The sequence below is a fragment of the Lineus longissimus genome, chromosome 19, assembly GCF_910592395.1.
Source record: "Lineus longissimus chromosome 19, tnLinLong1.2, whole genome shotgun sequence".
NCBI lineage: Eukaryota > Metazoa > Nemertea > Pilidiophora > Heteronemertea > Lineidae > Lineus > Lineus longissimus.
Window position 1 is genome coordinate 9720591 of NC_088326.1, and position 144179 is coordinate 9864769.

General features: G+C 40.4%; 5 protein-coding genes across 10 annotated transcripts; 4 read left to right on the forward strand and 1 right to left on the reverse strand.

The window, feature by feature from the left end:
- Window positions 1-18532: 18532 nt before the first annotated feature.
- LOC135503282 (uncharacterized) lies at window positions 18533-23633 on the forward strand. The gene is made up of 6 exons (XM_064796789.1): window positions 18533-18556; window positions 20062-20131; window positions 20574-20690; window positions 21876-22001; window positions 22660-22683; window positions 23397-23633. Exons 2-6 carry the CDS (start codon window positions 20062-20064, stop codon window positions 23501-23503), a joined length of 444 nt encoding a protein of 147 aa, XP_064652859.1. The 5' UTR covers window positions 18533-18556; the 3' UTR covers window positions 23504-23633.
- A 4841-nt stretch (window positions 23634-28474) lies between these two features.
- On the reverse strand, window positions 28475-34854 carry LOC135502702 (thyrotropin-releasing hormone receptor-like). 5 transcript variants are annotated; one of them, XM_064795663.1, is made up of 4 exons: window positions 34624-34854; window positions 32377-32908; window positions 31666-31828; window positions 28475-31030 (listed from the first exon to the last, which is right to left on the reverse strand). In XM_064795663.1, the coding sequence occupies exons 2-4, from the start codon at window positions 32676-32678 to the stop codon at window positions 30476-30478; spliced, it is 1020 nt and encodes a 339-aa protein (XP_064651733.1). In that variant the 5' UTR covers window positions 32679-32908; window positions 34624-34854; the 3' UTR covers window positions 28475-30475. The 5 variants fall into 5 exon arrangements, with proteins under 5 accessions (XP_064651733.1, XP_064651731.1, XP_064651730.1 ...); XM_064795661.1 differs by having other exon boundaries at window positions 32377-32951; XM_064795660.1 differs by lacking the exon at window positions 34624-34854 and adding an exon at window positions 33053-33314 and having other exon boundaries at window positions 32377-32951.
- Window positions 33607-59972, forward strand: LOC135502700 (adenylate cyclase type 3-like). 2 transcript variants are annotated; one of them, XM_064795655.1, is made up of 21 exons: window positions 33607-33647; window positions 43170-44477; window positions 46700-46849; window positions 49776-49894; window positions 50216-50327; window positions 50948-51075; window positions 51173-51331; window positions 51762-51900; window positions 52631-52714; window positions 53108-53208; window positions 53776-53937; window positions 54460-54547; window positions 54887-55003; window positions 55343-55599; window positions 55895-55979; window positions 56360-56518; window positions 56739-56885; window positions 57593-57694; window positions 58166-58280; window positions 59006-59130; window positions 59773-59972. In XM_064795655.1, the coding sequence occupies exons 2-21, from the start codon at window positions 43776-43778 to the stop codon at window positions 59929-59931; spliced, it is 3210 nt and encodes a 1069-aa protein (XP_064651725.1). In that variant the 5' UTR covers window positions 33607-33647; window positions 43170-43775; the 3' UTR covers window positions 59932-59972. The 2 variants fall into 2 exon arrangements, with proteins under 2 accessions (XP_064651725.1, XP_064651724.1); XM_064795654.1 differs by lacking the exon at window positions 33607-33647 and adding an exon at window positions 36953-37115.
- Window positions 59973-70084: 10112 nt separating this feature from the next.
- On the forward strand, window positions 70085-71897 carry LOC135502808 (adenylate cyclase type 3-like). The gene is made up of 3 exons (XM_064795912.1): window positions 70085-70220; window positions 70931-71055; window positions 71698-71897. The coding sequence occupies exons 1-3, from the start codon at window positions 70085-70087 to the stop codon at window positions 71854-71856; spliced, it is 420 nt and encodes a 139-aa protein (XP_064651982.1). The 3' UTR covers window positions 71857-71897.
- Window positions 71898-114094: 42197 nt separating this feature from the next.
- On the forward strand, window positions 114095-115965 carry LOC135502809 (adenylate cyclase type 3-like). The gene is made up of 3 exons (XM_064795913.1): window positions 114095-114230; window positions 114942-115066; window positions 115710-115965. Exons 1-3 carry the CDS (start codon window positions 114095-114097, stop codon window positions 115866-115868), a joined length of 420 nt encoding a protein of 139 aa, XP_064651983.1. The 3' UTR covers window positions 115869-115965.
- The last annotated feature ends 28214 nt before the right edge of the window (window positions 115966-144179 follow it).

The window sequence follows — 144179 nt, forward strand, 5'->3', positions numbered from 1 at the left end:
ATACAAATTTGTTTAAACTTGGTATTCATAGTCAGTCTACACAACGGCAATGTTGAAATTTATATTAAAGGCATATTTCTGCAATTGGAAAACTTTAGATTCAATTACAAATTCAAAAATTTTAACGAATGGCGTAGGCCCTTAAAGCATATTCCATTGTTCAACATCGTTCACGTTGGGGTTTCGGTGGTTTTGCAAAATCTTCCTAATATGTGCAGCCGACGTGACTTGGAATTTTGATGGCAAATCTCGAGATTTAAGGTTAGTACATGGTGGGATTCAGCAAGCCGCCGAGTGATATATGTTGGCGTTGATTACCGTCGAAGAGAACATTTTCGCGGCATAATTTTTTTCGCGAATGCCGAGCGATGAACATATTCGCGGCAGAATATTTTCGCGAGTCAAGAATTTTTGCCCACTAAAATCAAAGTTGTCTAATTTGACCTAGACCTCTCAATGTGTCGAGTAATTAAGCCTATAGCGCACAAGGATGGGCAATACATGTGATTGGGCAGAAGTTATACAAGATGTGTGGAATTTGTGTTTGTTACCTGTAATTACGGTACGTGTTTTATGCGAAGTGTATGCAGTCTCTTTAACCACCTCGATCGACACAGGGCCTATAGCAGGCTGCGGCTGCAATGACATGGAATTCTTCCTGAAAAGCAGGAGATTTTCGCGGCAGAATGTTTTCTAGAACATGACCTACTCGCGAAATTCGCGAAAATATCCTGCACGCGAAATTTTTCTGTTCTACAGATTTTTAAAGGTACACATAGTTTGGCCAATTTCTTTACATACCAAGTTTTAAATGGAAGCCTGACCGATACAATTCGCGATCGGATACCAGTGATTGAATCGAATTCGAACTTTTTCGTCCGAATATTTTATATACGGATCCCTGTACGCCCTTATACGAAATGCGCTATGCAATGTCTGCAGAAAATACCTCCCTTTCGAGTTGTGCACTTGGTGTAATGAGTACATATCCGGTCAAAGATCCAACTGCACATCACGAACCTTCCCGGGTCCTCAACTTCGGCATTACTTGGAAATGTATATTTGACCCGTCCGTTTTAAATTTTTTTTGAGCATTCATTTTATTGAACCTTCCAGCTTGCTTCAAATGAAGGAAGCATCTTATGTTAATTCGTCCATTTTTGGGCGCGTGATGTCATTAAATGATGGGACTGATGATCAGTGTGTCAATGCTCCCGATGTCAATCTCAGAGCCGGCTGGCTGACTATAGTAATCTATTTGAGAGCAAAGGATATTATCAAACATTCTGTAGTAATCACACTCATGAACGGCAATATGTATATTCAAGTGAACTACGCTGGACAGCGGTTATGTGCGACCGTTGGGAGGAGTAGCTCAAATGGTCAGCCATCATTCAACTATGAGTTCGGTTTGATATGCGATAAGTGGCATCAGCTCACCATCGTGGTTAATGTACAAAATGAAGTATGCAGTCTTTATGTCGATGGGCGTCAACTTAAAATACTTGCTATTGGACGACAACACTTCAAAATGAATTCGAAGAGTACGCTGATTGGATGTCATTGGCGCACGCTGCGGACCTTTAATATAGACAGACAGTATCATTTTCGAGGAGATATCGCACGAATTCTGATATACCACGCAAAGCTGAGCGATGAACAATTAAAGAGCATTTACGACGAATGTAAGTATTTTCTTATTACAATATATTTTTGGAACAATACGTAAACCACTGGTCTTCTGTTCCGAGAATCAATCCTCATAAGATATTTTTAAAAACGTGGAAAACTCGAAATCGTTTTTACATGTTCCACGAACAAAAAAATTCCACATTATTTGGATGACGATCGATGTCATGCGAGAATGAATTAAACTGTGGACCCCGTATATGTCTAAAAACATCTCGACAAATGTCGTGTATTTACATGCCAAGAGATCATCGTGGTTAAGCAATATCAACTTGTCGCAGAATCAAATGTGAAATGTCGAAGTCAAATGCGATAAATCGCTTTGAACCCAATGATTCAATGGGGCCAAACATTCACATGTAGCAGTTTCTCAAATGATATTATTCGTTTATTATTTTTGCTGAATTTCCTAGTTTGTTTGCTTCGTGGAGGTACGTATACTTATGAGGTGAAGGCGGGTGTGGATGTGCAATCCACGCTGTTGGTGCTCGATTACCACCCTCCTGCTGCGACTCAAATGGAAATGGTGTTGCGTCGTAGTAACAGCAGAGTGGCCTATTGAAGTCCAAACTCGGCCTGCACTCACGTTGCGAATTTTTTCGAGCTGGGAGTAGTGCGTGCACAAAATGATGAATAAGACTTTTTTTCTGCAACCTATAGCTCAAACAACATTGGCAAAACGTGTAACACTTTCAGAAGACTGTTAGCGCATGAAACAGAAAAAGGACAAAAACACTCTGGCCAGAACTCCTTACTCTTTTATAGGGACAGGTACGCCATAATATGTGGTGCATTTTTTCATATACTATAGATTCATACTTTAAATTGGGAACAACATTTACGGAAAGTTGGCCAATCTTTTCCTATTTTTATTTTTTTCTGTGGCTGCATTATGCCATTTGAAGGAAAACGTTTTCTTTAGATTATGATGGCCGAGATGTCTTTGGGATGAGCCACGGCACTCTCGGCCATAGCAGCCTCTGAAAGAACCAAATGTTGCACCAACGTATACCAAAAACACGTGGGATTCTGGAACCATGTTTTAACCAGTTTCTGTACAACGGTATTAAGCCAATTTTTACAAAATATCATTAAAACTGTTCCAATTCTAACATTTGCCGGACACTAATGGTATTATCACTTTTTCATCGTAGAGTTCGTGCGATTCATTAGAGGTTCCTACTATGACAAACTTGGAGGGTTGATTTGCATTTTAATAGCCAAATCGAAACTTGGGTGCGCAAAAGAACATAATAGCGCGTGTCAAAATCTTCATTGGCAGACACAATGTACCCATTTTAGGTTTGATGCAGATTTAGGGCAATGCTTGTTTTACCACAATTCACGCGGGCGGATGTTGTAAACCCACGTATATACAGTAGCCAGGTCGAAAAACAAGAAATTATTTTGAAGATTCTAATTAAGATAAGATCTTAAAGGACCATTGGCATTATTAGGGCAATATTACCCAACTGTCGGCTTCCCAGTCACCTCCTATTCTAAATAGTTTCCATCAACAAATTGCACAAAAAAAATCAAAATCTGTGACGTCCTTGTGTTGATATCGATTTTTCCGCCATCACGGTGATGGCGCTTGATTACCCCACTACTGCGACGATAATGGAAATTACGTTGCGTCGTAATAGCGGGGTGGCGTGAACTCGGATCTCGGCGCGCATTCATCACGTGGCGGGAAAGGTATTTAGCACTACTCGCGCGTACTGAAAAAAACGAACAAACCGCCCATTCCTTTAACATTGAATCTTACAAGAATCTTTGAACGAACGTACAGGTACGTGTGCCCGATCACAATGCTAGATATTATATCAACTCGGAATATAATGATACGTCTATCTGGATTTTCTATCTGGGATGGCATGTAAGAAGAACAGTTGACATTGTTGAATGTTGCATGGTATACGACCTGCAAGAGGTAATATGCATTTGTCTGAAGATTATTTTTAAACCAGTAATAAAAAGGCATCTTAAAGCGATAATAAGCCGTCGACTTAGGAGGTTAAATGATTGTTAAAAGACCAAGATGGACTCTAATTTAAGCAGACGTTTCTGGGTCGTATGAGCAGACATGTCTGGGTCGTATAATATACGACCCAGAAACGTATGCTTAAATTAAAGTCTCAGTGAGTATTTATATCATAAACGCTCACTGAGACTTAAAGGACTTAACAACAAGAGGACTAGAATTCTCAAATAATCACTCGCCTCCACCCCCCATTACCGCATACATACTAAATTAAGGTTCCTAGTTGAAATCCTATGATAATTGTTTCGGGATTTTCGACCCAGGAAATGCTTTTTGTTGAAATCACACGTAGTTCAAACCTAAAGCACGGTCCCTTAAATGTAAGTTATCACGAAATATCAAAAAGGACCACGCTTTCTGTAGCTTTGAACTACATTATGTACGTGTGATTGCAACAAAAAATGGTGGTTGTTCATTTAACGCTGCAATCCTCCCAAACAATGAAAGGTGCGTTGTAAAATTTATCTGAAATGCATTCTGCGAATGCCTACCCACAAAAGTTTTAGAATCTGACACAAAATAACTTCATTCAGCAGAAGTAAATGAAACTGCAGTAGACGATAATTCTTTTAATCAAAGACAGGTTACCACGATCGTTTGTATCTTTTGTTTTTCAGCCATGCAATATAGATACAATATTTTCCGATGAAAGCGCAGAAGGCAAAGCTTTTTTTTACGCGCAAACAAGCGTGACTGGACACCTCTCCTTTTTGAATGATGATAACGCCATGAATGGCGCTTGGTAATAAACCTTATGTGCAGTATACTAGTTTCTGCCTCTTCCAAGATCGAGACTCAGTCTTTAACTATACCATCCCGATCCAGCGAAATGAGGCGGAATGCGCACGGCCGAATTATGAGTTACGCAGGCCCATATAAATATTTCTAAATATCACCTGTCATCGAAATAAAAATGTTCACAAAGTCTGGTTAATGAATTAAGACAACATCAATCTAGTTGATTAAAATTGGAATATATAATCTTCATCACCTTTATGTTGATGTTTGCAAGAGCGTAGGTCATCCCGAAATTAGTCTTTGGTCTCAAGAAACATGGAAAACTTCGCGTTTTTCTCTCTTTGCTATGTTACATTTTGGAATTCCCCAGACTCATGTAATGGGTATCCGGATCCGGTATCACCGAAAAGCATGCACGCTCTAGTTTTTGAATATAACCAAGCATAAATGTAATCCATACTTGAAAAACTGTTAAATAGATTCCCCTCTGATGATAGTCACAGCCAATTCAATGCCATATAATAGAATGTGATCAAGGCTTATGGAATATCAAATTGACAGCAGGACACTCTATTTGGACAAATATTGCTTTTTCTTACCGCTATACTTCGTCATATATTGACCTAATCATGGTTCTGCATCCTTTGAATTAAAACGATTTTACGAGCTTTGATCAATAATTCAATAAACCTTACCACTGAATCCAGTTTTCAGTAAAAAGAATCTATCGATACCAATACTGGTCATGCCTCAATCCCGTTTTGTTTTCCCTGTGCATAAGGTGAAGGATTGGAAATATCGGGTCTAAAACATTAGTTGCCGACTGGAGAAAGGAACTGCCAGTGTTAACCTATTTCAAGCAACCTGACGTGACAGACTTGAGGTTTGCCTAATTGTACTTCCCCTTGACTGATGGAGATGTTTTGAAACTGGATTTAGAGGTATACACTATATCGAAAGTTCTGACTAGTAGCTGGACAACTTCAATGCACCCGCTCGGATATGGGCCGACAAGGACGAAATACCTTCCAAATCAACCATCCCAATATATGTTGTAATGTGTCACTGGTTTGATAAATACTCGAGTTTCACACTCACTCCTAACGTTCAGCCAGATCTTTACAGAGTGCACATTTCTAGGCCCGTAATGGGGTAATGTTAAGGCCTTTTATAATCATCTGGTAATTGAATGTGAATAGCAACAGTTGTAGGCAAAAAGTGAATGGAGTTTAGATATTGATTACGGCATACCGTGGCATTGCCTTTAGCCCCATTTACACGGTGGGGGTTCGATCCAGATCGAGACCTGTTCGGTTCAACACGCACCGTGTAAATCGGATTTTAAATAGCCCGAACCGACCTTGAACAGCCTTAAGCGAACCGACCCGAGACTCGCCAAATAGCGCAGTCTCGGGTTGGTTCAGGAGCATTAGGCGGGTTAAGGCGGGTTCGCGCTGTCGTGTAAATGCGAACCGACCAAGTAGGTTTGAATCTGTGTGTTTTATGTGTACATTGTATAGCGATGAGTCGTGTTCTACATCTAAGATAAGTGTGCGTATGTAACCATGTGTATCCTATAATATCCATCAGTTGATAGGGCCTGTACAATTAACATATTGCAAGGGAAGTTCATGGACACTAGCTACATGTAGTTCATAGACACTTTATACATTTTGAGATCCGAAGATTCGCCAAACTGGTCTTTAAATTGTACGCGCAGTCGAAGCTGTGACAGGGAGGATGCAATGGCCGATAAAATATCGATTTTTCTGAGTAGAACGTGATCACGTACCCGCCAACGCCACCATCGGCCACGGCACGAACGAACCGTGCAATCTGTTAATGGAAACGTTTGTGGAATAGGAAGTGACTAGGCAGCCGACATCTAGGTAATATCGCCCTTAATAATGCCAATGGTCTTTTCACATTGCACTGTATATTTTAAAGGAAATCGGTGAACATGTCTGAAACATTTCAAAGTTATTCATGAGACGAACTTGAATTAGATAACACCATCGTCCTGCGCGTTCTCGAGCTTCCAAGCCGGAGAAAATCATCTCGACGTGCGATCTGGTGATTCGGTTCAGTCAGTCAGCCTGTTTTCTTTTTGGCTCGTTGGGGGTAGGATTTGGCGATAGTGTTTCCTAATCCAAGGTCGTCTATGCGTCGGAATTTTCCTTCGATATAGATAACAGTACTCGCCTTTCGGCTAGCGGTCAAGAAGTTCCTGGCTCGATCCATACTACAGTCGGCATGACACTCTAGGAAGGTATCAATGTTTAACTTGCCTAATTTCAGTAATTTTTATGCTTTTGTTTAATGTTTGTAGCACTTACTGAACAGCTTCAATTGGCTCTACTCAAAATTTCTTGAACACGACCGACCGAGGTTAAATGATAAACTTTGACATAATCAAATTATAGTAATAAATCCAAAGCTTTCATTTCAATTCTTTGAAGAGTGCATGCTTCTTCGCCCATTGCAAATGCATTCGTCACATGAACTCAATCAACATGCATCAGGTTCAATGTGGCGCTGTCATCTACCTTACTATTGAGTAGTTCGCTACATTTTCCGACCAGGTTAAACATATCAAGGGATGTTATATCATCAATACCGATTCCCGGGTTCTCTCCGGTTTGAAACGCACGCATAGCTGCGGTCAACTATTCCATTCGAGCATAGATTATGTCTGGCGCGGCTGGTGGTAGTCGATCACAATTCAAAAAGGTTGTCTTTGATTGGGGTGTAATCCAACCGGATTTAGGAGCCCAAGATGTTATTTCACTATTGGCCTGCGCTTTCCTTTGTATTCACCCAGGCTGCTCAACACTAACTGTTCTGCTCGACGATGCGCGCTTTATCTGCCAAATGAGTAGAAAGAAGGGAACGTGTATGGAGAAGGAGGAGGCTTTTATGAATCCAGGTTCACGGATGTATCAGAAAAAGGTGATACATTTGTATCAGATTTTAGTCATATAAAACCAGAAAACTCCACCCCGAACCAGTCAATTAATATTCACCATCAATAATAAGTATGACCTGCTTATTTCTGGTTGGTTGATGCATGAAATAAGACGTAAGAAGGCTGTCGTAATCAACACTGACCAGCCTTTGTTAATGAAAACATTTGTAGAAATTCTATCAATGGCATTTTTTTAAGACATTTCTAGTTTCATTGATTTTCATAAGATTTCTTACAGAAATGTTTGCCTGTGTGGACAAGTTTATAATTGAACCACGGCAAAGAGCGTAGATGATATTAAGTACAACAGTTTTTATTCGATATGCAGGCTGCGAATGACCATCGAATGCATTCGGGTGCATCCGATTTGGAAGGGGGTAGATGTCATTCTAACGCCATTCGAATAACCTGACTGTGAATATTATGAGTGAACCTGAATATAAAATGTTACGACACGCACGTTCTGTTCGGCGAAATATTGACAAGGGTTGTTTACTCGAACTATCACACAACAGACAACCAATAACCAATTGTCAACAGTTACATTCATAACATTATGCTTAAATTACTAATAGGAAATATACACGATAGTATATAAAGGTTATGCTAGGGTGTCGTTTATACCCAAATTTACAGTATATAAAGGTGATAGTTGGCATTTTGATCAGCATTATGGCAGAATACTTATGCTGAAGACGCCGAAGATTACACCATACTTCTATGTTTTGGTTTACAAAATGACTGATGATCATTATAGACTAGTGTACAGAACTAAGTTCTATAAGGACGTGTCTGCTTGGAATCCTTTGCTTGACTACAAGCAGTTTACTGCATTCTTTTACGTACCTAAAGGGCAGAGGGGACGGTTCATTTTCTATGATATTACGAAAGGCATTTTTCTGGGAACACTTGTCGCTCCAAAAACAGAAAGTTGTTACACTGTTGGACCGAGCATACAAGCTCAAATAGGATTTCAGGAGAAGGTGGTAGTCTCGTGTAATTTCAAAGGTCGTACAAAAGCAACGTTTTACAACACAAAAAGAGTTAATAATAAAAATGGGAGTTTTCAACTTATCCTTTGTAAAGGCGTTTCTCTGCCTATCAATGGACCACCTGGTCCTATTATAATTAGTAGAGATGTCTACACCATTCAGGTAATTAATAGACGGGTACATATGGTTGTATATCAGAAAGAAGACATAAGCAATCCTGTCGTTTATTTGATTAAACAAACACGTTTTACACGATACTGCCGAGTTTCGTCAAGTTTTTCACTAGAACCAACCTCCCGACTAGTTTTTCAACTGTGTTTTCCAGGACCACATGGCAATGCGATGGAGAGGACCTTTGTTCCACGAAACGGGCTATTAAGGAAAGGGTTCGGTAAAATAACCTTTTCTGAAATGACTCCGTCTTTTCATCCTCTAACCAATGACGGTGACGGCAAACATTTTAGATTCAGCCCACTGGATGGTTCCTTAATTCATCTAATACGATATCAAAGAAAATCAGCTGAGTCGAAAGAATATCTCGCGTCAGCTGTTATATATAAAAGACAGCAGTAGGGTGGCCCAGCAAATGTATCCTTTACATGGATACACATTATAATTATATTGTGTAAGGGAAATGTTTCCTGGGCCATAAACCATGAAATGTCCCCGTAGTTGAAAGTTGGCGAATTCACTCATGTTCAGTTGGCACTAAACTAAATACCGGAATGTAATACCTTTTGTCGCCCAGTGGTTGATGTATCACAGTTCAAAAATTTGCCTCTTTTCAGTTTTGGTAGTGAATTAGAAAATCGTTTTCGTTAATAATCGACTTACGATGTGTGATCGATGACTCAGTGGCTTTCGACCTATTGTTATATATACAAGTTAATCAATTACAAACTCATAGACGACTTCATTCCTTCTGGTTAGTCCACAATATGCTCAATTTTATCTAATCAAATGGTGCAACACGCATGTACAACGTTCTTTGGGTATAGTTTTTCAGACAAAAACATCCCCGCAACAAATCATTTTCGAATAAATTTCATTTTTCTTCATAGACGATTAGCATTCTTAAATATCGTTTAGTTCAATTCCTGCCTTTCTTACCACCAATAAAAACGGAAAGGAAAAGTTTTATAGTCCAAATGCATGCCACATTTCCTTTGCTTTTAGTAAGCTATCGTGAACAGCCGGTGCCTTGGAAACGATTAATTTTCTATAGAACCGATGTTACTTTTCGCCACCATGGTCAAAGCTCGCGGGTAAGATACAATATGTCTTACTATCATGGATCAGGCAGGCAATATGTCACAATAGTCTCCAATTACATAATTTCGCTGCCTCTCAAGGTGTCACATGGTCAACATAATGTTTGCCGTGGTGATGGAAAGATATACGATTTTACGACAGGCAAACATGTTGGGCGTCTCATAATTCCAGCTGAAGAGAAGGAAATGTGTCATTTTGCATTCAGCGTTGATCTGGCTACAATCGCTTATTTTGGGAAGGCTTATTCGACAAAATTGTGGCGGCTGACTTTATATAATGTACAGTGGGAATTCGAGAATAACGAATGGATATGTACAATGTTACATAATTACACTGTCTACCACTACCGTCCTTTGTTTAGAGGAGCAAAGCTAGTCTTCAGCGAACTGCAACCTTTATTTGATTATGGCGCTGCTTTTCTCTTTGGACATCCAGATTGTCTAAAGTTTATGTTTTTTCCTGATATACGCATTAAAACAGCATTGCAGAAGTATCACACACTGTTAATAAAAGGCCACCCGATACATCTATGGACGAATTACAAAAGTCGAATATTCCTTTATCGTTTTGATTTAACTCAGTCATATATAAGCATTGTGGAATTCTTTTCATGTTTGTCAAGAACCAAAACGATTCTGAATGAAAAGGGTGAGTGTGTGATAAGTCGCCGTAATGTTGAAATTCAAAGGTCGATGGCAGTGGATAGGAAACGATTTGTTCGACCTGTGGTATGGGTTGACCAACAGTGGAACATATGTCAAGTTATATACTATCACACGTCTGGGGAAAACGTGTATAAGGGAATTAAAGTCTACAGTAGAACCGATAAATTTGAGGGTAATGTATAGATGACCTCAGCGCAACTCTTTCACTAGAGCACCGCAATCGCTATTAGTGTCGTTGTAGTTTTAATTCACCAATGGCCGTTAAATGTCATACTGAACTTCAAGTGGTATGACGCGCTTAGCAATGTCAATACATTGAGGGTCAAGATGCAAAATGCATGTGCTAGATGTCATATCCTCTCGGATCGGGAGATAGACTGCCTGGAGACGAGAGTTTAATTGAAATCGACCCGTGCAGAGCATTTTTCGTTGATGAGAGGAACCACGTCCGGTGTAAAAGGAATGAACGTCCTAGGAATGCAGGACCCCATACAATAGCTGTGTATTGTCAACGAACGTGGTTCATGGTTTGGTTAGGGTTAGCCAAATTTTCTGACATCACATAAATAACATTTGAAGTGCAACAGATCGGGTATCAGTCTGACTTAATTTGCTTAAGTTGAGCAAGGCAAAGGCGAAACCCGGTCATCTTAATTACGCCACATAATACTCCACTTTCTTTCTAAGCTGGACGTTGATTGTTCGTCTTTTATCAATAGATCTAAAGTTTTGGTAATTTGGACGGAATAGCAACCATCTAGCTTCCTTACTTCTGTCACCAACATCGAATCAAGTAGCATCTGACAGAATAAAAAGCTCATTTTCCACTGCAAGATATAAGTAGACAGCACCAGGCATAGTGTGAAAGCTTCCAAGTTCATATTTATAGAAAATACATATATTATGCATAGTTACGTTTCATAGCGAGGCTAGAGTTCGACTATATTTATGATTTTTATGAACATACCCCTTTTAGACAGCCTCCACTGAAAAGCGATACATGTTGGTAGGGGGAGGGCTCTATACTGATGATTATCGTTTGGACGTCACTTTTACTAAACGTTGATTTATTTTGTTTTATTGGTTAACAGAAACACATAGACAGTTACGAGCGAAACCTGTTACCATTATGTCGTTATGAAGCCAGGCTTCACTTTCGAACGACGCCTGCGCATGCGCTGCAGTAGTACGCATATTTCGCAACCCTAAATAAGAGTTACATACAAAGAAGCAATACATTTTATAAACGATGTTTAAAATACTCCTATCCCCTTACTGCTAGCTAGGCAACGCTGATTTGAACTAAACTGCCGAACAAAAGGAATCGCCCAGACTTGATTCAGACTTCTAACAGGCCTTAGTAATGGATATCAATGTCTGTAATTGCAATCCGTTGTTTATGTACTATATTTAGTTTTTGGTATGTTCCAGACTACTATTTATATAACCTAGGTTTCGCCCTGTATTCATTCCTTATATAACTTGTTGGTATATGTAAGGCTGGCGCCCAGTTATCAGTAGATCCATTCCTACCGGTCGAGTGTCATAGGGAAAACTTGTTCCCAAGCTCTTGTACAAATATCTAATCGTAAGTCTCCTAAGTTACCCGATTTTCCATAATCTCACGATGAACACGGAGTTATCACCTGATAGGGGAAACAAAATCAATGTTAAGCCTTAGTTTGACCTGAACCAAGGCATATTTTGCTTCATGTAGCTTACGTATTTTCACTTGCAGTCCCTGCATGCAAGAGCTCCTTGGATTTAACCCTTTACCCACGTGCTCCTGCACAGGCTTCCCGTATTTCCATTTCACCACCACATTCAGTTGGTACTGTAATATGCAAAGTCATGAGTACTGAAAATGCCCTAAATTATAGAAGCTCGATCTGTGCAGTTTATTAGCTCGCTAAAATAGATTATCACAAAGTAGGCCTTTGCGATAAAGGGTTGACCATAGGTACCGTCATTTTGGCTAGACCTCGACACCCTAAGCAATTAGAACTTTTTCAAAAAGTAGTGAATGCTCATATCAACGGCTGGAGTCTGTTCTTTGTTTTACAGAGAACAGCATCCAGGGTTTTAAATGAGCATTCAATTCATTTGGAAAGAGTTTTAATTGCTTTCGGATTTTGAGGTCTAGCCAAAATGGCGGAACCTTTGGTCAACCCTTAAAGGTAATACCTTCCAAAGTGTGTCTCTTTTTCATACACATTGTAGTGTATCGACAGTATTCTTTGCCTTCGACAACTTCCCTACGCTTCATATTCTGCATGCCGACTTGCCGGTGTGACAGCGGATATAGTCCCCTGGAGTCATAGTCCGGTAGCATTGTATTTGACCAATTAAGCAGCATGATCTATTGTACCGCTAACCCTAACCAAAACATTTAGCAATGCGGACTATTGTTACACGGACTATCGGCCCTAGGACTACTATCCCCGTCACACCGGCATCGATGTCAATCCTAAAGTGTCATCGAATCCGCGGAGTGAAGTCCGTGAAGTGTTTTTTGTGTCAACCAGAACTTCCATCATATTTCAGGCCACGGTTTGACAAAGAAATGCCTTCAAACATAAATGCTAAGAAGATCATCGTTGGTGTCCTGGTAATCTGCCTGTCACTCTTCTACGTTAGTTACTACCATGACTACAAGGCTTATCAATGGGAAAAAAAGTCCGTGTCTCAGTCATCAGGTGAGTTTCAACCCGGTGTAACGTTTTGAGTACTCCCGATTTTGACTTTTCCCCTTTGTTGTTTTTCTATTAATGATGATAGATGAGATCGACACGTTCCTTTTGTGGTACTGGCGATGGAGTCCGAGATAAGGATACTCTCATAGGTGAATGATATCAAAAAAATATTTCGTTGACTTTTCCTCTATTTACTAGCTTTTTTGTTGTTTTCCATTTGTTTTGGTGAAATTCTTGGATGACATCTCCAATCGTTTCATCAATATCGCCCGCTTTACGGTAGAGAGGTAGTGGTGCATTTATAAAAGTCTGAAACATAAATCACAGAAATGAAATGAAAAATGCTGTTTGTTAACTTTGTCGAAGATATGAAACAGTCTCTCAGTTTCACAAATCTTCCTGATTATGAGAAACAAAGTAAATCTTTGGGTGCCAATGGAATAAGCTCTTCTACACGAGGACAGTGCGTGAATAAGGGTCATAAGACAGCTACATCAATATAAACCTATTAACATATGTCTTTGTCCACCAGCAAATCCACGTCGAGTGCCATATGCCGGGGTTTTCAAGTTTGTTATTGTGGTCTGCTAGCGCTTTTATAATCACTGTTCGTATCCCCACACTGGTATTTGCAGTTCGAATAAAATGACTGTTACCCCCTTTATTATACAATGTCTTTATCCACACCAGAACTTCTAATTACTTCTCCAGCTATGTTAAATACATGATGCGATTTGACTTCGATTTCTGTCATTCCAGAAACCACAGAAGCGATTTTTGTCGACCAGGATCATTATGAATTTGCTACTAGCAAGGCCACTCTACAAGAAAAGGTTCGTATATCTCATAGCTTACAGTGTTTATTTACACTACTTTCATACCAAAACGTCCAAAGTATTTTTTTAATTAGTTTGTATGATAAGCACTTATGATTGATACTGAATCTTATGTCCATTACTAATTGCGCCCTTTAGCGAAATAGCTGGCGAGGTGCATTTTTATATGTTTTTTTTGGTTTTTTTGTGAAAGATGGTGGTCGCTTTTGGATAACTTTTTTCTGATCATATCTGCGCCGAACTCAACATTTTCTAAAATGCACCAAAGCCCGCTATAGATGAAATCATATAGTATAGCGTCGTGATTGCAGTGCAGGGCTCAATTAAAAACAGGGAAAAAAGACACTTTAGTGCCATGACCTTTCTTGTGAATCTGTAGTTATAATTACTACTTGCTGAGTAGTAGTTTATGGCATGCAGCACATGCGAAATGAAGCGGCAGGAGAAGCCATATGAGTAAAGTTCGTTAAACCAGTTCATTCGAATATTTCTAATCTGATTTTTGACGGATGGACTCCGCTACGAAGGACATCGTGATGACGCTATAGTCATTGTTTTGCTGTAGTGCAATCGTGGTAACTTCATGGCTTAGATTACTAGTTTGTAGAGCTAAGAATGCACATTTCTATAGTTTGTTAGTAACATAGCATTGCCCCCCCCCCCCCCCCCTCCCCAATTTTCTGACTTGCCATACGTCATGGAAAATCAAAACATTCATCCCGCCTTGGGGAAGAATTGCTCCCTGGAGAAATAAACGTCCCGGATGTTGTCAACCTCGCTAGCAACACCAAGGCATGAGCACTGTTTGGCCGATTTCCTCGTGTAGCTCGAGCAGCATAATATATCCATAATTACTATAAGCATAATTGAGATGTCTCAGTTAGTATGCAGTTTTGATTTTGAGAAAGTTTTATATTGTTTGTTATACCCATCGCGATCACTGGCATATCCCGATTCCAATTGCGCCTTCTTCTCTTTTTTCGGTACGAAGTAGCGCAGTGCGTTTGGAAAGCGAATTTAATCCTTAGTGACATATATTGCATACGATTGTTTTCATTCGAAAGCCCTCCTTTTCCCTTATGAAACTGATAGGAAGAGGCAGGCCGGAAGGTGGAGGAGCTTTTCCACTTCTTGTTGTAGTAGCAGCTAGCATGAATAGAAACATTGCAATCATCTCCTGTATTTGATGTGGCTGCTGGTTCTCCAGGCTGATGTCGATTGATTTTTGAGTTTTTCAGGAGGAACCCCAGGATCAGGGGAGTATTAATGCAGAACTGGCGAAGACGATGAATTTTCAGGAAGAACTCGATGATCAGGAGAGTATTATAGCAGAACGGGTGAAGACTATGAATAACTATTGTAATACCTTAAACCAAAAAACCCGAGATAAGTATAAGAAAAAAATCCCACCTTATTTTCATGTGTTAGTTGATGATAAACGTAAGTTCATGTTCTGCACAATTGCTAAGGTGGCCTGTTCGAACTGGAAAAGGCTTATGCTTGGATTATACGGTGCCGAGGACCCATTTGATCGCCGCAGTGTGCGTATTAGAGGAAACACCGACCTCAAAGAAATGTCATTATCTACTTACAGTCCAAAGGAAATAGCATACAGACTGAAATATTACACAAAGGCAATCCTTGTCCGAGATCCCTTAGAGAGAGTGTTATCAGCATATCAAGATAAATTCAATACGTCAAATAGTCCAACAACAATATTTACCCATATATATAGACAAATGATTATCAGGAAATATCGCCCTGAGGTACCTATGCAAACAATTGCACGAGATAAAGTTCAAGTTTCCCTTCAAGAGTTTATACGTTACCTTACACACCCGCTTGACTTCCCGCAACTGGAACCATCAGATCATATGAACGTGCACTGGGAGCCGTACATTACATCATGCGATCCGTGTGATGTGAGATACGATATTATTGCCAAATATGAGACACTTGAAGAGGACGTACGTTTTATCCTGAACAAAATTAATGCTTCGAATTTGATAAAATGGCCAGCGAGGAGCGAGCATTACAAACAACCGCCGACAGCACAACTTGTCTCAGAGAGTTTTAAAAGTGTTTCATCTGAGGATTTAAAGGCCCTTAGTTCTATATACTACCATGATTATAAAATATTTGGCTATAAAATTAGAAAATAAGAAACTTGATCAGTTCTCACCAAATTTGAAAACTCTGTTGTGATTCACAAAAAGATTCTGAGCTAGTTTCGTGTACAATCATATATGCAAGTGCAGTATATATACATATGTATTAACGCTTCTTACTAGTTAGATACTTACTCAGAATCTTTTAATAACGTACGCGCACAGGTATATAAAACTGAAGTATATACGATTTTGACAGAGAATCTTATGAGAAGCTTATCGAAAATTTCGCCAAGGATTTTAGAACGAGCTTGTTCGGGGAAGAAACTCGAAGAAAACAGTCATGAACTTGAGCAAGGAACTACACTTGGTAAAATTATATGGATTATAGTCCACGTGAAAGCATCTCTGGTCGAAGCCAACAATGTTCTCATATTGATACTCTAATAGTTAAGATATTGTTCGTCACTATCGTAAGGTACAGTCCTTCCAGAAAGTAAATGTCCACTGTTTTTTTTAAATATCACAAAGATAAAACAAGATATTTGAATGCGGTTTTCAGCAGAGTATGGTATATTTAGTTCGTCATATATCTGTTGTATTTGGATGCACCTAATTACATCCCTTCATTATGTAACAAATATTACAAAAATGGTCCAAAAATCACTTTTTTTATTTCATTTGCCTTTTCAAAAATACACATGAGCCCATGAACAGTGCTTTATGACCATCATTTTTTGGCACTTGCAATTCCATAGTGTGTTCAATAGTCACGACAAATGCACATTTTGCTTAGGATTTTTAATGATTTAAAAAAAAATCTCTTCCATAACCTTTGATGAATACCCCCAATCCTTCATGTATGAGCCGAGTTGGCCATAAAGACCCTGACTGACTGCATTGCTGACTATGAGGGGTGTTCTCATAGGTCACCAGCTGTCTAAAAAAAACAATCGCCTGTAGCGAGCTAAAACAAATCTTCAAAATGAAAGAATTTACTAGGAATTTTATAGTAATGAAAGCAAAAAACCTTTGTCGCATCATAGTTCACCCATACGTTGTGAAAAAAAACGAAAATAATAAAATAAAAATGACTTTTTGGACATTTTTAAAATTGCCTGTTACATAATGAAGAGACAGGATTAGCTGGGTCCAATACGTCATATACATGACTAACTAGATATACCATTCTCTGCGTTTAAAACGCATTTAATTATCTTATTCTATCTCTGTGATATTAAAAAAACCTGTCGACATTTACTTTCTGGAAGGACTGTACATGTACATGCTGTATAAGATCTGACCGTCCGATGAACTCAGATTATCAGTCGATTAGAAGGGGGGTGGGGGGTATTGAGATCTTATTTCCACGTACCTTTAGTTTCATTCGTGTACTCCATTTTGCTAATTAAGCTCTAGGTCACGTATGTGGTGCTTACCTTGACCATTGACCCATTCTTAAGTGGACTCTGTACATGATTTGACGCTTAGAATGAGCAATCCTTAGTCAGGGTACCCTGATAGATATTTTGGCAAATGTTTCATGAATGTACTCAATTATGCTAATTAAATAGTAACTTCATAGATAGAGTTGTCAGTCATTACTAACTATGATCTGGTTCACAGTTGTACACTGTTCTTACTTGGGGAGTATGTTTTTACAAATATAGGAGCAACGTGTTTCTTAGTTGCAGCACAGAACTATCCAGTGAAATAAAAAAGGATAGTTCCCTAATTGTGATGGATAGTTTTCACCAACTCTTGAATGTCCACGCCATCATGCACCCAATGTCAACTCATGTCATACTCTTTGGATGTCTGCCTTTCGAGGTCTACCTTACTATTACAGGCTCCCTTCCCTTTCACCAGGTAACCTCCAATGCAGAAATGTAATGAGAGGAAGGCCGGATTCTCCGAAACTTAGGATATGGCTTAACCATTTACATCTTCAACGCTTCACTTCTCTGTGCCAGTGTTGAAGACTGTGGTCCCCCTGGCAACCCGGTGTTGTCACTGTCCAGTTCGCGCACACCCAGGTTGCGTCTCCGGCACTGCCATTCAAATCCCTCGGGCGGCTCAATACAATGTTATCCATCCTTCATTATGCAGCAGCATAAATTACTGACCGGAGATTACACATGTGAATCCTAATCTCGATGTCGAAACCCGAAGTCGTGAAGTTCGAAATCGCTCTGGAAAGCCCCCGCAGCCTTCCCCATCCGGATTTTGATTTCTTTTCAGATAGTTCTTCGACTGCTAAAATATTCGAGTAGTGGCGTCTGTTTAGCGATCAAGCAAAAGGCAATGGTGATTATCAGTTGGATAGGTTGACAGACAAATCGTGCAATGCCACGAAAGTGATATTCGTCAAAATCTAATTTTGAATGGATCATTGTCTCGCGTGATATTAATTTATTGATAAGCAATTAACAGATGTGGTAATTGGTAATTAGAAAGATAACCATGAAATAGGCATTAAGATAATGTGATGTATGACTTATAAGTACCAAGGGAAGTTATATATGACACCTTATTCCCACATCGTCACACCACGGTAAGGATCGTTTTCTCATTTGGTAGTGGTTTGTGTTATTAGAGGTTGATTAAATAAACTCGAAATTTGAAACCTTTCGAAATACCAAGAAATTGTCTATTTTTTTCAAAAGGGTGGCCACAATTGTCCAGAAAATCGAGATGAGATTATAAAATTCTTGGTTAGATCTTATTTTAGTTTCCTGTACATATGCATGTACGTCCAAGTATTTTATTCCCAGTGATACATATCAAGCATCAACATCTGATTTTTGTGCGGGTAATTCTATAAAGTAACATCTGGGCCCCTTAGAATTCAGGTTCTCCCAGGATTGGGCCTATTGTTCTGTGAGCCCAATCCCTGAACTGATCGTCGAGCATTTATGGGGTATCATCAGGTCTCGGACAATGGGCGGGCGGGTCCGACCAAAAGATGGACAACTCGCGATATGGCCAACACTGGTAAAACTATATAGTTATAAACTCGTTATCTATTCAGTAAATTTTAAATGTTTAGCTATTTATTGTTTCCAAAAGCATCGCAGCAAAATGTTGTTCCCTTTTCTTCTCGTTCGTGACTGGACGTTCACACAATTGATTTGCTTATCTGAGGATTATAAGACAAAATCCATGATAATTCGTACCGCTCCAAAAAAAGCGTTTTAGAGCTGTACGAATGGTTCTATCCCCAAGGGCCTGTAAACGTAATGTGCGCGATATTTGTCACTTGTATGTTGTTGTCGAACCTTGTTTTAGAACCTCATCAAAATATCATTTCCTTACTGGCTCAAAAAAGCATATAGCATATCATTTTGGCATGTATTTTGTGATAGAAAAAACAAGCATTTTACTTTTTCCCTAACGGTACATATCGAGTTATTCAGAAAAAATCTCCTCGTCTTTTAAAGTTTGTATATCTGATAAATTTCCATACAGGAAGTATATTAAAGGTGTGCACATCTGGGATCGACTAGTATGAATATATTGTCTGTGCAAACCACAGCATGGTTGCTTTTGTATTGATGGATGAATGTATGGACATCATATAGATTGTGTGTTCTATTGTCACATCTATCACAAATGCAATAATAATCGATACAGAAATTATGGGCCATTTCCACATGACTCATCACCTGTATAAAACCTAAAAACGATCAAATAAAATTGGCTGATACTCTGAGGGCTAAATTTTTATGTTGTTTTGTTTTGTTTTGTGGTCAAGAGGCTTTTGATAAAATATATAATCGTGGCACATGCTCATCATATGAAATGACAAATCACAAAATACTTCGATTGTTGATATGAGACATCCTTCAATAATTGTCGTTACTGTCAGTGATAGTTCCAGTAAACACTATAGTGGGCTGAAATTTACACGACAAGTGTAGAACATGTCATATCACCAGAGATTTGTACAACGTCTTGCCACGCCTCCATCAGTCCATCTTCTACATAGAGAGAACTTTAGTGTTTTTCTTAATGGCCCTACATATGTACGTTTTCCTGACTACTGATTCGAAATTTCAGATGAAAACTCTCATCTACAATGCAGCCTCAGTCCTCGTCTTGGTGTGCGCGGCCGCGCTGGCTGAAAATCGTAAGAAACTTTTTAAAAGTTTTATAATGACATATCAAGCGTCATTATCTCTCCGATTTTGTGGTGTTTATCAGTAGATGGGGGGGGGGGGGGGGGGGGATTATTGAGCTCTTATTGCCACGTGCCCGTGATAATGATCATGTTTTGGATGTTTTTGTCCTTACAGAAAAAGTGTCCTGCGTCAATGGTGACCCCCGTTGGACAATGTATGCGCGCATGTGGAGGGGGGGGGAGGGGGGATTATTGAGCTCTTCTTTCCACGTGCCTTTGATAATAATTGTGTTTTGAATGTTTTTGTTCTAACAGAAAAAGTGTCCTGCGTCAATGGTGACCCCCGTTGGACAATGTGTGCGCGCGTGTGGAGGGGGGGGGGGGATTATTGCGCTCTTCTTTCCACGTGCCTTTGATAATAATTGTGTTTTGTATGTTTTTGTCCTAACAGAAAAAGTGTCCTGCGTCAAAGGTGACCCCGTTGGACAATGTGTACCGAAAAACGAATGTGGAGGCCAAAACCGACTCGAAGACAGAAGAGGGTGCAAAAAGAACGAGCGGTGCTGCTGTAAGTACCTTCACCCTCATCCTCGCCCTCCTTCTAATCGTCTTCATCTCGTTATCGTCATCATCACTATATATATGATTGTCAATTGCTTTTTACCGTATTTGCTGGCCTGCATCATGTCATTTTCACGAGAATTACAAGCATAGCAGTGCTAATTGCTAAGACTAGCTACCGACTATTGCAGTCGGGGTAAGCAAGAGATAAATGAGAAACGGCATATAGCCCGCGCACCTTTAATTTACTGCACGGGACGAAACTAAATCTATGGTAAGACTTGCCATTGATCATTTTGATTTTTTTTTTGTAACAACATTATTTATCACAGACAATGACTTCTAAACACCTATGAGAAAGTAAGAGAAGACGACGTTCAGGCTTGATTATTTGGGTTTCGGGGTGAAATTTACCCTCCACCGGTAAAATATGAGTGACCAACCTCCACTCACATCCATGTTTCAAATACCTCAAATCCGTTGTTAATGTATCATCACACGACAGCAAGGTATAACAAAAACGTGCATGGTTTGATCAAATGCTAGTGTACGTTCTTCTCGATTCAAGAGGAAACTGGAAGACTGTACCGTCCGCGTGCTACTTATATGCTTATTCATGTTATCAGATTGTTTGGACTACTGTCCAAATCACAATTGTCAATCCTAAATTCGCGTCATTGGCGCGTCTAGGGAGTCTTTGCAAATCCCCTGAAACGCCAATGCGAACGCCGATCATATTGTTTGACCTTGTAAACAAGTCGAACAATGGAATAGGCGCTACCCAGCACGAATGTCGTATACACCTTTCCAGAAATGGGGCGCTGAGTGTCCGAAATAGTGATGTCATAAGGGGAAACTAGGCCTATGGTGGAGGGACAAAGGAGATAGTCATGGTTGACCAACACACTTGAATGCCTTTAATGACGGAAAGGGGGAAAAGTTAGTCCCAATGCAAGCCACCAATTTCGGGAAGCATGTATAGGCCGAGCGTGGATCGCTCTTAATTTACGCAAAACTTAGAAGCGCGTCATTTTGCGTCATTAGCCCGCAACTTGGCCTTTACGTTGCGCGTCATTGAAGCAGGACGGAGGTCAATTGTGATTTGGACTGTAGCAACCACAAAGTGGGCGATCTTCACCGTTCTTACTGATTTTCTCTGAACTTCTTCTCGTTCCTTCTCTTATCTTTCCAGTACTTTGTCATAGTGGTAAGCCGATTGGACAGTGTGTGAGCGCTGCTCCCCCGGCAAAATGTAAAGGCAAAGAAAAACTAAACGGAAGAGCTGGATGTGCTAACAATCAAATCTGCTGCGAGCCACGTAAGATCCATAGCCAGTGCGGTGTCACGCGACATACTGCTCATCGCATTGTATTCCATTGGTGGAGCTTAGAGGACCACAGTGGAATAGGGCAGTGTTTACTCAGTAAAAGGGAGCCAGTTAGACCGTGTCAGCACTCCTACTACAGTACAAATAACAAATCCACAGACGCGCAACGAACTTGCGAGTTTATTACGCACCGAGTTGCGCGTCAATGACGCATCAGTGACACCCGTGTATCTCTCTATGTTTCACGTAAATTACGCGCAACCTATGCGCTGGGAGCGCCAATGACGTGAATATAGGGACGACAATATAGTGATTTGGACTGTAACATGAACTAATACTATCGCCATAGGATTACATTACTTCAAAAATGACCGATAGGTGACATGTGGCTTATTTTGGCTCGGATCACATAAAATCATTGATTTGCGTCAGAAACACAACACAGACAAAAACAAACACTGTAACATATTGTGTCGATGCAATTTAGTTTGTCAGCATCGCCTGTACAAATGGCTTGTTTTATATGTATCAACGTGTCTATGTGAAACAAATGCGCGCCTCAAACGGCTTAACTGCGTCGACGCAGTATTTTGTTCTGACTTACGTAGATGTGGCTTTAAAGTTCAAGATTTGTTTGCTTTGCTTCCAGATTTCAATGAAGACTGCACATGTTGTAAGTAAAGAGTTACTTCAAATGGTAAAACAAACCCAAACCGCTTATCCACTCTATATCTCAGCAGGACGCCTACTCTATCAAGGACACCGTGATTGGTCCCACAGTTCTATTTCAACTGAACTTGACCGCTGAATGAGGTCACCTCGCTATTAAGGACAGCGATTCTCATGCCCAATTATAGTGTATTTAAAGTGGTTCTGTTTTATGATGCATTTGATTGTTGGAAAGAAAATGACCCGGCGGTTTCTCTGAATTATGACCTGTTCACCACACGGCATATCCAGTGCACGTATAACATGTATTTTCATCCATCTGACTGGTTGCATAACTATATCCATTGCTAGCGCCGTATGAAAACTCACTGTGCTTTATAATGATCTCGACCTTTAGGTGCAGTTGACAAAAAAAAATTCGATTCCAAATCCATGTCAATTTCATCGACGAAAGTATCAACATGTATTGAATTGGAGCGGTAGACTGCCTGCTGTTGGCAATTTCTCTCAATCCCCAACATATTTTGATGAATTCTGATTGGCTGCCTCATTATAGCGGCAGCAACATTTATAGACACGGGAGCTGTGTGTTCGGCGGTGGTAGGTGGAGAAACTAGGCAACCGATAACCAGTGCAGGGAATTCGGCATGCTTTGTACATTGCATGTGCCAAATAGCAATATTGTGTGCGCATGTACATCACTATCTCCCTTTTCAGCCTATTCTCCAGCTTCGGACGATCACGGAGAGAATGGAATTGCCATTCGAGATTGGTGTCGACCATGGCCTGAATGCCGCTTGCAATTGACCCAATATGTCTTATGATAATTTCACTGTTTCTGACGGAATTGGATAAGACATTACCTTCGTGACTGATATGGATTTGCAATTTTATCTTTATATGTACAAATGTAGTTTTTGATTTTTGACATAAATTGTCGATTAAAGTTTGTCATTCCCCTAAAACCCCTGATGCATTATTTTGTAGATTACTCTTACAGGTCCCAATCTCATTTAAATTATAATCATGGCGGTTCTAGATATGGGATGTGAAGACAGAGTGTTCACTGTCGTCACGTGATTCGGTAGAATTTCAAGACTTGTGTTGTGTTCTACTTAAACCATTTGTCTCTTTCCCAAAAAGTAGGGGAGTTGGAGCGACCTTTCTCAGCGACTACATTCCTTTTAAATTAGCAACAGAGATTTTGGTTCCAAAATGGTCCCTTCTATAAACTTGACATCGGCAAACAAAACACCACCCTATTATAAACAGTATTTGTCTAGCCCAAAGAGGTTCCAATGGGGTTCCCGAGTGACAGTGTGCATCTCCCATTTCACGTTGACGATAGAGTATTGGGGGGGGGGGGGGGGGGGGGGGGGGGTCAATGTCTTTCGTCAACGAGAAACTAGAGATGATCAAATGCACAGAAGCAGTAAATGAAAGGGGGCCGGGGGGGGGGGGGGCGTTAAAAAAGCCTAACGGCAAAAACGTTCCTAGTGCTCAGAATATTATATACCCCGTCCACGACACATGTGAACAACGATGCAGCTGCATGTTTAGGTTTCACATTCGGGGCCCGTCTCGATAAGTTGGTAAAAGATTGGGAACATCAGTGGCGTATAGTGGCTAGAGCACCGGGCTCATAATCAGGAGGTCGTGGGTTAGACCGCTGTTGTCTCAGACATTCCTGGGACAAGGTTAGTATCTTTTTACAAAATATTTCTCAAAATAACCGTTTGAGACCTATTCTACCTCCGCCGTGGCGGTGACCTCCGATGCCAGTGGCAATAGCAATAACCGATTTTCGTTGCAGGCACTTGTAATGACCCCCGCAAACGCGAGATGTCCGTCTCCTGCGATCATCACAGGTCGCAGCGAAAGAAGCCTCTTGTTTGCGGGACACTTTGTTTCTAATATCATGACTTATGCGCCATGATCAAACAGCTATTGCTTGTCTGTATGGCAGCGCGGCACTTGTAGCGGATAACAGTTTAACCTGGTAAACCAAAGAACAAGGGTCAGTTTAAGACCATAGAACGAAGTTGTTGGTAATTAACTTGGCAATATATTGTCGCGGAGAAAAAATCTACCTTCGTTCCGTCCAATCGTGATCTTTAACATAAACGTTACACATATTTTTGTCTGTTTATGCTTGTGGTCAATTCTGGTCACCTTGGTCAAGCCTACTATCGAATACATAAACATTACTGTTGTTTTTGTTTGCTTGTAGGGCGATATTTTCTATAACGATGTAAATGAAACCCCAAGTTTGCATTTCTCTCTTTATGTCGAGCGCCTCCTATATTGTGCCATGATTTGTATTTTGTACAAGCCGTGTAGATCGTTCAGAATCATAACAGACGCCACTAAAGCTCGTATCATTTGCCAAATAATAGCGTTCCGCGAAGTTACTATTTATTGCTCACAAGGTCATTAGCCTGAATCCATTACGAAACCGCATGTTTGTCCGACATTGCCTGTAATTCAGCGATTGGGAAATAGAGGGCAGCAGCTGCAGTGACCTCATCTTCGCGGAATGCTTTTAACAGAAATCACACTGGTTTAGGTAGAAAGTACATTTCGAGCAGTAACAAACACGCTGTGTATTTCAACCATCCAGTGATTCCGGATGTAACCCTGGACGCAAGGGCCCAACGCGCCGCGTAGCGGCAAAAAAGCGAAGCTGGCGAAACATTTATAACGGGTCACCGTCACTTATTATTGGACTTATAGCGCATTTACGGGGTTGCAACTATTTTGCTTTATAGTGTCACCAGGAAAGAAAAGCATGCGACCTAACGCCGATCTATTTGTATAAAGTGATAATTGGAAGTCATATAGTAGGAAAAATCAATAAAATAATCATTCCATTTCGTCTTTTGAGGGCATTTTTGATTGTAAAAAATATATGTGTACGTCACCGTAGTCTCTGCAATGATAATTTTATCAGAGCAGTCTCGCGCAAGTAGAAGTTCTTTACCTATTAGTTCTTCACTTATTAGTCTCAACGTCTGGCGCAAAGCCAGACGTTTTCCAATACGATTTCACTACGATGTTTGACAAGAAGGAGCAGTGCGCGAGATATGCTAATGAGCAGACTTCCCTCGCTTGAGTTTCTGAAGAATGTTCCATATCGCGCTAAGCTCATCACTACTGATTATGACAGGCGTGCAACGGTAGGTATCTCCTCCCCAACTTCCACCCTAATACGGTACAATAAGTTACCATTTGATGGGAATGGGACAATGCCCTCACTGTGTATGGAGTCATAGGGATAAGAAGACATTATTCATTAGTGTTGGTACAAGTGATTTTGCCCAAAAAGCATGCGCATTCAAAAAACAAAATATGCAAGGTATCACGTACATGACCATGACGACGTGCAGAAAGTGCACTGGCCAGTGCATACCCTATGGCTATGTACTAGTAAACATGGTAAACATGAACAACATCATTATTCATCGGCAGTTCATTTTACTCCGAGCTTTTCCTGAAACATATAGCCATGATGATTAGGCCTACCATGTACCATGACATGACCAATAACAGCACTAGATCATGTAGATGTCAACAAGTTCACATGAACCGTATAATCCCGCATGGCGCATGTGGGGCATGCGTCTAAACCAAAGCCCCAAAATCACTTGTTTTGGTCCATTTCAGTTTCACTTGTGTTTCCCCCGTCTCCCAGTCCATAATACATTTACAGTTTACAATCCCCAATCATGGCCCAACAAAAGGTCATCGGTTGACTAAAGGAACACAACTGTTCAATGTATTTATAGTTGAATGCGATCAAACTACGTCTTTTCAATCGTGGATTGTAAATTTAACCCCATGGGCCTAGGGAAGGCCCTATAACAATACTTTCGACACAGTTATTATCTCCGCTGCCTCCACCATGTTACACACAGTGCTCACTGCTGATTCTAAAATGCACCACCTAGTCAAAACAGGACATATGTTCTTCTAGGAATAGATCTCTTTCCAATATTTCGTCATTCCACTATCGTCATCACCTCATCATACTTTCATTGACATTACAGGCACACATCCACAGAGCACTCTTCAAATCATCTACACAGTGGTTATCCAACTAGGATTATAAAGGTAATTTCTTAGCCCCGCACAGTGGGTTTCAGTCTTGATAAAGGGGCACAATTGCTAGCAGCTAGGTAGGCAAGATAAAGTTAGACGAAGTAGCCGATAGGGGTCTCTCACCCCTCAAAGTCCGTCACAACTATTCAAGCTTGTACAAGGAATACATGCAGCGCTGACTCTAACAAGACCCAATGGGAATGTCGCACAGTCATCTGTCAAAAACAAGACCTATGTTGCAGTATGATATCTTGCCAATATTTAATAATTGCACTATCGTCATCACCTCATCATACTTCATTGACATTACAGGCACACATTGACATTGACCACTGTTGCAGTCAACGACACAGTCGCTATCCAAGTAGCATTATAGAGGTAATTATCATTATCATACCTCATTAGCATGTGAACCAATCACGTCGCGTCCTTTGCGATCACGGCAAAGCCTCATGGAATAATGTCTTTCACCGTTGAATAATTTTTCATATTCCATGCCTACAACTTCAATTTCTTCATATTCCATGGCTAGAAGTTCAATACTAATATAATATCCAAGATAAAGTTACAAGAAGTAGTCAATAGGGGTCTCTCACCTCTCACTGTATGTCCACACTATTCACGCTTGTACGAGGAATACATTCAATGCTGAATCTAACAACACCCAGTGCCCTTACTCTGTATATTAGTCACTGGAAGATGGCCCATTTCACTCCTTCCTTCTACTTCACCTATAATATCATTGCAAACGCCTCAGTTCTATGATATCACATTCACTTTCAGCTGTCATGCAACGCAACAACTGTGCTATCTGCCATCGCACATCAACGAAGAAGTGCAGCCGCCCACATTCCACCTCACGTCTGTCCGACCAGCTGCAATCCTCGAGGACGCCCCACTGTACCACGATTTCACTACGATGTTTGACAAGAAGGAGCAGTGCGCGAGATAGGCTAATGAGCAGACTTCCCTCGCTTGAGTTTCGGAAGAATGTTCCATATCGCGCTAAGCTGACCACTGCTGACCATGACAGGCGTGCATTGGACTGGTACAGGTTGGAACTGAACATTGAATATGCTGGTGGTGACGCTTTCTGATGAGAAGTTGGTCGTGACTGATGCAGTATCCTTGGACTTGTCCACAGCATCGTTCAATCATTGCTCTCTGAGCTGCCTTGATTCTGTACTTACCCAAATACTAAGACCAAATGCCTGTTGACTGTGCTTTAAGAGAGACTGGCGCCATGCCTAGAGATATGACTGACCCCTATTGGCAAATTTGTATGACTTTATCTTGCCTACCTAGCTGCTGCCTATAGTCTCCCTTTAACTGCGGAACACTTCAAAGTCGATAAAATGCCATGTTCCACCTTTTAATGTGTTCAGACCGCCATTTTCAAAATAATCAAGTCAGGACACTGCCTTCTAGTCTCATAATAAATTTTGCTTTCCTCAATAATAACATTTCTTCTTCTTCAATGCTTTCATCATTCCAAACTTCTCCTCCTCTGACTTTTACAGGGGTACAGTCATGGCAATCAAAACCCAAATACTGAGACCAAATGCCTGTTGACTGTGCTTTAAGAGAGACTGGCGCCATGCCTAGTCTCTCTTAAAGCACAGTCAACAGACACCAACCCCCTCAGACTCAGAAACCACAAACGCCCAACCCTTCCTGCTACCTTAATACTTCTGGATGTTTTACTTCTCCTAATAGGTCATGAAATCAATGTGTGTATCACACAGTAACCAATCATAGTGAAGTACGTACGCAACATGAGATATGACTTCAAATTGCGTACATACGCTTATTTCCAATCATCGACGACAGATGGCAGCACGGTCTAATTTTGAGCCAAGGGTAACACGTCACAATTGACATGCTTCCTGCTTCGCGCATCCTTCCAAGCTGTGCGCCAATGACACACCAGTGACGCGCATATCTCTATGTCCCGCGTGTATTACGTGCGACTTATACGTGTGACTTGCGCGCGATCTATGCGCCCCACTGTTACGCCAATGATGCGGCTTAGGGGATGTTATAAATTGCGACTTGGACTGTAGTTCCTTGTTTTAAAAACAGTATGCACGTCCGAGATAGAGCCTCTACACTCCACTGTTGGATATCAAATTATGAAACTAGGGATCCAATCCTCTCGGGGGTCGCCCACATATGAAAATCCATCACCTATGTTTGATTTCATCAAGATAATTTTGATATTAATAGGGAGAAATCTACGGCATAATTTTTTCCAACTGAACTTTTTCAAGTAAGAAGATCATGCATGATAAGCCTGCATTAACCCTTTCGCTGCGTTTGACGCGCATAGCACGTCATGTTCATGGTCCAATGCCGTGCGGATGACGTGCATGTAACACGTCATGCCCTTCTAAAATCATCATCCACCAGAACTTGGTCGCAGCCTCTCTAAAAAAGCCAAAAGCACTCGGGAATAATCATATAGTTTCATCCTAATAGTAGGCCTGTTGTCGACACATTCGAATAGTTTCGACCGCAGGACAACCTTGAAAACGAATAATGCTGGTCCTCCTGCTTCAGGTCTGTCCTAAAATCAGTCACGTGATTGGCGAATTTGTAGCTCACTGAATTTGTTATTAACAAAAAATACGGATTGCTTGAGTTTTTGACCAGCATTATCAGATTCTCCTTTGGCTTTATCTATTTGTCTACGTTACAGATAAGGCTTCTACAAGAATAATGATAACGACAGATAAGGTTCTTAGCGTAATAAAATGAGTGCGTCAGTATTACTACAAGGTTACCAGTGCAACAGTAGTCATGATCATGATGCCTTTGACGACGAGTCCATTGACTCTGTTATCTGTTAAGTGGTTAAATGAGCAGGGGTTGGAAGAGCACATATACTAATGTGACTGAGGTAACTTACCCAGAGTGGACATTTCATGACCGATCAAGTTGAATTTTCGGCCATAAACAAGAAAGAAACAGGTTCAAATACCATACATGTATCTTCTGTAATTTAAATAAGCGCACGATTCTTCATATGGTGACAACTGGTCAATGGTCAAGTCAGTGTTGATAGTTTGATCGGTTCTTGAGCTGAAAGGGGGACTATGGTAGGGGGGTAAGGTAGGAGCAGAGGGGCTAATTTAGCCATCTGCAGGTGACTAAAATACACAGTAAGGGCCCGGGTCATGTAAGATTCATCGCTAAATATATTCCTCGTACAAGCGTGAATAAATTCGACTTACTGTGACGTGAGAGAGCCTGCTACTCCGACTACAGTGGAAATGACGCTGCGTCGTAATATTACGGGCTACCATAAAGTCCAAACTACATTATGTCAGCATCTGCGTAGTGCGAAAGTTTTGTTGATGTTGGCCAAATTGGAAAATCATAAGCAAGCAATTACCTGATGAAACTAAAAAAGAGCAGACACAGTGAAGGAAAAGCCGCCAGCCTGTCCTTCGAGTGGGTTTTATAATGACATAAAATGGAGGGTTTTTTTCAGCAGTATACAGCCTCACCTGATCGGACGCGTCTGATTTCACTACCAAAAAACCAGCCTGGACAACACGAATCACATAGCGTAGTCCTCGGTCATGGAGAATAAAAAAAAACACTTCAGTGACGGAGCTGATCCGTTCACCTGGTGAGGGTAAAATGAAATCACAACGCACGGATCGAAAGGTGAATGCTTTTATATAATTTTCATATTACGTTCGTTGATTTGTAGCCCGGCGACGCTTAAAACAAACTAGAAGCAACTGCTTTGAATCCTGCCGAAATTTCTCACCGCCGCCTAGAAAATACAAATAAAAATTTACAGCAAAACTCGCCATGAATAACTCAGTAAAAACTATTTTCTGCAACAAACTTCTTGTTTTCCAGTAGTGGCTATTCATATCGTACATAGTCATTACCCCAGGAATTTCAAACAATATTCCAGAAACTCGATACGGGAACTGACATATCAAAAACGCAAATGAGACAAACAATAACATTCTCGTGATGCTCCTCTCCTGCAGACGACTTTTCTGTGACGTCATATCCGTTTTTGACATTTCTGCGCGCCGATTGGCTGCGCGGCGGACTGATATGATAATGGCAGCGTTACCTATAGCGATGAGGGAAAAGGGTAAGATTGCGCCCATTACCAGTTCGTATATATCGAAGAGTGCCCCGACCCAGGGGGCTGTTGGTACACTTCTTACCAGGTGCCCTGGGGCCAGAATATCGTAGGTGAAGAATACGTTGAGGAAGATAAGTGCCTGTGGAAAGAGAAGGAAATGTATAGAATAATATGACTATACGTGAATAGGCAATGGCAAACAATAATGCAGTTTGTCTTTGGTTTGCTTTGTAAAGACGCATAAAGAATGCAGAAGCAATAACACATAAATTGTAATCAGCATTGAACTCATTAGTACTGTATTCATTCATATAGAAGGCTATACATTGTTGCATTGTGACCTTCTTCTTTTCAGGAAATTAAGGCATTTTCCCTCACTGGATCTGTTCATCCCCAGTTTCAATAGTAACCATTTTTCTGTATTTATTCGACGATTTTCAATTTCGGTTCAAACCATGGGTCACATGGTCGAGCCGGGATTGAAATCGGAATAGCGTGATAATTCAATCAAATTTTTGACCTTTATAAAAGTCCTTACCAGATATGAAAGTAGTTATTGGCTTATAGTCATGATAAAGAAGAGATACTCAAGAGTTCACACGGTTTGTGTATACATGTATATTCTCATATCTTCATCAAAAACTTTACAGAAAAATCACCAAAACATATAAATACAAACGTGAGCAAGGACTTCCCTGTTAATCTTATACGGCAAATCATGGCAGAATTTTTGACATGGTAAGACATGGACACAAAGCTATTTTAAAGTTTTACCTGTGATAATATGATGACCATAGCGATCTTTCGGGCCTTCGATGCTGTGCATAGATCCACGGCCCTCATTGGGAACGCAACGCAAATGGCCCGGTCAACGGTCATTGCGGCCAGAAGTAGGCCAGATGCTATGGCTCCGAATCGTCCCGAGTACCAACAGTATCTTAAATTAGAGAAATTTTGGGGATGACAGGTTAATTGGTTACACTATTTTTGTTTCCCAATAATATATATCACTGCATAGACCAGTTTAGACAACACAGTGGGTCAGTTGCTCAAACAACCCAAGGTTTGCTCCAACTGTGCATATCTAATGCATTTTGCCAAACCTATTTGTGGACCTGGGCGAAAAACAACTAAAATTACACGCCATACATTGAGACTTGCTTTGAATAACAATCATGCCTTATTAAAACCAAGGCGTTTGACAAATTGTACAGTAGTAAAAAGTGTTTATTCACCCGGGACTAGTGTGTTATCAGGAAATATATAATGATGGTATATCCTCAATATTATAAGTATCCGGCGTCAACGGATCTTTCAACGGATCATTCGTTACTTCAGGGAGATGCTCAGTCATCAACTTATCAGTTGAGTTATCCCTAATGATTTGTTATGCGCATATTGAAATACATTTGCATCTAAATTACTATAATGACTAACTTGCTTTGTAAAAATAATGGTTTAAGAACGACAATGATTCAAACTCACCCTAGAAATGTTTTATTGAGTAGAAATTCCTCATTCAGTGCAATGAGGATACCATACAGCATCCGCTGATGTAGGACGATGTTATCAACAATCGCCAGCGATGCCATGAATACGCATGCGCTGAGATGGCGGTTGTCCTTCCGAATGGTAACCAAGAACGCAACTACATTACCAGGAATCCCCATAGCGATGCAGACAATACGGGCCCACTTGCTAATGAAGGCTATAGCCGATTCCATCCCAGGGTAACTTTCGGTGCCATCGATGACTGGCGTAAGAATCGAAGCGTTGAAAGGATCCATAGTAAATTATTCAATAATTATTATCCGCGCAATCAGAGGGACAGCTACATTTGCTCCGCTGCCCATCGTTCACATCCGTTACCACTGGCGGGGCTTGGAGGTTGCGGCAATGTATCTCACTGCATCCCCCGTAAATGCAACCACTGCCGCAGATCAGATACGCTGCTAAGTGATTTTTCGATGATGTCGGAGCTCTGCATGTTGACGGATATGGGCGTTAATGTGTTCGTCTGTCGGATCAAATTTTGTGGTCATTCGCCGGATCTGCTGGAGCTGATACAGCATCTCATGACAATTGGTGGCACCATCGCGAGTTCAAAAGGTAGATGCGCAGAATGGACACAACATAATGACGTACCACCAACAGCCATTACCTGTGGAGTTATGTATCAATTACCGCTGTTACCATCACGTTTACTGGCCCCTTAGAAGCAAATTCGAACAATTCATGTCCTCCCAAGATTGGGCCTATTGTTCCGTGAGCCTAATCCCTGAGCAGATAGTCGAGCAATACAATGGGGTATCGGATCTTCGACAATGGGTAGGTTAGATAAAATCCTGAAACCTTGGAACAACTCCAATGGGCGTTTTGGAGCTGTACGAATGGTTTTATCTTAGGGGCTGTATTACGCAATGACAGGGAGTTATCCATTCTGAACCAACTGACAGTGTTCTATTCTGCGACCATTGGCAAATTTAGGTGTTGATAGCCATAAAGGAGTCTACATATTCGGTTAACAGTGGAGTGGCCGGGATTATCAATACTAGAGGATTATATCTACTTCTACGTCGGGTATGAGGTGACAAGTGCAGTGAGTGGTCAACTTAAAATCGTTGGCATTTCTTCGCAGGTCAATCTGTATCAAGAATCGTAAAGTCAAACGGATTAAGTTGAAAACTACCGCAGACTTTTCCAACCATGAATCTACAAATGTACAGGAAAATTCCTAAGAAAGAGAGCACACATGGGTAAATTTCATCGATATCATTTTGCAGAGGTTATTAGAATCCACTATTGATAAAACATGCGTCATGGTGATGAGGCGACACGTCATCAACACAACTTCCCTTAGCTTCTAATACTGAGTAGACGCTATTTAGCCGGTTGAAGGGCGCCTGTACAAAAAGGCCTATATTACGTCTTAAATACGGCTATGTGAAACAGACGCACCAAACCCGGCTAAATAGCGTCTACACAGTAGTACGTTGTTGGACACCATTCTCATTTCATGTTTTCGCAACTAGGCATACCCAGCAGGCCGCGATTATACACGCGAGTGAACGTTTTCACATGCAAGCGCGTCGCTGTTTACTTTTCATGTGTGACACGAAGAACGAACAAATCATTTCCAATGCGCTGGCTACATACGATTCACGATGTCACATTTCACACTAACCTCGTGACAAATGAAATGTGAACTGTGATAACGGCCATTAACGTGAACGCTATCAACCAGGCCTAACGTTATTTTGCCCCTCACATTGGTAATTTGCGGGTTAAACTAACCCGGATCAAATTTTCAAAGGTGTAAACGCAAATAAGCTAGGCCAGACCCGGTGTAAAAGTAAAAAGTGTCCCCCTGGAAAAAGTGTCAGGCCCTATTGTATTCTGCAATATGGTTCTATAGAGACCCTGACCGTCAATAGCTCAGAGATTGAAGCGCATAATAGAATCCTTTGTTCCCGGACATTTTATCCAAGGACATTTTAAACTTCTACACCGGCATTTTCAAATGGTGTGAACGCCACTATTAATTGAGGCTTTGCCAAATAATGCACTAGGCCTAGACGCCCATTGTTCTACATTCATATTGAAAGATCAGGAGGACAAATCTTGTTCACATGACCCCCTCCCCTATGAAATGTATTTAATGGTGTTCGATATAGCCATGAGCCAACAACAGCAGAATGTCATAATACCTATAACTATTGTCGAGCCACGTACATCGAAATTAAACAACCGCCTGTAAAAACCACGATTTCCCAGGTTTCTATTCCAAGATGATTGATCCGTGAAATGAGTGACCACTAGGCCTACACGAAATGGACAAATAGATCGCACTATGCACGAGGAATCCAAATTTCACATCACTAAGTTAACTAGAAGATTGTGTAATTTTGTGTTGTCGCGATGAATCCGTATTGTTTCCGATTGGTTGTGTCATTCTAAATTGGATTTTGATATGTTGATTTTCTGTAGCGGCCATGATGTAAAATGTCCTTGACTATAAACCGAGCAACAATGTTATGCTTCCATTGAGAGGAACAATAACATTTCATATAGGTCTTCAAATTTCCGTAGAGATTTGACACCACTGCCACACCCTCTTACTGACGCAATGGATTTTTTTCTTCGTTGAAAGAAATTAAATGTTGGATATGAAATAAAGGTATGAAACCAAATATAGCTCCAGCAGTCGGAGGTTTCAGTTGCCTAAATAAACTTGAACGAAATTTGACTCTTTCACGTATTGCGCGCATTTAAAATTGTTATTAGCGGATACCTTTTTCGGCGATTTCACTTCAATCAAAGCATTGTTTCCATGTGCGACCAAGGAGGATACCGCGGTGACGTCACGGCTTTTCCAAGATGGCGCTTCATATTGTAAACAAACTCGATCCACGGCCAAGGGAAAATCAAGTCATCAAAAAAGTTAGATTTTTCGCATCAAATCAGAGTTATTAGTACTTTTCTGCTATGAAATAAGTCTTCAGACAATAAGCTATCATTTGAATAATGAAAAGTGCTGTTTTGATGGGGAAAAATAGGGTTTTTAAAACCAAATAGCCGGCACCGATCTTCCAAAATTAGCGATGGTTTCAAAACAGTCTCCCAGATATGGGGCAATCTCTTCATTATCATAATGGGATTTGGAGGTATGTTTACAGATTTTACAAGTTCGAGACCTGTAATACCTAAAACTCGCATAGATCCCCATAGATCCCCTCTATTTGTCGAGTGAGCGCCCCTGTAAGATCATGCATTTTCGGACACTAGAACGAAATCTTCCTGCGGATATCGCGGTTTCGGTGATGATTTAAGGAGAAATTGACTGTTCTTAGAGTTGTATGGGACAGAAATGAGTTCATACTTCATGAATACATGAATATATTATGATATGGGCGGGCTTCTAAGTCAAAACAATAACGAACTCAACTGCATCTCTACCGTGTATCGCGTAGTGCATTGCCTAGTGTATTTCGTAGTGTATTTTAGCGGAGACATTATTTCCCATTATTTCCGCACTTTGGCCACGCCAAACGTCTTTTTTATTCGTGGAAGTTAATCTGCTCTGTACATTTTATTCTACACAGGAAGAATCCATACTAGGTATTGCAATATTTCATGTCTATTGGTGTTTTTGTGTACAGGAGCGCACCAGACAGTGAGCCGTGGAGATGTGTTCAGTGCTGGTGCTGTCAGTAGACTGAATCTGATTGGCCATAGCGATCACTAATATGGGTCGGGATCACGTGATGTGACGTCACCGCGGTATCCTCCTTGATGTGCGACCTTGGAATTTCAGAAATGGTGGATATAATTTGCATACATTTCGTTTATATGCCCCTTAGGCTGACGTTACATAGGCCTCATTCGATCACTTCCCACATGTCACGCTCCAGCTTTACTTAACGTTCCTCGGTGAATGCACGGCCTTGTGGCATGCATTCAGTGAGGAACGAACGCATTAAGGGGAACGTGACATGTGGGAAGTGAACGAATGAGGCCTATGTAACGTCAGCCTTAGAAACAAATTCGAACAATGCATGTCCTCCCAAGATTGGACCTATTGTTTCGTGTGCCTAACTCCTGAACGGATAGTCGAGCATTACAATATGGTATCAGCTCTCAAACGGGCTTGCCAAACTGGGTTAATTTTCGGTGCTGTTCGGCGAGCGGCTCACCAAATATACCCGGCCAATATTTATTGCACCTTATTATTATCTGGTGTCAATCTTCGGTGACTTTGTATGACATATCACCATGGGTACCATCACAATGTGGGGCCTATAGGCCCATTGCTGAAAGCCACAAAGCTGTAAACAATTTTGATGGAGCAGGGTTGAACACCAGACGATTGTTGACGAAACTCTTCACAATGGGTTAAACATGTCAGAAGAGGCCTCACAAGAGCATTACCTTTACCTGTCACATGGATGTCACCATAATTTTATTGCGGTCGCTGGCGCATCAAATAATCAATAGCTACCACTTTCCTTATCATTTGTGGCTTACGACCACAGATGTCATTTTACAGGTAGTGTACCTCGTGGTTCGGTCGATTTCCAGTATTTCAACGAAAAGGCAAAGGCGAAGTTATGGTATGTACGTATGCAATAGGTGCCTAATTTTCGCTCGGTGGAATATCTCAAGAATATACCAGATTTCTGGACTTCAGCACCACATGTCATTGTCTTCAGTTGGCACGGCTTGAGGTGAGTAAGATGTGCGCTGTGAAGTAGGTTACACGTGTCACATGTAGCCAAAAACTTGACTACTCAAGATAGAGGATGTTTAAGGGTTGACCATACGTGATTGGCCAAAAAACAGGGCAATTTTAAATGAGGTACAATCTAGATAATTAAAGTTCGATGACATTTTTCTTTTTTATGAATCCTGCTTGAATGGGCCGCCAGCACATACTAAGTCATTTCATAAGACTTTTAGGGCATCTAGTAACACGAAAGCTTGTAATAAGGTTGAAATAATACACCAAAACATTTTTATTGAACAATTGTATTCCATAAGACATACGTTATTGTAATTTTAGCCCCAACGTGAGTACGAATCTGGGGCGGCTGCCATTTTCAGTACTTCACTGCACGCTAATACCGGCAGAGAGAATATGCTTGAGTACTGCACGTGTCGGTTGGAGAATGTGTAGATCCACAGAAAAATGGCAGATTTCATACTAAAATTTTACACTTTCAATCAACTGCTATCATGGTGATCAAAGTTATCCAACAGAGAAAGCACTCTTTTCTAGGTGGGATGCTGGAGGTGCGACACCGAAGCATTCAGTGATGGTGAAATTGTATTGAAACATGCACCCCATGGGGATTTATAATTGCTCTTCTAAATTGCATTGGTGTCTAAGACAATGCACCAATTATTGAAAGCTGTATGCATGTACTGTGTCTGTGCAATGTGTAGATCAAGATCACTATGGTATACATCATTCACCATTCTCTTATTTCGTTATAGTTCTGATAGCATTTGCTTCTTGGTTGCCATATGGGCACATGTTCTGGTTACGTATGGTCAACCCTTAAATGCTTTATCGTTGTCTCAACCGCGATGTCAGATTATTTCAAGTTTTTGTATTTTCTACGAAGTGCTATCGAGGGTAAATTTATTACAATGCTTGTGATGAAAACATGCAATTGGAAGCCGGTGTAACATCTGTGGTTGTTCCCCATGTTTCAGTGTTTCCAAACAATAGGCAGCTAGAGAGACCATGACTTTTCAATAGGGGGGATACACAGAAAAACTCGTCAATCTATTTTTGAGCGTTCCCAAACAATGAGGGGAAACACTCAAAAACAGAAACACTCAAAAACATTACACCGGTACTAACCATGCCATCATACCTGCCACAACTACTTCCTGAAAAAACACCAAAATGCAGTTTGTTGGCACACATTTTACCAAAGAATCAGTGAATTTTGAAAAAGTTTTGGACGAATGATTTGGCCTCGCTCGCAATAATTGATAAACTAATTAAATTATGAATTTGCAGTGGCAATACTTGTCATGATTACGGCTGCTAAAATTAGTTGTTTCATTTTTCAACAACAGTTCCCCATTGATATTTGCATTTTATTGTGATAATACACTGAAAATTGAAATAGGCACGTACCCCTGTGAGAGAATTGCAGGAAGCATTCGCAGTTGATGAATGTAGTGCACTGTATACATGTATACAGTGTACTACATTCATTGTTACAATTTCACCAATAAATTAATATCTTATAATTATGTCCGGACATACTATGATATTGACAAAAAGACAATACATACACCAAGTCAATAACTGTGTACAGAGTTTCATCGGCCAGTGTATCGATATCATAGCAGTGTTTGTCTTTAGGTTTGGAGCTGTATGTGATGTTTGGAACAATTAGAACATTTGCACAGCAGTGAAAAATATCGGATGCCACGACATGATTTTAAAATCTGGAATAAGGGTTCTCATATAAGGGTTTGGGCCCTGGATAAAGTTACTTTTTTGTTGTCTCACATATCTTGGGGGGGGGGGGGCGTGACTTGACCATGTATGAGGCCTTTTAGAGATTAAGCAAACAGAAATAAAAGCAGAATTAATAAAAGAAAGCGTTGCATGCGACCCTGGGTTCTTTCGTTTGCTGCGACATGGTGTGGCCCTCCGCATCAACTGCGAATGCTTCCTGCAATTTTCTCACAGGGGTACGTGCCTATTTCAATTTTCAGTATATTATCACAATAAAATGCAAATATCAATGGGGAACTGTTGCTGACGAATGAAACAACTAACTTTAGCAGCCGTAATCATGACACGTATTACCACTGCAAATTCAAAATTCCTGAGCTAATTAGTGCATCTGTCGCACAGATTTTTCTGCTTGTTGTCCCTATTGGCCCATCACATTATTATCACAATAGCGATTGTCTACTTTACATTAACCGCTTGATTACAGATATGTTTATCGTATAACCATAGCAACGTGGATAATTTACTCATAAAACGTGCATGTGGTTGTTAATACATCTCGTCTTAATCAGGCATTGTGCGTTGCATAATTGCTGTGGGAATTGTTGAAACTCTACCAGGTAACATCAGGTCAGACTTTTCTCGCCATTGTGGCGTTTGCACCAAACAGGGAGATATATTTGATTTTTATAATCAGGCCACTTGCAGTGGGAGTTTATGTTACATACTTAAATGGCCATCTGTAATTGAGTCGTTCTGTTCAATCAGTACCCATACATTATTAGATGATCTGTGGTAAATGCAAAAACAACGAACCAATCGAGACGTCACTTGTGTAGAGTGGTGCAAAAATGTGACCCGCTCTACCAAAACTGGGCGCTTGTCGCATCTGAACTTGCCAGGTTGATACGGACTTGTTGTTCATTTCCCTATTGTAGACCTTTTGTGAAATGTGACCAAATCAGTTTGTAATAGATTTCACAAAAGGTCTACAATAGGGAAATGAACAACAAGTCCGTATCAACCTGTCAAGTTCAGATGCGACAAGCGCCTAGTTTTGGTAGAGCGAGTCACAAATGCTCAAAAATCGTTTGTTTCGGCTCTTAAAATGCATTCCCTTTCATATATTCTGTTTCCTCACGTATGCCGTCTTTGTGCGCCATATTTAAGAGGCCCGAAGGGATGAATACCTCCCATACCTAATACAAAGGTTAGGCCTAGTGGATTGGACTGATTGGCTCAGATCGTGGCGCAGACCTATGACCAGAGACACCCAATGCTCGCAGTCAACTACCATTGGGAGATGGGATTTTAAATGAATCGAACGGGTTGTATTACAAAACAATCGTGTTTGGGCTTTATTCATGGCGTGACCGAGGCGGACAAAAATGGACAATGCCCATTCATCACGTGGGCACGCGCATGAGGTGAACCGTATTGCGTATCCCACCCAATGTATGGACACTGATATTTTGTATCAGCGGTATAGGAAGGCGGTGAACATGAGGAAACAGAGTCATAATGATTAGATAAAATAGATCTAGCGGCCGGCGAAATCGTCGTTCCGGCAGAAACGTACCGTAAACAACCATTTGATTGGCTATAGCTTATAACTTGCACGCACGATATTCTTCCCCTATTTTATAAAAATCATAATACGGCAAATTAGTATCAACTTGTGAAATGTTTTTGAGTTCACCCCAAATAAAATACTGACACTACAAGAAAAACAGTCAGGATCGCCATGATAAGTGGAGTCGGGGGGGGGGGGGGAGGGGGACGATATGGCCCGTAATGCACTATCGATCATAAAGAATGCAAGTCGTTCGTTAATCGAGAAGTAATCCCTCTTCCCATCGATCTGTTATGACAACGCAAACTTGTGAGGAATTACAACAAAACGGTTTCAGTGAAATTCGATTTCCGAACTCATTGTTTGCTTTAAAGCAAAAGTTCGTGATGTTTTCACGGTTTGTTTGCGGCTGCTTGGAGTTGTTATTGATTAATATTGACCGAGTCTGGTCCATTGAGATAACGTTAAACATGTGGGGTGCAGTTGGGGGGAGTAGATGATGGGACACATTCTCCAAAGCAGAGATATTATTCAAGCATATTATCTCTGCCTGTATTGACTTCCATTGCACGTGTATTGCATGTATCATGTACACAAATGTATTCGGCAGAATGCTCGACCAAAGTGCCGTAAATGTGGTGATTCACTAAAGATCTTCAAGTCTGCTGTAATGTTAAACCTGTTTAATATTACTGAAGTGAATATTCATTCCCACTTGAGCCAATTAAAACTGTTCAAGGGCCAAAACTCACCTCGCTTCAAATCATCGTCTGCACGAACTAACCTGATTACACAACAATTTTTTATTTGCAACCAAAATAGTGCGCATGAAACACCTCAAAATCACTCTGTTTTAGGCGGATTTTTTTCCAACAAAGGCTTGAAATGCAATATGACAATATTTTTTGAAATTTGGAATAAAAAATCCACAAAAGGTTGTAGTTTCGTGGATGAGGTATTTTTCACCACATTCAAAATGCAATGGCGGTCATTTCAAGCAGGGACGGAACGACGTCGATATAAATAGTTCCGGTCATGCGCAGGGAGGTCGGATTGGACACTGTGGGAATATATCATAACTGTGATCTGACATTTTCTATTTTCAACATCTGTGACTTTTCTTTTACGGACCAGTTTCTATCGTCACCCGAGGAAATTCACGTTATACCTAGTTTGCCGAAGCGGAGTGATTATTATTTCCCCGGTTGAGACTTTCGGCAAGATCAAAACATACGCCCGTGTGACGTATCCGTATTGTTACGTATGGTGTTTCTCATCTTAAATGTACAGTCCTCATGCACGATATTATGCAATAGGGACACTAATGAATATGTAAATGATACTTGATTAAGAAGTAACATGGAACAATCATTTTTGTTTTTTCCTCTCAACATTGTGTAGGATGTGAATGAGTCATACGTGAAATCGATACGGATACGTAATACGGGCGTAATTTTTTTCTTGCCGAAAGTCTCCAATAAATACTGATTGCTCTACGCATTCGTTCAGGAAAGAGCCTTCTGTTACGCACAGAACTGAGGACAAATACGGCAACAATCATGCGCCTAAAATCATCTTGGTGACTTGTGCTCGTAAAGAATTGTGTTTTTATGTCTTGATTACCCGGCGCGACATTCGCCTGGTTCCTAAGCATGACGTATTTCTGGGTAACGACGTCCCGCCGAGTTCAACTACAAGAACTCTGCGATTTCCGCAGTGACATTTTTTTTAAATCTTCCTGTTTAGTATCATATGAAATAACAAAACGTTGAAAATCTTCGTAAATCTTTAGGATATTTCATGCATCACTACCATGTCATGCATGATTTTACATTCTAAAATACCTTGGTACCGTAAAGTCAACTTTTAAATGGAAAATGCATAAGCCTCGTTCTGAGAGTGGAGTGTTTTGGACACGCAACCAAGATGCTCTACCAAAGTTCCCTCGGGTTGCACTAAAATGTGGAACCATGCACACAGCTCACTTCAGAAGTTTGAGGCTCTCAAAACACTGCTTCAAACACAAATCAGCCAAGGAAGCATCAACCACCCTAAGTTTTTTAATGAGCACTACACATATTTGCTGAGAAAAACGCTCCAAATAGCCCATTTGCGCGGATTTTAGCGTCACTTGAGCGAGCCGATCCGGACTTCCTATACGCGCTGCCGTAACATAATGTAAACAACGGCGCTACCGGCGCTCCGGGCAGGCGATGGATGGAATTTGCCAAATTCGCACATATTCAAGTTATTTCGTGGCCTATCTTTTTAAGTTTGAGGTATTTTAGAATAGAAATTGAACCCTCGGCTTCGGACCTTGGTTGAGTTACCAAGACACTCTCGGGTGGAGCTAAAATTTCGTCCAAACCCGAGCCGACAGGCGAGGGTTTGGACTGTATTTTAGCTCCACCCTCGAGTGTCTTGGTAACTCAACCAAGGTCCTCCGCCTCGGGTTCAATTCCTTAACTCATAGCCTGTGATTTGCTTGTTTGAGTTTGAATTTGATGTAACTGCAGGACATTTAAATTGATCAGATCATCGATCAGTCTTGGTAGAAAAACAAAGACGTGGCTATCAACGGAATTTTGTCTTGTTCGAGACTTCATGGATCAATTACAAATGTACACCAGTAAACTTATTTAATCGTTTTGATAACCCTAAATTTTACAACAATATCGTATAACTTTCCGAGAATTTATCTGCATTTTTGTTCATTTCTTATGACAGGGTATTAACGGTATTAAACCACGTTTGCAACCAGCTATGAATGTGGAGAAGAGAAAACGTTGATCGACGCAACGCGTCTTCAAGTCGGCCAATCGCTGACGGAGCAATCCCTGATATCGAATCGATGTTTTATTCATCAAGTACGGGTGCGAGCAGTGTGAAACGTGATTTCTGGTTTTATGGACAACATTTGCTCTCAAATCGAATGCGCAGAACCGTTTCTATGGTACTGAAGATGTGTGGTCGTCTTGAAAGTCGCTGGATTATCGTCCTTCATTCTTAGCACTGATATATATGACCACATGTTTGAAACAACTTCCGGCGTGCGGAAGGAAAATCAGAGCCGTGAAATAAATCCTTGTGTATAAGAAGAGCAACTCATACTTATCAAGTGGACGTTCTGTGATCTTAAGACGGATTATACATCTCTGAACGTGTCACCAATCTGATTATGTCTGAACATTGGATTTTGCCCATAAAACCATTTTGTCACATCGGCTTTATTCACTATAATTGTGATACGCACACCCGTTTCTAATACGTGGCCACCTTTTTCGATCACGTGTACGAGTATTTGGTAGACCAAGTCACCTATAACAAGTGGTAATGACGCGTTCATACGACTTAATGCATAAATACGAAACTGAGATGAAAAACGGAAACAAAGTTAGCCCAGCCCCCGGGGTCATGGGTTCCGATGAGGATACGGACCAGCATCCTGGTGACAAAAACACCACCGAGCCGGAACTCTGTAGGAAAGGAATAAACGCACTACTCCCGAACTTTCTTCGAGGAAAATTCGCGGACCAACAACTTGAGTTGTTATACCAAGCGTACGTTCGGCGAGAAAAAAGGGACGCTTTAAGGATGCTTTTCGGGTACGCCCTAGTGTTTAACTTAACAGCATTCATACTGGTGATACGCTCAATTGCAATTTCGCAGGAAGTCAAAGTGAAGGAAATCATACTTGCCGCTATAATGGCAATTTCGTTGGTGCGGCTTTTGGCAAAATGTCTTGTCACCAGTTCTCGTTCCTTTACGGCAAAACTGAGTGCTTTTTTGACTATGACGACCTGGTTTCTATTATGCGTGGATATTTGCTTGTACATAGGATTGAGGAATATTTCAATTTCCCCGGAAGATGGTGGGGAATGGTGTTTGGTACAGATTTACTTAACCTTTGTTGTAACGCCATTACAATTACGTTGGAGCATTGTTGGGAGTACATTGTTTTACCTTGTGATTCTCATAGAAGGAGGCGTGATAGCCGTGTTGCAAAACTATGGGGTATACTATATTGCAAATCAGGTAAGGAGACATTCTCTTGTCATTGCCAGAAGAATTGGAAATGCGAGTTCCACTGTTGGCCTACTATGGACGCAGACGATCTATGATACTTCAAAACATGGCCATACCCTTGCTAAGAACGATTGTAACCATGCATCCGATATGGTTATCCTTTTTAATTTTCGAATGGTTGACATGAAAATTGAGCCCAGTGCCTGGTTGCAGTTGTTCACATCAGGTTATGACCCTTCCTCAGTGTTGACTTTAACTTGAAATATCTCAGTGACAGTCCACCTAACTGACCTAACGCCAAGTTAAAGTTTTTCAGCCAAGTTATAGTGACCATTTATCTGCTCAAAGATGATTTTATCCAATTTCTCTTGGATTTCCATTAAACCTACCTCGTAGGTACGTCCCGTCTCTTTAATGCATTCAAAACTTCACTCCATCCACGACTGCACCAGAAAATGATGACTTCGCGAAAGATATATGTACCTTATATGCAAAATGTAGTACATGACATGGCGCCTCATGGTGCTATCTTGAGCTTGTGCTACGTCGATAATCATGACATTTTGGCAACCCTCGTACATGTAAGTGAGTGTGGTAAAATGTCTTATGGTGTAATACGGGACCTTTTTTCTTGAGCGTGTGGTCGGCACGGATGGGGCAGGGTGCACAAATTGGATATTGGTAGGTTTGATCAAAATCCAGGAGCATTTGTGAAACTAAGTGCGATAATGCAACATTTCTCAACATCTTGGAGCAAACTATAACTTATTTGGAATAACCCGTACCGTCATGTAAGTTCAGTTGATATGTTAGTGATCGAGATGAGAACTACCCATTTTCATTCCATACTGCGAGTTCACAAGTGTATGCTACAATGTCTGAATAATCGTTAACTTAATCCTTAACGGTGACTTAAAGCTGACATGCATGCTTAAACACCAACACCCAAAGCGGCCATGTCAGAAAAAAATGAATACTCCATTATCAAACGACTACCTGTACATCATAGACTGCCGCTATATTGCTTGGTCTCACCAGTTGTTCGTTACGCGTTTTGGAGGTTGGGCGAAGCGTTTTTTAATCGGAAGTTTTCCTATAGCCCCCGTAACGTCAACTCGAACGCCTATTGCATTGTTCGAACCCCTGATCAGGATGTCAAACGAAGGGACAGAGGCTCGCGTTTGTGTTTCGGGGAATTTGCAAAAACTCACTTAATACTTGGTCGCCGGAATAATTATGCATGCACGTCAGCTTAGGTTGACTTGCAGAACAAATTGATTGATTTTAAAGGCAGAAAATCCTTCTGAAGCCAGGTTTTCGGAAACTGACGTTATGGAAATAAAATGCTATATACCAGCCATCCCAGTGTGTTACTAATGCAGTGTTGTATACAGATTTATGAATAGAACCATTATCTGCGGCAGTCCAGGAGGAGACTAGGCTGATCCGTAGTATTGGTTTTATGACAAACCGTTGATGATCGGATGAAAGTCATTAGACAGTATGATTATCATGATTATAATGGGATCACTGAAACAGCATTTCACTGCCGTTAACACCTTCTCCATCACACAATAAAGTTATCCCTTTCACTCCATCCTCTCTAAAACGAGACTGACATGACAAATTTGGAAGATATATAGGAATATGAAATGGTATATTGTAGATTATAGTCTACTGTACTATTATATATATTTACCGATTCAATTTTTGACGGAACCTTTAAAATCGAGATTTAGATCGAAGATGCAACATCTCGCTTTCAGTTGACACATCAAACAGTATAATTGTGTATACAGGCCTGCATGGTTGACAGGTTCTTGAAAATATTGTCTTGTCCTTAATAGTTTCCAAGTTTGTGATGAGTTCTTGTTTGCAGGGATTTATGCATCGAAACTAGAAGCGATATGATATTGTCATCTACTTTTATGCTCATTGGATGGGGTTTCTCCTGAAACTGGTTCTTGAAAAAGTTCGGAAGTTCTAACCGAGTGGATTGATGTCATAATTTCAGTTGAGAATAGAGAGTATTTTGGCAATAACGTTTCCTCGTCCTTCATTTGAAAATACATTTTCACTTCAAATTTCATCGAAAAAAATATTCTTAAAATACCAAGACTATTTTGTAACACCCTGTACTTATTTATGAAATGTTTGGCCAGTTAACTCAAAGAACAAGTGATGAAACCCCCATGCAATCATCCGCTTGAAATAACGTCATTTCGTTTCAGATTGGTGCCGATATTCTTCTTTTTATATGTGCCCAGATCCTGGGAACCATATCATTCCTATTGATGGACAAGAAACAAAGGAAGGCGTTCCTTGAGACGAAAGGGTCACTCTCAGTGAAGGTGTTGATAGAGCAGGAGTCTAAGGTCCAGGTCAGTATCAAATTATTGAACACAATAAAAAATCCATCACAAGATGAACCATTGTAACCAAGGTGTTTAAGAATTAGAAATCAGTTCATCGATTTCTCTTGTTGTATGCAACTCAATCTGAAGAAAAAAACACACTATAATTGTCGGAGTGATTAGTGGTATTTTAAGTGTAGGGGGAGAGGAGCTTTAAATCGAGCCGTCAGGGCTGGGTGGACATTCTTTGACATTCTGATAATGTTATATACTCTGTTTCCTCACGTATACCGTCTTTGGGCGCCATATTTAAGAGGCCTGAAGGGATGAATACCTCGCATACCTAATACAAAGGTTAGGCCTAGTGGATTGGACTGATTGGCTCAAATCGTGGCGCAGACTTACTGATCACTAGAGGAGACACACAATATTTGCAGTCTACTACAATTGGTCGATAGGATTTTAAATGAATTGAATGGGTTGCATTACCAGACAATCATGTTTGGGCTTTATTCATGGCGTGACCGAGGCGGAGCAAATGGACAATGCCCATAAATCACGTGTGCAAAGAAAAATCCTATGTGTACACACTGTTATTTTGTATCAGCGGTATAGGAAGACGGTAAATGAGCATAACATCAGCGAAGTCCCAGCATTGACAAAGGTTTCTCCTTTGTGTTCGTCTACTTATAATCTTTTCACTCCTTACATGGCACCAGTATAAAAGCATTGACCTCAACAGTGGCAAGGCGTCAAGCGCGTCTCAATTGTCATGACTACGGGTATTTTTCATCGTTGTCTAGGAAACAAGACATTGCCTCATAAATGTCGTGATGAAAATATACCTAAAGATATACACATATCACGCTGTCGTCAAGTAGATAAACAACAGAGTAACGTTTTTATTTGATATGGACACCACCCAGACTAATGACTTGACATTTTGTTATTGACAATCGGGCGTACATGTACCTGATCTCTTCGATTGCACGAACCTTATACACTGGCGTGTACAATACATCGGAGAGAAGCAGCCACACGCATATTCATTCAGAAATACTCGTTGATTCATCCTTAAAAAATCAGTTGATCGTTAGTAATAAAAACGCCTCGTTCTTTCGAATGTGCATGTGGAGAATGTGTACTCTGGTTTCACCGATATAAGACCGGTTAGTTGATAACTACAAAAGCGAAACAATGCCAAGCCAGAATATGATGGCATTGCCGTCGAATATTTTGCTGTCACCAAAAGATTGTCTAATGATGTTGGATATGTTCAATGGTATCAAAGACAATGTGCGAAATACCTCTGGCGCTAACTTACTTGGCGTTATGTCATTCAGTAAAGTCCATTAGACTTAACACCGCGGCTGTGTCCACCCTTGACGCCAGGACCAGTCGACATAAAGTGACAAACGTCCTTTAAACAATCGGGCCTTGAGACAAACAACTTGTTTTTATCACCTTTGATTTATTTATTTTACAAAAACACACCGATTGTTGCAAACCGATTTCCTTATCAATCATCCTCATGCGGAATGGCGTTAATCAGCAAACAAAGCCGACCGTTCAGCGTCTTTTTTACGTTCGCCAATTAAGTCCTTAAAACAAGACGTATCTCAGTAATCAGTCGGACAAGGGTTGTTTCCCGTTATACATGTACTCGTAGTCAAGACCAGTTCTCGGCAACACTACGACGTTACCATGGAAATAAAATGAAATATTACAATGGAAAGACTGGAGGAAAGAATATGATATGTTCGAGTCGACGGCGGAGAGCACTTACTTGGCATCAACTTTGATAGCGCAGCATTAAATCTAATATGTTCATCTGAAGGAAATTACGAAAAGTTAAGTGACTTTTCGTGTTTTAGACAACCGAGCCCAGTGTCTCCTTCTGCATACACCTGTCAACCGTTCTCGTACACCAATAAGAATGACATCAATAATAATATTGATTTCTGGCAATGTGCGGTTGACACGAATTGGTTATACTGAAGCGGTCGCCTTGACATCAATGTGGCATCTGCACACCGATCAAGACCCGTTGCGATGGTAATTAAGATTCAGGTGTCCAAGTTCCCAGCCTGAAGTTTGTTTGATATCGCTCTATCGACTAATTTGTCGGGCGCAGTTACAATGCCTGTGTGGGCGAGTTATATTTTAAGGACTATCGCGGCAGAAGTTATTTAATTGAACCAGCTGCTTTAAGTTCATATTTTTAGTGACGAATGTACATTGAAACATCGGACCTCGGCTTCGCATATGCATTCGAACGTGTCATAAGATTGAGGCGCGACGGACACTTCAATTCCCCTGTCCAACTTCAGAGAGAGGCATCGGCCTCAGGGTTTAGTTTGTATCAACAGATGGCGCGCCAACAAACCAAGCGCATCATTTTAAACCCAGAGATGCAAGATTTTGGTAAATGGGTAGACTGTCATTGTCCATAGGTTTGGGCAGTGCATATGGTACCGTCGGCTAGGTCACGCCCGTTTCTGTCGTAACGAGACTCCGTCATGGCGCCAATTCCTTTGTGGATTTTAACATATAGAATTTATACTCTGTTTCCTCACGTATACCGTCTTCCTATACCGCTAATACAAAGTAACAGTGTCCATACATTGGATGGGGTACGCAATAGGGTTCACCACATGCGGGGCGGTTTTTCTTTGCCCACGTGATGAATGGGCATTGTCCATTTGCTCCGCCTCGGTCATACCATGAATAAAGCCCAAACACGATTGTCTGGTAATACAACCCATTCAATTCATTTAAAAATTATATAAATGAGTTGCCGCGTTATACATTGCGTACATTCGAGCATTGTGGTGTCCAGGTAGCGAACTTGGGGACGAAAAACAAGCCAATGTACACGAAGCTTTGTTTAAACCACCACATGGGAGCAGTTGTATTTGAAGTAATTAACAGTTTCTGATTAACTTTATTCCAGGAACGGCTCCTCCTCTCTGTGCTACCCAAACATGTTGCCGATGAGGTGCTGAAGGACATGGGCAGAACGATAGACACCCAGTTTAGAAAGATATACATGAGTAGGCATGAAAACGTTAGGTAAGGAATACGTGACCCCCTCATTATCATAAAACAGGTTGTGTTTTTACGAGACAGAAAAACGTCGCCATGTATAAGATAGTGTAAACCACTAAGTTTTCGCAAGTTGTAGTGCATAGCAACAGTGGGTTTTTTTTGGATGAAAATCGCAGAGAGAGATTTTTCCGCCTTTATCATGATTACCATTCGAAATACACGTGCATTAGTTCATAGTTGCGTTGTTGACCAAGTGGCGTTGATTTCATGATCAGGGATGTTTATTTAAAACACAACTTACAGAAAACAACAGAGAAACATACGAGTTTACATTTTTCCTTTAAGCATTCTTTTTGCGGACATTGTTGGATTCACGGAAATCTCATCAAAACTGTCCGCAGCACAACTAGTCCAAATCTTGAATGAGCTCTTTGCAAGTTTCGACGGTTTAGCAGATGTAAGTATATGTACTAACGCTTACCCTCCTCCTTCTTCATTATGTACTTCTAAGGCCGAAGTTACATAGACCTCATTCGTACATTTACCACGAGTCACTTTCCGGGTTTTTCTTTCATTCCTCGGTGAATGTACGCCACAAGGCCGTGCATTCACAGGGGAAAGAAAGCAAAAGGGGAAAATGAGTCCTGGGAAATGAACGAATGAGGTCTATGTAACTTCGGCCATATCCTCCCCTCATACTCATTTCTTCTTCTTCTTCACCCTACCTTCTTCCTCTTCCACTACCACCACCACCACCACCACCACCACCACCAACACCATCACCAACACCGACACCACCACCACCACCACACCCACCACTGCCAACAACTTGCTCTTCTCCACTCTGCTTCAACTACTCGTCTCTGTTTGCGCTATTTCGTTCAACGATATAAAGGTTGCGTTGGCAAATTGAATTATAGCCGAGTGTCTCGCAACTTGCAAGAACGGTAGCCTTCCCCATTGGATTTGGCTTACCCTGACATGTGTGCACCAGTGAAGGCACCTTTTACGTTTTCTCCCACACCCTATATTGCTAACGTGACCCAATATCATACCCGTTCGACTATATTATTGCAGAAGTATCACCAGCTCCGCATCAAGATCCTTGGTGACTGTTACTACTGCATCAGTGGTGCGCCAGTGCCCAGGGAGGACCACGCAGTACTCTCTATACACATGGGCCTCTGTATGGTGGAAGCAATATCGTAAGTATATGTTTGGAAAACCGGTGTTACCTCTGATTTGTAGACACCGCTAGTCATACTGACTCTATATATCTCAGAGCTCCGATTTTTGTTTCAGTGGGATACGGGAGCGGACGAAGTCTGGGGTGAATATGCGTGTTGGGATACACACCGGAGCGGTGTTAGGGGGCGTCATGGGTCAGAAACAATGGCAGTTTGATGTCCTTGGGAAGGAGGTTACGCTGGCGAATAAAATGGAAAGTGGTGGGATACCGGGGTAAGTACATGCGCCCGCCAATCCCTCCATCCTACACAATACCTCAGAGTACAAAGTACATGTCATAAAATGCACAATATACGAATCATTCGTTTGGCGCGGCTTTTCAAACAGAGCCAATCAGCCCCCAGTAACGGTTAACCCGTCATTGAGCCTAGCAGCCCGATTGGTTTTGCAGCAGCAGCAGTGCAAAATATCAGAGGCACCCATGGATCAATCCTACGAATATCACGTTTTCACTGCAATTGATTCTGAACATAAATGCTATTTGGAAGGAAATTATGATAAAGAGGACATGACCTATGAAAGTATCACTGCAATTGGTTCTGAACGTAACTGCTATTTGGAAGGAAATTATGATGAAGAGTACATTACCTATGAAAAAGCAAAATAAATGATTTAAAATAATGATATTTTACTTTCATTCCAGACGAGTTCATATTTCAGAAGTAACATCGAGTTTTCTAAAAGGCGAATTTGAACTCGAAAATGGTGATGGAGAATCGAGAGAAGAGGCCATCAAAAAAGCTGGCATCAAAACGTACCTAATCAAGTCAGTTATAAAATATGTAAGTGTTATGATATGATTTGACGTTGAGGCAATTAGTAATAATCTCGAATAATGATAACTGCCAGTCTTATGATCATGAGGTCGAAACACACAAATCAATGAATCTATAAGCTCTCTGGCCTGTCTGGTAATGATGATTCGACATTTTAAACAGATCTTCCGGTACAATCCTGTCGTATACCAGGCCAGTATCCACCAATCATATGGCTGTGGTTTGTTTTATTCGTTCAAATTTGTGTTATGCTTGTAGTCGATGTAGCAGTCATCATATTTGACGTCAGAAACGCTGGCGCCAACGTTTCACCCCAACACCTCCATTTCAGATCCCCAGATAAAATAATACATAAATATATATCAGATATATTTTTGTGATCGCTTCCAAAAGATCAGAGCTTGCTGAACCAAAAGATAAAAGATTACTACGCCTCCTAGCTGTATTCCATTTTTCTGATTGAAAAGAGTGAAAACAAATTTATACATATTTACTCACTTTTCAGCAATCCCCAGCCCCCCAAAAAACTCCCGAAGTAAGAATTACTTTACAACTGATTTTTACTCATTGAATGCGTCAGTTCCTTCACCACCATGATGAAGGCGCGTGTTTTTTCTCGACGTTGAATATAAGCGGCAGGATGGGATATTCCTGGCCGGAAAAGTGTTGTAGGTCTACGTCGGATGGCGCAGGAACTGTACATGTTATAATACTAAAAAACTCCATTGTTTTCCAGTATCCCGAGGGGACATTGGATACAAAAGGCAGTAGGCCTAACTCGACAGCTGGAAGCCTTGCGGACATATTACAAAACGGAAAGGTTAGATCATACGTTTTCGTTTTTTTCGAGAGCATGTAACACTTATAAACGTGCCATTCATTTGACATTTGACATCCGCTGCTGTTTCGGCTGTCGAAGAAATGTAAATGTCACAACAAATGGAATATAATTATAAGCGTCTGCTACGTACAGTATACGTTGAAACACTTTGTGCTCGAATTGCTCAGGCTCTGACGAAACATTGTATATGAGTTATGATTTGAATTTCCATGATGACTACATATACGCAAATGTAAAGGTTATTCGTATGCTGCAGCGGTGTAGATGTTGAACTAGGCAACCAAGAATTCTGCACTTTAAAAAATACATTATTTGCATATTGTCGGGAATGAGTGTTTGAATTGTCATAAAACATGTTGTTACTTTCTACAGCTCTCAGTGTCGAAGGTGGAGAAGGTGAGCCGCGATTCTGACGCCTCTATGGACATCAACCAGAGATTACTTCAAGCCCTCTCTGATAAAGAAGACACGTCGTAAGTAAACATTTTACATCCTGAGGTTTATTGTCTTTTCTTCACTCCTGTATTATTTATAAAGTTTGAAATATCGAGGACGGAGTATATTGAAACCACATTGTACAATGAAGGGACTACATTTTGGGTAGTTTGATATCTGTGACAGCTACATCCTAGTCCTGACGTGTCTCTTCATTTGAACGGAATACATCGATCCACAGTTTTCCCCAAAGGCAATATGGAATCCGAATTTCGTTAGAATTTTATGACGAACCCACCAGAATATACATACAGGGAAGTTCGCATGACCCGCGCTTTAACATACTTTTTGCATCTTCGACGCCCAAGAAAACATACCTTCACTATGACCTGTCTAATTCGTAATAGTCGGGCCGGATGGGATAAGTTAGCTAAACCCACCGCAGTGAACAAGTGTATGACACGACCATCATTCAAGCTCAATTCGGACTCTCACGCATGACTCGATGGTGCTTTTATACCCACTGATCGTGGTGCGTGAAGGGCATTGCATTGCTCCAACAAAACTAAAATGCTGATTAAATTCAGGTTTAATTTCTTCTTCAGGCAAATCTTCAATCTGGTGAATCCGTTCACCCTGATGTTCAGAGACAAAGAGTTAGAATGGCAATACAACAGCAATACGGACTGGCAACTGAGTGCGGCCATGTTTGGATGCTCCACGGTTCTTCTCTTCAGCCTTTTTGCTCAGATATGTATCTTACCCATGTAAGTACGTCCTTCAAACGAAAGTTTAGCTGGCGTTTTATAATCACGAATGATTTAATCTAATTGGTGAGAAAAACATTCGAAAAAGAAACTTAACACTGTTTTATTCTCTCGTAATTTGCCAAAATATAAATCGCAAAATCTAAAACTTTTCCCAAAATTTTCGAGAATTAAAAAAAAGGGAGAAGACGATCGATACACCTTAACCTGGTAACTAAAAGTACAATTCAAACTGCGGGCCTCTAAAAATGTGTTTCTGCCAAGAATAAAGATTGCTGCCCTTAAGTAACTGGATGATGAAAACATTCACTTCAAAACTGTAGTATTCTGGAGAAGATGACGATAGCAGTCATTTCCAGCAGGTTCATCCTTCTCCATTTAGGTTCCCTTCAACTTGCTTAGTTGTCTGTTACGAAATCAGTTTAACTTTCAAATCGACTTCTCCGCCCAAATCTAATGACCACCTTCATCTTTTCTGAAAACAACGCGAAAGATAGCTGAAAATAATCACTTTCATTGCAGAACCGTCCAATGTATAAGCGCCTACATTGTTGGCTTTGTAATTCTCTGTATCATGACGTTGATATCTGCTGGTGCTGCATTCCCATCGGTAAGTTAGGCGTTTGTCTCCTTGGTGTCCTACAACGGATACTCCACTAGTGTACGTGGTGCGTAAACAGGCCAACGACGTTGAGAAGATTCTATCAATGATTTCTGCTATAATTATGTTAACTGTGTGAAAATTAATTCATGGGTGAGGGTATCATCTGCTGTCGAATGTATTTAAAACCATGTACCAATCATACGTCTTTTGGTTAGAACAAATACTGCGCGCCTGGCAGTAAGACTTTGTACTATCAAAACTCATTAATATGAATACGCTTAAATACGTGGTGTATCATTCACAATCGTGATGAACTAATGAATGAGAGTGTGTGTCTGTTTTCAGGTCTACCCCCGGCCATTAGTCCAGTTTTCCGAATGGCTTGAACGGACGAGCTGGTTTCGCTCGATTTGGATTATATGCACGACTTTAATCGCCACGACCTCTCAACTGATAGATATGGTAGGCCCGATGTAGATTCTTAGTGACCTTGTCATCAACTCATATCTATCAATCGGTGACTGATATTTTGATCATGTATGGCTTTTTAATTAAGCTGGCAAATGCCATCATAATGTTCTTAAATAAATATCAGATCTAATGGAATAAGTTATGCAGAGGCTTTTGAAGATTCGTAATCTTGGAAGAGATGGTACCAGTGCCGTGTGCCAAATTAGGACAGCATCAAATCGATTAATTCGTACCAGCGAGAGTTTCAGCACCAGGAAATTATGAATATCATATCTTACTAGAATATATGTACGGTGCACTCCTAACGTGGAGTGGAATTATTTTTTTCAGTCTGGTTGTTCTCTGTCCACCGAATTCCCACCAAATAAAACCGACCTTGACCCCAAATCGCCATACTGTGATTACCCACACTACTTCACGCACTTTCTCGTCCTGACGATGGTCGCCGTGGCAGTCTTCCTCCAGATCAGCTATCTCATCCGGGCTCTACTGATGGTCGCTATGACAACGGCGTTTTGCCTCATAGCAACGGTTGTTATGTCCGGGATGTATGACCGGCTCGACAGCTGGTTATTTTCAGTAACAAAGTAAGTTGTCAGTGTGCAAAGCCTGACAGATGCCCCTGTTTAAGTTAATTTACTTGGCCCTTCTGATCGTGAATACGAACTACTTGACCGCAGTGCATTGATATGATTAAGCTCACGGAAACGATTTACATTTTCGGTCGACATTTGATACAGCATGTACACAAGGGCAATCGAGTATACTATATATACCTGCCTTCCTCTAAGCATCAAAGAGTCATAAAGATCAAATCAAAGTCATTATCATTTTCAATGCCCTTGGCATCGATCGTAATTGGAATCAATCATTCCTTTACAGAATTGGAGAAACTGTTATTTCAAAATACAACACTGTTGCATCTGTGGTGGCTATAGGTGTCGCTTTCATCAATATCAATAGGAGAGTAAGTCGTTCTTTGATCGATAATGCAAGGCCGAGGTGGCCCGCGGGAATACAGAAAGGTTTGGGTGATTTTAAGATAGCATTATTTCAACCTGTTGCTGGTGCTTTATCCAACGGATGTGCTGATCGAGATAAAACGGCACACATTGGCACGTGTAATGTCGTCTTCTATCCCATGTTTGTTTATGCGCCGCAATGTCCAAAAACGTTAACCATGCTAATTGTGTAGATTAACTGACGTAGAGGAACGCTCTCTGTCTAGCACATCAAAACGTTGCTACGTGCTGAAAGCATACGAGCAACTAGCATTTATCGTCCATAGATGGCGCCATGTATTCTTTGTAATCAAGTGATGTGTACTCTTTCTCTAACTCTTTATAGGAGGAGTGTACAGTACGGAAATTGTTTTTATGGAAACGCGAAGTTGAAGAACAGAGCGAAAAAGTAACGACTTTCAGGCAGAAAAATGAGAACCTCGTCCACAATATCCTACCGACGCATGTTGCACAGAACTTCCTTGGGGCAAATAAGAAAGACGAGGTTGGTAAAACATTGCCTGTTGAACCTGGGGTGACTGTATTTTGTTGGTTTGCTTTATATTTGTTTGGGAAATTATTAATGACATGTTTTCGATTTGAGGAATCATGTCAACCATGTATTCGAATGACATAACAATGATAATAGCTACAAAATAAAAAGTCGGGGCCAAAAAAGACCCTGTAGTTTTCAACTCAATATCAAAAACGATTTTCAATTGCAGGAAATGTACAGCCAAAGCTATGATGAAGTTGGAGTGATGTTTGCCGCCTGTCCCAATTACAACGATTTCTACACCGAGGACAGTTTTAATAACAATGGCTTAGAGTGCCTTCGATTCCTAAACGAAATTATCTCCGATTATGACGAGGTATATTGTCCAATCAGAAGCACTCAATCTTGCTTCATCGACGCTGTTATTGGAAAGCAACCAATCACGATTAGGCCTAGTAGTTATGCAGCTCCTTGCTGCATTTGCTGTAGCAACCAAACGTCATGTACTGAAATATGTAGGCTGTGTAAGTTGTTACTTAGGGGTAGTGTGATGTACAATGCTCGGGCATTTTTGACATGTTTTACATTAGCCTTTTGCCATACGTGTAAATTGAAAATAATTTGCGTCACGCCTGTTTGGTAGGTGTTCAGTAGTCTTAGCGGTAAGCCCAGGCAGGACCATAGACATGTATCACTTTCATTCTCTCCATCACTGTCGTCTTGTTAATTAGGCCCAATAATAGGCTTCCAAATTGTGTTATGTACGTTATTTTGTCGCTATAATTATACCTCGCAGTTAAAATAGTTAAGGCAAGGCCCATTATACACGGTATTTGTCTTAAAGCATAGCCCGCTCACACTAAGGCCTAAATTCAAAATATTCTACTGCCTTATGCTATCATGACAAATCACCACCAGAAACAGCTTCCGTGGTGGACGATAGGCCTAACCGGCCAAGGCAAATTAACGTGATGTTGCTTTGATAGCTTCGTTTTTATTGCCATGATGCAATAACGGCTGATTTCATCTAAACTGTTTGTAGGGCGCAAATTTTTACTATTGTCTTCAATATCACTGTTTTAGTTGCTGAATGAACCACGCTTCAAGTCAATCATCAAAATCAAAACTATTGGTCCCACCTACATGGCGGCGAGTGGGATGACCCAGTGCAGTTCGAAATCAAAGGTAGGTCGAACTTAATTCCTGAGGAGCCATGTGCACTGTGTGAACCACAGATTATTCTCAATCCAAACATAATTGATACATGTTGCTCGTTCAATATAATACTCGCTTGGTGTGAAAAGCGATCACAAGGAACAAATTACTGATAAGCGCCTGAAAGAAAATTCCTTGATGATGTGACTTGTTTAATTTTCTTTTTTGCAATCAAAGGTGCTATAGTCTATACATCTGGTCAAGAGCCATTTTGACCTAGTACGTAACTACTTGACCTAGTAGGTAACTACTTGAGAACTAAGAAGTCTTCTCCAGGGCTCGTAGTAGTGTATAAAAGCTGATCGATGACATGTGAGGCAAGGCTGACCTAATGCATTCTCCATTGGTCTAATGAATGTGGTTTTTATCAATTAATCTCTCGAAATGGAAGGAAACTATAATTTGAACAATTTCTTGAACTGGCATCTTCTTTCATTTCAGGACAGTAAACACCGATGGCATCACCTCGTGGAGCTGGTGGAGTTTGCACTTGCTCTCCGAGAAACCTTAGAGAAGATCAACTCACAGTCATTTAATAACTTTATCCTCAGAATAGGTATAAAAAATACAAATATACCAACTTGATAAAGCAAATCATTTTATGATATCCTGTTGATCGAGGGAAATTACTTTTTTTAATTGGAAGATTCCTACTAGCTAATGAAGGAAATTAGTTTTTTTTCAAATTTGGTCTATTAGGGTCCATTTCGTATAAAGCAGCACTCATGCGGATAATGAATGATTCGCCGTTGCAGCAGCAAGAATAGCAATCGACTGGTGGTATCAGAAGTAACACCAATTACAGACCCCATCGCTAGCCCTTGGTACACAAAAGACAATGATTAATTATGCTCATTAATCTTGCGCAAATATTCAACTTCCCTCGAAATCGGCAGCTGTATTCTCATCTGTAATGAATATCAAAAGCAATCAACAAGGTAGATACAGCTCGATAAAATCGCCACGTCGTGCAATAGTCTGATGAGGACCATGGATATGAAAGAAGATGTGGATGACTTTTTCTCTCTTAGTAGGATATGAAAAGTTAAATTCATAATGACAATATCAGGCCATTTCACTCCATACATACTTACTCCTCAAACAACTTTTGTCCTAGAACGTGTATCAGATTTTTTTCCCATTATAATTAATCATCTTAATAGTGAAAGTGTTATTGATAATTTCTTGACTTGTATCATGAATCGGGGGAATTCTGGTTAAAATGGTTTGGCTTTTTCATCTTCTTTCTTGTATTGCATTTCATATGTCTTAACTCTCCAGGAATAAACCAGGGGCCAATCGTAGCAGGCGTGATAGGGGCGAGAAAGCCTCATTACGATATCTGGGGAAATGCTGTGAATGTCGCCAGCCGGATGGAGTCTACTGGAAAATCAGGGCACATTCAGGTATACCTCTAGTACCCGTCTTATTCATGCCACACGACTAGCTATTGCTATATTAGTTTGTAATCAATTTATTAGTTTGTAATCAGTTGTAATCAATATTAGTTTGTAATCAAATCCGAAACCGGTGTTGATCCTTTTCGGATGGACAACAGGGTTTAGTATATATTGTTCAGAGAACGGACCCCTTACCTTGAAAATAACTTCATCGAGGTACCTTTTGAGATTGATTTTTGTAATCAATTTTGGAACAAGTATGGAGTTCGATAAGAAAAAAATGTATAACACATCAGTAGGTTTAGTTCAAAGCGTACCAATCAATGGCAAAGTCATTGCTCACGGCGTTAGCCCTTGAACTCCAAATTTGCTGCTGTATGACAAGTCAAGTCCCAGTCGAACATATCCATCGAAAGTTCCGAAACTGTCTGCCTCACAGATGAATGACAGGGCAATTACTTCCATAGTCTAAAGCCGTACATAGCAAAGATTCGATCCCCGAAACCGGTTTAGATCCTTTTTATTTTGGATGGACAACAGGGTTTAGTATATTGTTCAGAGAACGGACCTCTTACCTTGAAAATAACTTCACCGAGGTAACTTTGAGACACTCCCTGTACGCAACATCTGTAACCTATTTTATTTCAGGTTGTCGAAGAAACGATGATTATCCTTCAAGAGTTTGGCTATAAGTTCGAGAAGAGGGGCTTGGTCAAGGTCAAAGGAAAGGGAGAGCTGGTGACGTATTTCCTGGTCGGCAAGGAGGAGTTGATACACGACATGCCAAACCAGGTCACGCATCTTTGAAAGTAATAAGATGTTCTTATTAAACAGTACAAGCATGTGGTTTTCGAATGTTGGTTTTTCAACCAAAGAATTTTTATCAGAGTCATCTCTTCTTGAAAATGTGACCCGTAATTATCAGAACAACAAATTAATACTGTGCCAGTTATTGATGAAGAAGGCACAAACCATTCTCCAACCATCTTCGAAAGCACTCTGAGAACACACAAAGTGGCAGTTATACCTTGCACTTCAAGTTGCGATCGCGGTTTGAGTATTTGGAATATCATCCCGGCCAGTTTGGTGATTTTTTTACGTCCAATATAATTCATAGGTATAAATATCGGGGAATTGCTATCTATAGCGAGATAATAATCATATTGGCGGACTGATGCTTGCATAAATGGGCCGCGGTGTTCTTCATATGCAAGCACGGGAATAAAGGATTCATTCATTCAACGCTAAGGAGAAGGGATCCCATCCACCGTTCTTTATAAATGGAATGGTGATTTTTTAATGCCATACTCGCCACACCCCACACCTTTTAGGCTCAGTGTGTTCTTATTAAAAGTGTCTGGCCGGGAGTTATTAGCTGTCGTGACAATGCGTACGAATTTATCATTAATGTTCGAGCCATGTAACGAGAATCAACACATTCTCCTGTCTCAGATGAAATCAAAATTAACAAAATGAGTTAATTGTTTAATTGGTGTAATTAAGAAGAAATTATTGTATCAAATGATTCGACAGTATTCGTATTTATGGCATGGTGTTACATGAATTTATACTTACAAAGTAAAATATAAGTTATGTTACTAAAAAAAGCTATTCTTGTTTAATTACCTATATTTTTATATTGAGTTTGACGTGATACACAGCTGACCGCCATTGGCAATTTGACTAAAAGTATATGCGTTTAAACATCAAAAGAAATAAAGGAGGTTCGGCATCATCAACTGATTGTTCTTCAGTGATGTCCTGTAAAAAATGTGTATACTTCTTACTCACTTGTGTACTCATTTACTTATCAATAATGCCTTGACGATGCTGAGTACATGACCCACAAAGTTACGCCGTCTTGTTTCATATTTGCTAGAGGACAATGGATGCGGGCAAGAGTGTCGCAAGCATACCCTGCTGCAAACAACAGAAAGAACACTCTTGTATACATTACTTCATATTTAGGGAATCTGAGTTTTCGTAATAGACCATTATCAAAGTTGTTGGTGCATTCTAAAAGATTATTTCACGGCATAAAGGATTCTTATCATTTGTACATTAAGGAAAGTTGATTCTTCATCGATGGATCTAATCTAGATTTGCGACCTATCTGTTGCTTTCAACGCTGGCAGTCATAGCTCAGGATTCACAAATTCTTGTTCGAAACAGAGAGGCCATTCCTGCAGTTATTTTGAGATAAGGCTCAGACGAGATAATGTCCTGCAATTTTTGTCCTGTACTAAGTCTCCAATGACCGCGTTCAGAATGACTTGTAACTTTTTCCTGTACTAAGTCACCCCAGCTATTCAGACCTCCAAACTGATGGGCAATTCCCATTCTGACGAGCTGCCGATGCCAAATTTGATATGCACCCAGCAAATATTTTTTAATACAGCACCTGGAAATCCCCTTCAACGTAAAGAAATCACCCGACCACGAAAGATTAACATCTTGCACAAACATTTGATTCAGTAATCAGGTAGATTTAGGCAAAAAGCATGTTTGCATTCAAATATAGATAAGGCTGCATTGTTTACTTTTGAATCGGTACAATAATCCGCGTTAATTTGAATTTGAATTTAGCAATCTCATCAAATATGCTGAATAAGGAATGAATGTATTCCAAATCTTCCCTTACATGTAGATCCGAAACACAAGCATTTGAATTATACAATGGTTTCTTGAAGTACAAGACGATTTTATGAGACTTCATAGAACATTTTCTATTGGGTGTAGATAATGGCTCGGACAGAGCGTCGGTATGGCAGTCGCCCGTCAGAATGCAGATCTGATTTAGCCAGGATGTAAGTACATTCGATCATTACAGATCTGTTCTCTCCTCCGGCTGGCTATACACATCGCCGGGCTGACTGTTTTGGGGATGATTTTCACAGCGTCAATCTTCATCGTGTGTCGTTTATCCTGTCATTGCCCTGTGCAACAAATACCCGAAATGTTGTGCGTTCCAATATAGACATAACGCTATCTATGGAATGTGTGCATTTATTCCTATGGTATGTCATCTCGTGCTGGTGTGTTCAGGCTCTCTGCAGCCGACTCCAGTGTATATTTTTGCCATTAACTCTATCAATATCGGTTGAATATGGACACGAGACCAGGTGCAAACGCCACTCGAGTGACATTTTTATTCCTTTGGCCGGTAGGCGACTTTTTTGAATGTCACATCGGAGCAAGACCTATATCAGCAGAAAGTCGTCATGAATAACTGGATCTGAGCAGTTCCGATCCCTGGGCCTTATGCCAAAGCTCTTGGCTGAGGCCAAACCAAGTGTAGGACCAAGAATATTCAAATTTATTCATAGTACCAATAGTATTAATCATCACTTCGGTTCTGTTTAAAATGTACATTTAATGTAAGTACGTGCGGAGTTTTATAGTTTTAGCCCCTTTCCCCACTGATCGATCGAAGCATCAAATCAAATTGGCCAATCTGATGGCTGAGAGTCAGCCTTGTTTGAAAAATTGCATTCAAAATTAAATATTGGGCATCCTAAATGTACTACCAGGGCCTGTGTCAGTAACTAATACATAAGTCGGTGGTGATATGCCCGTCGGTTAGGCAAAAACCGTGCTCATTACAAACATGCTTCTTGAAATTGCTTATAAGAAATAAACATTCAAAAGCGAAACATTTATTTTGGCTACTCGATACAAGCCGTTCTTAGATCGATATGATTATTCGTAAAATCGAACGATCCATAAAATATATTGCATTATTTTTCGTGCGTTTTTGTTTAACTGATCGATACATATGGTCCAGTCAATGAATAAAAATACATTGATGCTTCACATTCAATCAGTTTGGAGCACCGGCGACAAATAGCGTCGATAGTATGGGTCAGTGGTGCCACCTTTGAATGACGTTGAGAGTAAAGGCAAGTGCACGCACAAAATAGGTACTCTTAATTTATAATTTGTTTGATATGTACAGGACAAACCTGCAGTGTATTTCACTCTATCTGTGTTGCAATTCATTTTTGAAGAACCATATTACAAGGTATGAACACAATGTTAGAGGCGGGTGACTCCAACAACACTATTTCTTTAACTATATTGCACATTTTCCTTGACAGGTTGGACATGTTCGATTCCACTGCCCGATTCTCCGCAATCTGGGAAATTTATTCTTCAGTGTGGCTATGTTTCAGTTAAAAACCTACCGCTCATGTTAATAGCATTCCGCGATGATGAGGTCACTGAAGCTGCTGCCCTCTATTTCCCCATCGCTGAATTACAGGCAATGTCGGACAAACATGCGGTTTCGTAATGGATTCAGGCTTTCTAACTAGGGCAGTTAGATTCAATCTGGCACATGTCCGAGTGTTGGAAATACTACATAATTGTTCTGAATATTTCTCTCTCTGACTCTATGGTATCATTCATGCTAAAAACAATGCAGGGTCAAAGATAATTGACTTTGAAAAAAGCTCAAATGTGTAGAAATAAGTGTCGATGTCCGACTGTCACGTGACTAAAACGTCATCAATATCTTATTCAAATGACCTTGTGAGCTATAAATAGTAACTTCGCGGAATGCTATTTAGTGACTGCACTCCAAAAACATTCATTTATGAGTTGGTCGTAAGATCATAGGACAGGTGTGATATATCATTGCAGTTTACCTGCGAAAATGTCTACGTAATCATGACGATGTTTAATTCTTTAGTTCGAGCGTTGTCCAATTTCCAAAAAGTAAATTATTTGAACCACAAAAATAATCGGAGTATGAACGTCCACTAGACAAGTATGCTGTTTTTGCTGCTCTTCTTTTTTTTCTGTGCAAAGACCAGTACTGGAAAATGGGCCAACCGTAAGTTATGTCGAATATTAACCCGGTTGGTACGTGTGGCAAGACTGGCTAACCACAGAGCTCAGAAGCTAACCCTATTGTCTAGTTTGCCCATAGCTCGCGTAACATCTGTCGTATCGACTCAATACAAAGCGCGCATGCATTTGAAAGAATCAAAACGAGCTCGTTTTTTATCCTGACTCGAGCCGAGTGAGGCATCATGGAAGAGTATGTCAGAGATCATATTATGCACAACGTCGTTAAGCCGTTGGTGCTCGATTCGATCACCTTGCTACTGCGACAACAGTTGGTATGACGTTGCGCCGTACGTAAAGCCCTGTCTACACGAGTCAACAACCTTAAACACTAACCCCATCAACAATAATCAACAAGCTGTTGAAGGTGTGCTGATGCTTGTTGAGCAAGTCCGTCCACACTGATCAACACGTGTCAATCTTTTGTCAACATTTGCTGACGGTGTGGGCCTTGTCTCTATTGTGTTGCAAAGTACACCTCTTGCTTTACCCGCCGTGAGGGTAGTAATGGCTTTCCGACGTAACGTCGAACACACACAGATATGGTAGCCAGGTAGGGGGTTAATTCCATGACGTGAAAACGACGAAATTCTCTACCCATATCAAATTGCCATGGCAAGAAATGTGGAGGTCAGCCTGGGAATCAAGTGGGTATTCGAAAACCCTGGATCAACAAACACTGGACTGGACTGGACTGGACTGGACTATGACTCAGCGCCCTCCACCACCTGGATTTTCTAAAAGTTATACAATTCCCACAACCCTGCCGAATCTCTTCCCGCCTAATTCCATCATCAACATCATGAACATGGCGTCACCCGAAAAGTCGCCCGGGTTTTATCGTAGATTTTACGATAATTGGCGACGACAGAATAGGTATGGTTATGTATTATGTAAACAGAAATATGTACAAGTGCCCTAGACATCTGAGTGATTTGTGGGTCTTGACACGCCATTAACATGATGAAATTGGCAGATGTGTGCCACCGGACCGGCCTGATAATATCGATAATTCATCGTAGTGTATCGCCTACACTCATGTACATAGCATGCACATATCATGCACAGTGTAGCATAGAAGGATCGCACATGGGGTAGCCACGGCGAAGATGGAATTGGCCACTATAAGTTTATCAGACTGATACCATGTCCCATTTCCCCGTCGTTTCTCAATACATTGTTGTCGCCATGTTGATGCAGGCGATGGTGAGCAGTGACGTTGATTCCAGTCCAGTCCACTCCAGTCCAGTGTTTGTTGATCCAGGGTTTTCGAATACCCGAATCAAGTATTAATATCCTCGTACACTCTTAAAATCACCTGATCTGGTAGTACCTATTGCTCCAACTGAGAAATTAGCAAGCATCAACCTAGATGTAGTTGTCTGACCTATAAAGATGAAAAAATGAAGTAAAAAAATACCATCAAAATGATTGAGAATTACCACTCTGATAGGTAAACAACTAATTTCACAGTCTGTGCAACCATATTCGATCTCGCATGGTCTTCCCTAACGATACACGGACATAGTCCAGGACGTCAGGATATGTAGTTGTTTTACGATCCTCAACGATAAGATTAGCCACAAACAGTTTGCCTGCCAAAATAGTTTTCAACTTAAAAATGACGATGTTTAATTCCACAGTTCAATCGTTGTCCAATTTCCAAGAAGTAAGTTATTTGAACCACAAGAATAATCGGAGTAATATGTAAAGAGCAATCTCTAGTGAACTCACACAACTGTTTGACATGGGGAGCCCCCAAACCCCCGCCCTTCTGACATATATAGCCAGTACATTGGGGGATGAGTCCCCCAAACCCCCTCCCCGTTCTCTGAAAGTGACAGGTTTTAGTCAGTACATTGGGGGGAAGGCCCCCCCCCCACCCCCCCCCCATTGGACTCTAAAAATAGAATTCCTTGGAGACGCTGAACAAGAAGGCCCCATAAAGAAATAGTCCCCGCCCCGGCAGCTGTCTCATATCTGCTGAAAGAAGCAGCTCTTTGTGGTGAAATAATAATTGAATGCATGTCATGACACCCAGGAGCTTTTTCTCATTTCTGAAGCAGTTGCATGGTTGGAATGAATTGCCAAATCAGTCCGTCAAATCTCTATGCAATGAAAATTGAAATGTCACAACTGTCTCCACCGACGTTGTCCTGTATGTCCTAGCAGACGATTTTTAAATAAATGATGTGATTGATATACTTGTAGATTGAAATGAATTATTTCTTCAATGATATGAAAGTTGAAAACCCTCTGACATGTCTGAGTACAAAAATGCAGAGGCAAGACACATCATGCATGTCATGACACCCAGGAGCTTTTTCTCATTTCTGAAACAGTTGCATGGTTGGGATGAATTTCCAAATCAGTCCGTCAAATCTCTATCCAAATGGAACTTTAAGACCACTCTATATTTGTGCAGTAGTGTTAAAACTGACTTTTTGAAGTAAAGTACGTAAATCGAGAAGAAGAGGACGTTTACTTCGTCTGCAATGAAATGTCACAACTGTCTCCGCCGACGTTGTTGTCCTGTATGTTCTAGCAGACGATTTTTAGATACACTTCAAGACAGTGGCGCCGGTGTGAATAAATCTACTTGCGTGATTGGTCAATGGCTCATGACGTCATGAAATAATTGCGTCAACAACGGGAATCATGGTAACTGTGGTTGCGGTGCGTCGTGAAAGCAGGATCGGCAAGCGCGGCCCGTATGGAATGCAACAAACTGTACCGGAACCGGAACTGTCATGGGTCTGCAAAAAAATTTTCAGATTCGATGGACATGATGGATATATGAATTTTGTTTACACTTTATATACATACGTAATCATTACACTCACTACGTTGTGTGAGTTATAATTAACGTCCACTAGACAAGTATGCTATTTTTGCTGCTCTTCTTTGTTTTCTGTGCAATGACCAGTACTGTTTTAAAAAGGGGCGAACCGTACGTAAGTTGTGTCGAATATTGAATATCATTACAGATCTGCTCTCTGTTCCCGCTGGCTATACACATCGCAGGGGTGACTGTTATGGGAATGATTTTTACACCGTCACTCGTTATGGTTTGTCGTTTATCCTGTGCATTGCTCTGTGTAACAAATACCCGAAATGTCGTGCGTTCCTATATAGACCTAACTACGAATGCGCAGTGAAATTGAAGTCCTGTGATATTGTCACGCAGCCTAACAGTCGTCCATCTCACAATATGTATAAACGAATAGGTAAGGTCATATAATTATATGTAAACAAGAAAATTCAGTCTGACATATTCTGATAATGTGACATATTCTGATAATGTCATATTAACGGTTTATTGTAAAGTCTGCCGGGATAAAACATCATTTGACGTCGTTTTTCACAGCATGATGTGAGATTAAACGATATTGTTGTGATCAGATTTATATCGATCCGCTGATTAATGTCATATTTACATATCAAATGACATATGCTGTCACTACTTCTACTACTACTAATATTGACACTATTCTGACATCAATCTAAATGACGTCAGAATAATATCAGAGCGATAATCCAAGAAAGTGTATATCAAATCTTTGATGGGGGAGGGGGTCCACTCTATACCTTCCAATGGTGACGATGCCATTTTGACATCATTCAAGCCCATGTTATTAGCCGTCATTTGGAAAGTAATAAAGTCCGATTGAAATAAAGCCCAAATATATAGCTGGTCTTTGTAACGTACTGTTTTGTTTAACGCAGATATGTCCAACCGAGCGATATTCGTGGTCAAAAGGACGCCACCTACCGGCAAAATTATAAAAACAACTAATACCACGCCTCCTGTCAGCGGTTTTGACTGTGCATTTCACTGTTTTAGGCGCTTTGATTGTAGCGCATTTGTACGTGACGTCACAATTAAGAAATGTTACCTCCTCGACATATTTAAATATACTGAAGTCTTACGTACTGCTACATTTGGGGGTAACGACTTAGGCCTACGGCATCTGACACTGTGAATGTAGCCGTTTGATGTGATGAAGGAAACTAAGACTTTGCGAAGTGGGAGCATACGGCGATGAAAGTAAGTGTCTCTGGGAGAGTAGTTCCAAGTCCGTTCGCTAGGGCAGTATGTTAACTAGTGCACTGGGTAACATGTCCATACATAATTCCCAGGACGTAATGGCTGATCGAAGTAGTGTCAAACAGTGACAGGGGAAGGTCAGCCTGAAATAATATACATGTATTCAACTCCTTGTACTATATACAGTCTTTTACAAAATACATTAGTCAAGATCAACTAGTTTGGTAGTTCCTATCGCTCGAACTGAGAAATAAGTAAATATTAACCATTAATTAGCTGTTTCCCCTAAAAAGGTAGTATTTGAACCATGTGAAAAATACCATCAAAATGGTAAGAATTACTATTTTGATAGGTAAACAACTAATTTCGGTCATCCTTAAAACGATATAACGATATCGTCAAGGACGTCCGTGATACCGTTTTTTTTTACGATCATCATGCGATAAGGTCAAAGGCAAACATTTTACACAACACTCTAGGCAATACGTTCCATTTCGACTCGTTATGCTCCTCGGCATATAGAATTTCTCATTAAGTTCGAAAACAGAACCCTCTCACCTGACCATTTCAAGCAGTCGTATCGACGTGACTCGATATTCTTATCTTAATTTAATTTTTGATATGCGAGTTTCTTTTTTCCTCATCCAAGCCTACATGCACATGTACTTGTGTGTGCATTTATTCCTTCGGTGTGTGATCTCGTGCTGGTGTGGTCACGCTCTGCAGCCGACTCCAGTGTATATTTTTACCATTAACTCGATCAATATCGGTTGTATATGGAAACGAGACCAGGTGCAACCGTCACTCGAGCGACATTTTTATTCCTTTTGCCGGTAGGCGACTTTTTTTAATGACACATCGCAGCAAGACCGATATCAGCAGAAAGTCGACAAGAATAACTGGATCGGAAAGGTTTTCCGGTTGTATAGTTTTGATAGTTCCTCAAGGAAGGTCACCTGCAAATATTGTGCAACACTCTAGGCAATACGTACCATTACGACTCGTTATGCTCCTCAACATAGAATTTCTCATTAAGTCCGAAAGTAGAACCAACTTACCTCAAATTTTCAATCCGTCGTATGTCGTCCGTGACCCGATCTTCTTAATTATATTTTATTTTAGGTTTCCTCGTCCAAACCTACCTGTGCGTGCGTTGTAATCGTCAACCTGCGATCCGTTGTGTATATTCGGGGCTACCGGCATGACGCATCACCAAGGGGGATGTTATGACGAGGAGTTTCTGAAAATCTGAATCTGAAACTTCTCGATTCGAGATAGACATATAGAGATTTTAAACTCTATAATTTACGAATATTTAGCGATTTTATATGATTATCATTATCAACTTTTATAACTTTGATTTTATAGTAGGAAGGTTTACTTAGATTTTATAACTTACCAACACAGTTAAAACCACCTTTCTCGTAGCCAGTTTTAAATGGACATGTGAATGACCCATTTGTGTTGGCGCAGACAGAGTTGACGATGGAGGTACAATTGTGGTGTCCTGTTGCACACTCATCGACATCAGTACAACTGGTCTTTGCATCGCCCTGATAGCCTGTTTTACACTTGCAAGTGAAGGAACCCTCTGTGTTGGTAGATTCAGCGTTTGCATCACATCTGCGCGTGCTTGTATTGCATTCGTTTATATCTGAAGAAGACAAAAATCGAAATATTGTTGAGTGTTTATTATCAGCAATATACCTCATCATCAGCTTGGCGTCATTTATGCACGTTATCATCAGCTTCTTATTGACCTGTTTTCACCAAAACAAAGTATTTTTGTCAGTGTCTTCAATGACGACAGTTCAAAACTGCTACAATAGCAAGTTGAATAGCAGGCCCGACCTTGGTTGCAAAGGCAAGTCGTATGTAACTTATTTTTGAAATGATGTCATTTAATTATCCAAGGATCAAAACTAATTGGATTGAATCAGTGATTTGAACCTCTTTTTCCCTCTCCGTTTTGACTCCGCTTTTAATGCCCTTTGGGTTCCCTCTTTGCCAATCACACAATTTCTATTTTCTATCCCTTTTTGCACGTAAGGTTGGCCAGACAAAATGCACGATGCTACCTTTCAGGACAGTAAACACCGATGGCATCACCTCGTGGAGCTGGTGGAGTTTGCACTTGCTCTCCGAGAAACCTTAGAGAAGATCAACTCACAGTCATTCAATAACTTTATCCTCAGAATAGGTATAAAAAATACAAAAATACCAACTTGCTAAAGCAAATCATTTTATGTCATCCTGTTGATCGAGGGAAATTACTTTTTTAAGTGGAAGATTCCTACTAGCTAATGAAGGAAATTAATTTTTTTTCAAATTTGGTCTATTAGGGTCCATTTCGTATAAAGCAGCACTCATGCGGATAATGAATGATTCGCCGTTGCAGTAGCAAGAAGAGCAATCGATTGTCAGAAGTAACACTAATATTGCCGACCCTTTCGCTAGAAAAGACAATGATTATTTCTGCTCATTAGTCTTGCCCAAATATTCAACTTCCCTCGAAATCGGCAGCTGCATTCTCATCTGTAATGAATATTAAAAGCAATCGACAAGGTAGATACAGCTCGATATGAAATCGCCACGTCGCGCAATAGTCTGATGAGGACCATGGATATGAAAGAAGATGTGGATGACTTTTTCTCTCTTAGTAGGATATGAAAAGTTAAATTCATAATGACAATATCAGGCCATTTCACTCCATACATACTTACTCCTCAAACAACTTTTGTCCTAGAACGTGTATCAGATTTTTTTCCCATTATAATTAATCATCTTAATAGTGAAAGTGTTATTGATAATTTCTTGACTTGTATCATGAATCGGGGGAATTCTGGTTAAAATGGTTTGGCTTTTTCATCTTCTTTCTTGTATTGCATTTCATATGTCTTAACTCTCCAGGAATAAACCAGGGGCCAATCGTAGCAGGCGTGATAGGGGCGAGAAAGCCTCATTACGATATCTGGGGAAATGCTGTGAATGTCGCCAGCCGGATGGAGTCTACTGGAAAATCAGGGCACATTCAGGTATACCTCTAGTACCCGTCTTATTCATGCCACACGACTAGCTATTGCTATATTAGTTTGTAATCAATTTATTAGTTTGTAATCAGTTGTAATCAATATTAGTTTGTAATCAAATCCGAAACCGGTGTTGATCCTTTTCGGATGGACAACAGGGTTTAGTATATATTGTTCAGAGAACGGACCCCTTACCTTGAAAATAACTTCATCGAGGTACCTTTTGAGATTGATTTTTGTAATCAATTTTGGAACAAGTATGGAGTTCGATAAGAAAAAAATGTATAACACATCAGTAGGTTTAGTTCAAAGCGTACCAATCAATGGCAAAGTCATTGCTCACGGCGTTAGCCCTTGAACTCCAAATTTGCTGCTGTATGACAAGTCAAGTCCCAGTCGAACATATCCATCGAAAGTTCCGAAACTGTCTGCCTCACAGATGAATGACAGGGCAATTACTTCCATAGTCTAAAGCCGTACATAGCAAAGATTCGATCCCCGAAACCGGTTTAGATCCTTTTTATTTTGGATGGACAACAGGGTTTAGTATATTGTTCAGAGAACGGACCTCTTACCTTGAAAATAACTTCACCGAGGTAACTTTGAGACACTCCCTGTACGCAACATCTGTAACCTATTTTATTTCAGGTTGTCGAAGAAACGATGATTATCCTTCAAGAGTTTGGCTATAAGTTCGAGAAGAGGGGCTTGGTCAAGGTCAAAGGAAAGGGAGAGCTGGTGACGTATTTCCTGGTCGGCAAGGAGGAGTTGATACACGACATGCCAAACCAGGTCACGCATCTTTGAAAGTAATAAGATGTTCTTATTAAACAGTACAAGCATGTGGTTTTCGAATGTTGGTTTTTCAACCAAAGAATTTTTATCAGAGTCATCTCTTCTTGAAAATGTGACCCGTAATTATCAGAACAACAAATTAATACTGTGCCAGTTATTGATGAAGAAGGCACAAACCATTCTCCAACCATCTTCGAAAGCACTCTGAGAACACACAAAGTGGCAGTTATACCTTGCACTTCAAGTTGCGATCGCGGTTTGAGTATTTGGAATATCATCCCGGCCAGTTTGGTGATTTTTTTACGTCCAATATAATTCATAGGTATAAATATCGGGGAATTGCTATCTATAGCGAGATAATAATCATATTGGCGGACTGATGCTTGCATAAATGGGCCGCGGTGTTCTTCATATGCAAGCACGGGAATAAAGGATTCATTCATTCAACGCTAAGGAGAAGGGATCCCATCCACCGTTCTTTATAAATGGAATGGTGATTTTTTAATGCCATACTCGCCACACCCCACACCTTTTAGGCTCAGTGTGTTCTTATTAAAAGTGTCTGGCCGGGAGTTATTAGCTGCCGTGACAATGCGTACGAATTTATCATTAATGTTCGAGCCATGTAACGAGAATCAACACATTCTCCTGTCTCAGATGAAATCAAAATTAATAAAATGAGTTAATTGTTTAATTGGTGTAATTAAGAAGAAATTATTGTATCAAATGATTCGACAGTATTCGTATTTATGGCATGGTGTTACATGAATTTATACTTACAAAGTAAAATATAAGTTATGTTACTAAAAAAAGCTATTCTTGTTTAATTACCTATATTTTCATATTGAGTTTGACGTGATACACAGCTGACCGCCATTGGCATTTTGACTAAAAGTATATGCGTTTAAACATCAAAAGAAATAAAGGAGGTTCGGCATCATCAACTGATTGTTCTTCAGTGATGTCTTGTAAAAAATGTGTATACTTCTTACTCACTTGTGTACTCATTTACTTATCAATAATGCCTTGACGATGCTGAGTACATGACCCACAAAGTTACGCCGTCTTGTTTCATATTTGCTAGAGGACAATGGATGTGGGTAAGAGTGTCGCAAGCATACCCTGCTGCAAACAACAGAAAGAACACTCTTGTATACATTACTTCATATTTAGGGAATCTGAGTTTTCGTAATTGACCATTATCAAAGTTGTTGGTGCATTCTAAAAGATTATTTCACGGCATAAAGGATTCTTATCATTTGTACATTAAGGAAAGTTTATTCTTCATCGATGGATCTAATCTAGATTTGCGACCTATCTGTTGCTTTCAACGCTGGCAGTCATAGCTCAGGATTCACAAATTCTTGTTCGAAACGGAGAGGCCATTCCTGCAGTTATTTTGAGATAAGGCCAAGACGAGATAATGTCCTGCAATTTTTGTCCTGTACTAAGTCTCCAATGACCGCGTTCAGAATGACTTGTAACTTTTTCCTGTACTAAGTCAACCCAGCTATTCAGACCTCTAAACTGATGGGCAATTCCCATTCTGACGATCTGCCGATGCCAAATTTTATATGCACCCAGCAAATATTTTTTAATACAGCACCTGGAAATCCCCTTCAACGTAAAGAAATCACCCGACCACGAAAGATTAACATCTTGCACAAAACATTTGATTTAGTAATCAGGTAGATTTAGGCAAAAAGCATGTTTGCATTCAAATATAGATAAGGCTGCATTGTTTACTTTTGAATCGGTACAATAATCCGCGTTAATTTGAATTTGAATTTAGCAATCTCATCAAATATGCTGAATAAGGAATGAATGTATTCCAAATCTTCCCTTACATGTAGATCCGAAATACAGGCATTTGAATTATACAATGGTTTCTTGAAGTACAAGACGATTTTATGAGACTTCATAGAACATTTTCTATTGGGTGTAGATAATGGCTCGGACAGAGCGTCGGTATGGCAGTCGCCCGTCAGAATGCAGATCTGATTTAGCCAGGATGTAAGTACATTTGATCATTACAGATCTGTTCTCTCCTCCGGCTGGCTATACACATCGCCGGGCTGACTGTTTTGGGGATGATTTTCACAGCGTCAATCTTTATCGTGTGTCGTTTATCCTGTCATTGCCCTGTGCAACAAATACCCGAAATGTTGTGCGTTCCAATATAGACATAACGCTATCTATGGAATGTGTGCATTTATTCCTATGGTATGTCATCTCGTGCTGGTGTGTTCAGGCTCTCTGCAGCCGACTCCAGTGTATATTTTTGCCACTAACTCGAGCAATATCGGTTGAATATGGACACGAGACCAGGTGCAAACGCCACTCGAGTGACATTTTTATTCCTTTGGCCGGTAGGCGACTTTTTTTTAATGTCACATCGGAGCAAGACCTTTATCAGCAGAAAGTCGTCATGAATAACTGGATCTGAGCAGTTCCGATCCCTGGGCTTTATGCCAAAGCTCTTGGCTGAGGCCAAACCAAGTGTAGGACCAAGAATATTCAAATTTATTCATAGTACCAATAGTATTAATCATCACTTCGGTTCTGTTTAAAATGTACATTTAATGTAAGTACGTGCCGAGTTTTATAGTTTTAGCCCCTTTCCCCACTGATCGATCGAAGCATCAAATCAAATTGGCCAATCTGATGGGAAATTACTGTCTTAAGTGGAAGATTCCTACTAGCTAATGAAGGAAATAATTTTTTTTTCAAATTTGGTCTATTAGGGTCCATTTCGTATAAAGCAGCACCCATGTGGATAATGAATGATTCGCCGTTGCAGTAGCAAGAAGAGCAATCGTTTGTCAGAAGTAACACTAATATTGCCGACCCTTTCGCTAGAAAAGACAATGATTATTTCTGCTCATTAGTCTTGCCCAAATATTCAACTTCCCTCGAAATCGGCAGCTGTATTCTCATCTGTAATGAATATTAAAAGCAATCGACAAGGTAGATACAGCTCGATATGAAATCGCCACGTCGTGCATGCGCAATAGCCTGATGAGGACCATGGATATGAAAGAAGATGTGGATAACCTTTTCTATCTTAGTAGGATATGAAAAGTTAAATGTTTTCTTTTCACCATTTCACTTGCTACAAACGTACTAACTCCTCAAACAACTATTGTCCTAGAACTTGTATCAGATATAATTTATTCGCACTATAATTAATAATGTTAATAGTGAAAGTGTTATTGATAATTTATTGACTTGTATCATGAATCGGGGGAATTCTGGTTTAAAAGGTTTGGCTTTTTCAAAGGTGACGTTATTTGATATTATTTGACACACATTCATTGCCTCTGCTTAGTTGCTTATCTTGTACTTCTTTCTTGTATTGCATTTCATGTGTCTTAACTCTCCAGGAATAAACCAGGGGCCAATCGTAGCAGGTGTGATAGGGGCGAGAAAGCCTCATTACGATATCTGGGGAAATGCTGTGAATGTCGCCAGCCGGATGGAGTCTACTGGAAAATCAGGGCACATTCAGGTATTTACCTCTTGTACCCGTCTTATTCATGCCACACGACTAGCTATTGCTATATTAGTTTGTAATCAATTTATTAGTTTGTAATCAGTTGTAATCTATATTAGTTTGTAATCAAATCCGAAACCGGTGTTGATCCTTTTCGGATGGACAACAGGGTTTAGTATACATTGTTCAGAGAACGGACCTCTTACCTTGAAAATAACTTCATCGAGGTACCTTGAGATTGATTTTTGTAATCAATTTTGGAACAAGTATGGAGTTCGATAAGAAAAAAATGTATAACACATCAGTAGGTTTAGTTCAAAGCGTACCAATCAATGGCAAAGTCATTGCTCACGGCGTTAGCCCTTGAACTCCAAATTTGCTGCTGTATGACAAGTCAAGTCCTAGTCGAATATATCCATCGAAAGTTCCGAAACTGTCTGCCTCACAGATGAATGACAGGGCAATTACTTCCATAGTCTAAAGCCGCACATAGCAAAGATTCGATCCCCGAAACCGGTTTAGATCCTTTTTATTTTGGATGGACAACAGGGTTTAGTATATTGTTCAGAGAACGGACCTCTTACCTTGAAAATAACTTCACCGAGGTAACTTTGAGACACTCCCTGTACGCAACATCTGTAACCTATTTTATTTCAGGTTGTCGAAGAAACGATGATTATCCTTCAAGAGTTTGGCTATAAGTTCGAGAAGAGGGGCTTGGTCAAGGTCAAAGGAGAGAGAGAGCTGGTGACGTATTTCCTGGTCGGCAAGGAGGAGTTGATACACGACATGCCAAACCAGGTCACGCATCTTTGAAAGTAATAAGATGTTCTTATTAAACAGTACAAGCATGTGGTTTTCGAAGTTTGGTTTTTCAACCAAAGAATTTTTTATCAGAGTCATCTCTTCTTGAAAATGTGACCCGTAATTATCAGAACGACAAATTAATACTGTGCCAGTTATTGATGAAGAAGGCACAAACCATCTTCGAAAGCACTCTGAGAACACACAAAGTGGCAGTTATACCTTGCACCTCAAGTTGCGATCGCGGTTTGAGTATTTGGAATATCATCCCGGCCAGTTTGGTGATTTTTTTACGTCCAATATAATTCATAGGTATAAATATCGGGGAATTGCTATCTATAGCGAGATAATAATCATATTGGCGGACTGATGCTTGCATAAATGGGCCGCGGTGTTCTTCATATGCGAGCTCGGGAATAAAGGATTCATTCATTCAACGCTAAGGAGAAGGGATCCCATCCACCGTTCTTTATAAATGGGAATGTTGATTTTTTTAATGCCATACTCGCCACACCACACATCTTTTAGGCTCAGTGTGTTCTTATTAAAAGTGTCTGGCAGGGAGTTATTAGCTGTCGTGACAATGCGTACGTATTTATCATTAATGTTCGAGCCATGTAACGAGAATCAACCCATTCTACTGTCTCAGATAAAATCAAAATTAATAAAAGGAGTTAATTGTCCAATTGGTGTAATTAAGAAGAAATTATTGTATCAATTGATTCGACAGTATTCGTATTTATGGCATGGTGTTACATGAATTTATACTTACAAAGTAAAATATAAGTTATGTTACTAAAAAAATCTATTCTTGTTTAATTACCTATATTTTCATATTGAGTTTGGGGTGATACACAGCTGACCGCCATTGGCATTTTGACTAAAAGTATATGCGTTTAAACATCAAAAGAAATAAAGGAGGTTCGGCATCATCAACTGATTGTTCTTCAATGATGTCTTGTAAAAAATGTGTATACTTCTTACTCACTTGTGTACTCATTTACTTATCAATAATGCCTTGACGATGCTGAGTACATGACCCACAAAGTTACGCCGTCTTGTTTCATATTTGCTAGAGGACAATGGATGTGGGCAAGAGTGTCGCAAGCATACACTGCTGCAAACAACAGAAAGAACACTCTTGTATACATTATTTCATATTTCGGCTATCTGATTTTTCGTGATTGACCATTATCAAATTTGTTGGTGCATTCTAAAGATTATTTCAGGTCACAAAGGATTCATATCATTTGTACATTAAGGAACGTTTATTCTTTATCGATGGATCTAATCTAGATTTGCGACCTATCTGTTGCCTTCAACGCTGGCAGTGATAGCTCAGGATTCACCAATTCTTGTTCGAAACGGAGAGGCCATTCCTGCAGTTATTTTGAGATAAGGCTCTGACGGGACGAGATAATGTCCTGCAATTTTTTTCCTGTACTAAGTCTCCAATGACTGCGTTCAGAATGACTTGTAACTTTTTCCTGTACTAAGTCAACCCAGCTATTCAGACCTCTAAACTGATGGGCAATTCCCATTCTGACGAGCTGCCGATGCCAAATTTGATATGCACCCAGCAAAGATTTTTCAATACAGCACCTGGAAATCCCTTTCAACGTAAAGAAATCACCCGACCACGAAAGATTAATTCCTCCCTTCGGACCAAAAGATTGACATCTTGCACAAAACATTTGATTCAGTAATCAGGTGGATTTAGGCAAAAAGCATGTTCGCATTCAAAGATCGATAAGGCTGTATTGTTTACTTTTGAATCGGTAAAATAATACACGGTTATTTGAATTTGAATTTAGCAATCTCATCAAATATGCTGAATAAGGAATGAATGTATTCCAAATCTTCCCTTACATGTAGATCCAAAATACAGGCATTTAAATTATACAATGGTTTCTTGAAGTACAAGACGATTTTATGAGACTTCATAGAACATTTTCCATTGGGTGTAGATAATGGCTCGGACAGAGCGTCGGTATGGCAGTCGCCCGTCAGAATGCAGATCTGATTTAGCCAGGATGTAAGTACATTCGATCATTAGAGATCTGGGGCCAATTCCTTAAAAGCATTCTAGGCCTAGTTGGTTGCTAAACTTCATTCCATCTCTAGTCCCATGCTAATTCTATTCCATAAAACCGTTCTAAGCTTAGTAAAGTTCCTAGTTGCTTACTATTTCTAGAATAGGTATTGGGTACTTCTAAATCCTTAGCACATTTCTAAAGTCATTTCACCTCTGGACTTCGAAGAGTAAGGATGGCGAGACGGATCCTGGAACTTGCTGAATTGCGTAGAGCAATGCGAAGAGAACGCGTTTTCCGTGATCGTCGAAACCCTTTGGACATTTTTGGTGATGCAGAACTTGTTAAGAGGTATCGATTCTCGAGGGAGGGGATAATGTTGATAACAGACATTGTTGCCCCGGATATTGAACATCCTACAGGGAGAAACTTCGCCTTACTCCCATCTCAGCAGGTGTTGATAGTACTTCAATATTATGCAACTGGCACCTTCCAATATGTTGTTGGGGATCCTCTACAAGTATCTCCGCAAACTGCTTGGCGTGCTATTCATCGTGTGACGGATTCTCTCGCAGAGAAGATAGGTGACTATGTGAAATTCCCTGATGCACGAAATATAGCCCAAATCAAGGATGGATTCTATAGGATGAGACGTGTACACTTTCCAGAAGTGATAGGCTGCGTGGACGGAACTCATGTTTGGATGTGTTCTCCACATGAGAACGATATCGACTATATCAACAGAAAAGGATATCATTCAATTAATGTGCAAGTCATTTGTGATCACAAGAGGAAATTCATCAACATCGTGGCAAGATGACCTGGAGGAGCACACGATAGCAGAATATTGAGGGCAAGTCAGATTTGGGATCTCATGGAGAGTGGTCCTATTGGTGGGTTCATCCTTGGTGATAGCGGATATCCGTGCCGAAGCTGGCTTATGACACCACTTCTGAATCCGCACACAGGTTCTGAGCGGCGTTACAATTTAGCTCAAAAGCGTACTAGGGTTTTGGTTGAACAAACGATTGGCAGGTGGAAACGTAGGTTCCATACCTTACACCTTGAAAGTCGTTTGAGAAATCCAGAGGATACCTGCAAAGTAATTGCAGCAACAGCTGTGCTGCACAATATCGCAGTGGACAGAAACGAGCCTCAGGTTGATGATATTGAACCTGGGCGTCAACAACCTGATCTGGAGGAATATACTGGAAAAGCAAATGGACACCGAGCACGTGCCTTATTGATACAGAACAGATTCGAACAGGAGTATAAATGGGTACCGGTCTGAAAGGATCAAGTGAACGCTGTATGAGTTGCTCCTTGAGTTCCCCTGAAAGGTTTCAGGAGAGACTGGGTAATAATGTAAAGCGCTTTGAGCGGGAGAACAGCCTGGATACTGCGCTATATAAATCCCAACATTATTATTATTATTAATAAACAAGAAGATTCAGAGGATATGCTAGTATGGTCACTCTTTATTTTGAGAACTTACTCCCATGCCTTGTCAAAATATCACCTATACATGTAAATAGTAGTTGTTGTGGAGTAAGTTACCGTTGCCGAGTATGGCTCACAGGTGAAAGAATACTTGACCATCGTCTTTGGGCGAGTTCACTTCATTTACTTTATTTACTTTATGCTGCAAAAGTCGAATCTGTAACTTAAGTTTCTTTCTTTTCAATTTAAGATTTTTTCGTTTGAGAAGTTCTTTTTTTTTTCTCAATGTGAACTAAATCATCGATTGAGGCGTATTTCCTTGGAATCGTGCTTGACGACGGAGTTCCGGTACGGCTTGTGGTTGCACTTGCTGTCGCTTCCTCAGCCGGTTCTGCAGTTTCATTCGAATGGTCGCCATCATTGTCGGAATCTGAAACAAGAACTTTTTCAATGAAAGGTGACAGAAATATTTCCAACATTATACCTGTTCAACAGTATACTGTATGATCGCAAATTTGTCAGTTACATTAAATGGTATGTAACTTTAAAAACTGTGTTATTCTGTAGTGTTCTTGCAGTGTGTGTTTCTTCCAGGCATCTGTAAACAAAGGTAGTCCTGACTTACCTGCATCGGATGATAATTGGTCTTGGGATGCCGACACTGTAGCAGGAGTCTCAACACCCTTCAGCCCCTTGAACCCAGGGGTTTCTTCACATAGATCTAGGATTTTCTGCTGGGCTGGGTTGGGCTCAGTTGTGGGTTTTCCACCCCCTGTCTTGTTGATTTTTTTTCTCCAGAAGCTTCTCTCGAGATTCCATCTTCAGTTTGGAAAGCTTCAATTTCAGATCATCCTTAGAACGTTCAATATGCGGGAAACTTGCCTTGTGTTGTGCACAGATATTGTCCCATGTTTTGTTCTTCTTCGCGTTGATATTGGCATCCCTGTGTGGTGCGTCTATGATATCCTTAAACTCTTCGTAGCACTCAGCAAGAAAAAGGTTTTCCTGGGCCGCGTAGTTTGGCTTCCTTTGCCTCTCCAGCTTGAACAACTTTTGCAGTTGCCATTTTGAAGCGTCTACTCTACAGCCCTATTCTGAATACACACCAAATGCTTAGGCCAAACGCCATGTCCTGAATTGAACCCTTTCCCTATTGTGAAATGAAATTGACCAATGTGGTTTTGTGGTTTCGTAATGAACCCACCATTCCAGCCAATGCTTAGCAAGCAACTAGTAAGAATGGTTCATAGAATGGTTTTAGGGAATACGACTAAGTTGCTTCCTAACAAGCAACCAACTAAGCATTTGGTATCTTGCTAAGGCCTAGTAACATACTAAGTTAGAATGCTTTTATGGAATTGGCCCCTGTTCTCTCCTCCGGCTGGCTATACACATCGCCGGACTGACTGTTTTGGAGATGATTTTCACAGCGTCAATCTTTATCGTGTGTCGTTTATCCTGTACATTGCCCTGTGCAACAAATACCCGAAATGTTGTGCGTTCCAATATAGACATAACGCTATCTATGGAATGTGTGCATTTATTCCTTCGGTGTGTGATCTCGTGCTGGTGTGTTCAGGCTCTCTGTAGCCGACTCCAGTGTATATTTTTGCCATTAACTCTATCAATATCGGTTGAATATGGACACGAGACCAGGTGCAACCGCCACTCGAGCGACATTTTTATTCCTTTGGCCGGTAGGCGACTTTTTTTGAATGTCACATCGGAGCAAGACCGATATCAGCAGAAAGTCGTCATGAATAACTGGATCGGAGCGGTTCCAATCCCCGGGCTTTATGCCAAAGCTCTTGGCTGAGGCCAAACCAAGTGCAGGACCAAGAATATTCAAATTTATTCATAGTACCAATAGTATTAATCATCACTTCGGTTCAGTGTAAAATGTACATTTAATGTACGTACGTGCGGAGTTTTATTGTCTTTAGCCCCTTTCCCCACTGATCGATCAAAGCATCGAATCAAATTTGCCAATATGATGGCTGATAGTCAGCCTTGTTTGAAAAATTGCTTCCAAAATTAAATATCGGGCATCCTTAATATACTACCGGGGCCTGTGTCAGTGACTAATACATAAGTCGGTGGTGATATGCCCGTCGGTTAGGCAAAAACCGTGCTCAACACAAACTTGTTTCTTGAAATTTCTCATAGACATTCAAAAGCGAAACATTTATTTTGGCTACCCGATACAAGCCGTTCTTAGACCGATATGATTATTCGTAAAATCGAACGATCCATAAAATATATTGCATTATTTTTCGTGCGTTTTTGTTTAACTGATCGATACATATGGTCCAGTCAATGAATAAAAATACATTGATGCTTCACATTCAATCAGTTTGGAGCACCGGTGACAAATAGCGTCGATAGCATGGGTCAGTGGGTCCACCTTCGAACGACGTTGAGAGTAAAGGCAAGTGCACGCACAAAATAGGTACATTGTACTCTTAATTGATAATTTGTTTGATATGTACAGGACAAACCTGCAGTGTATTTATCTCTATCTGTGTTGCAATTCGTTGGAGCTGGATGACCCCAACTGCACTATTTCTTTAACTATATTGCACATTTTCCTTGACAGGTTGGACATGCTCGATTCCACTGCCCGATTCTCTGCAATCTGGGAAATTTATTCTTCAGTGTGGCTATGTTTCAGTTAAAAATCTCTCGCTCATGTTAATTTAGTAAAACATTTATTTATGAGTTGGTCGTTAGATCATAGGACAGGTGTGATATATCATTGCAGTTTACCTGCGATGCTTAATTCTTTAGGTCGATCGTTGTCCATTTCCAAAAAGTAAATTATTTAAAACCAAAAAAATAATCGGAGTATGAACGTCCACTAGACAAGTATGCTATTTTTGCTGCTCTTCTTTGTTTTCTGTGCAATGACCAGTACTGGAAAAGGGGCCAACCGTAAGTTATATCGAATATTAACCCAATGGGCACGTGTGGCAAGACTGGCTAGCCACAGAGCTCAGAAGCTAACCCTATTGTCTAGTTTGCCCATAACTCGCGTAACATCTGTCGTATCGACTCTAGACCAAGTGCGCATGCATTTGAAAGAATCAAAACGAGCTCGTTTTTTATCGTGACTCGACCCGAGTGAGGCGTCATGGAAGAGTATGTCAGAGATCATTCTGCACAACGTCGTTACGCCGTTGGTGCTCGATTCGATCACCTTGCTATTGCGACAAGAGTTGGGATGACGTTGTGCCGTACGTAAAGCCCTGTCTACACGAGTCAACAACCTTAAACACTAACCCCATCAACAATAATCAACAAGCTGTTGAAGGTGTGCTGATGCTTGTTCAGTGGGTCCGTCCACACTGATCAGTCCAGGACGTCCGGATATGTACATGTAGTTGTTTTACGATACTCAACGATAATATTAGCCGCAAACGGTTTGCCTGCCAAAATAGTTTTCAACGTAAACATGACGATGTTTAATTCGATAGTTCAATCGTTGTCCAATTTCCAAAAAGTATATTATTTGAACCACAAGAAACAGTCTATTAAATGGATTGGGATTTATTATTTCTGGGATTCGGCATATGTCTACCAACACCAATACCGGTACTGCCCCTATCAAATGATCTGCGACCCACGGTCAAAGTGGAACAAAAGTCCATCACCACGGCTCTTACAGTCCATAAGGTCGACTCCCGGTACAAAATAAGATAAAACGGTGTATTCCTGTTTCGCCTATTCCTGTTCCGCCTATTCCTGTTTCGCCTTATTCCTGTTTTGCCTATTCCTGTTTCGCCTAATTCCTGTTTCGCCTAATTCCTGTTTCGCCTATTCCTGTTTCGCCTAATTCCTGTTTCGCCTATTCCTGTTTCGCCTATTCAAATGTATTGCTAACCTCCCCACAGACGTAGGAATATGAACCGTCACTTACAATAGTGTTAAAGGCTATCATTAAGAATAAAGTCTGAAATAATGGATTTAGCGACATTTCAATTATTTTAGTGTTATTCGGAATAACTTTGGAAAATTATACATAGCTTACATAGGCTCATGTTTTAGCTTATTTTAAAAGGCAAGATATAAAATAGTAAGAAAGTTTTACCCTATCATTAGATTTGAGAAAGGTTTTCTGTTTTTATAAAATAAATTACTGCTTTACTCTACTTAATCTGTTAGTTTTTTCGGTGTGTCAGTATGGTCCTATGGTCCTATGGTCAAATAAGTCCCGAACTGTCCCCGCTTTCAAGGTGACTCTTTCAAAACGGTCATGGCATGGTTTGTTAACAAAGTTGATGGCATTTGATTAGTCAAATAGTCATCACATCGTTAACATCATCCAATTGTCCCCTCACATTTTCCCCATAAAATGGACATGCATCCCTAAGGTTCCCCGTTGGAGAGTCGATTTATTGTAGGGGTACTGGAAAGTAGGCGAAACAGGAAATAGGCCAAACAGGAAATAGGCCAAAAAGGAATAGGCGAAACAGGAATAGGCGGAACAGGAATAGGCGAATCAGGAATAGGCGAAACAGGAATTTTGTAGGCGAAACAGGAATAGGTGAAACAGGAATAGGTGAAACAGGCATAAACCGATAAAACTCCATGACAATGATCGTAATCACAAAGAATTTCTAGGCCCGGTGCATAGTGATAGATAGCGCTAATTACCCCAGCAGTAAAATAGGCCTAGATAGTGACCCGGGTCGCTACGTAGCGGCCCGGGAAAGGTTGGATGGAGTTGGCGTTTTACCGGGCCGCTCCGTGATAGATTGTCGGGAGATTGCGTTGTACCGGGGCGCTACGTAGCGGCCCGGGTAGGGTTGGATGAAGTTTGCATTATACCGGGCTGGTCCGTGATATGTTGTTAGGAGGTTGCGTTATACCGGGTCACCCGGGTAGGGTTGAGTGGAGATTGTGGAATACCCGGGACGGTTTGTTCGACAACGATGCTACCTGTGGTTGGAATAATTTTATTAATGATCACCTTGGTTTCTTTTGATGATTAGGTAGCCTAAGACCGCAGTGGGGTCTCTAAAATGCGCTACCGGTTTCACGACAAATCAACCGAATTCCGTAAATATGATATCAAATCGCATGCAGACACAAGCTAGACTTCAGACATACATAATTCTGAAGCCTGGATAAAAGATACAATGTACATGTGCATGTAGTACATATATATTGGCCTGGCAAAGTCATGAAGTATAGGCCTCGCTTCAGAGATGTTATGGACATATTAGGTCATTGTCATATGTTCTTTCCTCCGTCTGGATTCTCTCTTGGGATGAGGCACTGCTCTTGATGGGTCTACTACATGCCATCTCAACCAGGATAGGTTCTACCAGGCCTACCCCCTCAGAGGAGACTATCTATGCAACTGTAATGACGAACAGGGACATCTTCTAGAAGGATTCTCCTTTGGTTTGGGGCACTCCGCCCTTGATAGGCCTACTGCATGCCATGTCATCCACGGTGTGGGTTCTACCAGGCCTGCCCCCATAGAGGAGACTATCTATGCAACTGCAATGACGAACATGGACATCTTCTAGAAGGATTCTCCTTTGGCCTGCCCCCTCAGAGGAGACTATCCCTGTAACTGTAATATCGACCAGGGACATCTTCTACAAGGATTCTCCTTTGGGTTGGGGCACTCCGCCCTTGATAGGCCTACGTCTGTTACGGATCAACTCTGAAACAGTTTCAACTCTGAAAGACACCAACTCAACTTTAAAACTGAATCTCTGAAAGTATGAAAGCCTATGACCGCAGTGGGTTCTCTAAAATGCGCTACCGGTTTCACGACAAATCAACCGAAATTCGTAAATATGATATCAAATCGCATGCAGACACAAGCTAGACTTCAGACATACATAATTCTGAAGCCTGGATAAAAGATACTATGCTACTGCGACAACAGTTGGGATGACGTTGCGCCGTACGTAAAGCCCTGTCTACACGAGTCAACAACCTTAAACACTAACCCCATCAACAATAATCAACAAGCTGTTGAAGGTGTGCTGATGCTTGTTAAGCAAGTCCGTCCACACTGATCAACACGTGTCAATCGTTTGTCAACATTTGCTGACGGTGTGGGCCTTGTCTCTATTGTGTTGCAAAGTACACCTCTTGCTTTACCCGCCGTGAGGGTAGTAATGGCTTTCCGACGTAACGTCGAACACACACAGATATGGTAGCCAGGTAGGGGGTTAATTCCATGACGTGAAAACGACGAAATTCTCTACCCATATCAAATTGCCATGGCGAGAAATGTGGAGGTCAGCCTGGGAATCAAGTACTAATATCCTCGTACACTCTTAAAATCACCTGATCTGGTAGTACCTATTGCCCAAACTGAGAAATTAGCAAGCATCAACCTAGATGTAGTTGTCTCACCTATAAACATGATAACATGAAGTAAAAAATGCCATCAAAATGATTAAGAATTACCACTCTGATAGGTAAACAACTAATTTCACAGTCTGTGCAACCATATTCGATCTCGCATGGTCTTCCCTAACGATATACGGACATAGTCCAGGACGTCCGGATATGTAGTTGTTTTACGATCCTCAACGATAAGATTAGCCGCAAACCGTTTGCCTGCCAAAATAGTTTTCAACTTAAAAATGACGATGTTTAATTCCACAGTTCAATCGTTGTCCAATTTCCAAAAAGTAAGTTATTTGAACCACAAGAATAATCGGAGTATAATTAACGTCCACCAGACAAGTATGCTGTTTTTGCTGCTCTTCTTTGTTTTCTGTGCAATGACCAGTACTGTTTTAAAAAGGGGCGAACCGTACGTAAGTTGTGTCGAATATTGAATATCATTACAGATCTGCTCTCTGTTCCCGATGGCTATACACATCGCAGGGGTGACTGTTATGGGGATGATTTTTACACCGTCAAGCGCTATGGTTTGTCGTTTATCCTGTGCATTGCTATGTGTAACAAATACGCGAAATGTCGTGCGGTCCAATATAAACCTAACGACTTATGCTCAGTGAAATTGAAGTCCTGTGATATTGTCACGCTGCCTAACAGACCATTTTACAATATGTATAAACGAATAGGTAAGGTCTTGATATAATTATATGTAAAGGAGAAAATTCAGTCTGACATATTCTGATAATGTGACATGTTCTGATAATGTCATACTGACGATTTATTGTATAGTCTGCCGGGATAAAACATCATTTGACCTCGTTTTTCACAGCATGATGTGAGATTAAACGATATTGTTGTGATCAGATTTATATCAATCCGTTGATTAATGTCGTATTTACATATCAAATGACATATGCTGTCACTTCTTCTACTACTACTAATATTGACACTATTCTGACATCAAACTAAATGACGTCAGAATAATGTCAGAACGACAATCCAAGAAAGTGTATATCAAATCTTTGATGGGGGGGGGGGGGGGGGGTCCACTCTATACCTTCCAATGGTGACGATGCCATTTTGACATCATTCAAGCCCATGTTATTAGCCGTCATTTGGAAAGTAATAAAGTCCGATTGAAATAAAGCCCAAACATATAGCTGGTCTTCGTAACGTTCTGTTTTGTTTAACGCAGATATGTCCAACCGAGCGATATTCGTGGTCAAAAGGACGCCACCTACCGGCAAAATACTAAAAACAACTAATACCACGCCTCCTGTCAGCGGTTTTGACTGTGCATTTCACTGTTTTAGGCGCTTTGATTGTAGCGCATTTGTACGTGACGTCACAATTAAGAAATGTTACCTCCTCGACATATTTAAATATACTGAAGTCTTACGTACTGCTACATTTGGGGGTAACGACTTAGGCCTACGGCGTCTGACACTGTGAATGTAGCCGTTTGATGTGATGAAGGAAACTAAGACATTGCGAAGTGGGAGCATACGGCGATGAAAGTAAGTGTCTCTGGGAGAGAAGTTCCAAGTCCGTTCGCTAGGGCAGTATGTTAACTAGTGCACTGGGTAACATGTCCATACACAATTCCCAGGACGTAATGGCTGATCGAAGTAGTGTCAAACAGTGACAGGGGAAGGTCAGCCTGAAATAATATACATGTATTCAACCCCTTGTACTATATGCAGTCTTTTACAAAATACATTAGTCAAGATCAACTAGATTGGTAGTTCCTATCGCTCGAACTGAGAAATAAGTAAATATTAACCATTAATTAGCTGTTTCACCTAAAAAGGTAGTATTTGAACCATGTGAAAAATACCATCAAAATGGTTAAGAATTACTATTTTGATAGGTAAACAACTAATTTTACAGTTGGTGTAACCATATTCGATCACGCATGGTCATCCTTAAAACGATATAACGATATCGTCAAGGACGTCCGTGATACCGTTTTTTTTACGATCATCATGCGATAAGGTCAAAGGCAAACATTTTACACGACACTCTAGGCAATACGTTCCATTTCGACTCGTTATGCTCCTCGGCATATAGAATTTCTCATTAAGTTCGAAAACAGAACCCTCTCACCTGACCATTTCAAGCAGTCGTATCGACGTGACTCGATATTCTTATCTTAATTTAATTTTTGATATGCGAGTTTCTTTTTTCCTCATCCAAGCCTACATGCACATGTACTTGTGTGTGCATTTATTCCTTCGGTGTGTGATCTCTTGCTTGTGTGGTCACGCTCTGCAGCCGACTCCAGTGTATATTTTACCATTAACTCGGTCAATATCGGTTGTATATGGAAACGAGACCAGGTGCAACCGCCGCTCGAGCGACATTTTTATTCCTTTTGCCGGTAGGCGACTTTTTTTTAATGACACATCGCAGCAAGACCGATATCAGCAGAAAGTCGTCAAGAATAACTGGATCGGAGAGGTTTTCCGGTTGTATAGTTTTAATAGTTCCTCAAGGAAGGTCAACCGCAAATATTGTGCAACACTCTAGGCAATACGTACCATTTCGACTCGTTATGCTCCTCAACATAGAATTTCTCATTAAGTCCGAAAGTAGAACCAACTTACCTCAAATTTTCAATCCGTCGTATGTCGTCCGTGACCCGATCTTCTTAATTATATTTGGTTTTAGGTTTCCTCTTCCAAACCTACCTGTGCGTGCGTTGTAATCGTCGACCTGTGATCCGTTGTGTATATTCGGGGCTACCGGCATGACGCATCACCAAGGGGGATGTTATGACGAGGAGTTTCTGAAAATCTGAATCTGAAACTTCTCGATTCGAGATAGACATAATACGTCTATCTCGAATTTTTTTAATGGAAATTATAGAGTGTAAAATCTCTATATTATAGAGATTTTAAACTCTATAATTTCCATTTGACCCATTTGTGTTGGCGCAGACAGAGTTTACGATGGAGGTAGAATTGTGGTGTCCTGTTGCACACTCATCGACATCAGTACAACTGGTCTTTGCATCGCCCTGAAAGCCTGTTTTACACTTGCAAGTGAAGGAACCCTCTGTGTTGGTACATTCAGCGTTTGCATCACATCTGCGCGTGCTTGTATTGCATTCGTTAATGTCTTAAGAAGACAAAAATCGAAATATTGTTGAGTGTTTTTTATCAGCAATATACATCATCATCAGCTCGGCGTCATTTATGCATGTTATCATCAGCTTGTTATTGACCTGTTTTCATCAAAACAAAGTATTTTTGTAAGTGTCTTCAATGACGACAGTTCAAAACTGCTACAATAGCAAGTTGAATAGCAGGCCCGACCTTGGTTGCAAAGGAAAGTCGTATGTAACTTAGTTTTTGAAATGATATAATTTCATTATCCAAGGATCAAAACTGATTGGATGGAATCAGTGATTTCAACCTCTTTTTCCCTCACCGTTTTGACTCCGCTTTTAATACCCTTTGGGTTCCCTCTTTGCCAATCACACAATTTCTATTTTCTATCCCTTTTTGCACGTAAGGTTGGCCAGACAAAATGCACGATGCTACCTTTCAGGACAGTAAACACCGATGGCATCACCTCGTGGAGCTGGTGGAGTTTGCACTTGATCTCAGAGAAACCTTAGAAGAGAAACCTTAGAGAAGATCAACTCACAGTCATTTAATAACTTTATCCTCAGAATAGGTATAAAAAATACAAATATACCAACTTGTTAAAGCATACCATCTGATATCATCCTGTTGATCGAGGGAAATTACTTTTTTTACGTGGAAGATTCCAAGTAGCTAATGAAGGAAATTGATTTTTTTTTCAAATTTGGTCTATTAGGGTCCATTTCGTATAAAGCAGCACTCATGCAGATAATGAATGATTCGCCGTTGCAGCAGCAAAAAGAGCAATCGACTGTCAGAAGTAGCACCAATATTGCCGACCCTTTCGCTAGAAAAGACAATGATTATTTCTGAAATCGACAGCTGCATTCTCATCTGTAATGAATATCAAAAGCAATCGACAAGGTAGATACAGCTCGATAAAATCGCCACGTTGTGCAATAGTCTGATGAGGACCATGGATATGAAAGAAGTTGTGGATGACTTTTTCTCTCTTAGTAGGATATGAAAAGTTAAATTCATCCTGACAATATCAGGCCATTTTACTCCATACATACTTACTTCTCAAACAACTATTGTCCTAGAACGTGTATCAGATGTAATTTTTTCCCATTATAATTAATCATCTTAATAGTGAAAGTGTTATTGATAATTTATTGACTTGTATCGTGAATCGAGGAATTCTGGTTAAAAAGGTTTGGCTTTTTCAAAGGTGACGTTATTTGATGACACACATTCATTGCCTCTGCTTATCTGGGGAAATGCTGTGAATGTCGCCAGCCGGATGGAGTCTGCTGGAAAATCAGGGCACATTCAGGTATTTACCTCTAGTACCCGTCTTATTCATGCCACACGACTAGCTATTGCTATATTAGTTTGTAATCAATTCATTAGTTTGTAATCAGTTGTAATCTATATTAGTTTATAATCAAAACCGAAACCGGTTTTGATCCTTTTTTGATGGACAACAGGGTTTAGTATATTGTTTAGAGAACGGACCTCTTATCTTGAAAATAACTTCATCGAGGTACCTTTTGAGATTTTTGTAATCAATTTTGGAACAAGTATGGAGTTCGATAAGAAAAAAATGTATAACACATCAGTAGGTTTAGTTCAAAGCGTACCAATCAATGGCAAAGTCATTGCTCACGGCGTTAGCCCTTGAACTCCAAATTTGCTGTTGTATGACAAGTCAAGTCCTAGTCGAACATATCCATCGAAAGTTTCGAAACTGTCTGCCTCACAGATGAATGTCAGGGCAACCACTTCCACAGTCTAAAGCCACACACAGCAAAGATTCGATCCCCGAAACTGGTTTAGGTCCTTTTTGGATGGACACCAGGGTTTAGTATATTGTTCAGAGAATGGACCTCTTATCTTGAAAATAACTTCATCGAGCTAACTTTGAGGCACTCCCTGTACGCAACATCTGTAACCTATTTTATTTCAGGTTGTCGAAGAAACGATGATTATCCTTCAAGAACTTGGCTATAAGTTCGAGAAGAGGGGCTTGGTCAAGGTCAAAGGAAAGGGAGAGCTGGTGACGTATTTCCTGGTCGGCAAGGAGGAGTTGATACACGACATGCCAAACCAGGTCACGCATCTTTGAAAGTAATAAGATGTTCTTATTAAACAGTACAAGCATGTGGTTTTCGAAGTTTGGTTTTTCAACCAAAGAATTTTTTATCAGAGTCATCTCTTCTTGAAAATGTGACCCGTAATTATCAGAACGACAAATTAATACTGTGCCAGTTATTGATGAAGAAGGCACAAACCATCTTCGAAAGCACTCTGAGAACACACAAAGTGGCAGTTATACCTTGCACTTCAAGTTGCGATCGCGGTTTGAGTATTTGGAATATCATCCCGGCCAGTTTGGTGATTTTTTTACGTCCAATATAATTCATAGGTATAAATATCGGGGAATTGCTATCTATAGCGAGATAATAATCATATTGGCGGACTGATGCTTGCATAAATGGGCCGCGGTGTTCTTCATATGCGAGCTCGGGAATAAAGGATTCATTCATTCAACGCTAAGGAGAAGGGATCCCATCCACCGTTCTTTATAAATGGGAACGGTGATTTTTTTAATGCCATACTCGCCACACCACACATCTTTTAGGCTCAGTGTGTTCTTATTAAAAGTGTCTGGCAGGGAGTTATTAGCTGTCGTGACAATGCGTACGAATTTATCATTAATGTTCGAGCCATGTAACGAGAATCAACCCATTCTCCTGTCTCAGATAAAATCAAAATTAATAAAATGAGTTAATTGTCCAATTGGTGTAATTAAGAAGAAATTATTGTATCAAATGATTCGACAGTATTCGTATTTATGGCATGGTGTTACATGAATTTATACTTACAAAGTAAAATATAAGTTATGTTACTAAAAAAATCTATTCTTGTTTAATTACCTATATTTTCATATTGAGTTTGGGGTGATACACAGCTGACCGCCATTGGCATTTTGACTAAAAGTATATGCGTTTAAACATCAAAAGAAATAAAGGAGGTTCGGCATCATCAACTGATTGTTCTTCAATGATGTCTTGTAAAAAATGTGTATACTTCTTACTCACTTGTGTACTCATTTACTTATCAATAATGCCTTGACGATGCTGAGTACATGACCCACAAAGTCACGCCGTCTTGTTTCATATTTGCTAGAGGACAATGGATGTGGGCAAGAGTGTCGCAAGCATACCCTGCTGCAAACAACAGAAATAACACTCTTGTATACATTACTTCATATTTAGGGAATCTGATTTTTCGTGATTGACCATTATCCAAGTTGTTGGTGCATTCTAAAGATTATTTCAGGTCACAAAGGATTCATATCATTTGTACATTAAGGAAAGTTTATTCTTTATCGATGGATCTAATCTAGATTTGCGACCTTACTGTTGCCTTCAACGCTGGCAGTCATAGCTCAGGATTCACCAATTCTTGTTCGAAACGGAGAGGCCATTCCTGCAGTTATTTTGAGATAAGGCTCAGACGCGTTCATAATGACTTGTAACTTTTTCCTGTACTAAGTCACCCCAGCTATTCAGACCTCTAAACTGATGGGCAATTCCCATTCTGACGAGCTGCCGATGCCAAATTTGATATGCACCCAGCAAAGAATTTTCAATACAGCACCTGGAAATCCCTTTCAACGTAAAGAAATCACCCGACCACGAAAGATTAATTCCTCCCTTCGGACCAAAAGATTGACATCTTGCACAAAACATTTGATTCAGTAATCAGGTGGATTTAGGCAAAAAGCATGTTCGCATTCAAAGATCGATAAGGCTGCATTGTTTACTTTTGAATCGGTAAAATAATACACGGTTATTTGAATTTGAATTTAGCAATCTCATCAAATATGCTGAATAAGGAATGAATGTATTCCAAATCTTCCCTTACATGTAGATCCGAAATACAAGCATTTAAATTATACAATGGTTTCTTGAAGTACAAGACGATTTTATGAGACTTCATAGAACATTTTCCATTGGGTGTAGATAATGGCTCGGACAGAGCGTCGGTATGGCAGTCGCCCGTCAGAATGCAGATCTGATTTAGCCAGGATGTAAGTACATTCGATCATTACAGATCTGTTCTCTCTTCTGGCTGGCTATACACATCGCCGGGCTGACTGTTTTGGAGATGATTTTCACAGCGTCAATCTTTATCGTGTGTCGTTTATCCTGTACATTGCCCTGTGCAACAAATACCCGAAATGTTGTGCGTTCCAATATAGACATAACGCTATCTATGGAATGTGTGCATTTATTCCTTCGGTGTGTGATCTCGTGCTGGTGTGTTCAGGCTCTCTGCAGCCGACTCCAGTGTATATTTTTGCCATTAACTCGAGCAATATCGGTTGAATATGGACACGAGACCAGGTGCAAACGCCACTCGAGTGACATTTTTATTCCTTTGGCCGGTCGGCGACTTTTTTTAATGTCACATCGGAGCAAGACCTATATCAGCAGAAAGTCGTCATGAATAACTGGATCGGAGCGGTTCCAATCCCCGGGCTTTATGCCAAAGCTCTTGGCTGAGGCCAAACCAAGTGCAGGACCTAGAATATTCAAATTTATTCATAGTACCAATAGTATTAATCATCACTTCGGTTCTGTTTAAAATATACATTTAATGTACGTACGTGCGGAGTTTTATAGTCTTAGCCCCTTTCCCCACTGATCGATTGAAGCATCAAATCAAATTGGCCAATCTGATGGCTGAGAGTCAGCCTTGTTTTAAAAATTGCATCCAAAATTAAATATCGGGCATCCTAAATATACTACCGGGGCCTGTTAAGTGACTAATTTATAAGTCGGTGGTGATATGCCCGTCGGTTAGGCAAAAACCGTGCTCATTACAAACATGTTTCTTGAAATTGCTTATAAGAAATAAACATTCAAAAGCGAAACATTTATTTTGGCTACCCGATACAAGCCGTTCTTAGATCGATATGATTATTCGTAAAATCGAACGATCCATAAAATCTATTGCATTATTTTTCGTGCGTTTTTGTTTAACTGATCGATACATATGGTCCAGTCAATGAATAAAAATACATTGATGCTTCACATTCAATCAGTTTGGAGCACCGGTGACAAATAGCGTCGATAGTATAGGTCAGTGGTGCCACCTTTGAAAGACGTTGAGAGTAAAGGCAAGTGCACGCACAAAATAGGTACTCTTAATTTATAATTTGTTTGATATGTACAGGACAAACCTGCAGTGTATTTATCTCTATCTGTGTTGCAATTCATTTTTAAAGAACCATATTACAAGGTATGAACACAACGTCAGAGGCGGGTGACTCCAACAACACTATTTCTTTAACTATATTGCACATTTTCCTTGACAGGTTGGACATGTTCGATTCCACTGCCCGATTCTCCGCAATCTGGGAAATTTATTCTTCAGTGTGGCTATGTTTCAGTTAAAAACCTACCGCTCATGTTAATAGCATTCCGCGATGATGAGGTCACTGAAGCTGCTGCCCTCTATTTCCCCATCGCTGAATTACAGGCAATGTCGGACAAACATGCGGTTTCGTAATGGATTCAGGCTTTCTAACTAGGGCAGTTAGATTCAATCTGGCACATGTCCGAGTGTTGGAAATACTACATAATTGTTCTGAATATTTCTCTCTCTGACTCTATGGTATCATTCATGCTAAAAACAATGCAGGGTCAAAGATAATTGACTTTGAAAAAAGCTCAAATGTGTAGAAATAAGTGTCGATGTCCGACTGTCACGTGACTAAAACGTCATCAATATCTTATTCAAATGACCTTGTGAGCTATAAATAGTAACTTCGCGGAATGCTATTTAGTGACTGCACTCCAAAAACATTCATTTATGAGTTGGTCGTAAGATCATAGGACAGGTGTGATATATCATTGCAGTTTACCTGCGAAAATGTCTACGTAATCATGACGATGTTTAATTCTTTAGTTCGATCGTTGTCCAATTTCCAAAAAGTAAATTATTTGAACCACAAAAATAATCGGAGTATGAACGTCCACTAGACAAGTATGCTGTTTTTGCTGCTCTTCTTTGTTTTCTGTGCAAAGACCAGTACTGGAAAATGGGCCAACCGTAAGTTATGTCGAATATTAACCCGGTTGGTACGTGTGGCAAGACTGGCTAACCACAGAGCTCAGAAGCTAACCCTATTGTCTAGTTTGCCCATAGCTCGCGTAACATCTGTCGTATCGACTCAATACAAAGCGCGCATGCATTTGAAAGAATCAAAACGAGCTCGTTTTTTATCCTGACTCGAGCCGAGTGAGGCATCATGGAAGAGTATGTCAGAGATCATATTATGCACAACGTCGTTACGCCGTTGGTGCTCGATTCGATCACCTTGCTACTGCGACAACAGTTGGTATGACGTTGCGCCGTACGTAAAGCCCTGTCTACACGAGTCAACAACCTTAAACACTAACCCCATCAACAATAATCAACAAGCTGTTGGAGGTGTGCTGATGCTTGTTGAGCAAGTCCGTCCACACTGATCAACACGTGTCAATCTTTTGTCAACATTTGCTGACGGTGTGGACCTTGTCTCTATTGTGTTGCAAAGTACACCTCTTGCTTTACCCGCCGTGAGGGTAGTAATGGCTTTCCGACGTAACGTCGAACACACACAGATATGGTAGCCAAGTAGGGGGTTAATTCCATGACGTGAAAACGACGAAATTCTCTACCCATATCAAATTGCCATGGCAAGAAATGTGGAGGTCAGCCTGGGAATCAAGTGGGTATTCGAAAACCCTGGATCAACAAACACTGGACTGGACTGGACTGGACTGGACTATGACTCAGCGCCATCCACCACCTGGATTTTATAAAAGTTATACAATTCCCACAACCCTGCCGAATCTCTTCCCGCCTAATTCCATCATCAACATCATGAACATGGCGTCACCCGAAAAGTCGCCCGGGTTTTATCGTAGATTTTACGATAATTGGCGACGACAGAATAGGTATGGTTATGTATTATGTAAACAGAAATATGTACAAGTGCCCTAGACATCTGAGTGATTTGTGGGTCTTGACACGCCATTAACATGATGAAATTGGCAGATGTGTGCCACCGGACCGGCCTGATAATATCGATAATTCATCGTAGTGTATCGCCTACACTCATGTACATAGCATGCACATATCATGCACAGTGTAGCATAGAAGGATCGCACATGGGGTAGCCACGGCGAAGATGGAATTGGCCACTATAAGTTTATCAGACTGATACCATGTCCCATTTCCCCGTCGTTTCTCAATACATTGTTGTCGCCATGTTGATGCAGGCGATGGTGAGCAGTGACGTTGATTCCAGTCCAGTCCACTCCAGTCCAGTGTTTGTTGATCCAGGGTTTTCGAATACCCGAATCAAGTATTAATATCCTCGTACACTCTTAAAATCACCTGATCTGGTAGTACCTATTGCTCCAACTGAGAAATTAGCAAGCATCAACCTAGATGTAGTTGTCTCACCTATAAAGATGAAAAAATGAAGTAAAAAAATACCATCAAAATGATTGAGAATTACCACTCTGATAGGTAAACAACTAATTTCACAGTCTGTGCAACCATATTCGATCTCGCATGGTCTTCCCTAACGATACACGGACATAGTCCAGGACGTCAGGATATGTAGTTGTTTTACGATCCTCAACGATAAGATTAGCCACAAACAGTTTGCCTGCCAAAATAGTTTTCAACTTAAAAATGACGATGTTTAATTCCACAGTTCAATCGTTGTCCAATTTCCAAGAAGTAAGTTATTTGAACCACAAGAATAATCGGAGTAATATGTAAAGAGCAATCTCTAGTGAACTCACACAACTGTTTGACATGGGGAGCCCCCAAACCCCCGCCCTTCTGACATATATAGCCAGTACATTGGGGGATGAGTCCCCCAAACCCCCTCCCCGTCCTCTGAAAGTGACAGGTTTTAGTCAGTACATTGGGGGGAAGGCCCCCCCAACCCCCCCCCCCCCCATTGGACTCTAAAAATAGAATTCCTTGGAGACGCTGAACAAGAAGGCCCCATAAAGAAATAGTCCCCGCCCCGGCAGCTGTCTCATATCTGCTGAAAGAAGCAGCTCTTTGTGGTGAAATAATAATTGAATGCATGTCATGACACCCAGGAGCTTTTTCTCATTTCTGAAGCAGTTGCATGGTTGGAATGAATTGCCAAATCAGTCCGTCAAATCTCTATGCAATGAAAATTGAAATGTCACAACTGTCTCCACCGACGTTGTCCTGTATGTCCTAGCAGACGATTTTTAAATAAATGATGTGATTGATATACTTGTAGATTGAAATGAATTATTTCTTCAATGATATGAAAGTTGAAAACCCTCTGACATGTCTGAGTACAAAAATGCAGAGGCAAGACACATCATGCATGTCATGACACCCAGGAGCTTTTTCTCATTTCTGAAACAGTTGCATGGTTGGAATGAATTTCCAAATCAGTCCGTCAAATCTCTATCCAAATGGAACTTTAAGACCACTCTATATTTGTGCAGTAGTGTTAAAACTGACTTTTTGAAGTAAAGTACGTAAATCGAGAAGAAGAGGACGTTTACTTCGTCTGCAATGAAATGTCACAACTGTCTCCGCCGACGTTGTTGTCCTGTATGTTCTATCAGACGATTTTTAGATACACTTCAAGACAGTGGCGCCGGTGTGAATAAATCTACTTGCGTGATTGGTCAATGGCTCATGACGTCATGAAATAATTGCGTCAACAACGGGAATCATGGTACTGTGGTTGCAGTGCGTCGTGAAAGCAGGATCGGCAAGCGCGGCCCGTATGGAATGCAACAAACTGTACCGGAACCGGAACTGTCATGGGTCTGCAAAAAAATTTTCAGATTCGATGGACATGATGGTTATATGAATTTTGTTTACACTTTATATACATACGTAACCATTACACTCACTACGTTGTGTGAGTTATAATTAACGTCCACTAGACAAGTATGCTATTTTTGCTGCTCTTCTTTGTTTTCTGTGCAATAACCAGTACTGTTTTAAAAAGGGGCGAACCGTACGTAAGTTGTGTCGAATATTGAATATCATTACAGATCTGCTCTCTGTTCCCGCTGGCTATACACATCGCAGGGGTGACTGTTATGGGAATGATTTTTACAAGGTCAATCGTCATGGTTTGTCGTTTATCCTGTGCATTGCTCTGTGTAACAAATACCCGAAATGTCGTGCGTTCCTATATAGACCTAACTACAAATGCGCAGTGAAATTGAAGTCCTGTGATATTGTCACGCAGCCTAACAGTCCATCTCGCAATATGTATAAACGAATAGGTAAGGTCATAGAATTATATGTAAACAAGAAAATTCAGTCTGACATATTCAGATAATGTGACATATTCTGATAATGTCATATTAACGGTTTATTGTAAAGTCTGCCGGGATAAAACATCATTTGACGTCGTTTTTCACAGCATGATGTGAGATTAAACGATATTGTTGTGATCAGATTTATATCGATCCGCTGATTAATGTCATATTTACATATCAAATGACATATGCTGTCACTACTTCTACTACTACTAATATTGACACTATTCTGACATCAATCTAAATGACGTCAGGATAATGTCAGAGCGATAATCCAAAAAAGTGTATATCAAATCTTTGATGGGGGAGGGGGTCCACTCTATACCTTCCAATGGTGACGATGCCATTTTGACATCATTCAAGCCCATGTTATTAGCCGTCATTTGGTAAGTAATAAATTCCGATTGAAATAAAGCCCAAACATATAGCTGGTCTTCGTAACGTTCTGTTTTGTTTAACGCAGATATGTCCAACCGAGCGATATTCGTGGTCAAAAGGAAGCCACCTACCGGCAAAATTATAAAAACAACTAATACCACGCCTCCTGTCAGCGGTTTTGACTGTGCATTTCACTGTTTTAGGCGCTTTGATTGTAGCGCATTTGTACGTGACATCACAATTAAGAAATGTTACCTCCTCGACATATTTAAATATACTGAAGTCTTACGTACTGCTACGTTTGGGGGTACCGACTTAGGCCTACGGCGTCTGACATTGTGAATGTAGCCGTTTGATGTGATGATGGAAACTAAGACTTTGCAAAGTGGGAGCATACGGCGATGAAAGTAAGTGTCTATGGGAGAGTAGTTCCAAGTCCGTTCGCTAGGGCAGTATGTTAACTAGTGCACTGGGTAACATGTCCATACATAATTCCCAGGACGTAATGGCCGATCGACGTAGTGTCAGACACTGACAGGGGGAGGTCAGCCTAAAATAATATACATGTATTCAACTCCTTGTACCATACAGTCTTTTACACAGTTTATTAGTCAAGATCAACTAGTTTGGTAGTTACTATCGCTCGAACTGAGATATTAAATATTAACCATTAATTAGCTGTTTCCCCTAAAAAGGTAGTATACGAACCATGTGAAAAATACCATCAAAATGTTTAAGAATTACTATTTTGATAGGTAAACAACTAATTTTACAGTTGGTGTAACCATATTCGATCACGCATGGTCATCCTTAAAACGATATAACGATATCGTCAAGGACGTCCGTGATACCGTTTTTTTACGATCCTCAACGATTAGGTCAAAGGCAAACATTTTACACAACACTCTAGGCAATACGTTCCATTTCGACTCGTTATGCTCCTCAGCATAGACTTTCTCAATAAGTTCGAAAACAGAACCCTTTCACCTGACCATTTCAATCAGTCGTATCGACGACCTCTCTTCTCCATCGTGACTCAATATTCTTATCTTAATTTTATTTTTGATATGCGAGTTTCTTTTTTCCTCGTCCAAGTCTACATGTACTTGTGTAAGCATTTATTCATTCGGTGTGTGATCTCGTGCTGGTGTGGTCAAGCTCTGCAGCCGACGCCAGTGTATATTTTTACCATTAACTCGATCAATATCGGTTGTATATGGACACGAGACCAGGTGCAACCGCCACTAGAGCGACATTTTTATTCCTTTGGCCGGTAGGCGACTTTTTTTTAATGTCACATCGCAGCAAGACCGATATCAGCAGAAAGTCGTCAAGAATAACTGGATCGGAGAGGTTTTCCGGTTGTATAGTTTCAATAGTTCCTCAAGGAAGGTCAACCGCAAATATTGTGCAACACTCTAGGCAATACGTACCATTTCGACTCGTTATGCTCCTCAACATAGAATTTCTCATTAAGTCCGAAAGTAGAACTAACTTGCCTCAAATTTTCAATCCGTCGTATGTCGTCCGTGACCCGATCTTCTTAATTATATTTGATTTTAGGTTTCCTCGTCCAAACCTACCTGTGCGTGCGTTGTAATCGTCAACCTGCGATCCGTTGTGTATATTCGGGGCTACCGGCATGACGCTGTTATGACGAGGAGTTTCTGAAAATCTGAATCTGAAACTTCTCGATTCGAGATAGACATAAAGAGATTTTAAACTCTATAATTTACGAATATTTAGCGATTTTATATGATTATCATTATCAACTTTTATAACTTTGATTTTATAGTAGGAAGGTTTACATTGATTTTATAACTTACCAACACAGCTAAAACCATCTTGCTCGTAGCCAGTTGTACATGGACAAGTGAATGACTCATTTGTGTTGGCGCAGACATAGTTGACGATGGAGGTACAATTGTGGTGTCCTGTTGCACACTCATCGACATCAGTACAACTGGTCTTTGCATCGCCCTGATAGCCTGTTTTACACTTGCAAGTGAAGGAACCCTCTGTGTTGGTACATTCAGCGTTTGTATCGCATCTGCGCGTGCTTGTATTGCATTCGTTTATATCTGAAGAAGACAAAGATAGACAGATTTTTAAGTGTTTATTATCAGCAATATACCTCATCAGCTCGGCGTCATCTATGCACGTTATCATCAGCTTCTTATTGACCTGTTTTCACCAAAACAAAGTATTTTTGTCAGTGTCTTCAATGACGACAGTTCAAAACTGCTACAATAGCAAGTTGAATAGCAGGCCCGACCTTGGTTGCAAAGGCAAGTCGTATGTAACTTAGTTTTTGAAATGATATAATTTCATTATCCAAGGATCAAAACTGATTGGATGGAATCAGTGATTTGAACCTCTTTTTCCCTTACCGTTTTGACTCCGCTTTTAATGCCCTTTGGGTTCCCTCTTTGCCAATCACACAATTTCTATTTTCTATCCCTTTTTGCACGTAAGGTTGGCCAGACAAAATGCACGATGCTACCTTTCAGGACAGTAAACACCGATGGCATCACCTCGTGGAGCTGGTGGAGTTTGCACTTGCTCTCCGAGAAACCTTAGATAAGATCAACTCACAGTCATTTAATGCTCATTATGTAAACTATAAACAATAGACTGACATAATGGATTTTATGTGGGATAACCTAATCAACTTGTTCAGCCCTCACCACATGCTAATCAGCCAGGTCTGGGAGTGTCCAGGAATATGGCTGATCAATCAGATTCTAGCTAGGGTCCCAAGCTGGTTTCAAGGGGCTAGCTAGCTTCAAGGGGCAAGAGCTTTATTACTTGCCAGGTTGCAGTGAGACGAACAAGTTGTTTAATTATTTCGTTTCCAACATATTTCGTTCCTGAATTTATCCTTGGAGTACCGGTTTTTTATTCCAACGTTTTAACCTGGGGAGTATACTTTCTAGCTTTCTTGTATATAGTAGCTAGAACCATGACTGCGATTCAGCAGACCAAAGTAGCTATTGTAGGTCACAGTTACGTGCGTAGGTTGATGGAATTCTCACGAGATTTTCCATTGATGCAGCAGTTTAGTAATGTGGCTCCACCACTCCCCCGGCCAAACTGGTTAGACTTAGCTAATTGTAGTGTTAGTTGGCACCATATCGGTGGCGGTACTGTCGCAAGTTTGGGCTCAAACGCGACCATATGGGAGGAGCTGATGATTTTCCAGCCCCATGTGCTATTTCTGCAGATTGGTTCAAATGATCTAGATGCTCTAAGCTCTGCGTCCGCCCCCTTTACTGTAGCGTACTCAGTATCGGAGTTGGTGGAGTTATACATTTCAAAGATAACATCTTTAAGGAAAGTTTTTGTAGGCGGCTTGGTCAAGCGCCTTAAAACACGCACCAAAGACCTATCCGTTGAAGTGTACAATGACAAGGTCTTCAGAACTAATGGTTACTTGATAGATTTTTGTGACCCTTTGGGTCGCATACCGGTGAAGTTATGGCTTCATAAAGGCGTTTCCCAGCGTACTAGTAACATTTATAACAGGGACAGCGTCCATATGAACCCATTGGGAAACCTCAAATTGTACCGCAACGTGCGTTCCGCTGTCACATCTGCTATGAGTAGCTAGGTTAGATGTCTTACTGAAGCTTATTGCTTTAGTTCGTTAGCTCAATAGCATACGGTTCATATGCTTATTAAGTTGGGTGCATGGGCCGTCAGGCACTGTGCGCTTGTTTACCTTGGGTGTGAGTCTTAGACTCTGCTCATTTATGATGCCCTTGTAGTTGGATCATTGCTCCCAACCAATTTGAAGCCCGCCCTTGATATCGCGAACCCATAGTTGGTGCGATGTTATGGTTTCAACAGTTTGGGCTTTGATACCCTGCAATGGGCTGGTTGTGCTAGGAGGGATCTTCCCCCTTTATTCCTGCACATTGTCTTGTGTATGTGTCTTGGGCACTCCACATATCTACCTTGTGTATGGGTCTTAGGCTCTGCGCATTTATGATGCTCTCAACTGTAGTTGGATCGTTGCTTCTCACTTGACAGTGTGCGCTATCGATACCCTGCATGAGGCGGTATTGTGCTGAGGGCTATCTCTCCTCACTTGCACAATTGTTCGTATAGTGCATGAAGTTTCAGGCTCTGCACGTTAATTATGATGCTCTCAACTGTAGTTGGATCTTTGCTTCTCATTTGACTAAAAGCAATCTTAGATATCATGTACTCCTGTCTTGGTGTTCTGTGTTTTGAAACCAATAGACACCCGATGGGTTGGTATCTAGGTTGTTTATCAATGGGCGCTCTCGATACCCTGCATGAGGCGGTAGTGTGCTGAGAGTTATCTCTCCTCACTCGCACAATTTGTGGTGATGCTGTTTTTCTTAAAGCTCATATATATTAACAATCACGCTGTTCTTTTCTAGACCATGGCGTCCAATACACAGAGGACGAGTCAGAGCAAGCGACGTCGCCAAGAGGATGAGGAAGATGCTCCATTGGTGCCGGTGCCAGCACCCGAAGTGGCAGCCCAAAATCCAACAGGTCCCAAGAGGCAGAAGAAAAAAGTCACTAAGAGGCGCAACGACCAAACGAATTCGGGACCGAGCGGAACAGACGTTAGTGCTATGTTTACTGAAATGAGGACGTTTATGTCCACCATGATGGACATGATGGCCAGGACTAACAATGTTACCACCAGCAATGCGTCTCTCGGTGCTACTGGATTACCGCTCAATAGTACTCAGCCGCAGTTACAGTATGGTCCGTCTTCGGGGGCGGTATCGGCTACCACGCAAGGAGTCATGCAGAACAGTCAGCTTCAGTCGAATCAGGGTCCGTCGTCGGCAGCAGGATCTGCAGCTCAGTTGGAATTGTCAAACCAACGCCAGACAAGCAGCGCCAATACTAACGGTGAGGGAGATATAGGCGAACCGTCGTTCACTGGTAGAGACATAAATGGTTCTCTTCTCTCGGTGGCCCGTCCGTTATATTACGGTGTCTCCGACAGGATCAGAGAGAAAGTTTGGGCCGGGAAATATGTGGATTTCCACAAGTTCTTGAAAACCTATAAGGACAAACCCAAGCCAACCGTCATATCAACAGATGAGGATGGGGTGCCAATCTCCTTGTCATTTGGTAAAGTAACTAAAGACAAGCCTTTGTCACTTATACAGTGGTTGTCGTGCTTTGATGTTTTCGCATCAGTCTATGGGATGAAATTCCCAAATGATGTATATAAATTGGTACGGTACTCGGAATTAGTGAAAGAGATTGCGCACGAGGGAGGGGATTGGCGCTACTATGACGAGAATTTTCGCAAGTGGCGTCAAGAGGAACCTCTTGACTGGTTGGAAGTGGTACACACCTTGTACATGAAGGCCCATACAAGAGGGAGTTCTGATCTTTCCGCCAGTGACAAAACCATTTCCGGCGGTAAGAATCAGCCCTTTCGTGCTAACAAAGCCTCCAACGGCTTACCCAAAGGCACCTGCTTTGTCTACCAAAATACAGGCAAATGCAACAGAGGCGCCAAGTGCAAATTCCAGCACACTTGCGCTAAGTGCAAGGGTAAACACCCTACCTCCAAGTGTTACACCCAAAAAGGCTCTTCAAAGCAAGGTGATACCACGACCAAAGAACATTAATGTTCCAACCCTAAATATTAGTGCTTCTCATTCCGTTCTCCCATCCCCGGTCAAAGTTAACACCTTGTGTGCCTACCTCTCCGGTTATGACCCGGTGAAATTACATTATTTGAAGTCGGGTTTTTCTGTCGGGTTTCGTTTACACTATGCTGGTAACATGGAATCCCTCATTTGTGAAAATTTAAATTCGGCAAAGCAACATAAACATAGTATCCTCTAAAATTCAGAAAGAGTTACAAGCCGGGCGTATTGCCGGCCCTTTTAGTAGTCCACCTTTTCAAAATGTTCATGTTTCGCCTTTAGGGGTTGTTCCTAAAAAGACCCCTGGTGAATTCAGAATGATTCACCATCTTTCATTCCCTGAGGGGTCTTCGGTAAACGATGGCATTCCAGCAGATTGTAAGCATGTGCAATACGCGTCTATTCTTGACGCTATTGTAAGGATTAAAACGGTCCCCAACCCAGTCTTTTTGGCGAAAACTGACATCAAGTCAGCTTTTCGCATTATTCCCATTCATCCTGATGACTATCACTTAGTCATTTAATAACTTTATCCTCAGAATAGGTATAAAAAATACAAATATACCAACTTGTCAAAGCAAATCATTTTATGTCATCCTGTTGATCGAGGGAAATTACTTTTTTAAGTGGAAGATTCCTACTAGCTAATGAAGGAAATTAATTTTTTTTCAAATTTGGTCTATTAGGGTTCATTTCGTATAAAGCAGCACTCATGCGGATAATGAATGATTCGCCGTTGCAGTAGCAAGAAGAGCAATCGACTGTCAGAAGTAGCACTAATATTGCCGACCCTTTCGCTAGAAAAGACAATGATTATTTCTGCTCATTAGTCTTGCCCAAATATTCAACTTCCCTCGAAATCGGCAGCTGTATTCTCATCTGTAATGAATATTAAAAGGAATCGACAAGGTAGATACAGCTCGATATGAAATCGTCACGTCGTGCATGCGCAATAGTCTGATGAGGACCATGGATATGAAAGAAGATGTGGATAACCTTTTCTATCTTAGTAGGATATGAAAAGTTAAATGTATCCTTTTCACCATTTCACTTTATACAAACGTACTAACTCCTCAAACAACGATTGTCCTAGAACTTGTATCAGATATAATTTTTTCCTACTATAATTAATAATGTTAATAGTGAAAGCGTTATTGATGATTTATTGACTTGTATCATGAATCGGGGAAATTCTGGTTTAAAAGGTTTGGCTTTTTCAAAGGTGACGTTATTTGATATTATTTGACACACATTCATTGCCTCTGCTTAGTTGCTTATCTTGTACTTTTTTCTTGTATTGCATTTCATATGTCTTAACTCTCCAGGAATAAACCAGGGGCCAATCGTAGCAGGTGTGATAGGGGCGAGAAAGCCTCATTACGATATCTGGGGAAATGCTGTGAATGTCGCCAGCCGGATGGAGTCTACTGGAAAATCAGGGCACATTCAGGTATTTACCTCTAGTACCCGTCTTATTCATGCCACACGACTAGCTATTGCTATATTAGTTTGTAATCAATTTATTAGTTTGTAATCAGTTGTAATCTATATTAGTTTGTAATCAAAACCGAAACCGGATTAGATCCTTTTTGGATGGACAACGGGGTTTAGTATATATTGTTCAGAGAACGGACCTCTTATCTTGAAAATAATTTCATCGAGGTACCTTGAGATTTTTGTAATCTATTTTGGAACAAATATGGAGTTTGATAAGAAAAAAATGTATAACACATCAGTAGGTTTAGTTCAAAGCGTACCAATCAATGGCAAAGTCATTGCTCACGGCGTTAGCCCTTGAACTCCAAATTTGCTGTTGTATGACAAGTCAAGTCCTAGTCGAACATATCCATCGAAAGTTCCGAAACTGTCTGCCTCACAGATGCATGACAGGGCAATTACTTCCATAGTCTAAAGCCGTACATAGCAAAGATTCGATCCCCGAAACCGGTTTACATCCTTTTTATTTTGGATGGACAACAGGGTTTAGTATATTGTTCAGAGAACGGACCTCTTACCTTGAAAATAACTTCACCGAGGTAACTTTGAGACACTCCCTGTACGCAACATCTGTAACCTATTTTATTTCAGGTTGTCGAAGAAACGATGATTATCCTTCAAGAGTTTGGCTATAAGTTCGAGAAGAGGGGCTTGGTCAAGGTCAAAGGAAAGGGAGAGCTGGTGACGTATTTCCTGGTCGGCAAGGAGGAGTTGATACACGACATGCCAAACCAGGTCACGCATCTTTGAAAGTAATAAGATGTTCTTATTAAACAGTACAAGCATGTGGTTTTCGAAAGTTGGTTTTTCAACCAAAGAATTTTTTATCAGAGTCATCTCTTCTTGAAAATGTGACCCGTAATTATCAGAACGACACATTAATACTGTGCCAGTAATTGATGAAGAAGGCGCAAGCCATTCTCAAACCATCTTCGAAAGCACTCTGAGAACACACAAAGTGGCAGTTATACCTTGCACTTCAAGTTGCGATCACGGTTTGAGTATTTGGAATATCATCCCGGCCAGTTTGGTGATTTTTTTACGTCCAATATAATTCATATGTATAAATATCGGGGAATTGCTATCTATAGCGATATAATAATCATATTGGCGGACTGATGCTTGCATAAGTGGGCCGCGGTGTTCTTCATTTGCAAGCTCGGTAATAAGGATTCATTCATTCAACGCTAAGGAGTATAAATGGGAATGGTGATTTTTTTAATGCCATCATCGCCACACCACACACCTTTTAGGCTCAGTGTGTTCTTATTAAAAGTGTCAGGCCGAGAGTTATTAGCTGTCGTGACAATGCGTAAGAATTTATCATTAATGTTCGAGCCATGTAACGGGAATCAACACATTCTCCTGTCTCAGATGAAATCAAAATTAATAAAAGGAGTTAATTGTCCAATTGGTGTAACTAGGAAGAAATTATTGTATCAAATGATTCGACAGTATTCGTATTTATGGCATGGTGTTACATGAATTTATACTTACAAAGTAAAATATAAGTTATGTTACTAAAAAAGCTATTCTTGTTTAATTACCTATATTTTCATATTGAGTTTGACGTGATACACAGCTGACCGCCATTGGCATTTTGACTAAAAGTATATGCGTTTAAACATCAAAAGAAATAAAGGAGGTTCGGCATCATCAACTGATTGTTCTTCAGTGATGTCTTGTAAAAAATGTGTATACTTCTTACTCACTTGTGTACTCATTTACTTATCAATAATGCCTTGACGATGCTGAGTACATGACCCACAAAGTTACGCCGTCTTGTTTCATATTTGCTAGAGGACAATGGATGTTGGCAAGAGTGTCGCAAGCATACCCTGCTGCAAACAACAGAAAGAACACTCTTGTATACATTACTTCATATTTAGGGAATCTGAGTTTTCGTAATTGACCATTATCAAAGTTGTTGGTGCATTCTAAAAGATTATTTCACGGCATAAAGGATTCTTATCATTTGTACATTAAGGAAAGTTTATTCTTCATCGATGGATCTAATCTAGATTTGCGACCTATCTGTTGCTTTCAACGCTGGCAGTCATAGCTCAGGATTCACAAATTCTTGTTCGAAACGGAGAGGCCATTCCTGCAGTTATTTTGAGATAAGGCCAAGACGAGATAATGTCCTGCAATTTTTGTCCTGTACTAAGTCTCCAATGACCGCGTTCAGAATGACTTGTATCTTTTTCCTGTACTAAGTCACCCCAGCTATTCAGACCTCTAAACTGATGGGCAATTCCCATTCTGACGAGCTGCCGATGCCAAATTTGATATGCACCCAGCAAATATTTTTTTAATACAGCACCTGGAAATCCCCTTCAACGTAAAGAAATCACCCGACCACGAAAGATTAACATCTTGCACAAAACATTTGATTCAGTAATCAGGTAGATTTAGGCAAAAAGCATGTTTGCATTCAAATATAGATAAGGCTGCATTGTTTACTTTTGAATCGGTACAATAATCCGCGTTAATTTGAATTTGAATTTAGCAATCTCATCAAATATGCTGAATAAGGAATGAATGTATTCCAAATCTTCCCTTACATGTAGATCCGAAATACAAGCATTTGAATTATACAATGGTTTCTTAAAGTACAAGACGATTTTATGAGACTTCATAGAACATTTTCTATTGGGTGTAGATAATGGCTCGGACAGAGCGTCGGTATGGCAGTCGCCCGTCAGAATGCAGATCTGATTTAGCCAGGATGTAAGTACATTTGATCATTACAGATCTGTTCTCTCCTCCGGCTGGCTTTACACATCGCCGGGCTGACTGTTTTGGGGATGATTTTCACAGCGTCAATCTTTATCGTGTGTCGTTTATCCTGTCATTGCCCTGTGCAACAAATACCCGAAATGTTGTGCGTTCCAATACAGACATAACGCTATCTATGGAATGTGTGCATTTATTCCTATGGTATGTCATCTCGTGCTGGTGTGTTCAGGCTCTCTGCAGCCGACTCCAGTGTATATTTTTGCCATTAACTCGAGCAATATCGGTTGAATATGGACACGAGACAAGGTGCAAACGCCACTCGAGTGACATTTTTATTCCTTTGGCCGGTAGGCGACTTTTTTTTAATGTCACATCGGAGCAAGACCTATATCAGCAGAAAGTCGTCATGAATAACTGGATCGGAGCAGTTCCGATCCCTGGGCTTTATGCCAAAGCTCTTGGCTGAGGCCAAACCAAGTGTAGGACCAAGAATATTCAAATTTATTCATAGTACCAATAGTATTAATCATCACTTCGGTTCTGTTTAAAATGTACATTTAATGTAAGTACGTGCCGAGTTTTATAGTTTTAGCCCCTTTCCCCACTGATCGATCGAAGCATCAAATCAAATTGGCCAATCTGATGGCTGAGAGTCAGCCTTGTTTGAAAAATTGCATTCAAAATTAAATATTGGGCATCCTAAATGTACTACTAATACATAAGTCGGTGGTGATATGCCCGTCGGTTAGGCAAAAACCGTGCTCAACACAAACTTGTTTCTTGAAATTTCTTATAAGAAATAAACATTCAAAAGTGAAACATTTATTTTGGCTACTCGATACAAGCCGTTCTTAGATCGATATGATTATTCGTAAAATCGAACGATCCATAAAATATATTGCATTATTTTTCGTGCGTTGTTGTTTAACTGATCGATACATATGGTCAAGTCAATGAATAAAAATACACTGATGCTTCACATTCAATCAGTTTGGAGCACCGGCGACAAATAGCGTCGATAGCACAGTGGTGCCACCTTTGAATGACGTTGAGAGTAAGGCAAGTGCACGCACAAAATATGTACTCTTAATTTATAATTTGTTTGATATGTACAGGACAAACCTGCAGTGTATTTCTCTCTATCTGTGTTGCAATTCGTGTTTGAAGAACCATATTACAAGGTATGAACACAACGTTAGAGTTGGATGACTCCAACAACACTATTGCTTTAACTATATTGCACATTTTCCTTGACAGGTGGGACATGTTCGATTCCACTGCCCGATTCTCCGCAATCTGGGAAATTTATTCTTCAGTGTGGCTATGTTTCAGTTAAAAACCTACCGCTCATGTTAATTTAGTGACTGCACTCCAAAAACATTTATTTATGAATTGGTCGTAAGATCATAGGACAGGTGTGATATATGATTGCAGTTTACCTGCGAAAATTGCAACGTAAATATGACGATGTTTAATTCTTTAGTACTATCGTTGCCCAATTTCTAAAAAGTAAATTATTTGAACTACAAAAATAATCGGAGTATGAACGTCCACAAGACAAGTATGCTGTTTTTGCTGCTCTTCTTTGTTTTCTGTGCAATGACCACTACTGTTGAAGGGGCCAACCGTAAGTTATGTCGAATATTAACCCCGTGGGTACGTGTGGCAAGACTGGCTAACCACAGAGCTCAGAAGCTGACCCTATTTTCTAGTTTGCCCATAACTCGCTTAACATCTGTCGTATCGACTCGAGACCAAGTGCGCATGCATTTGAAAGAATCAAAACAAGATCGTTTTTTATCCTATCTCGACCCGAGTGAGGCGTCATGGAAGAGTAGGTCAGAGATCATTCTGCACAACGCCGTTACGTCGTTGGTGCTCGATTCGATCACCTTGCTACTGCGACAACAGTTGGGATGACGTTGCGCCGTACGTAAAGCCCTGTCTACACGAGTCAACAACCTTAAACACTAACCCCATCAACAATAATCAACAAGCTGTTGAAGGTGTGCTGATGCTTGTTGAGCAAGTCCGTCCACACTGATCAACACGTGTCAATCTTTTGTCAACATTTGCTGACGGTGTGGGCCTTGTCTCTATTGTGTTGCAAAGTACACCTCTTGCTTTACCCGCCGTGGGGGTAGTAATGGCTTTCCGACGTAACGTCGAACACACACAGATATGGTAGCCAAGTAGGGGGTTAATTCCATGACGTGAAAACGACGAAATTCTCTACCCATATCAAATTGCCATGGCGAGAAATGTGGAGGTCAGCCTGGGAATCAAGTATTAATATCCTCGTACACTCTTAAAATCACCTGATCTGGTAGTACCTATTGCTCCAACTGAGAAATTAGCAAGCATCAACCTAGATGTAGTTGTCTCACCTATAAACATGAAAAAATGAAGTAAAAAAATACCATCAAAATGATTGAGAATTACCACTCTGATAGGTAAACAACTAATTTCACAGTCGGTGCAACCATATTCGATCTCGCATGGTTTTCCCTAACGATACACGGACATAGTCCAGGACGTCCGGATATGTAGTTGTTTTACGATCCTCAACGATAAGATTAGCCGCAAACAGTTTGCCTGCCAAAATAGTTTTCAACTTAAAAATGACGATGTTTAATTCCACAGTTCAATCGTTGTCCAATTTCCAAAAAGTAAGTTATTTAAACCTCAAGAATAATCGGAGTATAATTAACGTCCACCAGACAAGTATGCTGTTTTTGCTGCTCTTCTTTGTTTTCTGTGCAGTGACCAGTACTGTTTTAAAAAGGGGCGAACGAACCGTACGTAAGTTGTGTCGAATATTGAATATCATTACAGATCTGCTCTCTGTTCCCGCTGGCTATACACATCGCAGGGGTGACTGTTATGGGAATGATTTTTACACCGTCAATCGTTATGGTTTGTCGTTTATCCTGTGCATTGCTCTGTGTAACAAATACCCAAAATGTCGTGCGTTCCAATATAAACCTAACTACGAATGCGCAGTGAAATTGAAGTCCTGTGATATTGTCACGCTGCCTAACAGTTTATCTTGCAATATGTATAAACGAATAGGTAAGGTCTTGATATAATTATATGTAAAGGAGAAAATTCAGTCTGACATATTCTGATGATGTGACATATTCTGATAATGTCATATTGACGGTTTATTGTAAAATCTGCCGGGATAAAACATCATTTGACCTCGTTTTTAACAGCATGATGTGAGATTAAACGCTATTGTTGTGATCAGATTTATATCGATCCGTTGATTAATGTCGTATTTACATATCAAATGTCATATGCTGTCACTACTTCTACTACTACTAATAGTGTCATCTTGACATTCTGACATCAATCTAAATGACGTCAGAATAATGTCAGAACGACAATCCAAGAAAGTGTATATGTAATCTTTGATGGGGGGAGGGGGGTCCACTCTATACCTTCCAATGGTGATGACGCCATTTTGACATCATTCAAGCCCATGTTATTAGCCGTCATTTGGAAAGTAATAAAGTCCGATTGAAATAAAGCCCAAACATATAGCTGGTCTTCGTAACGTTCTGTTTTGTTTAACGCAGATATGTCCAACCGAGCGATATTCGTGGTCAAAAGGACGCCACCTACCGGCAAAATTATAAAAACAACTAATACCACGCCTCCTGTCAGCGGTTTTGACTGTGCATTTCACTGTTTTAGGCGCTTTAATTGTAGCGCATTTGTACGTGACGTCACAATTAAGAAATGTTACCTCCTCGACATATTTAAATATACTAAAGTCTTACGTACTGCTACGTTTGGGGGTAACGACTTACGGCGTCTGACACTGTGAATGTAGCCGTTTGAGGTGATGAAGGAAACTAAGACTTTGCGAAGTGGGAGCATACGGCGATGAAAGTAAGTGTCTCTGGGAGAGTAGTTCCAAGTCCGTTCGCTAGGGCAGTATGTTAACTAGTGCACTGGATAACATGTCCATACATAATTCCCAGGACGTAATGGCCGATCGACGTAGTGTCAGACACTGACAGGGGGAGGTCAGCCTAAAATAATATACATGTATTCAACTCCTTGTACCATACAGTCTTTTACACAATTTATTAGTCGAGATCAACTAGTTTGGTAGTTCCTATCGCTCGAACTGAGAAATAAGTAAATATTAACCATTAATTAGCTGTTTCCCCTAAAAAGGTAGTATTTGAACTATGTGAAAAATACCATCAAAATGGTTAAGAATTACTATTTTGATAGGTAAACAACTAATTTTACAGTTGGTGTAACCATATTCGATCACGCATGGTCATCCTTAAAACGATATAACGATATCGTCAAGGACGTCCGTGTACCGTTTTTTTACGATTCTCAACGATAAGGTTAAAGGCAGACATTTTACACAACACTCTAGGCAATACGTTCCATTTCGACTCGTTATGCTCCTCGGCATATAGAATTTCTCATTAAGTCCGAAAGTACAACCAACTTACCTCAAATTTTCAATCCGTCGTATGTCGTCCGTGACCCGATCTTCCTAATTATATTTGATTTTAGGTTTCCTCGTCCAAACCTACCTGTGCGTGCGTTGTAATCGTCGACCTGCGATCCGTTGTGTATATTCGGGGCTACCGGCATGACGCATCACCAAGGGGGATGTTATGACGAGGAGTTTCTGAAAATCTGAATCTGAAACTTCTCGATTCGAGATAGACATATACAAATTTTAAACTCTATAATTTCCATTTGACCCATTTGTGTTGGCGCAGACAGAATTTACGATGGAGGTACAATTGTGGTGTCCTTTTGCGCACTCATCGACATCAGTACAAGAGTACTGGCCTTTGCATCGCCCTGATAGCCTGTTTCACACTTGCAAGTGAAGGAACCCTCTGTGTTGGTACATTCAGCGTTTGCATCACATCTGCGCGTGCTTGTATTGCATTCGTTAATTTCTTAAGAAGACAAAAATCGAAATATTGTTGAGTGTTTATTATCAGCAATATACCTCATCATCAGCTTGGCGTCATTTATGCACGTTATCATCAGCTTCTTATTGACCTGTTTTCACCAAAACAAAGTATTTTTGTAAGTGTCTTCAATGACGACAGTTCAAAACTGCTACAATAGCAAGTTGAATAGCAGGCCCGACCTTGGTTGCAAAGGCAAGTCGTATGTAACTTATTTTTGAAATGATGTCATTTCATTATCCAAGGATCAAAACTGATTGGATGGAATCAGTGATTTGAACCTCTTTTTCCCTCTCCGTTTCGACTCCGCTTTTAATGCCCTTTGGGTTCCCTCTTTGCCAATCACACAATTTCTCTTTTCTATCCCTTATTGCACGTAAGGTTGGCCAGACAAAATGCACGATGCTACCTTTCAGGACAGTAAACACCGATGGCATCACCTCGTGGAGCTGGTGGAGTTTGCACTTGCTCTCCGAGAAACCTTAGAGAAGATCAACTCACAGTCATTTAATAACTTTATCCTCAGAATAGGTATAAAAAATACAAATATACCAACTTGTCAAAGCAAATCATTTTATGTCATCCTGTTGATCGAGGGAAATTACTTTTTTAAGTGGAAGATTCCTACTAGCTAATGAAGGAAATAATTTTTTTTTCAAATTTGGTCTATTAGGGTCCATTTCGTATAATGCAGCACTCATGCGGATAATGAATGATTCGCCGTTGCAGTAACAAGAAGAGCAATCGACTGTCAGAAGTAGCACCAATATTGCCGACCCTTTCGCTAGAAAAGACAATGATTATTTCTGCTCATTAGTCTTGCCCAAATATTCAACTTCCCTCGAAATCGACAGCTGCATTCTCATCTGTAATGAATATCAAAAGCAATCGACAAGGTAGATACAGCTCGATAAAATCGCCACGTCGTGCAATAGTCTGATGAGGACCATGGATATGAAAGAAGTTGTGGATGACTTTTTCTCTCTTAGTAGGATATGAAAAGTTAAATTCATCCTGACAATATCAGGCCATTTTACTCCATACATACTTACTTCTCAAACAACTATTGTCCTAGAACGTGTATCAGATGTAATTTTTTCCATTATAATTAATCATCTTAATAGTGAAAGTGTTATTGGTAATTTCTTGACTTGTATCATGAATCGGGGGAATTCTGGTTAAAATGGTTTGGCTTTTTCATCTTCTTTCTTGTATTGCATTTCATATGTCTTAACTATCCAGGAATAAACCAGGGGCCAATCGTAGCAGGCGTGATAGGGGCGAGAAAGCCTCATTACGATATCTGGGGAAATGCTGTGAATGTCGCCAGCCGGATGGAGTCTACTGGAAAATCAGGGCACATTCAGGTATACCTCTAGTACCCGTCTTATTCATGCCACACGACTAGCTATTGCTATATTAGTTTGTAATCAATTTATTAGTTTGTAATCAGTTGTAATCTATATTAGTTTGTAATCAAATCCGAAACCGGTGTTGATCCTTTTCGGATGGACAACAGGGTTTAGTATATATTGTTCAGAGAACGGACCTCTTACCTTGAAAATAACTTCATCGAGGTACCTTTTGAGATTGATTTTTGTAATCAATTTTGGAACAAGTATGGAGTTCGATAAGAAAAAAAATGTATAACACATCAGTAGGTTTAGTTCAAAGCGTACCAATCAATGGCAAAGTCATTGCTCACGGCGTTAGCCCTTGAACTCCAAATTTGCTGTTGTATGACAAGTCAAGTCCTAGTCGAACATATCCATCGAAAGTTCCGAAACTGTCTGCCTCACAGATGAATGACAGGGCAATTACTTCCATAGTCTAAAGCCGCACATAGCAAAGATTCGATCCCCGAAACCGGTTTAGATCCTTTTTATTTTGGATGGACAACAGGGTTTAGTATATTGTTCAGAGAACGGACCTCTTACCTTGAAAATAACTTCACCGAGGTAACTTTGAGACACTCCCTGTACGCAACATCTGTAACCTATTTTATTTCAGGTTGTCGAAGAAACGATGATTATCCTTCAAGAGTTTGGCTATAAGTTCGAGAAGAGGGGCTTGGTCAAGGTCAAAGGAAAGGGAGAGCTGGTGACGTATTTCCTGGTCGGCAAGGAGGAGTTGATACACGACATGCCAAACCAGGTCACGCATCTTTGAAAGTGATAAGATGTTCTTATTAAACAGTACAAGCATGTGGTTTTCGAAGGTTGGTTTTTCAACCAAAGAATTTTTTATCAGAGTCATCTCTTCTTGAAAATGTGCCAGTAATTGATGAAGAAGGTGCAAACCATTCTCAAACCATCTTCGAAAGCACTCTGAGAACACACAAAGTGGCAGTTATACCTTGCACTTCAAGTTGCGATCGCGGTTTGAGTATTTGGAATATCATCCCGGCCAGTTTGGTGATTTTTTTACGTCCAATATAATTCATAGGTATAAATATCGGGGAATTGCTATCTATAGCGAGATAATAATCATATTGGCGGACTGATGCTTGCATAAATGGGCCGCGGTGTTCTTCATATGCAAGCACGGGAATAAAGGATTCATTCATTCAACGCTAAGGAGAAGGGATCCCATCCACCGTTCTTTATAAATGGAATGGTGATTTTTTAATGCCATACTCGCCACACCCCACACCTTTTAGGCTCAGTGTGTTCTTATTAAAAGTGTCTGGCCGGGAGTTATTAGCTGCCGTGACAATGCGTACGAATTTATCATTAATGTTCGAGCCATGTAACGAGAATCAACACATTCTCCTGTCTCAGATGAAATCAAAATTAATAAAATGAGTTAATTGTTTAATTGGTGTAATTAAGAAGAAATTATTGTATCAAATGATTCGACAGTATTCGTATTTATGGCATGGTGTTACATGAATTTATACTTACAAAGTAAAATATAAGTTATGTTACTAAAAAAAGCTATTCTTGTTTAATTACCTATATTTTCATATTGAGTTTGACGTGATACACAGCTGACCGCCATTGGCATTTTGACTAAAAGTATATGCGTTTAAACATCAAAAGAAATAAAGGAGGTTCGGCATCATCAACTGATTGTTCTTCAGTGATGTCTTGTAAAAAATGTGTATACTTCTTACTCACTTGTGTACTCATTTACTTATCAATAATGCCTTGACGATGCTGAGTACATGACCCACAAAGTTACGCCGTCTTGTTTCATATTTGCTAGAGGACAATGGATGTGGGTAAGAGTGTCGCAAGCATACCCTGCTGCAAACAACAGAAAGAACACTCTTGTATACATTACTTCATATTTAGGGAATCTGAGTTTTCGTAATTGACCATTATCAAAGTTGTTGGTGCATTCTAAAAGATTATTTCACGGCATAAAGGATTCTTATCATTTGTACATTAAGGAAAGTTTATTCTTCATCGATGGATCTAATCTAGATTTGCGACCTATCTGTTGCTTTCAACGCTGGCAGTCATAGCTCAGGATTCACAAATTCTTGTTCGAAACGGAGAGGCCATTCCTGCAGTTATTTTGAGATAAGGCCAAGACGAGATAATGTCCTGCAATTTTTGTCCTGTACTAAGTCTCCAATGACCGCGTTCAGAATGACTTGTAACTTTTTCCTGTACTAAGTCAACCCAGCTATTCAGACCTCTAAACTGATGGGCAATTCCCATTCTGACGATCTGCCGATGCCAAATTTTATATGCACCCAGCAAATATTTTTTAATACAGCACCTGGAAATCCCCTTCAACGTAAAGAAATCACCCGACCACGAAAGATTAACATCTTGCACAAAACATTTGATTTAGTAATCAGGTAGATTTAGGCAAAAAGCATGTTTGCATTCAAATATAGATAAGGCTGCATTGTTTACTTTTGAATCGGTACAATAATCCGCGTTAATTTGAATTTGAATTTAGCAATCTCATCAAATATGCTGAATAAGGAATGAATGTATTCCAAATCTTCCCTTACATGTAGATCCGAAATACAGGCATTTGAATTATACAATGGTTTCTTGAAGTACAAGACGATTTTATGAGACTTCATAGAACATTTTCTATTGGGTGTAGATAATGGCTCGGACAGAGCGTCGGTATGGCAGTCGCCCGTCAGAATGCAGATCTGATTTAGCCAGGATGTAAGTACATTTGATCATTACAGATCTGTTCTCTCCTCCGGCTGGCTATACACATCGCCGGGCTGACTGTTTTGGGGATGATTTTCACAGCGTCAATCTTTATCGTGTGTCGTTTATCCTGTCATTGCCCTGTGCAACAAATACCCGAAATGTTGTGCGTTCCAATATAGACATAACGCTATCTATGGAATGTGTGCATTTATTCCTATGGTATGTCATCTCGTGCTGGTGTGTTCAGGCTCTCTGCAGCCGACTCCAGTGTATATTTTTGCCACTAACTCGAGCAATATCGGTTGAATATGGACACGAGACCAGGTGCAAACGCCACTCGAGTGACATTTTTATTCCTTTGGCCGGTAGGCGACTTTTTTTTAATGTCACATCGGAGCAAGACCTTTATCAGCAGAAAGTCGTCATGAATAACTGGATCGGAGCAGTTCCGATCCCTGGGCTTTATGCCAAAGCTCTTGGCTGAGGCCAAACCAAGTGTAGGACCAAGAATATTCAAATTTATTCATAGTACCAATAGTATTAATCATCACTTCGGTTCTGTTTAAAATGTACATTTAATGTAAGTACGTGCCGAGTTTTATAGTTTTAGCCCCTTTCCCCACTGATCGATCGAAGCATCAAATCAAATTGGCCAATCTGATGGCTGAGAGTCAGCCTTGTTTGAAAAATTGCATTCAAAATTAAATATTGGGCATCCTAAATGTACTACCGGGGCCTGTGTCAGTAACTAATACATAAGTCGGTGGTGATATGCCCGTCGGTTAGGCAAAAACCGTGCTCAACACAAACTTGTTTCTTGAAATTTCTTATAAGAAATAAACATTCAAAAGTGAAGCATTTATTTTGGCTACTCGATACAAGCCGTTCTTAGATCGATATGATTATTCGTAAAATCGAACGATACATAAAATATATTGCATTATTTTTCGTGCGTTTTTGTTTAACTGATCGATACATATGGTCCAGTCAATGAATAAAAATACATTGATGCTTCACATTCAATCAGTTTGGAGCACCGGCGACAAATAGCGCCGATAGCATGGGTCAGTGGTGCCACCTTTGAATGACGTTGAGAGTAAGGCAAGTGCACGCACAAAATAGGTACTCTTAATTTATAATTTGTTTGATATGTACAGGACAAACCTGCAGTGTATTTCTCTCTATCTGTGTTGCAATTCGTGTTTGAAGAACCATATTACAAGGTATGAACACAACGTTAGAGTTGGATGACTCCAACAACACTATTGCTTTAACTATATTGCACATTTTCCTTGACAGGTTGGACATGTTCGATTCCACTGCCCGATTCTCCGCAATCTGGGGAAATTTATTCTTCAGTGTGGCTATGTTTCAGTTAAAAACCTACCGCTCATGTTAATTTAGTCACTGCACTCCAAAAACATTTATTTATGAATTGGTCGTAAGATCATAGGACAGGTGTGATATATGATTGCAGTTTACCTGCGAAAATTTCAACGTAAATATGACGATGTTTAATTCTTTAGTACTATCGTTGCCCAATTTCTAAAAAGTAAATTATTTGAACCACAAAAATAATCGGAGTATGAACGTCCACTAGACAAGTATGCTGTTTTTGCTGCTCTTCTTTGTTTTCTGTGCAATGACCACTACTGTTAAAGGGGCCAACCGTAAGTTATGTCGAATATTAACCCCGTGGGTACGTGTGGCAAGACTGGCTAACCACAGAGCTCAGAAGCTGACCCTATTTTCTAGTTTGCCCATAACTCGCTTAACATCTGTCGTATCGACTCGAGACCAAGTGCGCATGCATTTGAAAGAATCAAAACGAGATCGTTTTTTATCCTATCTCGACCCGAGTGAGGCGTCATGGAAGAGTATGTCAGAGATCTTTCTGCACAACGCCGTTACGTCGTTGGTGCTCGATTCGATCACCTTGCTACTGCGACAACAGTTGGGATGACGTTGCGCCGTACGTAAAGCCCTGTCTACACGAGTCAACAACCTTAAACACTAACCCCATCAACAATAATCAACAAGCTGTTGAAGGTGTGCTGATGCTTGTTGAGCAAGTCCGTCCACACTGATCAACACGTGTCAATCTTTTGTCAACATTTGCTGACGGTGTGGGCATTGTCTCTATTGTGTTGCAAAGTACACCTCTTGCTTTACCCGCCGTGGGGGTAGTAATGGCTTTCCGACGTAACGTCGAACACACACAGATATGGTAGCCAAGTAGGGGGTTAATTCCATGACGTGAAAACGACGAAATTCTCTACCCATATCAAATTGCCATGGCGAGAAATGTGGAGGTCAGCCTGGGAATCAAGTATTAATATCCTCGTACACTCTTAAAATCACCTGATCTGGTAGTACATATTGCTCCAACTGAGAAATTAGCAAGCATCAACCTAGATGTAGTTGTCTCACCTATAAACATGAAAAAATGAAGTAAAAAAATACCATCAAAATGATTGAGAATTACCACTCTGATAGGTAAACAACTAATTTCACAGTCGGTGCAACCATATTCGATCTCGCACCTAACGATACACGGACATAGTCCAGGACTTCCGGATATGTAGTTGTTTTACGATCCTCAACGATAAGATTAGCCGCAAACAGTTTGCCTGCCAAAATAGTTTTCAACTTAAAAATGACGATGTTTAATTCCACAGTTAAATCGTTGTCCAATTTCCAAAAAGTAAGTTATTTGAACCACAAGAATAATCGGAGTATAATTAACGTCCACTAGACAAGTATGCTGTTTTTGCTGCTCTTCTTTGTTTTCTATGCAATGACCAGTACTGTTTTAAAAAGGGGCGAACCGTACGTAAGTTGTGTCGAATATTGAATATCATTACAGATCTGCTCTCTGTTCCCGCTGGCTATACACATCGCAGGGGTGACTGTTATGGGAATGATTTTTACAGGGTCAATCGTTATGGTTTGTCGTTTATCCTGTGCATTGCTCTGTGTAACAAATACCCAAAATGTCGTGCGTTCCAATATAAACCTAACTACGAATGCGCAGTGAAATTGAAGTCCTGTGATATTGTCACGCTGCCTAACAGACCATTTTACAATATGTATAAACGAATAGGTAAGGTCATATAATTATATGTAAACAAGAAAATTCAGTCTGACATATTCAGATAATGTGACATATTCTGATAATGTCATATTAACGGTTTATTGTAAAGTCTGCCGGGATAAAACATCATTTGACGTCGTTTTTCACAGGATGATGTGAGACTAAACGCTATTGTTGTGATCAGATTTATATCGATCCGTTGATTAATGTCGTATTTACATATCAAATATCATATGCTGTCACTACTTCTACTACTACTAATAGTGTCATTTTGACACTGTTCTGACATCAATCTAAATGACGCCAGAAAAATGTCAGAACGACAATCCAAGAAAGTGTGTATCAAATCTTTGATTGGGAGGGGGGTCCACTCTTACTTTCCAATTGTGATGACGCAATTTTGACTTAATTCAAGCCCATGTTATTAGCCTTCATTTGGAAAGTAATAAAGTCCGATTGAAAAAAAAGCCCAAACATACAGCTGGTCTTCGTAACGTTCTGTTTTGTTTAACGCAGACATGTCCAACCGTGCGATATTCGTGGTCAAAAGGACGCCACCTACCGGCAAAATTATAAAAACAACTAATACTACGCCTCTTGTCAGCGGTTTTGACTGTGCATTTCACTGTTTTAGGCGCTTTGATTGTAGTGCATTTGTACGTGACGTCACAATTAAGAAATGTTACCTCCTCGACATAATTAAATACACTGAAGTCTTACGTACTGCTACGTTTGGGGGTAACGACTTAGGCCTACGGCGTCTGACACTGTGAATGTAGCCGTTTGATGTGATGAAGGAAACTAAGACTTTGCGAAGTGGGAGCATACGGCGATGAAAGTAAGTGTCTCTGGGAGAGTAGTTCCAAGTCCGTTCGCTAGGGCAGTATGTTAACTAGTGCACTGGATAACATGTCCATAATACCGTCCGTGATACCGTTTTTTTACGATCCTCAACGATAAGGTCAAAGGCAAACATTTTACACAACACTCTAGGCAATACGTTCCATTTCGACTCGTTATGCTCCTCGGCATAGACTTTCTCAATAAGTTCGAAAACATAACCCTCTCACCTGACCATTTCAATCAGTCGTATCGACGACCTCTCTTCTCCATCGTGACTCGATATTCTTATCTTAATTTAATTTTTGATATGCGAGTTTCTTTTTTCTTCGTCCAAGCCTGCATGTACATCTGTATGCATTTATTCCTTCGGTGTGTGATCTCTCGTGCTGGTGTGATCACGCCCTCTGCAGCCGACTCCAGTGTATATTTTTACCATTAACTCGATCAATATCGGTTGTATATGGACACGAGACCAGGTGCAACCGCCACTCGAGCGACATTTTTATTCCTTTGGCCGGTAGGCGACTTTTTTTTAATGTCACATCGCATCAAGACCGATATCAGCAGAAAGTCGTCAAGAATAACTGGATTGGAGAGCTTTTCCGGTTGTATAGTTTTAATAGTTCCTCAAGGAAGGTCAATCGCAAATATTGCGCAACACTCTAGGCAAAACGTACCATTTCGACTCGTTTTGCTCCTCAACATAGAATTTCTCATTAAGTCCGAAAGTAGAACCTACTTACCTCAAAGTTTCAATCCGTCGTATATCGTCCGTGACCCGATCTTCTTATCTCTGATTTCAGGTTTCCTCGTCCAAACCTACCTGTGCGTGCGTTGTAATCGTCGACCTCCGATCCGTTGTGTATATTCGCGGCTACCGGCATGACGCATCACCAAGGGTGATCTCATGACGAGGAGTTTCTGAAAATCTGAATTTGAAACTTCTCGATTCGAGATAGACATATAGAGATTTTAAACTCTATCATTTATGCATATTTAGTGATTTTATATGATTATCATTATCAACTTTGATAACTTTGATTTTATAGTAGGAAGGTTTACATTGATTTTATAACTTACCAACACAGTTAAAACCATCTTTGTCGTAGCCAGTTTTACATGGACAAGTGAATGACCCATTTGTGTTGGCGCAGACAGAGTTGACGATGGAGGTACAATTGTGGTGTCCTGTTGCACACTCATCAACATCAGTACAACAGTACTGGCCTTTGCATCGCCCTGATAGCCTGTTTCACACTTGCAAGTGAAGGAACCCTCTGTGTTGGTACATTCAGCGTTTGCATCACATCTGCGCGTGCTTGTATTGCATTCGTTTATGTCTTAAGAAGACAAAAACCGAAATATTGTTGAGTGTTTTTTTATCAGCAATAGTCTATTGCTGATGAATAGACCTCATCATCAGCTCGGCGTCATTTATGCATGTTATCATCAGCTTGTTATTGACCTGTTTTCACCAAAACAAAGTATTTTTGTCAGTGTCTTCAATGACGACAGTTCAAAACTGCTACAATAGCAAGTTGAATAGCAGGCCCGACCTTGGTTGCAAAGGCAAGTCGTATGTAACTTATTTTTGAAATGATATCATTTCATTATCCAAGGATCAAAACTAATTGGATGGAATCAGTGATTTGAACCTCTTTTTCCCTCTCCGTTTTGACTCCGCTTTTAATGCCCTTTGGGTTCCCTCTTTGCCAATCACACAATTTCTATTTTCTATCCCTTTTTGCACGTTAGGTTGGCCAGACAAAATGCACAATGCTACCTTTCAGGACAGTAAACACCGATGGCATCACCTCGTGGAGCTGGTGGAGTTTGCACTTGCTCTCCGAGAAACCTTAGAGAAGATCAACTCACAGTCATTTAATAACTTTATCCTCAGAATAGGTATAAAAAATACAAATATACCAACTTGTTAAAGCATACCATCTGATATCATCCTGTTGATCGAGGGAAATTACTTTTTTTACGTGGAAGATTCCCACTAGCTAATGAAGGAAATTGATTTTTGTTCAATTTTGGTCTATTAGGGTCCATTTCGTATAAAGCAGCACTCATGCGGATAATGAATGATTCGCCGTTGCAGCAGCAAAAAGAGCAATCGACTGTCAGAAGTAGCACCAATATTGCCGACCCTTTCGCTAGAAAAGACAATGATTAATTCTGCTCATTAGTCTTGCCCAAATATTCAACTTCCCTCGAAATCGACAGCTGCATTCTCATCTGTAATGAATATTAAAAGCAATCGACAAGGTAGATACAGCTCGATATGAAATCGTCACGTCGTGCAATAGTCTGATGAGGACCATGGATATGAAAGAAGTTGTGGATGACTTTTTCTCTCTTAGTAGGATATGAAAAGTTAAATTCATCCTGACAATATCAGGCCATTTTACTCCATACATACTTACTTCTCAAACAACTATTGTCCTAGAACGTGTATCAGATGTCATTTTTTCCCATTATAATCAATCATCTTAATAGTGAAAGTGTTATTGATAATTTATTGACTTGTATCATGAATCGAGGAATTCTGGTTAAAAAGGTTTGGCTTTTTCAAAGGTGACGTTATTTGATGACACACATTCATTGCCTCTGCTTATATGGGGAAATGCTGTGAATGTCGCCAGCCGGATGGAGTCTGCTGGAAAATCAGGGCACATTCAGGTATTTACCTCTAGTACCCGTCTTATTCATGCCACACGACTAGCTATTGCTATATTAGTTTGTAATCAATTCATTAGTTTGTAATCAGTTGTAATCTATATTAGTTTATAATCAAAACCGAAACCGGTTTTGATCTTTTTTGATGGACAACAGGGTTTAGTATATTGTTTAGAGAACGGACCTCTTATCTTGAAAATAACTTCATCGAGGTACCTTTTGAGATTTTTGTAATCAATTTTGGAACAAGTATAGAGTTTGATAAGAAAAAAATGTGTAACACATCAGTAGGTTTAGTTCAAAGCGTACCAATCAATGGCAAAGTCATTGCTCACGGCGTTAGCCCTTGAACTCCAAATTTGCTGCTGTATGACAAGTCAAGTCCTAGTCGAACATATCCATCGAAAGCTCCGAAACTGTCTGCCTCACAGATGAATGTCAGGGCAACCACTTCCACAGTCTAAAGCCACACACAGCAAAGATTCGATCCCCGAAACTGGTTTAGATCCTTTTTGGATGGACAACAGGGTTTAGTATATTGTTCAGAGAACAGACCTTTTATCTTGACAATAACTTCATCGAGGTAACTTTGAGACACTCCTGTACGCAACATCTGTAACCTATTTTATTTCAGGTTGTCGAAGAAACGATGATTATCCTTCAAGAGTTTGGCTATAAGTTCGAGAAGAGGGGCTTGGTCAAGGTCAAAGGAAAGGGAGAGCTGGTGACGTATTTCCTGGTCGGCAAAGAGGAGTTGATACACGACATGCCAAACCGGTCACGCATCTTTGAAAGTAATAAGATGTTCTTACTAAACAGTACAAGCAGGTGGTTTTGGAACGTTGGTTTTTCAACCAAGGATTTTTTCATCAGAGTCTTTTCTTCTTGAAAATGTGACCTGTAATTATCAGAACGACAAATTAATACTGTGCCAGTAATTGAAGAAGAAGGCGCAAACCATTCTCAAACCATCTTCGAAAGCACTCTGAGAACACACAAAGCGGCAGTTATACCTTGCACTTCAAGTTGCGATCGCGGTTTGAGTATTTGGAATATCATCCCGGCCAGTTTGGTGATTTTTTTACGTCCAATATAATTCATAGGTATAAATATCGGGGAATTGCTATCTATAGCGAGATAATAATCATATTGGCGGACTGATGCTTGCATAAATGGGCCGTGGTGTTCTTCACATGCAAGCTCGGGAATAAAGGATTCATTCATTCAACGCTAAGGAGAAGGGATCCCATCCACCGTTCTTTATAAATGGAATGGTGATTTTTTTAATGCCATACTCGCCACACCCCACACCTTTTAGGCTCAGTGTGTTCTTATTAAAAGTGTCTGGCCGGGAGTTATTAGCTGTCGTGACAATGCGTACGAATTTATCAAAAATGTTCGAGCCATGTAACGAGAATCAACACATTCTCCTGTCTCAGATGAAATCAAAATTAATAAAATGAGTTAATTGTTTAATTGGTGTAATTAAGAAGAAATTATTGTATCAAATGATTCGACAGTATTCGTATTTATGGCATGGTGTTACATGAATTTATACTTACAACGTAAAATATAAGTTATGTTACTAAAAAAAGCTATTCTTGTTTAATTACCTATATTTTCATATTGAGTTTGACGTGATACACAGCTGACCGCCATTGGCATTTTGACTAAAAGTATATGCGTTTAAACATCAAAAGAAATAAAGGAGGTTCGGCATCATCAACTGATTGTTCTTCAGTGATGTCTTGTAAAAAATGTGTATACTTCTTACGCACTTGTGTACTCATTTACTTATCAATAATGCCTTGACGATGCTGAGTACATGACCCACAAAGTTACGCCGTCTTGTTTCATATTTGCTAGAGGACAATGGATGTGGGCAATAGTGTCGCAAGCATACCCTGCTGCAAACAACAGAAAGAACACTCTTGTATACATTACTTCATATTTAGGGAATCTGAGTTTTCGTAATTGACCATTATCAAAGTTGTTGGTGCATTCTAAAAGATTATTTCACGGCATAAAGGATTCTTATCATTTGTACATTAAGGAAAGTTTATTCTTCATCGATGGATCTAATCTAGATTTGCGACCTATCTGTTGCTTTCAACGCTGGCAGTGATAGCTCTGGATTCACCAATTCTTGTTCGAAACGTAGATGCCATTCCTGCAGTTATTTTGAGATAAGGCTCAGACGAGATAATGTCCTGCATTTTTTTTTTCTGTACTAAGTCTCCAATGACCGCGTTCAGAATGACTTGTAACTTTTTCCTGTACTAAGTCACCCCAGCTATTCAGACCTCTAAACTGATGGGCAATTCCCATTCTGACGAGCTGCCGATGCCAAATTTGATATGCACCCAGCAAAGATTTTTCAATACAGCACCTGGAAATCCCTTTCAACGTAAAGAAATCACCTGACCACGAAAGATTAATTCCTCCCTTCGGACCAAAAGATTGACATCTTGCACAAAACATTTCATTCAGTAATCAGGTAGATTTAGGCAAAAAGCATGTTCGCATTCAAATATAGATAAGGCTGCATTGTTCACTTTTGAAGCAGTACAATAATCTGCGGTCATTTGAATTTAAATTTAGCAATCTCATCAAATATGCTGAATAAGGAATGAATGTATTCCAAATCTTCCCTTACATGTAGATCCGAAATACAAGCATTTAAATTATACAACGGTTTCTTGAAGTACAAGACGATTTTATGAGACTTCATAGAACATTTTCCATTGGGTGTAGATAATGGGTCGGACAGAGCATCGGTATATTGCAGTCACCCGTCAGAATGCAGATCTGATTTAGCCAGGATGTTAGTACATTCGATCACTAAAGATCTGTTCTCTCCTCCGGCTGGCTATACACATGGCCGTGGTGACTGTTTTTGGGATGATTTTCACAGCGTTAATGTTTATCGTGTGTCGTTTATCCTGTACATTGCCCTGTGCAACAAATACCCGAAATTCCAATATAAACATAACGCTATCTATGGAATGTGTGCATTTATTCCTTCGGTGTGATCTCGTGCTGGTGTGTTCAGGCTCTCTGCAGCCGACTCCAGTGTATATTTTTGCCATTAACTCGATCAATATCGGTTGAATATGGACACGAGACCAGGTGCAACCGCCACTCGAGCGACATTTTTATTCCTTTGGCCGGTAGGCGACTTTTTTTAATGTCACATCGAAGTAAGACCGATATCAGCAGAAAGTCGTCATGAATAACTGGATCGGAGCGGTTCCGATCCCCGGGCTTTATGCCAAAGCTCTTTGCTGAGGCCAAACCAAGTGCAGGACCAAGAATATTCAAATGTATTCATAGTACCAATAGTATTAATCATCACTTCGGTTCTGTTTAAAATGTACATTTAATGTACGTACGTGCGGAGTTTTAAGTTTTAGCCCCTTTCCCCACTGATCGATCGATGCATCAAATCAAATTGGCCAATCTGATGGCTGAGAGTCAGCCTTGTTTGAAAAATTGCATCCAAAATTAAATATCGGGCATCCTAAATGTACTACCGGGGCCTGTGTGAGTAACTAATACATAAGTCGGTGGTGATATGCCCGTCGGTAAGGCAAAAACCGTGCTCAACACAAACTTGTTTCTTGAAATTTCTTATAAGAAATAAACATTCAAAAGTAAAACATTTATTTTGGCTACTCGATACAAGCCGTTCTTAGATCGATATGATTATTCGTAAAATCGAACGATCCATCAAATATATTGCATTGTTTTTCGTGCGTTTTTGTTTAACTGATCGATACATATGGTCCAGTCAATGAATAAAAATACATTGATGCTTCACATTCAATCAGTTTGGAGCACCGGCGACAAATAGCGTCGATAGCATGGGTCAGTGGTGCCACCTTTGAATGACGTTGAGGGTAAAGGCAAGTGCACGCACAAAATAGGTACTCTTAATTTATAATTTGTTTGATATGTACAGGACAAACCTGCAGTGTATTTATCTCTATCTGTGTTGCAATTCGTGTTTGAAGAACCATATTACAAGGTATGAACACAACGTTAGAGTTGGATGACTCCAACAACACTATTTCTTTAACTGTATTGCACATTTTCCTTGACAGGTTGGACATGTTCGATTCCACTGCCCGATTCTCCGCAATCTGGGAAGTTTATTCTTCAGTGTGGCTATGTTTCAGTTAAAAACCCACCGCTCATGTTAATTAAGTGACTGCACTCCAAAAACATTTATTTATGAGTTGATCGTAAGATCATAGGACAGGTGTGATATATCATTGCAGTTTACCTGCGAAAATTTCAACGTAAATATGACGATGTTTAATTCTTTAGTACGATCGTTGTCCATTTCTAAAAAGTAAATTATTTGAACCACAAAAATAATCGGAGTATGAACGTCCACAAGACAAGTATGCTGTTTTTGCTGCTCTTCTTTGTTTTCTGTGCAATGACCAGTACTGGAAAAGGGGCCAACCGTAAGTTATGTCGAATATTAACCCCGTGGGTTCGTGTGGCAAGACTGGCTAACCACAGAGCTCAGAAGCTGACCCTTTTGTCTGGTTTGCCCATAACTCGCGTAACATCTGTCGTATCGACTCGAGACCAAGTGCGCATGCATTTGAAAGAATCAAAACGAGCTCGTTTTTTATCCTATCTCGACCCGAGTGAGGCGTCATGGAAGAGTATGTCAGAGATCATTCTGCACAACGTCGTTACGCCATTGGTGCTCGATTCGATCACCTTGCTACTGCGACAACAGTTGGGATGACGTTGCGCCGTACGTAAAGCCCTGTCTACACGAGTCAACAACCTTAAACACTAACCCCATCAACAATAATCAACAAGCTGTTGAAGGTGTGCTGATGCTTGTTGAGCAAGTCCGTCCACATTGATCAACACGTGTCAATCTTTTGTCAACATTTGCTGACGGTGTGGACCTTGTCTCTATTGTGTTGCAAAGTACACCTCTTGCTTTACCCGCCGTGAGGGTAGTAATGGCTTTCCGACGTAACGTCGAACACACACAGATATGGTAGCCAGGTAGGGGGTTAATTCCATGACGTGAAAACGACGAAATTCTCTACCCATATCAAATTGCCATGGCGAGAAATGTGGAGGTCAGCCTGGGAATCAAGTATTAATATCCTCGTACACTCTTAAAATCACCTGATCTGGTAGTACCTATTGCTCCAACTGAGAAATTAGCAAGCATCAATCTACATGTAGTTGTCTCACCTATAAACATGAAAAAATGAAGTAAAAAAATACTATCAAAATGATTGAGAATTACCACTCTTATAGGTAAACAACTAATTTCACAGTCGGTGCAACCATATTCGATCTCGCATGGTCTTCCCTAACGATACACGGACATAGTCCAGGACGTCAGGATATGTAGTTGTTTTACGATCCTCAACGATACGATTAGCCGCAAACAGTTTGCCTGCCAAAATAGTTTTCAATTTAAAATGACGATGTTTAATTCCACAGTTCAATCGTAGTCCAATTTCCAAAAAGTAAGTTATTTGAACCACAAGAATAATCGGAGTATAATTAACGTCCACCAGACAAGTATGCTGTTTTTGCTGCTCTTCTTTGTTTTCTATGCAATGACCAGTACTGTTTTAAAAAGGGGCGAACCGTACGCAAGTTGTGTCGAATATTGAATATCATTACAGATCTGCTCTCTGTTCCCGCTGGCTATACACATCGCAGGGGTGACTGTTATGGGAATGATTTTTACACCGTCAATCGTTATGGTTTGTCGTTTATCCTGTGCATTGCTCTGTGTAACAAATACCCAAAATGTCGTGCGTTCCAATATAAACTTTACTACTTATGCTCAGTGAAATTGAAGTCCTGTGATATTGTCACTCTGCCTAACAGTCTATCTTGCAATATGTATAAACGAATAGGTAAGGTCTTGATATAATTATATGTAAACAAGAAAATTCAGTCTGACATATTCTGATAATGTGACATGCTCTGATAATGTCATATTGACGATTTATTGTAAAGTCTGCCGGGATAAAACATCATTTAACCTCGATTTTCACAGCATGATGTGAGATTAAACGAGTTGTGATCAGATTTATATCGATCCGTTGATTAATGTCGTATTTACATATCAAATGTCATATGCTGTAACTACTTCTACTGCTACTAATAGTGTCATTTTGACATTATTCTGACATCAATCTAAATGACGTCAGAATAATGTCAGAACGACAACCCAAGAAAGTGTATATCAAATCTTTGATGGGGAGGGGGTCCACTCTATACCTTCCAATGGTGACGATGCCATTTTGACATCATTCAAGCCCATGTTATTAGCCGTCATTTGGAAAGTAATAAAGTCCGATTAAAATAAAGCCCAAACATATAGCTGGTCTTCGTAACGTTCTGTTTTGTTTAACGCAGATATGTCCAACCGGGCGATATTCGTGGTCAAAAGGACGCCACTTACCGGCAAAATTATAAAAACAACTAATACCACGCCTCCTGTCAGCGGTTTTGACTGTGCATTTCACTGTTTTAGGCGCTTTGATTGTAGCGCATTTGTACGAGACGTCACAATTAAGAAATGTTACCTCCTCGACATATTTAAATATACTGAAGTCTTACGTACTGCTACGTTTGGGGGTAACGACTTAGGCCTACGGCGTCTGACATTGTGAATGTATACTCTGAACCCAAGTGTTCCATTTTAGAACACAAAATTTAACACCAAATTGTAACCCATATGTAACGCGTAAAGGCGTTCTGTCTCCAAATTACACTTGGTGTTAAAGGTCTGAACACTTCCATCCAAATGTGAACACTATAGTTACAGAAAAAAACATAACACCAATATCTAAATTATGAACGCTAATGTTTATTCTAAGAACATGTTTCCATGTTAATGTTTTGAAAACTTGAACACGTCATCATGATGTAACACTTATGGAACACCATTTTGTGTTCAGTCCATATGGTTTAGAACAGGCATGTTCAATTACAAAATGGTAAGAGAGCTTTCGCAAGCAAGCACCTGGTTAGACGCGGTGTAAAAGCAATGGAAGTCCTAAAACCACACACAATAGCCGTGTATTGTCCTCGAATGGTTTGGTCGGGGTCAGCTATAATCTTCAACAAAGGAACTCCGCCACTCTATTCATTCTAACAGAAGGTCTGGACCTAGTTTCATGGAGGACTTGCATTTCTTTTACACTGGCAACAATATTTATCATCTCCTAATGTTCCAGTATACTCACTCAGTCTAACCTGTAGCTTGCGAAAGCTCTCACTAAAAGAAGTACATGTAATATCTTCATTGTGACAACCAAGTATGTACAGTACATGTATTACCAAAAAATGGTGAAGCGAGCATAGAAATCAACATGAACCAAGGACAACAATACTGAGACTGAGAACATACTTTTCACCTAAACTGTGTGAAATTTGAGTAACAAGAACTTTTGGATTACACTAACACACCAGAAGTAAAGTACTAGTATTACAAATGAAACGTTCTTCCATGGCCTAGACCAAGGCCAGTTAGTCAACCATCAGACAAGTCAGACCAAGCAACCAAAACCGAGGAGTCGGTCAATGAATTTTTTGGCAGTGCTTTAGACAGACATTGCACTTGCAGGATGTCCCAGAAAGTTTGCCTTGCCATTGTATAGACCGTTGAAGTTAGCCACAACTAGCCATAGCCTCGTTCTGGTCTTGTAATGCAGAATTTGGTATCCATTCAATGCAAGTTCAGACAAAGTTTAGGCAATTCAATTCGAGTTTAGGCAAACCCATTGAACATGTGCACTCCAAGCTACACCCAACTGACGAGAGTGAATGTTACAGCACTAATGTGACTGGAAGAGATCAGGCAATGGAATCGATGTTACCATGTTTACAGCAGGTTATTACTAACTGGGGCCAAGCTCAAGTTTCATTTTCTTGGATCATAAATTTTCGCTCTCGCACTGTGGGACTGAACTGGGCAAACTTTTTTGGATACCATGTAAAGATACAACCTACAAGCAAGTATTAGTAAGGCTCCTAGTTTCTGCTAAAAAAATTCCTGAAAATATATGAATACCGTATCACTGGTGTATCAGAAATTCCCTGTTACACAACAAGTTTGAAGAAATTGATGGAGGAAATTCTTGCATAACTACCCATCTAGACACACTTCCGAGGATCCATGAACAATGAACAACAATGTTAGTCAACCATAATCGGTTGTCTCAGCTGAATGGTCATCACCTTTTCATTTGTTCAACATTCTGACTTTCAGTTCAACAAACTTTTGGTTCACCTTTTTGGAAAAGAACTTGTAGGTCTTGTTCGTCTCCAGACGGCAAGGTTCCCCAATGACAAATGTCTGCAGGATGGCGAGACACATGGCGTACTTAAGAGGATACTCCACATCAAAGACGTAGCATCACAAACAATGTAGATCCCAGTCCAGTCCCCATTTCGTTTGAAAATAACCAGCTGTGGAGCTGCTCTAGCACTGGTTTTCAGTGCCTCCTTAATACCATCATCTGGGATGTCCTGAAAGCAAAAAGAAAGCATTTTGTACCACCCCATGTTTACTTTGTTTGAGGATCAAACATCAGTATTTTAGTGACCAGTGTGGAAGGGATGAAAGTCTGCCAGGAACCTCTTGGTGAGTCCTTTCCTATTGAATCCAACAAATTAAGCCAAGACTGTACATCTGACTACCCTAAATATAACCCTCAAAGAATGCCAAGCTATTCTTCAATGGCGCCAGTCTCTCTTAAAGCACAGTCAACAGGCATTTGGTATCAGTATTTGGGTAAGTACAGAATCAAGGCAGCTCAGAGAGCAATGATTGAACGATGCTGTGGACAAGTCCAAGGATACTGCATCAGTCACGACCAACTTCTCATCAGAAAGCGTCACCACCAGCATATTCAATGTTCAGTTCCAACCTGTACCAGTCCAATGCACGCCTGTCATGGTCAGCAGGGGTCAGCTTAGCGCAATATGGACCATTCTTCCGAAACACAAGCGAGGGAAGTCTGCTCATTAGCATATCTCGCGCACTGCTCCTTCTTGTCAAACATCGTAGTGAAATCGTAATGGAAAACGTCTGGCTTTGCGCCAGACATTGAGACTAATAAGTGAAGAATTAATATGTAAAGAACTTCTACTTGCGCGAGACTGCTGTGATAAAATTATCATTGCAGAGACTCCGGTGACGTACACATATATTTTTTACAATCAAAAATGCCCTCAAAAGACGACATGGAATGATTATTTTATTGATATTTCCTACTATATACCTTCCAATTATCACTTTGTACAAATAGATCGGCGTTAGGTCGCATGCTTTTCTTTCCTGGTGACACTATAAAACAAAATAGTTGCAACCCCGTAAATGCGCTATAAGTCCAATAATAAGTGACGGTGACCCGTTATAAATGTTTCGCCAGCTTCGCTTTTTTGCCGCTACGCGGCGCTTTGGGCCCTTGCGTCTAGGGTTTACACCTGATTAGATTGCTTAACATTGCACCATGTGGACAAATGATAAATGGATGGATACTACTAGCACATGTTGCAACAGTTACTGGTAGCAGGACAATCCAAGCTAAGCAGCTGACATCACTCAGTCATGTCAGTTGCCATTGCAATGAACATTATATAAACTATACCTCAAAAACTTTTACTAGGCTCTTTGTCTTTCCTTTGCCCTTGGTTACTTTTGTTCTCTCCTCAATTATGTAGATTATGTCGAGCAAAGTGCGACCATGAGATTCCTGAAAATCAATAAATCTTTTCATCATTGATGACAATATGATGCTGTTCTGAATCCTCAATGCCTGTTTTTTTCAGGACCACAAAGGAAACATCTACGTTTGGAAATGAACTCGGTCACTGCTCAACACGTTTCTATGAAATACTATATGAATACAAAGTTCCCATAATACTTGTGTGGTCAGGGGTGGACCAAGGACATCTGAAAAGAGGGGGCACACGTGAGTCCCTAATCAGAGTTCCAAGTTCCATGAAGTTCCAAGTTCCAATTTCCAAGTTCCAGGGGGGCCATCTCAACATGATTTAGGTGGTGCTTCGGAAATGTCAGTTGTTAATGTTTGGAAATTAAAGGAAAACAATGCTGTAGACGTCCTCCGATAGGTGGCGCTTGACCACATTTACCTTGTGATGCATATCGCTTAAAGGGGTCTGTCACTGGGAGTTAATGTTAGAGGGAAACCATGCGATTTCCTCCGATAGGTGACGCTTTAATACATTTACCTTGTGATGGAAAGTGCGATGGGGGCAGCAATTCTTTTCAATGTGATTTTAGCCTTCTCAGTGTTCTTCACACCATGCAACGGGGGGGGGGATGTTTGTTGTGGTGCTAATTCTCCATACTATTCAACAGAGGGGTGACAACTTTATATCTGATGGTAACCCTGTCCGTGTATCCCACACGTTTTGCTACAAAAATGTGGACGTTCTGTTTGTGATGCATATTCTGAACGGTCAGTGTTCTCCACAGAGTTTGCACCGTTTGGCCCATTATTAGGCTGGCCCAATTTCTTTTTTGTTTGCCGTCACCCCGACCGACCCACCAAAATCATGCATACCCAAAATATTTTATTGGCATTTTAGTAATTTTCTTTAGCATCTTGGAGTTTTTCTATGGTTTTGCTAAAATCACTGAAAATTAAGAAAAACCCTCTTACCCTGTATGAATACCTTTGGTAGGGTTACTGCAAACCGACAATTAATTTGGGCCAGCCTTAGCAAGCATCTGAACACCTGCTGAGTTTGGGTACAGAAACAAGGCCTGGACTTAATTCAGGCTTCCTTACTCATCAATCAATCTTGACAGCTTATTTGCAGATTCCTTTACCATCAAAGAGCATGTTTAGTTGATAAGCAGTTGTAGTGACAAAATTGAAACTTCCTGTTCATCAAAGACAGGTGGAAAGGGTTTAATTAAATCTTATATAATAGTTATAATTCTAAGATGTATTTGTAAGGCATAAATAAAGGCAAGATTTATTCTCTTGTCAATGTTCTTGAGTTGAGGATTGCAACTTGGAGCGGATACATTTTACCCAGCATACTTGAAGGAAACTGAGGAAAGATATCAGTGAGTTTATTTGTAAACAAATATTCATTCCTATTTATCATATTTCGACCCTATAGTGAAGTTGTTATGTAGCATCATTTACTCTTTGCCCCACTCATTGATCCCCATTCATACAGGCCTACTAAACACTAAAGTACATGTACATTGCCAATTCAAATCTAATATCAAATTTATTCTGAATATAATATGCACAGATACAGGTGTGGTCCTAAAACATGCAACATGAAAAATAATGTTGTAGGTGGCCATAAATGAATGAAATAAACAAGGATGAGTGTTACACAGTCTAGCATCACAGATTGTGTGCCAAGTAGACTGTCTCAGGCAGAGCCAATTAGGATTAGCACGGGTGACTAATCTGAGTAAACATTAGAATGAGAAAAATCTTGGGCTGGGTGGACCATTCCTGTGGATGCATACCGATACACTGGATGTTGCCAGCATTGCAGTGAATAGAATTTTATGTCCCGGGGCTAATTCCAGAGTTCAAATTGGCTAATGTTAGACCCTCCGCTGGAGTAAATGCCCGGATGACGGCATGATCTTATCAAAGAATTTTTTCCCGCTTGTTCATTATACAGGGACTGTATATTTTCAAGCTTTACACTCTTTAACATCAACTCACAGTGAGAGACCACTTTAAATGATTTATCAGAAGGTAGTCAAGCGCCACCTATCGGAAGAAGTCCACAGCATTGTTAACATCAACTCCCGGTCAAAGACCCCTTTAAATGATACCGCCACCTACATTAAATTTATCGAGAAATCATGAATTTTGGCATTGAATGCATTTCTGAGATGGCCCCTTGGAACTTGGAACTTGGAACTTCATGGAACTTGGAACTCTGATTAGGGAGTCCCGGGGCACACTTAGCTCTTGTTGCAGATGTTGCATTTGAATTGCGGACCATGATCAACTGAGTGAAGTTAGGCCCAATTTTATTTTTAACACTTGAGTCAAAAGATAAGATGCTATGTGTATACTACTAGGCCGAATGTCCATAGACACGCTGAACAATGTCAAGTCCACAGCTATAGCTGCATGCTTATGAGCTGCAGCAGAACATGACCATTATGAAACTGAACACCAGTGCTGAATGGTGCACGAGTGATGCATGCACACACCTGATGGACATCACTCATCAGGCTGATGCACACCGCTGAGCCTGAATGGTCAAATTAGCTGTAGCGTTTGTCAATATACATGTATATGACATATCCAAGTAGCAGGCGTAGGATAGTGGTGAGGAAGAGATATAAGCTTCCTGATGTTGTCGACAACCCGTAATGTATTGTATTGTAGCCAACTGCTTGCGTGCGATGCATGCGCTTGCTTGCCATGTACGTACAGTGCATTAGGCCTACGACGTACGATTCTGAATGGGCGTGGCCAAAATCAACTTTTTACACACTGTGTTACAAAAAAATGATGTACAACAATTGATATATGAATGCTACAGATTATACTTCACACGACGATGATCTATAAATATTCAATGATTACCCGGATTGTTTGGATTTCGGGGCTTCTCGCAATGGGCAGCTGCTCGGTGATCTTCCTGATCAAATCGACGTCTGTCAGCTTACTTCCGCTGCGCATGCGTGTGGCGGTAAATAATGAACGGCCCCGTAACATTTCTGAACAGTTGTCGTTCTATTTCTGACGAACGATTGAACACCAGTGTTAAGCATGGTGTTCAGTACCTTAGATCAAAGGAAATATTGTGCTGAGGTTTAGTGGGTAATTTTTTGAGCTCAATAGCTGATTAATATGACTAACGGACGGAAAAATTATTATTTTTTCTTCAAATAGTTAAATCAATGTGACGCAGATGTTCCAACTTGGAACACTTATGTTACGCACACTGAACGCATTCGAACACATGGTGTGGAAACTCAGAACAGCAATGTTCAAGACGTGAACACTAGCGCTGATGAATAAAACACATTCTGTTGTTTTTTGAACACGTCAGGCGTCCGCCCGGTTTAGAGTGAGCCGTTTGAGGTGATGAAGGAAACTAAGACTTTGCGAAGTGGGAGCATACGGCGATGAAAGTAAGTGTCTCTGGGAGAGTAGTTCCAAGTCCGTTCGCTAGGGCAGTATGTTAACTAGTGCACTGGGTAATGTGTCCATACATAATTCCCAGGACGTAATGGCCGATCGACGTAGTGTCAGACACTGACAGGGGGAGATCAGCATAAAATAATTTACATGCAATCAACTCCTTGTACTATACAGTCTTTTACACAATTTATTAGTCAAGATCAACTAGTTTGGTAGTTCCTATCGCTCGAACTGAGAAATAAGTAAATATTAACCATTAATTAGCTGTTTCCCTAAAAAGGTAGTATGTGAAAAATACCATCAAAATGGTTTAGAATTACTATCTTGATAGGTAAACAACTAATTTTACAGTTGGTGTAACCATATTCGATCACGCATGGTCATCCTTAAAACGATATAACGATATCGTCAAGGACGTCCGTGATACCGTTTTTTTACGATCCTCAACGATAAGGTCAAAGGCAAACATTTTACGCAACACTCTAGGCAATACATTCCATTTCGACTCTATGCTCCTCGGCATATAGAATTTCTCATTAAGTTCGAAAACAGAACACTCGCACCTGACCAATTCAAGCAGTCGTATCGACGACCTCTCTTCTCCATCGTGACTCGATATTCTGATCTTAATTTAATTTTTGATATGCGAGTTTCTTTTTTCCTCGTCCAAGCCAAGGAGGATACCGCGGTGACGTCACATCACGTGATCCCGACCCATATTAGTGATCGCTATGGCCAATCAGATTCAGTCTACTGACAGCACCAGCACTGAACGCATCTCCACGTCTCACTGTCTGGTGCGCTCCTGTACACAAAAACACCAATAGACATGAAATATTGCAATACCTAGTATGGATTCTTCCTGTGTAAAATAAAATTTACAGAGCAGATTAACTTCCACGAATAAAAAAGACGTTTCGCGTGGCCAAAGTGCGGAAATAATGTCTCCGCTAAAATACACTACGAAATACACTAAGCAATACACTACGCAATATACAGTAGAGATGCAGTTGAGTTTGTTATTGTTTTGACTTAGAAGCCCGCCCATATCATAATATATTCATGTATTCATGAAGTATGAACTCATTTCTGTCCCATACAACTCTAAGAACAGTCAATTTCTCCTTAAATCATCACCGAAACCGCGATATCCGCAGGAAGATTTCGTTCTAGTGTCCGAAAATGCATGATCTTACAGGGGCGCTAACTCGACAAATAGAGGGGATCTATGGGGATCTATGCGAGTTTGAGGTATTACAGGTCTCGAACTTGTAAAATCTGTAAACATGCCTCCAAATCCCATTATGATAATGAATAGATTGCCCCATATCTGGGAGACTGTTTTGAAACCATCGCTAATTTTGGAAGATCGGTGCCGGCTATTTGGTTTTAAAAACCCTATTTTTCCCCATCAAAACAGCACTTTTCATTATTCAAATGATAGCTTATTGTCTGAAGACTTATTTCATAGCAGAAAAGTACTAATAACTCTGACTTGATGCGAAAAATCTAACTTTTTTGATGACTTGATTTTCCCTTGGCCGTGGATCGAGTTTGTTTACAATATGCAGCGCCATCTTGGAAAAGCCGTGACGTCACCGCGGTATCCTCCTTGCGTCCAAGCCTTCATGTACATGTACATGTGTGTTCATTTATTCCTTCGGTGTGTGATCTCCTGCTGGTGTGGTCACGCTCTGCAGCCGACTCCAGTGTATATTTTTGCCAGTAACTCTATCAATATCGGATGAATATGGACACGAGACCAGGTGCAACTGCCACTCGAGCGACATTTTTATTCCTTTGGCCGGTAGGCGACTTTTTTTGAATGTCATATCGGAGCAAGACCGATATCAGCAGAAAACCGTCATGAATAACTGGATCGGAGCGGTTCCGATCACTGGGCTGTATGCCAAAGCTCTTTGCTGAGGCTAAACCAAGTGCAAGACCAAGAATATTCAAATGTATTCATAGTACCAATAGTATCAATCATCACTTCGGTTCTGTTTAAAGTGTACATTTAATGTACGTACGTGCAGAGTTTTATAGTCTTTGACCCCTTTCCCCACTGATCGATCGAAGCATCAAATTGGCCAATCTGATGTCTGATAGTCAGCCTTGTTTGAAAAATTGCTTCCAAAATTAAATATCGGGCATCCTAAATGTACTACCGGGACCTGTGTCAGTGACTTAGACATAAGTCGGTGGTGATATGCCCGTCGGTTAGGCAAAAACCGTGCTCAACACAAACACATGTTTCTTGAAATTTCTTGTAAGAATTAAACATTCAAAAGCGAAACATTTATTTTGGCTACTCGATACAAGCCGTTCTTAGACCGATATGATTATTCGTAAAATCGAACGATCCATAAAATTTATTGCATTATTTTTCGTGCGTTTTTGTTTAACTGATCGATACATATGGTCCAGTCAATGAATAAAAATACATTGATGCTTCACATTCAATCAGTTTGGAGCACCGGCGACAAATAGCGTCGATAGCATGGGTCAGTGGTGCCACCTTTGAATGACGTTGAGAGTAAGGCAAGTGCACGCACAAAATATGTACTCTTAATTTATAATTTGTTTGATATGTACAGGACAAACCTGCAGTGTATTTCTCTCTATCTGTGTTGCAATTCGTGTTTGGAGAACCATATTACAAGGTATGAACACAACGTTAGAGTTGGATGACTCCAACAACACTATTGCTTTAACTATATTGCACATTTTCCTTGACAGGTTGGACATGTTCGATTCCACTGCCCGATTCTCCGCAATCTGGGGAAATTTATTCTTCAGTGTGGCTATGTTTCAGTTAAAAACCTACCGCTCATGTTAATTTAGTGACTGCACTCCAAAAACATTTATTTATGAATTGGTCGTAAGATCATAGGACAGGTGTGATATATGATTGCAGTTTACCTGCGAAAATTTCAACGTAAATATGACGATGTTTAATTCTTTAGTACTATCGTTGCCCAATTTCTAAAAAGTAAATTATTTGAACCACAAAAATAATCGGAGTTTGAACGTCCACTAGACAAGTATGCTGTTTTTGCTGCTCTTCTTTGTTTTCTGTGCAATGACCACTACTGTTAAAGGGGCCAACCGTAAGTTATGTCGAATATTAACCCCGTGGGTACGTGTGGCAAGACTGGCTAACCACAGAGCTCAGAAGCTGACCCTATTTTCTAGTTTGCCCATAACTCGCTTAACATCTGTCGTATCGACTCGAGACCAAGTGCGCATGCATTTGAAAGAATCAAAACGAGATCGTTTTTTATCCTATCTCGACCCGAGTGAGGCGTCATGGAAGAGTATGTCAGAGATCATTCTGCACAACGTCGTTACGCCGTTGGTGCTCGATTCGATCACCTTGCTACTGCGACAACAGTTGGGATGACGTTGCGCCGTACGTAAAGCCCTGTCTACACGAGTCAACAACCTTAAACACTAACCCCATCAACAATAATCAACAAGCTGTTGAAGGTGTGCTGATGCTTGTTGAGCAAGTCCGTCCACACTGATCAACACGTGTCAATCTTTTGTCAACATTTGCTGACGGTGTGGGGCTTGTCTCTATTGTGTTGCAAAGTACACCTCTTGCTTTACCCGCCGTGGGGGTAGTAATGGCTTTCCGACGTAACGTCGAACACACACAGATATGGTAGCCAAGTAGGGGGTTAATTCCATGACGTGAAAACGACGAAATTCTCTACCCATATCAAATTGCCATGGCGAGAAATGTGGAGGTCAGCCTGGGAATCAAGTATTAATATCCTCGTACACTCTTAAAATCACCTGATCTGGTAGTACCTATTGCTCCAACTGAGAAATTAGCAAGCATCAACCTTGATGTAGTTGTCTCACCTATAAACATGAAAAAATGAAGTAAAAAAATACCATCAAAATGATTGAGAATTACCACTCTGATAGGTAAACAACTAATTTCACAGTCGGTGCAACCATATTCGATCTCGCATGGTCTTCCCTAACGATACACGGACATAGTCCAGGACGTCAGGATATGTAGTTGTTTTACGATCCTTAACGATAAGATTAGCCGCAAACAGTTTGCCTGCCAAAATAGTTTTCAACTTAAAAATGACGATGTTTAATTCCACAGTTCAATCGTTGTCCAATTTCCAAAAAGTAAGTTATTGAAACCTCAAGAATAATCGGAGTATAATTAACGTCCACCATACAAGTATGCTGTTTTTGCTGCTCTTCTTTGTTTTCTGTGCAGTGTCCAGTACTGTTTTAAAAAGGGGCGAACCGTACGTAAGTTGTGTCGAATATTGAATATCATTACAGATCTGCTCTCTGTTCCCGCTGGCTATACACATCGCAGGGGTGACTGTCCCGGGGATGATTTTTACCACGTATATCGTTATGGTTTGTCGTTTATCCTGTGCATTGCTCTGTGTAACAAATACCCAAAATGTCGTGCGTTCCAATATAAACCTAACGACTTATGCGCAGTGAAATTGAAGTCCTGTGATATTGTCACGCTGCCTAACAGACACTTTCACAATATGTATAAACGAATAGGTAAGGTCTTGATATAATTATATGTAAAGGAGAAAATTCAGTCTGACATATTCTGATGATGTGACATATTCTGATAATGTCATATTGACGGTTTATTGTAAAATCTCCCGGGATAAAACATCATTTGACCTCGTTTTTCACAGCATGATGTGAGATTAAACGCTATTGTTGTGATCAGATTTATATCGATCCGTTGATTAATGTCGTATTTACATATCAAATGTCATATGCTGTCACTACTTCTACTACTACTAATAGTGTCATTTTGACATTCTGACATCAATCTAAATGACGTCGGAATAATGTCAGAACGACAATCCAAGAAAGTGTATATGAAATCTTTGATGGGGGGAGGGGGGTCCACTCTATACCTTCCAATGGTGATGACGCCATTTTGACATCATTCAATCCCATGTTATTAGCCGTCATTTGGAAAGTAATAAAGTCCGATTGAAATAAAGCCCAAACATATAGCTGGTCTTCGTAACGTTCTGTTTTGTTTAACGCAGATATGTCCAACCGAGCGATATTCGTGGTCAAAAGGACGCCACCTACCGGCAAAATTATAAAAACAACTAATACCACGCCTCCTGTCAGCGGTTTTGACTGTGCATTTCACTGTTTTAGGCGCTTTGATTGTAGCGCATTTGTACGTGACGTCACAATTAAGAAATGTTACCTCCTCGACATATTTAAATATACTAAAGTCTTACGTACTGCTACGTTTGGGGGTAACGACTTACGGCGTCTGACACTGTGAATGTAGCCGTTTGAGGTGATGAAGGAAACTAAGACTTTGCGAAGTGGGAGCATACGGCGATGAAAGTAAGTGTCTCTGGGAGAGTAGTTCCAAGTCCGTTCGCTAGGGCAGTATGTTAACTAGTGCACTGGATAACATGTCCATACATAATTCCCAGGACGTAATGGCCGATCGACGTAGTGTCAGACACTGACAGGGGGAGGTCAGCCTAAAATAATATACATGTATTCAACTCCTTGTACCATACAGTATTTTACACAATTTATTAGTCAAGATCAACTAGTTTGGTAGTTCCTATCGCTCGAACTGAGACATAAGTAAATATTAACCATTAATTAGCTGTTTCCCCTAAAAAGGTAGTATTTGAACTATGTGAAAAATATTATCAAAATGGTTAAGAATTACTATTTTGATAGGTAAACAACTAATTTTACAGTTGGTGTAACCATATTCGATCACGCATGGTCATCCTTAAAACGATATAACGATATCGTCAAGGACGTCCGTGTACCGTTTTTTTACGATTCTCAACGATAAGGTTAAAGGCAGACATTTTACACAACACTCTAGGCAATACGTTCCATTTCGACTCGTTATGCTCCTCGGCATATAGAATTTCTCATTAAGTCCGAAAGTAGAACCAACTTACATCAAATTTTCAATCCGTCGTATGTCGTCCGTGACCCGATCTTCCTAATTATATTTGATTTTAGGTTTCCTCGTCCAAACCTACCTGTGCGTGCGTTGTAATCGTCGACCTGCGATCCGTTGTGTATATTCGGGGCTACCGGCATGACGCATCACCAAGGGGGATGTTATGACGAGGAGTTTCTGAAAATCTGAATCTGAAACTTCTCGATTCGAGATAGACATATAGAAATTTTAAACTCTATAATTTCCATTTGACCCATTTGTGTTGGCGCAGACAGAATTTACGATGGAGTTACAATTGTGGTGTCCTTTTGCACACTCATCGACATCAGTACAACAGTACTGGCCTTTGCATCGCCCTGATAGCCTGTTTCACACTTGCAAGTGAAGGAACCCTCTGTGTTGGTACATTCAGCGTTTGCATCACATCTGCGCGTGCTTGTATTGCATTCGTTAATTTCTTAAGAAGACAAAAATCGAAATATTGTTGAGTGTTTATTATCAGCAATATACCTCATCATCAGCTTGGCGTCATTTATGCACGTTATCATCAGCTTCTTATTGACCTGTTTTCACCAAAACAAAGTATTTTTGTCA

Excerpts from the sequence above, each read along its gene's own strand:
- LOC135502809 (XM_064795913.1), top strand. The coding sequence starts at position 114,095 with ATGCACGATGCTACCTTTCAGGACAGTAAACACCGATGGCATCACCTC. Across the intron at positions 114,231-114,941 it reads TAACTTTATCCTCAGAATAG|GAATAAACCAGGGGCCAATC; the intron begins GTATAAAAAATA and ends TTAACTATCCAG. Across the intron at positions 115,067-115,709 it reads GAAAATCAGGGCACATTCAG|GTTGTCGAAGAAACGATGAT; the intron begins GTATACCTCTAG and ends ATTTTATTTCAG.
- LOC135503282 (XM_064796789.1), top strand. The coding sequence starts at position 20,062 with ATGAAAACTCTCATCTACAATGCAGCCTCAGTCCTCGTCTTGGTGTGC. Across the intron at positions 22,002-22,659 it reads TCAAATCTGCTGCGAGCCAC|ATTTCAATGAAGACTGCACA; the intron begins GTAAGATCCATA and ends CTTTGCTTCCAG. Across the intron at positions 22,684-23,396 it reads CAATGAAGACTGCACATGTT|CCTATTCTCCAGCTTCGGAC; the intron begins GTAAGTAAAGAG and ends CTCCCTTTTCAG.
- LOC135502808 (XM_064795912.1), top strand. The coding sequence starts at position 70,085 with ATGCACGATGCTACCTTTCAGGACAGTAAACACCGATGGCATCACCTC. Across the intron at positions 70,221-70,930 it reads TAACTTTATCCTCAGAATAG|GAATAAACCAGGGGCCAATC; the intron begins GTATAAAAAATA and ends TTAACTCTCCAG. Across the intron at positions 71,056-71,697 it reads GAAAATCAGGGCACATTCAG|GTTGTCGAAGAAACGATGAT; the intron begins GTATACCTCTAG and ends ATTTTATTTCAG.
- LOC135502700 (XM_064795655.1), top strand. The coding sequence starts at position 43,776 with ATGACGCGTTCATACGACTTAATGCATAAATACGAAACTGAGATGAAA. Across the intron at positions 51,901-52,630 it reads TCAAGTCAGTTATAAAATAT|TATCCCGAGGGGACATTGGA; the intron begins GTAAGTGTTATG and ends ATTGTTTTCCAG. Across the intron at positions 53,938-54,459 it reads CAGATATGTATCTTACCCAT|AACCGTCCAATGTATAAGCG; the intron begins GTAAGTACGTCC and ends CTTTCATTGCAG.
- LOC135502702 (XM_064795663.1), bottom strand. The coding sequence starts at position 32,678 with ATGGATCCTTTCAACGCTTCGATTCTTACGCCAGTCATCGATGGCACC. Across the intron at positions 31,829-32,376 it reads CTCAATAAAACATTTCTAGG|ATACTGTTGGTACTCGGGAC; the intron begins GTGAGTTTGAAT and ends CTCTAATTTAAG. Across the intron at positions 31,031-31,665 it reads TGGTCATCATATTATCACAG|GCACTTATCTTCCTCAACGT; the intron begins GTAAAACTTTAA and ends CTCTTTCCACAG.